Raw genomic sequence first — 144,179 nt, 5'->3', positions numbered from 1 at the left:
GTGCAATTGGCAGAGCGAAATGACATTGAACATCCTTTCAAAGATGAAATTGCTGGGAAAATGTGGGTTAAGCTATTTCTTAAGCGCCACAAAGATAAACTGTCAGAGAGGAAGCCTACTGGAACATCCTATTCTAGGGCTTGTGGATTTAGCAAGGAAAACATAGAGAAATTCCAAAACCTTCTGCAAAATCTTTATGACAGGTTTAAATTCACTCCTGACAGAATTTACAATGCTGATGAGTGTGGCATTACTGTGGTACAGTCAAAAGTAGCAAAGTAATTGGCCTTAAAGGTAAAAAGCAGAGTGTCTCCTTAACATCTGGAGAACATGGAGCTCTTATAACAATTGTTGCTTCCATGAGTGCTAGTTGATCATTTGTGCCTCCTTTAGTGATTTTTCCGAGGAAAATATGAGTGAATGGTCGAAAGAATGTGCTCCAGCAGGAACAATCTTTGCAGCACACCCTTCAGGTTGGATTCAAATCAACTTTTTCTCAGTGGTTTCGACACTTTATTGAATTCACCAAACCTACAGAGGAAAAACCTGTGAGGTTGCTCTTGGATGGCCATTTTAGCCACATGCAGAATATTGATGTATCACATCACTTGGCAAAATCAAATCATGTCACCATTGTCTCATTGCCACCTCACTGCTCACACAAACTGCGACCTTTGGACAAAACTTTCATGGGTTGTCTCAAAGTTTACTACAGCGAGGAAATTAGGCAGTGGTTAAGGCACAATGAATGTGCTGTCAGTGCTTATGATGTAATGGAAATCTTTGGGAAAGCCTATATTAGATGCCAAACAGCCCAAATAGCAATTAATGGATTTAAAGCAACAGGAATATACCCATTGAACAAAAACCTGTTCTCAGATGCTGAATACATTGAAGAAACCAATAAAAAACAAGAATCATCTTTCTATGAAGCTGCGTCAAGCAAACAATTAGCAGGAAATCAGGGTTTTCAGAGGAGAGAGAAGAATGTGATGACATAAATCCACCAACAACTTAAAAAAGCTTGGGTGTTGCTCTATCATCAGTTACACTTAAAGATCCTCAGGACACCACATCTTCTGAGACAAGTCCATTCGACATCACTCCCATTCCAAAAATTAAAAAGAGCACCTTGAATAGGGGACGAAAGACCTGCAGTTCTACAGTCATCACATCTACACTTATAAAGCACAGTTGATGGAAGCTCAAATAGCTAAAGAGGCCAAGGAAGCTGAACAGCAAGCATGGAGTCATGCTCAAGGACTGAAAAGCAAATCCAGTTGGGGGCGTGGTTCAGCAGCAAAGCCCTTGAGTAAAGGGAAGAAACTCATGAAGAAACGTTTAAACTTCGAGAAAAATGAGAAGGAATCTAGCACTGAAGATGAAAACAGCATGTCCCTTGGAACATCTGAATCAAGAGTTTCTCCCAGGAGTTACCCCATAAAATGATGATGCATGGTGTATGTTCTGTGACAGGAAATTTTCTGAAGACTCTAAAGGGGAACTTTGGATTATGTGCGTTATGTGCTCTTGTTGGACCCATGTAGATTGTTCTGGGGCTGAAAAGGATGTATACATTTGCGACTTTTGTTGCTGAACTATCTCATCTTGTCATCTACATTTTATGGTTTAACTGTTGAATATATTTTGTAATTTTTAAAATTAAATCCTGAAATTGTTATGTAAAACTTATACTTAATTAAGTAAATTGTAAATGGTACACAACATTACAATGTATATAATAAATGCTTTTGAAAGATAATTTTCTATGGTTTTCAATCATTTAAAAGTTAAAAACAAAATGGGGGTCCGCTTTTGGGCACTTTCCTCTACTGTATTCTCATGTTTGGTTCTTTATTATGGCATAATCCCTGACGTTCTAGAAGATGAAAACATGCACTTTTGAAATGCAGCGAACAGTTGAAACTAGCCAACAGTGAGGAATTAAACACTTTGTTTCAAATAAACTGACTGTCTCAGCGAAAGAGATTAATAAAGGCAAAATTTCTTTAACAAAGCGACAAAAATAACTTCATTGTTCTGCAAGGCGATAAATGCTTGTCTGTCAGAAAGGTGGAAATAAAATAAAATCAGAAACTAATAACATATTTTAGCCTTCCGTAATTACGTGAATGTATTTTAATTCCCTTGATAGCTCCTGGATGCAGAAATTCGTTTTGTTTTCATTTGACGTGAGAGCAGTAAATGAAGAGGAAACAGCAAAATCACTAAATGTAAACACGGGTTACGTGGAGACTATCACCTCCCCACTACAATTCAGACTGCTCTGTGCATCAGTCCCGGATCTAAGATATTTCCAAACCAGGGCAATACTAGATAGTAGCGAGCCCCCCGCCCTCAAGCGTTTGAGGTAGGATGCCAAAAATGTAAAAAATTGACTTTTCAAAAATATTTTGTAGTGCACATCTTTCTGAAGAGTCTGATACATTAAACATGTGTTCGAGGAAATGTAAAGCATGTTGTTTAGTCTTGTGGAAATTAAAATGTCCTGTGATGCCTCTCCCACTCCTACTCAGCCACTTCGACATCCAGTCGGTGGGAGGGGGTGGGGGGGGTGGGGGTGGGGGGGGCGGACCATCGCTATTGATACTGGACGGTATTATTTGTAACGGGGAGAACAAGAACTCTTCAGAAAATTTGCACTCTTTATTGCCTATAAGCTAATAACCTGCTTCTTTGTGTGACATAAAATTAAATATAGGATACATAAAACCAGTAAAGACAAAGAGACAAGCAACACAGTACACATTTCTTCAATCCTTAAGTCCTACCATTTTTTTTTCTCTCTAACCTTGCTACAGCTTTACGTGGTGTGCTCCTTTTCTCAGAAAGAATCTATTACCCCATCAAAGTTTGTCAAACATTTTGCTACAAGAAAAAACGAAATGCCATTGTCTAATACTGAAAAAACTGTTAACACAAATAGTACCCTAAGACTGGTGTGGTTTCTCGATCTGATTATGTGAATTTTGTCACTGCCTGCTAGATAAAATGAAAGAGGCCTGTTTAATATAGCAGGAATTGTAACATACATTTATTTAATTATTTTATTTATGTATTCATGTTCCGTAGATATGGTATACAAAAGAATTGCATGTACACCAAATAAATGAGACTGTTTTGCCACAAATGATCATTTTTGTAATGTGACAGAATATAATTCATGAAGTACCAATATCAAATGCCTATTAGGCCTACTACAGGCAAAAAGCTTTATGTTCGGAAATAGTTTAACATTTCATTCGTACACTCCAGCTTCTCAAGCACGAGATCGAAAAGTAGTAGTTTGAAATCTTTATACAGTAAAACCCCGTTAGCGTGAACTCGCATAAGATGAACCCATGGTTAACACGAAAAAATATTGGTCCTGCGAGGAGTACATTAGTTCTTATGGTATGTTTTATTGGTTAACCCTTAACTACTATAGACTGTCTCTCAGACCGTTACTAATTTTTGTGTCGAGATATTTCTCACACCCCTAAAAAGCCAAATGGACTCTTCTGTGTACCTTCCTATTGGCTGTCAAGCTACACGTGCCAGCATTGTTGCTGCTCTTAGTTTCGTAATTATTAGCCTTGAGAGTTCACACAGAATGGTTCAATCATATGCATGCATCTACCCATACCTTTAATTGGCCCTGTGATTCAGTCAAAAGCAAATGATATTGCTAAAGATATGGGCATCGAAGACCTTCGTTGTTCTGCCGGTTGTTTGTATCGGTTCCAAAAGAGACATTCAATTTAATCTGTACAAATCTGTGGTGAAGCAAATAAAGTAAGTCAGTCACTCTCACCACAAGAAAGCTTGGATCGATGGCACATCATTTGGCAAGTAGCTTCTTCGTTTCAACAGTCGAATGGTTGCTCAAAATAGACATGTTCTTCTTACATTGGACAGATGTACTGCCCATAACATTCATGATCTGAACCTATTCAAGAGAAAGGTTCATTGTTTTTCATCCAACGCCACAAGCCACCTTCAGACTCTGGACAAGGCATAATCTCTCTCCTAAAGAGAGCTTATCGTAAGCGAGTTGTAAGAGCTGCAATTCGTGCTGCTGAAAAAAATAGTGCAACCCCATATTGGGATCTGCTTGACGCAATAAAAGCCATCACAGCAGCCTGGAACTCGCCACATCATATAGGGAAGTGCTTTAACAGAGCTTGGAGACATAGCAACACTGAAGATGTCCACGAGTTAGAAAATGCCACTTCACCTGATGAATGGACAGTTCTGCAGGAAGTTGCGAACCCTGGGACTAGTTTCGAAGAATTCATAAGTGTAGACGACGATGTTGCCATGTGTGCTTCTGTGGAATCGGATGTGCCAAAAGCTGGGGTGCAAGAAGGGCCATCAGAAGAAAGTGAAGAGGAAGAGAATACAGATACCATTCCACCTACCCATCAGGAGATGTTTACAGCCTTGGACTGTTTAGAACAGTTTGCTTCAACATCTGACGTCACTGCTGGGTTTACAGACGCTATCATTACAATTGGTTGTGAAATTACAAAATATTATTGTTCCCATGAACGTCAGCGAACCATGACCAAATTTTTTCCAAGAAAGTAATGTACATAATTTGTGAGTACTTGGATTTTACAACTGTTTTATAGTGTTATAAAAAAAGTCTACAACAACGTGATTGATGGTGTAGTGTATTACACATTAGTGTACTGCTGTACATGTATGCTTATTAAAATCTGTTTTTTTCACTTAACACGAATTTTTTTAACACGAACTCCTGATTTTCTGGTCCCTTCAGATTCGTGTTAACGAAGTTTTACTGTATAAATTTAGAATCGTCATATTCTTCCACAACTCGTGTGATGTCCCCATTTTTTCTCCTTCCCTGTTCTAACAAACAATCTTGTCATCACTAAGTCTGTAACTATCCCTGCCAGTGTCAAAACTTATTCTCCAGTTAACTTCACTAATCCTGCCACAATCAACAGTTACCTTGCACTTATTCTCTGGTTAGGAGTTACTACTTGTTCGTACAACGCGTTTTCTGCACTACTCCCAGAATAGAACTTAGGCAGCTGTTACCGAGGACAGTACAATTGGCCCTTACTAGTGTAGCGGTCTGGACAAAAATTTTATATCAAAATTTTATTTTCTTGGGTGCACCGAGAAGATAATACTATATCTTTCTTACATGTTATTCCTGTTAGCCATTTGTTTCCACTCTGGTAGTCTGAATCTAATGATTTCGCTAGTAATTATAACAATGCTGATCATTCGCAAAACCCAGTCAAGCACCAAAACAAACAGTGATTGGCATTCACCAGTTTGGCTTTATTCCGCTGAGCTAATATAGCCCAGTCCCCTTTTGTCTGGGGGAAAGTCTTCTATTTCTATATGCAACAAGGATTCCCCTGGCACAGACATGATGTACACTATGCACGCATTCAAAAATCAACTTATGGTTCATTCAGAAGTAAATTTACAATACGTTCAAAAACCAACAGGGATGTGTTTCAAAATCATATGAATAACTGATAGACCAACGTGCACTGGATACTAGGCACTCTGTACAACATGTTTTTTTTCCTCAAGAATATGAATTTAGCCCCCAGGGCAGATACCCCAGTTTGCCCCCAGTGAATCTGGCAGCTTGCGCGTGCCAGTAAAATTTTTCTGGGTAGCACCTGGCTGCTTGCTGCTACTGCTTATACAGCGAACAGCCACACTTCTCTAGCCTCAACTGCGCATACACATGAGCCTGCTCCCAACTGCTCAAACGAATCTAAACAGCTGTGATGTCATGCTCATAGGAGGCAATTTGTTGTTATGAAGCATTGCAGTCCTCCTAATCCTTTGACACATTTTGTTGTTGGTTGTTATTGAAATGTTATAAGAACTATGTATTTATTTATGAAGTAATGACTATCATTTTTAGAGTGGAACATATTTTCTTAGACTTAAGTTAGAAGTAAAAGTAAGTGTACAAAAGTAGGGTATACTGTCTCATTTTTTCATGTACTGTGGCGGAGAAGAACCACCTCCAAGGGAACTGATAGCAGTGCATTTCCTTACTAACTGCCACTTGGACCTGTTGAAGGTGTGGACAAATTGGTATGAAAGTGTGAAAAAGCTCATTAGAAGTGTGAAAGTGCTTGTGAAAAATACTAAACATTGAGCAAGTGAAATTCTCTGTCTATTGCAATGCATGAGGATATATTATTTGAAGCAAGACAGGACTTGAATCAAATGATATGTATCTTTAAATGTAATCTTCACTTACACAAAAAGGACATCACTTACGATGGAGATGACAAATTTTTTGTTAAAAGTCGATTTTAAAGCCAAGTTCTGGGGTCACTTGTGGTCACTGAATTGCCCAGTTAGCTATTTGCAATATCTACCTGGTCAATCCAATGAGGGGGTGATGTGACGAAACAAGCTGGGATATTTTTACTTCCCCTCTACCTCCTTAGAATTCAATTTTTCACTTTTAACTAATTACCATTAACATATGTGAATATAATCTGCATTTTCATAAAAGAGAAAGGTTGGCCCTCAATTTTTTTAAGAATATACCACCAGATCTAATTTTGTGCTTAGTTTTATGTGTGTAATTGATTTTCTAATTTATTTCGATTATGCATAGCCAGTATCTTTTGTTATAGGGTGAAATTGGTAATTGCTTTATAACTTAAATTCTATTGTTGACGTATAAACAAATATAAATTCTGTACTACGTGTAAACATTTGGAGGAACAACTAATAGTATTCTTAAACCGTCCATGCTCTGGTAATTCATTGTGGGTTCTGTGGCTAGTAGCTAGTGGGAATGATGAGTTATTGGCATGCCTTTGACACTGTGATATTAGTTGAGCTTTGTCCACTAGATGGCAGCTCTTGTCAAGCTACACAGTGTGTTCTAGGCTAGTTATAACATTGTCACTCGAGTGTGCCTTGATGGTAGGCTTCCAGTGAAGTAGCTGCAAAAGCACGCCTTTTTCGCCTGCGTTTACCGCCACGTTAGTTAGTGATTTTTTGCAATGGCAAAAAGAAGTCGTTTATCAGAATTGGAGATTGAGCAGCTGCTTTTAGAAAGTAAAGATAATTTCAGTGACAGTTCTGAAAGTTTTCAAGGTAAGTCGTTGAGGCTAATGAATGTGACTTCAATTCAGAAACATCTGACGATGAGACACTACTGCAGCAGACGGTTCAAGGGGTTCACACCCTACTGGAGCAAATGTAACCTCAATGTATTTCTAACTTGCTAGAACGACAATTCACAGCACTGCCTGAGACGTAAAATATCTTTGCCCCTGTTAAAAGAGCTGCAACAGAGTCGCAGGTAGTAGTCTCTGCCGCAGTTGCAGTCGCTTGCTGCTACAGTGTCTGTCGCAGTTTACAGTTAGTAGTTGTTCAAGTCACAGTACAGAACAAATTATAAAATTTTATTATATGGAACTGAGCAATAATTGTGATCAGCCACAGATACAATGCAATGAGATGATGATGAACAAATGAATAATTGTTAATATAATGAAAAATCAACAGTGTAATTAAGTCAACCATCTATTGCAAGGTATATTTTATTATCTTTATTGGCATGCACATAGATAAGTCACTTGTCTGAGATGTTAATATGAATTTGTTTCAATCTTTTCTTTTGTGATTTGTCAGCACCAGTTAACCCAGATTTGTAATATACTCAATTTTCCCGTGTAATGGATTGTAGATCTTTATCAATAACTGTTTTTACCAGACAACTACAGAAGTATAATTTCCCCTTAAGTCATGCCCAGTCCCGATCCAGTCATTTATCTAAATTAAAATATTCCAGAATTATTGTCAGATCATAGTCATGTGCTCTTTAGTAATCAGATGACCAGCAGTGCAGCTGTGTCACTAAGTAAAGTCAGTTTTTCTAGTAATTCACATCTCAGACAAATGTTATCTAGTATTAGTATATGGGCAGCATTGCACTAAGCTGTGCCATTTACGAGCAGATAGACAGACAGCGCTATCCGGTGACACCATCACTAGGTAAGAATTTTTCTGTTTATTTCTCACGGACAGATTCAGATTGCTTTCACAGGGCCATGGTGTAGCGCTGTTTACATCAAAATTGATCAGTTTTTCATGAGTTAAGATATATCAGTTTCCATATTTCAGAATTTAATTACCGTATTTACTCGAATCTAAGCCGCACTATTTTTCCGGTTTTTGTAATCCAAAAACTCGCCTGCGACTTAGAATCGAGTGCAAAGTAACCTGAAGTTCTGAAACGTGTTGGTAGGTGCCGCCACAACTAACTTCTGCCGTCGAATATATGTAGCGCTACGCGGGCATGCTTTGCAGGCACAAAGATAAATACTGGCGCCAAAACCTCTGCTTCCATAAATAAATTAAAAAAAAAGGTGGAAGACGAGCTTTTTTTCTCCGCCCCGATTTTTGACCACTGCGTTTTCATACATTATCCAACAAAGTAAATACAAATTCCGTATTGTTCATCTTCAAATGTAGCAGCATTTCAATGTACTACGAAAATCCGACTGGCAAGACTGTTTGGGATGTTTGTTAATATGCCCAACTCTACGTTCTTAATATTTTCGTAGCTGTGAGAAGAGATGGTTGCTAGTAGAAACTTTTATGAATTGTGAATCACATGCAGTATTCTCTTCGCCATAAAAATAATACGAATATAAACATTTTGCCATGTAATCTTTCGTGTTTGCTGCTATCTCATTTAAATCCTGTCTGCCAAATAAACTACGAAACTAGAGTGAGACAACAGCAAACGCGGAAGAATATACATATCATGCCATGTTTATATTCGTATTATTCTTATGCCTAATAGTGATACAGTCAGAAATGAAGCACGGCAATTCACTAGATTTTTAAATCTAAGATGACTCTAATTTCTGTGCAGAATGTAATATAGTAAAGAGGCGTCTGCAAAGATTTTCAAACGGAGAAAAATTTTCGCTCAACTCTCATTCAGACATCTATCATACGCAATCTATTATTTGGTTCTTGTTGATCATTATCAAAGAAAGCAGCAGTGTGAGTAACAACAAATAGCAGTCTCTTACCATTGTTTCGCTAATAAGACTATTCCTCTTTTTTAATTGTAAGCGGCGGTAGTGCGCACAAAAGCAAGCCATGCCGCGAGCGGCGACAGGTCGTAAACACTCATTATCAGAATGCGACAAACAATGCATGACACAGTACAGCAATGCATTTTCAGCTTAGAGTGACGTAAACACCTATAACAAAGAGAACGGCACTTATCTGATCAAAGAAAAATAAGCAGTCAATACAAACCAGACGAAGCACGTGAAAAAGGAAGGGTACCCGTATAAATACAGACGCATAACAATGGCTACCCGGTAAAGCTTAACTGCTAAGCTTACGACTCGAACCAAACTACTGTAGCTGTATCGTCATTCATTTGACCTAAATTATGTCTCATATTACAATGGACCAACTTTGTTTTGATTTGGAGATGCGGCCTAAAACTTTTCTCTCCCCTTGACTTTCGAGTCTCAAATTTCAGGTGCGGCTTAGATTCGGGAAAATTTTTTTCCCTTGGTTTCGAGTCTCATTTTTCAGGTGCGGCTTAGATTCGAGTGCAGCTTAGATGCGAGTAAATACGGTATCCAAATTTAATTATTTTTATTTTCTGTTCGGGAAGGTTACACAACACAATTTTTGAGAATTTTATGAGAAGTAGTCAGCTATGGTATATATCTGCTCTTACTTATCTAGTGTTAAATGCAGTTTGAATTTGGCACAACGCATTTGCTAATTTGTCATATTTTTTCACAGATCATCGGCAATTAGTTGTCATTGTACTTGCTCCAGTTTGTGTCCGCTTTGTCTTTATTTGATTTTGTGTCCACCTTATGACTTATGAAAATGCCGCGAAAAACTGCAAACAGTATATAGTGAAATGCAATGATTGAAAACACCGATTTGAGTAGTTTAACTGCCAATACTAGAGACATTCAGACTCACAGTTCTAATCCTTCAACCTTAGACAATCAGTGTGTGTCAACCAAATGTAACAATTCGAATTTAAACTATGAGCAAACAGATTTAATTATGTCCACAGTAAATGTAACAACAATTGATGACACAGTGCTTTCCACTACAATGAACACTGCCCAGTTTCATGCATCGAATGTGCAGAATTTACACAGTGAGCAGTTAAATGTTACTAGTGAAAACGTGCAATTTACTCAAAATATGTCAGATTTATTTGGTTCCAATGTAGTGACCAACAGAACAAAACCAATCAGCAGACCTTTTCACGAATCAGACAATGACCAAATGGTTACAGAACACGTATCAAATGCAGATACACTATCACACAGCACAATAAACAGAGTCGCTAATTTTGATGTTACTCAAGTTATGGCAATATTGCTACAACTTAATGAATCAAACAAACAACTTAACGAAAATTTTAAACAGATTAACGAAAAACTTGACACCTCTATTGAACAGCTTACAGCCGTTTCCGAGCAATGCAATGAAACTAAAACACAATTATGTGAGGAAATTAAGGCCTTTGCCAGGAATAGTAGTGAAGAAATCAGATCTGTTGCACACGAGATACGCAACACACACGAAGTTACAACAAAAATACTTAGTGATGAAATCAACGCAGTAGCCAAACAATGTTCAGAAAGCACAACACAAAATTTAAATATCAGAACACCTAAATTGACGAACGTTTTAATTATCACCTACAAAACAGCAAAACGCGTTACTGCAAATTCATACAAGAACAGAACAAAATAAAGAAACAATTCATGCAAACAATTACTACAGAAAGACAGGAAGATAAGTATGCCGTCCAAGATGTCAGCTGTACTAGAAGAGGTGCCAGTAATGCTAGTAAGGAAAACAGCTAATCAAATAGCGAAACCACTGGCGCACATAGCAAACTTGTCAATGGCTGAGGGCGTTTTTCCACAGAAACGGAAAATTTTTAAAGTTTTTCCCCTGTAGAAAAAGGGTGAGAAGCTTAAAATAGAAAACTACAGACCTGTCTCACTTCTCCCAATTTTCTCTAAGGTTTTAGAGATACTAATGAAATATAGAGTCACACATTATCTTAATATCCACGATCTGATAAACAGTAATCAGCATGGATTTCAAGCTGGGAGAAGTACCGAAACAGCTGTACTGGAATACACAAAAGAAATAATAAGTGAATTGGAAGAGGGAAAAAGTATAGTGGGGATAAATCTAGATCTGTCAAAATCCTTTGACACTGTTGACGACGGCATACTTTTGGAAAAGCTTGAAGAGTACTGGTAAAAAAGTGGTTTGAGTTGTATCTGTAAAAGAGGATGCAGGTGGTTGAAATTACAGCACCAAATATTAACCAAAAAATTAAACTAAGTTCAGATCCAAGGGAGGTCACAGGAGGAGTACCCCAAGGAAGTGTATTAGGCCCCTTGCTGTTCCTCATTTACATTAATGATATTCAAGTGTCAGAGAGAAAAGCTAGAATCATTTTATTTGCTGATGATGCTAGTTTAAAAGTTGGTGATATGAAGCAGTCATTGCACAATACCGTGGACCATGTCCTACAAGATATACAAAAATGGTTTAGTGCAAACACGCTAACACTGAATGAAAAAAAAAAAAACTAATTATGTTCAATATGGAAAAATAAGTTAACATGACGACCTAAATCCCACCATGGAGGGCAAACAACTTGGAAAGAGTACAGTGTGCAAAATTCCTGGATATGCACATTGATGAGAAGATAAACTGGAAGGACCATGTGGTGAGCTTAGCACTAAAACTAAATTCAGCATGTTTCGTACTTAGAATAATTTCAAGAGCTTGTAGTAATGACTGTACCAGCTTAGTATATTTTGGCTATTTTCAGTCCATTGCATCCTATAGGATAGTATTCTGGCGAGACACAAATTGTCGTCTAAATGAGATTTTCAAATTGCAAAAATGCGCTTTTCGGATAATGACCCAGAGCCCATCTCAAACACATTGTAGGCCCCTTTTTAAAGCATTGAAAATTTTAACAATTCCATCATTATACATTCTGAAATGTCTGCTGGTGATCAAAAGAAATCAGGACAAAATGAAAACCAATACAGACTACCATAATTACGATACAAGGCAATGTAAAGATCTCCACTTACAAGCTGTAAGGACCTGAAGTCAGACACATGTATGTAATCAAGGCATCAAACTTTTTAATGCACTACCAAAATATATCAAAGAGCTGGAAAATGAGGATAAATTTAAAGCTGTTATAAACAACCATGTGCTTGACAAATGTTATTGCAGTGTAAGTGAATTTCTATGCTCAACTGTGTTAGAATATAAAGAACCACATGCTTGACAAATGTCACTAAAGTGTAAGTGAATAGCTCTGCTCAACTGTATAAGAATGTATGATGTCATAAATGTGACAAATGAAACCACAACATCAAGGAATAGGTCTGTCAAGCACATAAGAAATTATGTAACAAAAACACTTATTAATATAATAGAGGGAAACATTCCACGTGGGAAAAATATATCTAAAAAGAAAGATGATGAGACTTGCCAAACAAAAGCGCTGGCAGGTCGATAGACACACAAACAAACACAAACATACACACAAAATTCAAGCTTTCGCAACAAACGGTTGCTTCGTCAGGAAAGAGGGAAGGAGAGGGAAAGACGAAAGGATGTGGGTTTTAAGGGAGAGGGTAAGGAGTCATTCCAATCCCGGGAGCGGAAAGACTTACCTTAGGGGGAAAAAAGGACAGGTATACACTCGCACACACACACATATCCATCCGCATATACACAGACACAAATGTCATTTAGAGATGATAACTTTGACTACAAGCACTTTTTATCCGATAGGAGATTTAACATATTTACGAATGGCAGAACACAAATTCACCCCTTGGACTGGATACAACAATTTACTTTTGCATTTCCACCAACCTGGCCTGTAACACACAAGATATAATTTATTTGCAGCTTTTTAGAAGGCAAAGTGGCACTCCAATGAGACTGATTGCAAGACAATGTTACTCAGTCGAAGAATTTCAAAATGCTTCTCTGTCAGCATATTGGTCAAAAACGACACAATGCGGTATCAACGATCAGTTGATCAGCCTACCAAATTTTGAAAACTCAAATTTCCCCACTATCACACAATTCTTTGAACATATAGTACAGAAAAACCAATATTTATGCGAACCATACAGGGAGTCAGCACTAATCCAGCTACGTATTTCAAAACTACCACGATCGTAATGAGTATTGCTCTTAGCTGGACAACAGAAAGAAAACATTTTGGCATTTAGAGATTTATTACAGCTTTTGGAAGTCCAGCAGTCAGATTACTCATTCATAAATAAAAATTTTCCACAACAGAAACACGGCCAACAGGTATACGGCAACTATGACCAGCCACGCTATTTTAATAGCAAAGGAGATAGACATTCCCGATACGACAAGAACTACCGGCACGACTTTAATAACAGACAGAATTTTAATCATCAGTGCCCACAAAATTATCAACAACCGCAGACGTATTTTGGCAACAATCGAGGCTTTTCCCCACAACAGCAACAGAACCAGCCAGTTCGCATACCTAACTGACAATCTAGCATACCTAACCAACAATGCAATTTCCAAGGTGAGCCAAACTTTAATGTTATGCCACCTGCACATATAGCATCGGCTCTGTCGAGCAGTAATGCTCAGCAACAAGGAAACCAATACGTACAGAAAAACCATTATTTCAACTCTCCTTGCAACGTGCTGTATAATAGTAACTATCATGACAAACGCAAATGCAATGAGCACAGTTTTGAACGCACATTTAATAACAGTAGGTTTTGTCAACAGCAGAATCATCCACAACCACAGATTATCATGAATGAACCAGACAGCCGATATCATCCTCAACCTAGTACGTCAGAACGAAGTAACAGTACAGTACAGATAGCTGAAATGCCACAGCGTCCTCCCGACAGCATGCCAGAAAGAATTTGACTAGATCCAGCACCAGTTGCATCTCCCAACAACGTGAGCAACACTTTTGATACAGAATATTTTGTTCATGAAAATGTCATTACTTTTTACGATATCCAAGATACGCTTTTACATGAAAAACCAGTTATACAAAAATCTATTTCCCACCCTGTTATTGATTGGATCATTTCACATTTTCAGCAGTAATCAATTCTGGATCACCTATTTTGGTAATAAATGAAGAGACTTTCAACAAATGTAACAACGAAAATAATTATACTAAGTTACCATTAGGCAAAGCTAAAGTAAATGGTGCACTATCTGGTAGCGGAGTAGACGTGAAATTACAGACACACTTATTTTTTATTGCAGGTCATACGTTTTATACAAACTTTTGGATTGTTCCTTTATTGACCACAGGCATTATTTTAGGCACGAATTTTTTGGTACAACACAATGCAATAATTGATTTCAGGAAGTAACAGTTATTGATGTTAAAGAATGGAAAAGAATAGCTTGCACTGAAATTTCAGCACACATTATCAGCAGAAGAACAGGCAATTAATTGAATTGAAGTAATTTCTACACACCGTAACACAGACTGGCATTCCACCTTTTTCACAGATATGTTTGTACAAAACTACGATAAACCAGACGAATTTGATTACGACGTGATACAAACGATTTCTGCGAAGGTAAAACAGAGCAACGCAAATACAGATGATGAACATAGTCAACTACGTAATATTCTTTTACAGCAAGCCCCAGTTTTCCACAACATCCCTGGTACTATGTCCGGTTTTATGGACGAATTTCAAGTTAAACAGCACGACACATTTAAAGCCAAACATTATCCTGTTCCTTATAGCCATAGAGAACAAGTCAAGAAACAACTACAAACTAGACCAAGGCATTATTGAACCGGCAGTTAGTCTGTATATAAACCAGCTTCGGATTGTCAAGAAGAAAGATGGCTCACTTCGCCTTGTACTTGATTCTCATCACGTTAATGACATCATCATTACTGAAACCTATCGCCCACAGACACTAGAAGAACTTTTTCAGAAATTTCATGGTATTTCTATCTATACCACCTTAGGCTTAAAATCTGGGTTTTGGCAGATTAAACATCATCCAAACTGCAGAAAGTACACAGCTTTTCTCTGTTTTGGTGATTTTTATCAATTTTGCAAATTACCATTTAGTTTAACAATTTTTTCAGCAGCATTTATTCATTGTATGAACACAATACTTCCGAAAGAACTTAAAGATGGAGAGACAACGTAAGTAAATAACATCCTTATAGCAAAAGCTAACTGGTCTCGACATAATTTCATTCTTGAATAACTGTTACAAACTTTCTATGCACAAGGACTCACAGTTAACCTTAGCAAGTTGCACTTTGGCAAAACCTCCAGAAAATTTCTTGGACACGTAATCTCAGCAGAAGGCATTGCGCCTGACCCTGAAAAACTTCAAGCTTTATGTGACATTACTGTTTCAATGACTAAGAGACAACTCCATAGTTTTCGATGATTAATTTTTTTTTTTCATAAATTTATTCATTGCTCTGCTTTGGTCACCCCTAGATTATGCCAGTTGACAGGCAAAAACACTATTTGATCCTGGGATAACCAAGCAAAATTTGAATTTATTAATCTGAAACATGCCTTGTTGAACGCACCACTTTTATCACACCCAGGTCCCACCAAAAATTTTTCCATTGCTACAGACAGTTCTAACACCACTCTAGGTGTACACATTTTTCAGGAAATCGAAGAAGATGGTACTACAGTAATCAAAAACATCGCATTTGCAAGTCACATTCTATCACCTGCTGAACATTACAGAGCTTGAAACATTATGTATTGTATGGGCATTTACCAGATATAGGCATTTTCTTTATGGAAGACATACTATCGTTTACACAGACCATAGAGCTATACAGTTTTTACTTTCCGCCAAATTCACACATGACAGATTAAGTAGATGGAAACTTTATTTACAGGAATTTGATTTTACAATTGTTCACATTTCCAGTGTGAAAAATATTATAGCAGGCACACTATCCTGTTCTCTCAGCCAACAATCAGCAAAATGTCACAGCCAACTTCTGCCAAACAAATTTCAGCCTCATGTATATTCAACAAGTTGCATTTGAAAATTTCATTTTGTCCTCATTACGAGACATTGCAAAAGAACAGAGCAAAGACAATGTATGGAAAGAAATTAAATACTATTGGCAAGACAGGAATACCGTTACCATTAGAAACAATTATACTGTATGCAATAACACTCTGTTTCGCTTCGAAATTTGTTACTTTTACTCCGCTACGCAAAGCTACTGCTAAATCTGTTTCAAATGCATTCGTAAAACATTTTCTACCTCTTGTACGTCATGTACTGAAAGTGATTTCCGACAATGGACCACAATTTCGATCTGCAAAGTGGATACGTATGTTACAAGCTAGAAAAATATCTCCGATTTATATGTCCAAATATAATGCTGCCTCCAACCCTTCTGAACGTTGGATGAAGGAAATTGGTAAATTACGTAAAGTATACTGCCATGAGAAACATATTGATTGGGACAAACACATTTTTTCATTCCAACATGTAATTAATTCTATACCAAATGAATCCACTATGTTATCTCCTACTGTTATTTTGAAGAACGTTGAACCACGCAAATTAATGAACTGGTGTCTTTTCCTACATCATGTCGACTACGTCACCATGAAATTATTGGCATTGCCCTCAACAATCTCAAGCATGGTGCACAGCGCCACAAAAGACTGCAAAAACAGGTTTGTAAACTCCGTGAAATTCGCATAGGACAGAAGATATTGGTAAGCACACACTATTTATCCAACAGAGGAAAGAGTAGATGCAGTAAATTTGAACTTCTATACGCTGGTCCGTATAGAATCCACAGCATTCTCACCCCAATGTAGTACATAGCAAAACTTTACGAACCAGAAAGTCAAAAAGGTAACCACCACATTTCAAATGCCAAACCCTTTATGGGATGATATTGTTTTATGATTTATCACACTGAATGCCATTTCAAATTACATTTATGTCGCCACATACTGATTATGATTGTATTTTCCTAGGCAAATGCCCAACAAGATGAGCTTAGTAGGTTGCTTTTCTTGTCATAATATCAGAACGTGCACATTTTCTAAAGAAAATGAAAAAATTTCCTTCACAAAAGAACTTCAGAATGAAAAACGTGAACTTAACTTCCTCGATTTAACAATTTCTATACAGGATAGTTCCTTCAATTTCAATATCTTCCGTAAGGAAACGTATTCAGATAATGTCATCCCTGCTGACTCAACTCATCCAAAAGCTCATAAACTGGCGTTTTTTCCTTCTGCCATTCACCGAATGGTAACTACTCCTTTATCATCTGCGGATCAACAAAAGGAATTGAATGTCATCAAAGCGATTGCTGCTAATAATGGGTACAATCAGAATATGATCGATTACTTGCTCAATAAGAAAATTTCCCAAAATTGTTCGACTTTGAGCAACAACCTCCCCACTGATAGCAAAGAAGCTAAAAAATTTATTTCCATTCCGTTCTTGGGTAATATATCGTATAGGATTAAACGTCTTCTAAAGAAAAAATATAACTGTAACGTCTCCTTCTCTACAGATAACAGTTTAAAAAGAAATCTTGTACATTCAGTAGAGATCGCCAGCGATTGGTTTTCCAATTCAGGTGTTTACAAACTAACCCGTAATAACTGGCCCTCATATTACACTCCTGGAAATGGAAAGAAGAACACATTGACACCGGTGTGTCAGACCCACCATACTTGCTCCGGACACTGCGAGAGGGCTGTACAAGCAATGATCACATGCACGGCACAGCCGACACACCAGGAACCGCGGTGTTGGCCGTCGAATGGCGCTAGCTGCGCAGCATTTGTGCACCGCCGCCGTCAGTGTCAGCCAGTTTGCCGTGGCATACGGAGCTCCATCGCAGTCTTTAACACTGGTAGCATGCCGCGACAGCGTGGACGTGAACCGTATGTGCAGTTGACGGACTTTGAGCGAGGGCGTATAGTGGGCATGCGGGAGGCCGGGTGGACGTACCGCCGAATTGCACAACACGTGGGGTGTGAGGTCTCCACAGTACATCGATGTTGTCGCCAGTGGTCGGCGGAAGGTGCACGTGCCCGTCGACCTGGGACCGGACCGCAGCGACGCACGGATGCACGCCAAGACCGTAGGATCCTACGCAGTGCCGTAGGGGACAGCACCGCCACTTCCCAGCAAATTAGGGACACTGTTGCTCCTGGGGTATCGGCGAGGACCATTCGCAACCGTCTCCATGAAGCTGGGCTACGGTCCCGCACACCGTTAGGCCGTCTTCCGCTCACGCCCCAACATCGTGCAGCCCGCCTCCAGTGGTGTCGCGACAGGCGTGAATGGAGGGACGAATGGAGACGTGTCGTCTTCAGCGATGAGAGTCGCTTCTGCCTTGGTGCCAATGATGGTCGTATGCGTGTTTGGCGCCGTGCAGGTGAGCGCCACAATCAGGACTGCATACGACCGAGGCACACAGGGCCAACACCCGGCATCATGGTGTGGGGAGCGATCTCCTACACTGGCCGTACACCACTGGTGATCGTCGAGGGGACACTGAATAGTGCACGGTACATCCAAACCGTCATCGAACCCATCGTTCTACCATTCCTAGACCGGCAAGGGAACTTGCTGTTCCAACAGGACAATGCACGTCCACATGTATCTCGTGCCACCCAACGTGCTCTAGAAGGTGTAAGTCAACTACCCTGGCCAGCAAGATCTCCGGATCTGTCCCCCATTGAGCATGTTTGGGACTGGATGAAGCGTCGTCTCACGCGGTCTGCACGTCCAGCACGAACGCTGGTCCAACTGAGGCGCCAGGTGGAAATGGCATGGCAAGCCGTTCCACAGGACTACATCCAGCATCTCTACGATCGTCTCCATGGGAGAATAGCAGCCTGCATTGCTGCGAAAGGTGGATATACACTGTACTAGTGCCGACATTGTGCATGTTCTGTTGCCTGTGTCTATGTGCCTGTGGTTCTGTCAGTGTGATCATGTGATGTATCTGACCCCAGGAATGTGTCAATAAAGTTTCCCCTTCCTGGGACAATGAGTTCACGGTGTTCTTATTTCAATTTCCAGGAGTGTATATTGGTCAAACAGGCAGAGCTGTGAAAACACGATATAAAGAACATCTATTAGGTAAAAAAGGAGCGAATATACACAACTCTACTTTTGCTGAACACCTCTTGATAGCCGGCCACACGCCTAAACAGTTAGAAGACACGGTTATCCTACACAGACAAGTCAAAGGGCGTAGACTAGATCTGTGGGAAGAGTTACAAATTTTTAAACATCTAGAGCTCAAAGACGGTAATATACTGAACGACCAGTTGAACCTTGCTTGTAGACAATTTTTGAAGGCTTTAAACCTGTACTGTTTATGGTATAACATCAATGCTGGTAACCTCAGTGGTCTATTTTCTCAGGAAGCTATGATGCACTTTCAAATCTTTAAGCTCACTACCCTTTATGTAATGTGGTTTTCTCACGAGGTATGGCTGCCACTACATCGGCCCTCATGTGATTTTCTCTGGCTCTAAAACGTCGGCTCCCTGAGAATGTCTATTAACTGGATTGTGGACCAGGGTTCATAATTTTGTCTTAAGAGCCATTATTGTTAATTTTAAATTTCTGACATATATACGGTGTATGTGCTTCACTAATATTGTAATGTAATTTTTATATTCTGGCTGTATATGCCACTGTACGTAACTATCGGCGCCACCTGCCTTTTTTATGTATAACTACGTTAATGATACCAAGGCTCCCATACTGTTATAACGGGAGTGTTAAACGCTTTCCTTCTTTTTATTGTTACTTTATCTAAGGACACTATTAATACTGATAATTTACACGTTGCTTTTGTACGCCAATCGGCACATGGTTCACGACATGAGCGCCACCTGCCCTGGCCGCAGTGTAACTACGCTGGCCGATTACACTCAGTCGCTTGTGAGCTCTGTAACATCCATGTACTAATTTACATTTACGTGACAAACCCTATTTTCAGGGCTATATTTTAATTTGGACAAATGGATCTATGCAGATATTTGTAAAAACGACGATGATACATCAGTCCATACTAATGTAAAATTGTAAGTACCAGGCGTCCTTCTTATATATTTTTGTTATACAAGAGCTCTCTAATATGTGTTAAACTCTATTCTTACTTAAGTTTCATACCTTTTAATGTAAGCTATGATGTTCATTGCCCTTAGGCCACCTTCTGAAGAAGGCAAATTAAAATTTGTTGAAACCTAGGTAAAGATTTCTTTATCCATTGCAACTGGTCGGCTGTTTATAATTTTATTTTCTAAAGAACATAATTTTTCTTGGCAAATTCCCAGTAACTTGAAGTCAGTTCACTTACTATAATCACATTTTACACTTTATAATGTATATATGAGAGTTTTCCTATAGGAAGTAGAATATCCTCTGTATATACTATGTAGTTTTTAAGATATGACAAACACCAGTTCACTTTGACATTTTGCCTTATGACACCACACTATCTTGTTTATTTCATATTTCTTCATGCCACTATATTGTGATACACAGTATGTATTTCTGAACTTGAATATATTCTTGTCTACGGATTTGTACCTACCACATTTTTCTATTATGCTATGCTATATGCACATACCTTGACATATATTATAAAACACAAATTTTTGCTCTGTTATATTTGATCATATCTTTAGAAATAAGTTTTCCCTTAATGTGTATATAACGTAAATGCTAGATATTGATCCATATTCATCATTTTCAGAAAGCAATACCCTGTAAAAGAGATAAGTTAAATAACCAGTGTTTACTGTAAACTAACGTGGATATTTTACCATCAGAATGAAAGAGAGAAAATGCAACACTTTGCCATGAAAAGTAAATGGACCGAAATTAACAAGCATTAAGAAGAATACACTATACACACCGTATGATAGCAGTCTTGACTAATTTTCTTTCTTTCAGAGTATGACGCGATTATGGCAGACTATCAAGTAAAACTATATATGTTAATTTTAGTGATGAGGTATGTTCGATGTACGAAACTCTATAATATGTGAAATGACGATGAGAATGATAATAGTAATAATGTTATACGAAAGAGAATGATATTAGAGAAGTCATGCCTTGAGCTGACACAAACAAATGATGGTGATGAATACTGAAGTCTTTATTTTTTGCAAATGATGATAATGATGAAGTTTTCCCTTTAGTTATGAGATGCTATGTAGTTGTTTAAGTATTTGTTGTATTTCTTTTTCTTTTTTTTTTTATGAATGACTATTTTTGAAAGAGACAGCTAGAATACATTCATATTAAATAGAATTTTTCATTACCTGTTGACTTATTACTTTTTCTGCATAATACGCAAACATTTCTTCTTTCAGCTTAATAATCCCCTTTTTATTTTTACCAGGAATAACATTTCATGTCATCAGAATCATTTCTGAAATATGTTTTTTATGTTATATGCTACAGACACTTAGTTATTAAGCTTGCTCCGCTACTTGTATTTTATCTACTTCTTTCTATCATTCATGAATGTGATCATATATACTTTACTTATTTTATAACCTTGCTACAGCTGACTCATGACGAGTGACAAATGACGTTAATTATTTTATTTCCAGCAATAAATCAAAAGCAAATATTTTCATGCACCAGCAATTAACCGTTAATACCAAAGCAATGCATTGCTAGTCCATAGATGAAAAATATACGTACTATGCGTTCCAAAATTCCGTTCTTGTGTAATGTATAGATTTCATTACCTGTATGTATCATTAAGCTAGGCACCATGATCACTAGACTAAATGTAATACATTTTAGGTACCTCTCATGTTACTTACACAATATTCTATGTACTTACTAGCAGCTAAATGCTACATGTAATAACACCTGTTTCTGGATAATAATTTGTATATCATTTGTATCAGTTAATGAAATTTTGAAAGGCCACTTAGTGCCAATACTTCTCTAGCTAAGATTATATAAGATTACTACTGATGATTTCTTTGTTACAATTATTTAATGTTTTAATTTTACTGTATGGCCTTTGAACACCACAACATTTTGTAAAATTGTCATGCAAAGCAAGTAAAGTCAGTTTTTCTAGTAATTCAGAACTCAGACAAATCTTATCCAGTATTAGTATATAGGCAAGCATTGCACTAAGCTGTGCCATTTACGAGCAGATATACAGACAGCATTATCCGGTGACAGCATCACGAGGTAAGAATTTTTCAGTTTATTTCTCACAGACAGATTCGGTTTGATTTCACAGGGCCATGGCGTAGTGCTGCTTACATCAAAATTTATCAGTTTTTCATAAGTTAAGATTTATCAGTTTTCATACGTTAGAATTTAACTATCCACATTTAATTATTTTTATTTTCTGTTCGGGGAGGTTACACATCATTATTTTATATTTTTTTTATTTATACAAGAAGGTTACAATGTTACCTAGTGAATTTGTGCGTGCTAGTTCAGTTCGTCCCCCCATGAACCATGGACCTTGCCGTTGGTGGGGAGGCTTGCGTGCCTCAGCGATACAGATGGCTGTACCGTAGGTGCAACCACAACGGAGGGGTATCTGTTGAGAGGCCAGACAAACATGTGGTTCCTGAAGAGGGGCAGCAGCCTTTTCAGTAGTTGCAGGGGCAACAGTCAGGATGATTGACTGATCTGGCCTTGTAACATTAACCAAAACGGCCTTGCTGTGCTGGTACTGCAAACGGCTGAAAGCAAGGGGAAACTACAGCCGTAATTTTTCCCGAGGACATGCAGCTCTACTGTATGATTAAATGATGATGGCGTCCTCTTGGGTAAAATATTCCGGAGGTAAAATAGTCCCCCATTCGGATCTCCGGGCGGGGACTACTCAGGAGGACGTCGTTATCAGGAGAAAGAAAACTGGCGTTCTACGGATCGGAGCGTGGAATGTCAGATCCCTTAATCGGGCAGATAGGTTAGAAAATTTAAAAAGGGAAATGGATAGGTTAAAGTTAGATATAGTGGGAATTAGTGAATTTCGGTGGCAGGAGGAACAAGACTTTTGGTCAGGTGAATATAGGTTATAAATACAAAATCAAATAAGGGTAATGCAAGAGTAGGTTTAATAATGAATAAAAAGTAGGAGTGCGGGTAAGCTACTACAAACAGCATAGTGAACACATTATTGTGGCCAAGATAGACATGAAGCCCATGCCTACTACAGTCGTACAAGTTTATATGCCAACTACCTCTGCAGATGATGAAGAAATAGATGAAATGTATGACGAGATAAAAGAAATTATTCAGGTAGTGAAGGGAGACGAAAATTTAATAGTCATGGGTGACTGGAATTCGAGTGTAGGAAAAGGGAGAGAAGGAAACATAGTAGGTGAATATGGATTGGGGGGAAGAAATGAAAGAGGAAGCCGCCTTGTAGAATTTTGCACAGAGCATAACTTAATCATAGCCAACACTTGGTTCAAGAATCATAAAAGAAGGTTGTATACCTGGAAGAATCCTGGAGATACTAAAAGGTATCAGATAGATTATATAATGGTAAGACAGAGATTTAGGAACCAGGTTTTAAATTGTAAGACATTTCCTGGGGCAGATGTGGATTCTGACCACAATCTATTGGTTATGAACTGCAGATTGAAACTAAAGAAACTGCAAAAAGGTGGGAATTTAAGGAGATGGGACCTGGATAAACTGAAAGAACCAGAGGTTGTACAGAGTTTCAGGGAGAGCATTAGGGAACAATTGACAGGAATGGGGGAAAGAAATACACTAGATGAAGAATGGGTAGCTTTGAGGGATGAAGTAGTGAAGGCAGCAGAGGATCAAGTAGGTAAAAAGACGAGGGCTAATAGAAATCCTTGGGTAACAGAAGAAATATTGAATTTAATTGATGAAAGGAGAAAATATAAAAATGCAGTAAATGAAGCAGGCAAAAGGGAATACAAACGTCTCAAAAATGATATCGACAGGAAGTGCAAAATGGCTAAGCAGGGATGGCTAGAGGACAAATGTAAGGATGTAGAGGCTTGTCTCACTAGGGGTAAGATAGATAATGCCTACAGGAAAATTAAAGAGACCTTTGGAGAGAAGAGAACCACTTGTATGAATATCAAGAGCTCAGATGGCAACCCACTTCTAAGCAAAGAAGGGAAGGCAGAAAGGTGGAAGGAGTATATAGAGGGTTTATACAAGGGCGATGTACTTGAGGACAATATTATGGAAATGGAAGAGGATGTAGATGAAGACGAAATGGGAGATAAGATACTGCGTGAAGAGTTTGACAGAGCACTGAAAGACCTGAGTCAAAACAAGGCCCCGGGAGTAGACAACATTCCATTTGAACTACTGATGGCCTCGGGAGAGCCAGTCATGACAAAACTCTACCATCTGGTGAGCACGATGTATGAGACAGGCGAAATACCCTCAGACTTCAAGAAGAATATAATAATTCCAATCCCAAAGAAAGCAGGTGTTGACAGATGTGAAAATTACCTAACTATCAGTTTAATAAGTCACAGCTGCAAAATACTAACGCGAATTCTTTACAGACGAATGGAAAAACTGGTAGAAGCCAACCTCGGGGAAGATCAGTTTGGATTCCGTAGAAATGTTGGAACACGTGAGGCAATACTGACCTTACGACTTATCTTAGAAGAAAGATTAAGAAAAGGCAAACCTACGTTTCTAGCATTTGTAGACTTAGAGAAAGCTTTTGGCAATGTTAACTGGAATACTCTCTTTCAAATTCTGAAGGTGGCAGGGGTAAAATACAGGGAGCGAAAGGCTATTTACAGTTTGTACAGAAACCAGATAGCAGTTATAAGAGTCGAGGGGCATGAAAGGGAAGCAGTGGTTGGGAAAGGAGTAAGACAGGGTTGTAGCCTCTCCCCGATGTTATTCAATCTGTATATTGAGCAAGCAGTAAAGGAAACAAAAGAAAAATTCGGAGTAGGTATTAAAATTCATGGAGAAGAAGTAAAAACTTTGAGGTTCGCCGATGACATTGTAATTCTGTCAGAGACAGCAAAGGACTTGGAAGAGCAGTTGAACGGAATGGACAGTGTCTTGAAAGGAGGATATAAGATGAACATCAACAAAAGCAAAACGAGGATAATGGAATGTAGTCAAATTAAGTCGGGTGATGCTGAGGGAATTAGATTAGGAAATGAGACACTTAAAGTAGTAAAGGAGATTTGCTATTTAGGGAGTAAAATAACCGATGATGGTCGAAGTAGAGAAGATATAAAATGTAGACTGGCAATGGCAAGGAAAGCGTTTCTCAAGAAGAGGAATTTGTTAACATCGAGTATAGATTTAAGTGTCAGGAAGTCGTTTCTGAAAGTATTTGTATGGAGTGTAGCCATGTATGGAAGTGAAACATGGACGATAACTAGTTTGGACAAGAAGAGAATAGAAGCTTTCGAAATGTGGTGCTACAGAAGAATGCTGAAGATAAGGTGGGTAGATCACGTAACTAATGAGGAGGTATTGAATAGGATTGGGGAGAAGAGAAGTTTGTGGCACAACTTAACTAGAAGAAGGGATCGGTTGGTAGGACATGTTTTGAGGCATCAAGGGATCACAAATTTAGCATTGGAGGGCAGTGTGGAGGGTAAAAATCGTAGAGAGAGACCAAGAGATGAATACACTAAGCAGATTCAGAAGGATGTAGGTTGCAGTAGATACTGGGAGATGAAGAAGCTTGCACAGGATAGAGTAGCATGGAGAGCTGCATCAAACCAGTCTCAGGACTGAAGACCACAACAACAACAACAACAGTTCAGTTCGTAATCAATATCTGTTCAGTGGTAGTAGTGGTACAGTTGTGCCTTTAAAACAATATGATGTGATTAGTTGTTTAATGTGTGTTGTGGGTGATGCTTTGTGCACAACAATAGCTGAACAGAAGAACTTATATGCAGAACAGTTCCTAGCTTCTCATCCCGATTCAGCAGCACGCTCCAGGGTTCGTAGTTGGCAGTATACTACATTTGACGAGCTAAAAACACTTACTGGAATGCTTATACTTCAAAGGATTCTTCACAAACCAGACCACAAGATGTACTTCTCAAAGAGAAAATAAGCTGACACACCTTTCTTCAGGAAACTGATGAGTGAAAAGCAGTTTCATCTTTTATTGAAATTACTCTAATTTGCTGACAACACCTCGTATAACCCACTAGGCACTATCAACAGTAAACTATTCAAAATTCGCCACATTATGGAGCACCTGCAGCGTAAATTCATATCAGTATATGTGCCAGAAAGGAACATCACCGTTGACAAATCGTTGTTGCTCTGGAGGCAATATATTCCATCAAAGTGTACCAGATTTGGCATCGAATCGTACAAACTCTGTGAAAGCAGCTCTGGGTATGTGTGGGACTTTATTGTTTACACTGGAAAGGACACTAATTACGGTAGCCACTATCCAGAAGAAAACACAACCTCTCGAATTGTTTTGGAGCTTGCACATGATCAACTCGGAAAAGGTCACTGCATTTGTCTTGACAACTGGTACACCAATCAAGATTTGGTGGACAAACTAACCAGCAATAACACTGATGTCGGCACAATACGGCAAGACAGGAAACAGTTCCCTGACTTTGTAAAAAAGGAAAAACTAAATAAAGGGGAGTACACAACACGATACAGGGGCACACAGGTGGTAATGAAATAAAAGGACAAAAGAGACCTTGTTATGCTCAGCACCTTCCATGACGATACATTTTCAAACGTAAACTCGAAGAAGGGAATCATTCAAAAGCCACATGTTGTCGTTGACTACAGCAAGAATATAAGGGGCACGGATAGGTTTGATTTTCAGTTACAAAGCTACCAGATGCCATGAGCAGGCTGAAAAAATATTATCAGAAGCTTTCCCGCCACTTGATTAGTCTTAGTGAACAATTGACCATACCTTTACCACAATAAGGGACATCAGCAGAATACCCACCTCGAACACCGAAAGCGACGTACCTTACAGCCAGGCATTTTCCAGACCTTCTGCTGCTCACAATGAAGAAAAGACCAACAAGGAGGTGTGTGGTGTGCAAAGGCCTTCCCAAAGAGATTTCGTAGTGAATGCAAGGTTTGCTTGTGTGCAGCACCTTGTTTCAAACTGAAAACGACTTGTAATATCATGAAAATACAGTTTTGTTAACTTCTACAATATATTTTACTCATTGCCACTAAACATTAATTTAAATTCAACAACAAAAACATGAAGGAAAACGTTTAAGCTTGAAAACAGCATGCGGCAAGGGCGCGCCAGCGCATGTTACCCACTACGGAAGAGGCGCACACGCGTAAACTACCCATTTAACGGGTTAAAGTATCTATTTGGCTCTATTCGAAAATATGTTAGCAAAGCCAGCCCTTAATTAATTCCAAAGTAATTAACAGTTTTCTCAAAAGTATTGTTTGCATAACCATAAATGTTAATTTCATGATTTAAACAAATAATTTGGCCTAACTCTTGTAGTAGAAGAAACTGTTAAAAAGACGGAATTTTTCAATGTATTCAGTTACTTTAATGAGTTAAGTTTTAACTGTAATTTCTATAAATTTAACATAGAACAATGTGAAGTTTCAGTAACTATTATTGTGAGGATATATAAGGGCCCGATTTTTGGTCCCGCGACAGTCAGTCCAAGGCCGAGTTTCAGATGAGAAACTGTGTTGGTTAAAACAACAATAATGCCTCAACTTAACTGTGGAATAAGTGTTACATAATTACGTCGTGTGTAAAAACAATGACAGTGTCTGCTCTGTATGTATCTTTCTATTGTTCAAGAACTGCAAACTTTGTGATTAGGCTTTTACTGCTCGTAGATATTCGACAGCAAATTATTGTAGCAGTATGTGGATACTTTGCCTGAAACCTATTAATGAGGCTTATTGAAAGTTAAACAACAGTGCACTGGCCATATAATAACTGACTATTATTGAGGGGTCATGAACAGTGAAATTAAAGTACTGTGAAATGCAACTGTGCAACTGTCAGCTACATTATTTACAGTAGTCAGTGTCAGAATTACAAACCCCATTTTTCAGCCTGTGTAGCAACGCAGTACGACGACACTAATGGCAATCAACAAAGAAATAAAGAAGACAAAACCGTCACAACTGTTAAGATAAAATTTGTAAAGAAATTACTTGATGGTGAGGCACTTTCGTGGGCCAAACAGAATTGTTCCGCAGAAATGTCTTTCGAAGATTTTGAAAAATGTTTTCTAACTAAATTTTGGTCTGAAACTGAGCAAGCACGAATTAAAAGTGAATTCTTGAACGGTCCTAGTTATAAAGAATCTGATGGGACAATGAAAGCTTATTGTGAGGAACTGTTACAGAAATTAATGTTATGTTGTACATATTTGTTCCTCAGGGGAAGCATACATTCTTTGTATACTAAGTGTTTGGCGAACACTAGGTCCCCTAGCTGTGCAGTTGCTGTGGTTCATTTTTGTATTCTGGCATTGCATCATATACTTATTCTGTAACGCTGTATAATCAATTGTCTCCAACTGTCACTCTATCCTCTCTTAGCTTCGAGAATTTTTTTAAAATTAGTCTTACTTTGCACCAAAATTTTTAGAATAATTAGGACCTTGTGCAATTACATGTAAAAATTTCTGTGGGCCTGTTTTGTCCTCGACAACCTGCCCACAAAAGTGCTGAGCCATCCTTCACTCATTCCTAACTGGACTTGAGCACTGTATTACTGTGTACTCATAGTGGACTGTGCTGCAATAGCAATTGCAGCCTATGGTAGCCTAACAGTGTAAAAGAAAGCCATGCCGAGTATCAGATAGGGACTGAAAATTAGAGTGTGCCACTAAGGTGTACCAATCTTCAAGAAAGAAGGCACCAATCCTCAAGAAAAGAAGACACTGTAGATATTGTGTGGGTCTGTAAAGTACGAGCATGATTCCTTCTGTATTTCACACGAAGTGATGACGGGAAGGGGTGGGGGGAGTTTGTGTAACAGACTATATTGGGTCATGTGGAGTACCCAATACAGCAGGTTTCGTAGTATGTGATACATGCTAAAAGAGATGTGGGTAGTGTATAAGGACACTTAGTGAATAAGGTCACTCAGTGCAATAGTGTGAAATACTTATGCTGGAAATGTTAAACTGTGTCACAGACCAATTAATGTACAGTGGCGGTCGAAATAATAGAGCCACCTCTATTGACGAGATTAAGAACTAGGATATCTATTAGTACGCGAAATCGCCACGAGTGCCGTGTTGTCAGTCCCTTGTAGACAACATCAGGGAAGACGTTGCTGCTATCTTTAGTCGTCCGAAAGGAAGCGTTTGAGCTAGACGTGTGACAAGAGGCATAAAGGTAAGAATCTTATGGGTCAAAATAATAGAGCCGCTTTACACATGTGCCTTTAAATTGATTTTTATGCAGTTGTTTTGTATGTAAATTGACGTGTGGTTTTGTTTACATTCGTCTAGATGGGCAGAGCAAAGCATACCAGTGAAGATGAGCGTATAGTAATGTTCCGGATGTTCAAAAGTGGGATGTCCATGAATAAAATAGCCAATGTCTTGCACGTTTCGCGAAAACGAGTCCAGAACGCCATGAGACGGTCAAAACAAACAAAGCCGCAGGTGGAGAACAGGGGGCGACCTCGTGTAACTACTCCTCGCGTAGACAGACTCATCACTAGGGAAGTGAAGAAAGACCCATTTTTGTCAACACCACGACTGAAAGCCATTTTGTTTAGCGACGAACATGATGTTCAACCATCAACCTCAACGATTCAAAGACGACTGAGATCTGCAAAATTGAATGGGCGCATTGCAAGAAAGAAGCCACATGTTTCACAAGCTAATGTTCGGAAAAGGTTAGCCTTTGCCCGGAGAAATGAACAAAAACCTAATACTTGGTGGAGGAACATCCTTTGGTCCGATGAATCCAATAATAGGTTTGCCTCAGACGGAAAAGTCTATGTGCGCCGCCCACCAAACCAGGAATTTAATCCCAAGTACACTTTAAAAACTGTGAAATACGGTGGCGGAAGTGTTATGGTATGGGGATGTTTTTCGTGGTACGGCATTGGTCCAATACACCGTATCAATGGCATAATGAACGCAGAAATGTACAAAGACATCTTGGCAAATGTGATGCTGCCTTATGCTGAAGAGGAAATGCCGCTGAAATGGAAATTTCAGCACGATAACGATCCAAAGCATACTGCAAGGATCATAAGGCAGTTTGTTCAAGAGCACAATATCGAAGTATTAGAGTGGCCACCTCAGTCCCCTGACGCATCACCCATTGAGAACTTATGGGAGATCTTAGACAAGAGAATCGACCGCTCAAAAGCTACATCTTCAGAAAAACTGTGGGAAGAAATCCAGAGAGCCTGGTATGCGATCAGTAGTGACGAATGCAGGCGTTTAGTAGACTCTATGGGTAAGAGGTGCAGGGCAATCCTCAAAAATAAGGGTTACCCCACGAAGTACTAATGCAGTCCTATGCAAAAAAGACTGTTCCTGTACGTTTCATAAGACTGAGATCAAGTACAATATATTTGTTTCAATTGGCTCTATTTTTTTGACCCTGTGGTCTGGTATTCTTTTGAATATTATTGATTATTACTGATTATTTTGTGTTGTGTTATCGATATAACTGACTATAGTACAATGTGACTCGGTTGTAATGGTTTCCATCATAGTTCAAACATGTCTAGTAATAAATGTGCACTTTATTCCAAACCTTTGCCAGGTGGCTCTATTATTTTGACCGCCACTGTATGTTCTTAATCAGCTAAACTAATGTAGAGTCATTATCACTCTGATATGTATTTCGGGATGTTTAGAAGAGAAAGAACAAGTTCTGGGATCAGTGTTAGTAGTGTATAAATGTTAGTAACCTTTTTCATTCAGTTTCGTAATTATAATTCAATTAGTAAAATTCATTGTTTACCATAATGCAAATTAACTGTGTAAACCATTAATTTTGGAAACGCTTCATTTATGTGTCTTTGCAAATCAGAACAACATATTCTTACGGAAAACACCAACTAAAAACCTGTAATTAAACTTGTAATTAATGTTTCTGGATCATTCTATAGAGAAATTCAGTGCAATGTCCACATATTAAGAAAACTAGAGAATATTCATTTAAACAGGAGACGCAAACTGGTCCAGAAAGACAATTTGTATCTTAAATAATGTTAGAAGAGCGATTCATTAACTTTTTGTAACACGATTTAAAGATTTTGTGACATATATAATTATTCCGCATTTTAGCCTTCAAATTTTGTAAAAAGTCATTTTGAACATTTGAATTGTAATTTTGATGATGTAGAAATATTACCAACTAAAAATTGTTTCATAAAATCGCATAATTAATAAAATTACATAAAGACATTCGAGAATGTTCTGAACTGAATAATAAGAACTTAATTGTTAACTGTACGTATGTTTCAAAATTGCACTTGTAAAAGATTGTTAATTTCGGAAATATGCATTATCATTGTACTCGTTTTAATTTCCACTAAAACTTTGTAATGCCAGTTTTTGCTGGATTAACTTATTGCAACTATAACATCAAACATGAAATAACATGATAATGTTAAAGAACGTAATTGTTAAAAGGTGTATAAATATGCTTTGTCCAAAGCCTTGGAGGGAGTGCAGTTGGAGGAGGAGGAGGAGGAGGAGGAGGAGGAGATTAGTGTTTAACGTCCCGTCGACAACGAGGTCATTAGAGACGGAGCGCAAGCTCGGGTGAGGGAAGGATGTGGAAGGAAATCGGCCGTGCCCTTTCAAAGGAACCATCCCGGCATTTGCCTGAAGCGATTTAGGGAAATCACGGAAAACCTAAATCAGGATGGCCGGAGACGGGATTGAACCGTCGTCCTCCCGAATGCGAGTCCAGTGTGCTAACCACTGCGCCACCTCGCTTGGTGGGAGTGCAGTTGGAGTACTATCTGGTGTGTTCTGGTTCCTGGGAAGTCGTGACAGTCAGCTGTTGTATATATGTGTGTAATAAAGAAGTGTTGTCAATAGATTAATTGGTGTACGTCTGGTAGTGACGCAAAACTTTCTGCAGCAAAGTTATCACCTCCAAAAATGTAAAACATGGTACGATCAGCTGTACTATGTTCAACCTGAATTGATAGGATTGCTACGTTAGATTTGGTGAATGGAGCTGGTGTGAAAAGTTACTTTAGATTTGATGTTGGAGCTGGGCTTCTGGACCTGGTTACATTTTAAATGGTTTGATGAACTAAGATAGTTACATTTTAACAGGCACTTCACTGCACAAACATAAACAGAAAACTGCTACATTACAATTTGTGTGTAATGTTAAATGTATTTGGACCGCCATTTGTTGGCTCATGAGGTAGTCATCTCTTGAAACAAGTTGCAATACTAAAATAACTGTGACTGGTAGCATTTGCTGAAAAACCGACATACCTGAGATACAGCCAATATGGCTTCAAACTGCTCACAATTCTTATGCACATAGGACAATAGAATGTAAATTCTACGGCCGTTGCGCAACTATATGGATAGTATTATACAACTACATTATATCAGAACACTAAAACGAACCTGATTTAACACACAGTAATATACTATACTACGCAACTCCAAGAGCTAGATCTGTATGACAAATACTTCAAAGACAAATGTCAACTATACAAACTGGCCATATTTTAATGTTAATCAGTGATAAAGGTCTGATTACTGACACCTCAGTTCGTGTGGCACACAATATAAAGAGAATGGAAGTATGACAAATTAACTGAAATTATTAGTTTGCTTGGGAATCTTGCACCTGAAGAGCACTGAACAAACACAGTGGAGAATTTTTTTCGTAAGTAGTGATAACAAGAAAATATTCCAGAAGGATATGGAGACTGCAGTTCTTAACAAATGATAGAAAGCTAAAGTATTACCAACATGCAACATTGCGAAATTTTGTGTAATGAGATTATACTCACTTCGATATAAAGTCATCAACTCTTACCGTAAACAGGACCTTATCAGTGAGCTAAAAATTTCAATTAATTTCATTCACTGTGTATTTATACTGCCTGTATCAACTTTTGATGGTGACTGGTTACTCATGAAACTAGCCATGGCTTTTAAATAAAAAGATTAAAAAGAATAACAGTATGTTAACATACATTTTTGTACGCAGATGTAATACCCGAATATGAGCACTCCATGCTTGAAACATACACAAAATAAACTGATATTATTTATAATGTAAGTGCTTCACAGCAAGTAAGTAATATTTATTACGTAATGGTCCCGGTGACCGGAGTATACTATATTCAATGTTCACTGAGGAATACTCTGCTAAAGACTGACAGCTGCACAACTGGGGAAGCATTCTGAACATCAAAATTTCCGAATTAACAGGTTCTTCACAAAGCACAAAATGAAATGAAGTTTCCAAGATCTAGATCTTCAATACATTTTCAAATTTGTGTTTCTGTCAGCATTTTCCCATTAGCTTTTGTTACATAAGTTGATATATATACATGCTCTTCTTCTGTCCCACATATAGGTAATCATCAATTCATTGCATATGATCATAAGACACCATAAACACTATAAATGTTGACAGTAATTAACTGTTACTTTGAGAAGTTTCAACTTAAAATTGTGGCTGTTGGTACGATGATTAATGATGCACTACACCACTTCTAGCACCTCTCAGGCCATGAGTCGTGCTCTTGATGCAGCCTATTCTTTCACTACACTCAAGAGTCAGTTCCAACTAACTCATTCAACACTTTTCTATCATAAAATCTATTTATGTCAAAAAAACTCTTGAAAGTTAATATTCTTAATTATGTAGAATGCATATGACAGCTGAAAAATCCACAAATTCAGATGTAGCGTAACTACTTCCATCTCCAACATACACTTGAATGGATTTATTCACTTACGTACTCTTGTTTAAAAATGAACCTCTTTGTGATTTCTGCTGCCCCCTCTTCTTTTTGGCGACACTACAGAACTTGTTTCACTGCTTTCTTCGAGAAGAAGTATCTAGAACAGATATAAGAAAATTAGTCAATTTCCAGACTCTGGACAACATGCAAAAAATGAAGACAAGCAATCAATCAACTTAGTAATGGGAACAACCAAATGAATACAATCAATTCAGTCGGTTTTAGTTTTATGTATTGCTTGTATTATTATTATTATTATTTCTTTTGAGTGAAACCAGTATGTGGTAGCAACCAAATGAAACCATTCCTCTGTTTTGGCATTGTTAAGTTGTTACTGCCTGTCATCACTGTTATTGTCAGTCTGATATTTGTTTTTGATTTAGATTTAGTGCCAAAAAGTTGCTTTCCATTAAGTTTGAACTTGCATCTGGATCAAAATGCCAAAACAATTAATAGTGTAGGAATGGGAGAAATCATATGACTGCCTAAAATGTTATCCTCAAGATAAATTCAATGCAATATATAGTACAGTATATTCCGAAACACTATTAATTAGGAGCAATTCAAAGAAAATTAATGACTTCTGAGATATAATTCTCATAAAAAAATGCTTCTGACAATTGCCAGTATACGCTTAAAAAGTGAGTTATTTAATCACTATGAGGGTTTAAAACAAAATTATCTCATATGCTTCCTGTTCATGTCACTACAGCATTTACTGAAAGATGATTACCAGTAAAGAGTGCAAACCATTGCAAAGAGACGCACAGAGCTTCAATAAATTCAAATAAAAAAGTAATTGTTCATTTACTTAAATATAAATGTATAATGTAGTACCAGCTAAAGACTCTTTAAAATTAATCAAAAATCCATATGTAACACCAGAAGTGCATAAATTCATATTTAAGTAAATAAATGCATAAGTTTTGAAAATATTTTATTTTTGGAAATATATTTTTTATTCATCTCTCCCTGAAATAAGATACACTGTTTGCCTTTAAAAATTTAGCAACCGGTTCATCTATAACCGAAGTGTCTGAAAAAGTACACACTCTGGTACAAATGCATGACAACACTATAAATGCAAAAGCATTTAACTCCCATACATTTATGAAGGACCTGTAGTTAAGCAGAGATCAACACTGTAAAAGAGGTGAGGAGCAGTCTTCAAAGGCAGTGCTTTGTACAGGCATTCATGTTCACGCAAGGGAATAAATAAATGAAAATGAAAAAATGAAAATTACACCAGCAAAAATAGTGTGTGCACAAACTGTAGTGATGAAATCGCAAAGTTAAATGATCATATAAGTAGCCTTTGACTAACCGTTAAGGTCGTATTGAGCCAAAAAGCTGTATTTGAAAAGAGAACCGTCATCACCAAGAAAAATCACACACACTTCCACATGATCGCCAAACTCTTCCAAATATGAATACTAAAAACACTAATGCCTGTAATTTGTGAACCATTATCACCACAAAAATTGTGTGCATTTCAAGGTAACAGTCAAACTCTTCCAAATAAGTAGACTGCAATTACAAAAGATGGTTATAAACATATAAACATGAAAGTTCAAAGTGTGATGGCAACAAACTTATAAACAATGCACTGGCAGAACAAATGAAGCAACAGTGGGAGATACTGACAACAGAATCAAGAATAAGAATCCATCATGTAAAAGAGGTACAAACTGAGCAGCTAATTTACAAGATTATAACAAAGACTTCCAAGCAACGGGAATAGTAAAGCTGGCTGCAACTACATAAAATGTTATTAATCTCGACCTACAGGAAGAAATACGAGATGAAAGTGAATATGTCGTTTGCATAGCTGGTGTCAGCCAGTGTTGCCTACAGTATATAACTTTTTCCAACCAGATTGAGAGTAAAAAAGACTAAAAAATGCCTTAAAAGAACTAGATTCTAGATTTTTATTTAGAAGCATAGAAATGACAATGAAACACCATTCACTCAAGATATAGACTGCATAAATAACATATTTTTTACTGAACTTATCTAAAACTGGATAAGAATGTCGTCTTCATCATTATCATCATCATCCTCATGGAAAAGAGAAGCCGCAGTAGAAGTTGATGGTCTCGATTTATATGCTTCAGTAGTCCCAATTGTTCTGAGAACTGACTCAGGAAACATGTACTTATGGCAGCACCGATTCTTTCTGCGAAGACCTGCACGAATCCCTAATATATTCAACTGGTTGAATATTCTTTCTATCTCGCTGTTTGACCAAGGAAGTACAAGCCTAGATAATGCAAATTCTGCAAGTACTTTAAAAGGATTTTCACTGCTGGCGTCATGGTAACTGAAAACCTCACACCAGAAATCGACAGACTTGTTGATGTTATCCCATTGGACGGCGGTCATTTTTTGCCACTGTAATTCAATTATTGTAATTGTATCATAATCCAAGTGAGAGCTTTTTAATAGGGGTATTAAGGGTTCCTTTACCACTACAAGTGCCTTTGAAACTGCAAGAAGAGAGAATTTCCTCAATATTTCAATATTATCAGACAATCTTTGCTGTAATTGTTTGACAAGTGAAGAAGAAAATTTTACACATCTTTCTCTAATATGTTTTTCTTCACCTTCGGTTATTTTGTTTCTAATTTCCTAAATTTTTTTTTCAAACAAGTATCCAAGATACGGCTTTGGATCTAGGTGATTTTCGAAATCATTGTCAAGATATTTTCTCTTAACTGGATAGACAGGAATGACAACTTGTTTAAGAAGAGATTGAATAAGAATTACCAGGTCATCTAATAACTCGTATGGGTCCACACCATTGGACTTCAATTCCTTATTGACTCTCTGAAGGCTTGAAAGGATATGTTTCAAAAATAGCAAATATACTAAATTAAGTTTGTGTCTGAACATCGAATAGAGCAGTCCAACTGTGTAGCATTTTTCACTTTGCCTAACTATTTCAAAATGAATTTTTAACTCGAGCCATTGATCCGTTATTCTACATACTGCAGGCTAAATAGATAACCATCTTGTGTCACAAGCATGGGAGATCTTCAGTGGCTCCTCCCCATCATTTAGGACTGAGAAAATCTGGCAGTAAAAGAGCTGTTGTGAAGAAGATCGAGACAACCAGTTACAAGTTTCCCTAGTCAAAATGTCCAAATTTCTTAGAAGACATTCTGCAGTTGCTGCAAAGGTTGTCAACTGAATGAAATAACAGACACACCTTACAAGTACCAAATGCGGAATCTCCCTTTTAAGTATTTCATACACTCCATTATTAATACAAACCATCACACTAGCATTATCTGTTCCTATTCCCTGCAATTTCTTTAAGTCTAAATTAACTTCTTTCAACACCTCTTTAATAGCTGATACAATAGATTCAGCATTGCGTTTTTCAAGTTCGACTAGTGTAATAAATGTCGAAACGATCTTGTGGGATGTTTTACTATGATAAATTATAGCAATTACTAGAAGTTTAGTGACACTGATATCAGTTGTTTCATCAATTAAAATACTGTACATAACATCACTTCTAGGATTGTTCACAAAATAGGGCCCAAGAACATTCTTGATAATAGCACTACACTTTGTACAATGTAACTTAACCTGGCTTGCAATAAGACTGTCTTTGAACCTGTTTTACACATTACTTCTAAGTGATCATATGACATTATAGCACAATGTGCGGACACAAAGAGGGCGAGTGACCCTTCAGCTTCCTAACGTCCTATGGAATCCTGAACTGGTTTAAAATTAATTTTTTCCTGTCTTTGGGAGGAAAAGGAAGATACAGCAGATTTATGTTTTTTGTTTCTGCTTGATTTTCCAATCCACTAACTGAGCTCTTACAGTACAGTGACACACTTTACAGAACGCCTTTGTGTTATCTCCTACAGCTTGTGATAACCATTGGACAAATTTCTGATTTTTTAACCATTCTTCCCTAAACTTTTGGGTGTATTGAGGTTTAACTTTACCCATTTTAAGAGAACTATAATCAGTCCCTATGACGAGAACAACAAGCACTTAGCACAGCCGCTTCTGACATGAATTCGACAATAACTGAATAATAACAAGCAGTTTGCATTTTGTTCAGCTGCTCGGTCCTCGGCAATGGGAGTATATAATAGAAATATTATACCGTATCATGCGTTATTGAAGTTAGTTAAATTACAATTTCAATTTTTCATACATTTAAACTAATTTTACAAAATAAAGTACAAGAGTTCCGTACGTAAGTACTTCTTGAGCTCGTTATTTACACTGTTGAGTACCAGTAGCAATTAAGCTTAGATTCATTCGAAGAGCTGCCAGGAAGCTACTTAAAGAAACAGCAAACGGGCACTACTGCACATGCACATCAACGTTGGTGTCAAGAGCCCGTGCTTGGTGTCTGGGCTCTTCAAATGCATTTTACTGATCGACTGTCACCGAGCGGCGAACAGCTGGACTTTTACAGGTGATTTTATAAGAATAAATAAAAATAAAACATAAGAACAAATCAAGTGCTTACCTAACAATTATCGAAGATCCACAAACAGTGAGCCAATGCCATCAGCTATTGAAAGACAATTAAAAAAATATGGCCACGTACCCTCACTACAAGCCACTTAACTATGCGCATGCACGAGACTGGCAGCTTGACAGCGCCAGAAAATTTTCCTCAGGTAGCATCTGACTACTTGATGCTACTAGTCGCTCCTCAAACAGCTGGTGCCCCACTTCAAGTAGCCAGATTTGGGACCAGACATGCTTCAAATGTGACTTCTGCTCTGCACATAATACAGTAGCCAGAAAGTACCCTTTCGAACAAATGTTTTATGTTTCTTAACAGAGTTGTTTTCCAACTAGATATAGTGTTTTTGAAAGGCCATCTGGTTGGAAAATTTAGGATTTGGTTGCTAGTGGGGAATTTAGCCTTTTTAAAATATTATCTGGTTGAATTCTACTCTTTTTATTATTATACTCTTCGAAAAGTTTATTTTTTTCATTTTAGCCTCTTAGCAGAGGGCTTGTAGAAATCCTTGGGTAACAGAAGAGATATTGAAATTAATTGATGAAAGGAGAAGATATGAAACAGGCAAAACGGAGCACAAACACCTCAAAAATGGGATCGACAGGAAGTGCAAAATGGCTAAGCAGAGATGGCTAAAGGACAAATGTAAGGGTGTACAGGGATATTTCACTTGGGGTAAGATAGATACTGGCTACAGGAAAATTAAAGAGACCTTTGTATGAACATCAAGAGTTCAGATGGGAAACCAGTTCTAAGCAAAGATGGGAAAGCAGAATGGTGGAAGGAGTATACAGAGGGTTTATACAAGAGCGATGTACTTGAGGGCAGCGTGATGGAAATGGGAAGAGGATGTAGATGAAGATGAAATGGGAGGTAAGATACTGTATGAAGAATTTGACAGAGCACTGAAAGACCTAATTAGAAACAAGGCACTGGGAGTAGACAAAATTCAGTTAGTGCTACTGACAGCAAGATCAATTCGGATTCCGTGGAAATGTTGGAACTTGTGAGGCAATACTGACCCTACAACCTATCTTAGAAAATAGATTAAGGAAACGTAAACCTACGTTTCTAGCATTTGTGGACTTAGAAAAGGCTTTTGACAATGTTGACTGAAATACTCTCTTTCAAATTCTGAATGTGTCAGGGGTCCAATATAGGGAGCAAAAGGCTATTTACAATTGGAACAGACCAGATGGCAGTTATAAGAGTCAAGGGGCATGAAAGGGAAGCAGTGGTTGGGAAGGGATGAGACATGGTTGTAGCCTATCCCAAATGTTATTCAATCTGTATAATGAGCAAGCAGTATAGGAAACAAAAGAAAAATTTGGAGTAGGAATTAAAATCCACGGAGAAGAAATAAAAACTTTGAGGTTTGCCGATGACACTGTAATTCCGCCAGAGACAGCAAAGGATCTGGAAGAGCAGTTGAACGGAATGGACAGGTCCTGAAAGGAGGATATAAGGGTAACATCGACAGAAACAAAATGAGGATAATGGAATGTAGTCGAATTAAATCAGGCGATGCTGTGGGAATTAGATTAGGAAATGAGACACTTAAAGTAGTAGATGAGTTTTGCTATTTGGGGAGCAAAATAACTGATGATGGTCAAAGTAGAGAGGATATAAAATGTAGACTGGCAATGACAAGGAAAGCGTTTCTGAAGAAGAGAAATTTGTTAACATCAAGTGTAGATTTAAGAGTCAGGAAGTCTTTTCTGAAAGTATTTCTATGGAGTGTGGAAGTGACACATGGACGATAAATAGTTTAGACAAGAAGAGAATAGAACCTTTTGAATGTGGTGCTACAGAAGAATGCTGAAGATTACATGTTGGAACTTGTGAGGCAATACTGGCCCTACAACCTTTCTTAGAAAATAGATTAAGGAAATGTAAACCTACGTTTCTAGCATTTGTGGACTTAGAAAAGGCTTTTGACAATGTTGACTGAAATACTCTCTTCCAAATTATGAATGTGTCAGGGGTCCAATATAAGAAGCAAAAGGCTATTTACAATTGGAACAGACCAGATGGCAGTTATAAGAGTCAAGTAATCACGTACCTAATGAGGAGGTGCTGTTTAGAATGTGGGGGGGGGGGGGGGGGGAGAGAAATTTGTGACACAACTTGACTAGAAGAAGGGATTGGTAAATAGGACATGATCCGAGGCATAAAGGGATCATCAATTTAGTATTGGAGGAGAGCGTGGAGGGTAAAAATCATAGAGGAAGACCAAGAGATGAATACACTAAACAGATTCAGAAGGATGTTGGTTGCAGTAGGTACTTGGAGATGAAAAAGCTTGCAGTGGATAGAGTAGCACGGAGAGCTGCATCCAACCAGTCTCTGGACTTAAGACAACAACAACAACAGATTTTATAGTATAAAACGTAGCAGGAAAGTAATTTCTTCTATAACCTGTTGTGCATACTGAAATGAACTAGAATGAACAAAATAAACTTTTCGAAGAATGTAATATTAAAAGGACTAGAATTCAACCAGATAATATTTTAAAGAGACTAAATTTCCCATTAACAACCAGATCCTTAATTTTCCAACCTGATGGTCTTTCAAAAAAACTAGATTTAGTTGGAAAACACCTAAATTGGCAACACTGATGCCAACAATATCACAAGAAACAAGGCGTAACGTTGCTTAGCAAGCCTAAAAAAGTTCTTAGAAGTTAATAAATCTCTTAAACATAATAGTTATAATGCTACCTCACAGGTGTGACCTAATATACAATTTGTGTCAACAGGAAGATACACAAAACAAATATTCAAATAAAATGGATGTGTACATCAATTATAAAATGTAGAATAGTTGATATAGGTAAGCTGGACAAATGCCAAACATGGGATGCACCTAAATTTCTAAGACAAAAAACTCTATGTGACAAGGTAAGCAAAATTATCGCAGAAAAAGTAGACTTCTACAAAATTCTCAATCACAAAGGTAATAGGGATCCTATTTACGGTAAAATATAGCAAATTAACCCTTATATACCAAAATGTATTTAACAAATAAAACAGAGCACTAGGGTGTATACCTAAATGAAACTGAACCACATTTCTTCATAGCAAGTGAACCGAATTGCAAGGAACAGGAAGCATATGGGTGCAGACTAAACAATTACAAACTCATAAACTCGTTCTGTAGAAACACACAAAGGTGATGGTGTAGGAATTTACAGCAGAAATGATGCAGCACGTGAAAAAGTCAAATGGATAAGTGATCTGAGTACTGAAATGGTACTTGAGGTTGCAACGATGTATTTTAAACTAGGGAACAATAGCCTTATTATAGCATCACTGTATAGGTCACTTGGCAGGAGCGTTGAAAAATTTTTAATTGTCTGGAGGACTTGTTGGAGAAGAATAAAAAATTTGCTGTTTGTTGGAGACACCAACACAGGCTCATTAAATAAGAGCCTTAATTCTTTGCTTTATGTCGACTTACTAAAGTGTTTTATCTATAATCAGTTCACTCAGAACCTATAAGAATTACTACAGACACACGTATATGCATTGACAACATTCCCACAAGCATAACAAAGGAGATTGTAAACACAACCAAGTTAGAAAACCACACATCCAACCAAAGAGCCCTTTCTGTGGAAATCGGTACTCCTTATAGCATGAGAAGGGCCCTGGCAGTTGAAGGGACCTCGATGTGTGTTCTTTGCGCATCCCTGATGGCCAATCAAATCATGACACTTTGTCTACATTACCTTGGCAACATCTCAGTTCTGACATGGTGAGGCAACTCTTGCTTTCAGTCAACAGTGCAGCATGTTGTGTTCAGGTTTGAGTGCGTACATGTGCATTTCATTAATTCTGTGAGTTTCTTGCTGTTTGTGGAAAATGGCTTCTTGTAGTGCAGAGAAGAGGAATTTTGGGAAAGGAGTTACACTAAAATCTAAAGCATACGAATTTATTTACAGATTGTGTTTACTCTGAAATTGACAGAGTCAATGCTGAGCCTTTGACACCAACGAGTGATGTGACTGACGGGGCGGCAGAGGTATTGAACATCTACTGTGGCTGTGACAAGAGTCACAAATGTTAAAGAGGATGCCAATTCGGCTGGGAGCCCAGTTAGTGTAAAGTCTGGAAAAGCAGCCTGGAAAGTCAAGGAAGAGAATGTGACATGTAACTAAAATACCAACTCAATAAAAAAAGCTATCGTGCACTATAGTAGAAAGGAGTACCCAACATTGAAAGAGTTGATGGGACACAGTGGTTTGTTCACAGGCAGAACGACAAGTATTTCCATTGTTAAAAAAAAAAAAAAAAAAAAAAAAAAAAAAAAAAAAAAAAAAAAAAAAAAAAAAAAAAAGGCTTCCGGTGGAAAAAGTTCTGAGGAAGAAAGGTACTAATGGAACACCCAGACAATGTGGCATGGAGGTGTCATTTCCTGCACGAGTTGCTAGCAGTGAACCCGGAGAATGTCATATGGATTGGCGAAAGAATGTCATATGGATTGGCGAAACATGTGTCAATGTGCGTCATGTACGATCCATACTGTGGACAGATGACTCATGCCGACAAACTATGGGTGTGGCAACTGGTAAATGAGGGTGACTAATTACTGTTCATCCTCGCTCTATGAACTATTTGGTGCCTTGTGCTATGATGATATTTCAGTCAAAAAAACTGTTGATTACCACAATGAAATGAATGCAGATACATTTCAAGTCTGGTTCATTACCCTTTTGTTGCCAAATGTCAGTTCTGGTAGTGTTTTGTAATGGAAAATGCATTGTACCGTTCTGTACAATCAAATAAGGCACCAACAGCTGCTGCAAGGAGAGACGAAATAGTCAACTGGTTGAAAGATAATAAAATAGGCTCTGAACAGACTATGTGAAAATGGAACTTCAGGAATTAGTGAAACGATACAGAGACACAGTAATTAAGTGATATGTTACTCTGAAATTGACAGAGTCAATGCTGAGCCTTTGACACCAACGAGTGATGTGACTGAGGTATTGAACATCTACTGTGGCTGTGACAAGAGTCACAAATGTTAAAGAGGATGCCAATTCAGCTGGGAGCCCAGTTAGTGTAAAGTCTGGAAAAGCAGCCTGGAAAGTCAAGGAAGAGAGTGTGACATGTGACTAAAATACCAACTCAATAAAAAAAGCTATCGTGCACTATAGTAGAAAGGAGTACCCAACATTGAAAGAGTTGATGGGACACAGTGGTTTGTTCACAGGCAGAACGACAAGTATTTCCATTGTTAAAAAAAAAAAAAAAAAAAAGGCTTCCAGTGGAAAAAGTTCTGAGGAAGAAAGGTACTAATGGAACACCCAGACAATGTGGCATGGAGGTGTCATTTCCTGCACGAGTTGCTAGCAGTGAACCCGGAGAATGTCATATGGATTGGCGAAACATGTGTCAATGTGCGTCATGTACGATCCATACTGTGGACAGATGACACATGCCGACAAACTATGGGTGTGGCAACTGGTAAATGAGGGTGACTAATTACTGTTCATCCTCGCTCTATGAACTATTTGGTGCCTTGTGCTATGATGATATTTCAGTCAAAAAAACTGTTGATTACCACAATGAAATGAATGCAGATACATTTCAAGTCTGGTTCATTACCCTTTTGTTGCCAAATGTCAGTTCTGGTAGTGTTTTGTAATGGAAAATGCATTGTACCGTTCTGTACAATCAAATAAGGCACCAACAGCTGCTGCAAGGAGAGACGAAATAGTCAACTGGTTGAAAGATAATAAAATAGGCTCTGAACAGACTATGTGAAAAACATCATGAACCACATGGGGAAAGAGTTTACAAGGTCAAAATAAAAGAAGGGATACAAGAAGACTCCATACGTAATATTCCATATTCTTTATCAGACGATGAGGACAGCAGCAGCGAATGTATCAAAGTCTGTGTGGGGTTATGACGAGAAATAATTAATCAGATGATGATGCGCTTGGGGTTTCTGTTCTCCCACATGAAAAATAAAGACAACTTCTTCATTCAATATTTAGCATGTAACACTTGTGCATTTTTCTGTAATTTGTTAATGTAACAAATCTATTCATGTATGTTTGTGTAAGGAGGCAAACTCAGCTATCACATGAGAAACAACACTTGTTGAAGGAACACATCAATCAGTAGAACACTGTCAACAAGAATGCTGCAATGAAACATGCGGCACTGTATGACTCTGTAGCTCTGGCTGCCCCAGGGCCGAAGGGGAACCCTGTTACCAAGCTCATCAGCCCACCAGTCTCTGATGACCCACTGCACTTCTTTTTTATTTATTTTATTTACACGTCAAGTTCCATACGACCAAATAGAGGTACAAATCTCCAAGGTCATGGAATGTGTCATTACATGAAATTACAACACAAAAGTTATAACAAATAAAAACAAAATGTTTACGAACCTGAAAAAAGTCAATCCATAAGTTTAAGTAAATGCAATCAACAATACATGAAGAATCAGCTTAATTTTTCAAGGAACTCCTCGACAGAATAGAAGGAGTGACCTATGAGGAAACACTTGAGTTTCAATTTGAAAGCGCATGGAATTCTTCTAAGATTTTTGAATTAGAGTGGTAGCTTATTGAAAATGAATGCAGCAATAAACTGCACACCTCTCTGCACAAGAGTTAAGGAAGTCCGATCCAAATGCAGGTTTGGTTTCTGCTGAGTATTAACCAAGTGAAAGCTGGTTATCCTTGGGAATAAGCTAATATTGTTAACAAGAAATGACAGTAAGGAATATATAATTAAGATGTCAATGTCCAAATACCCAGACTCGTGAACAGGGGTCGACAAGAGGTTTATGAACTTACACCTCTTATTGCCTGAATTGCCCATTTCTGAGCCAAATATATCCTTTTAGAATGGGAAGAGTTACCCCAGAATATAATACCAAATGACATAAGTCAATGAAAATAAGCAAAGCAGACTAATTTTCGTGTTGAATGAACACTCACTTCAGGTACCGTTCGGATCGTAAGAATTGCAGCATTAAGTCTTTGAACAAGATCCTGAATGTGGGCGTTCCACAACAGTTTACTATCTATCTGAACATCTAGAAATTTGAACTGTTCAGTTTCACTAATCATATGCCCATTCGGTGAAATTAAAATGTCAGGTTTTGTTGAATTGTGTGTCAGAAACTGTAGAAAATGAGTCTTACTGTGATTTGGTGTTAGTTTATTTTCTACAAGCCATGAAGTTATGCCATGAACTGCACTATTTGAAGCCAAGCCAATGTTGCACACAACATCCTTTACTACCAAGCTAGTGCCATTAGCAAACAGAATAGAAGAGGACATATAATTTATATAAATAAGGAACAGGAGTGGCCCCAACACTGTTCCCTGGGGCAATCCTCCCGCCACACACACACACACACACACACACACACACACACACACACACACACACACAACTTGACCGTACCCCACTCAGATCCCACATTATAGCCATTCTCAACATCGTGAATAATGTCCTCTTTCTGCCTGTTGCTAAAGCAAGAGGTGAACCAATTGTGAGCTATTCCCCGTATTCCGTAATGCTCCAGCTTCTGGAGCAATATTTTCTGATCAACACAATCAAACGCCTTAGTTAAATCAAAACATATGCATATCGTTTGAAACCCATCCAGTACAAATGGTTCAAATGGCTCTGAGCACTATGGGACTCAACTTCTAAGGTCATCAGTCCCCCTAGAACTTAGAACTACTTAAACCTAACTAACTGAAGGACATCACACACATCCATGCCCGAGGCAGGATTCGAACCTGCGACCGTAGCGCTCGCGCGGTTCCAGACTGTAGCGCCTGCTTGGCCACCCCGTCCGGCCCCATCCTGTACCTCAGAGAATATAGCATTTTCAGTTGTTAAACGACTTCTAAAGCCGAACTGTACATTTGATAGCAAATTGTGTTATATAAAATGATCAATTATCCTTACATACATAGCCTTTTCAATAACTTTAGCAAACAGTGATGGCATAAAAATAGGTCTAAAATTATCTACCTTATCCCTTTCTCCCTTTTTATAAAGCAGATTTACTACTGAGTACTGTAATCTTTCAGGAACCTGACCATTCATAAAGGAAAAATTACAAATATGGCTAAGTACAAGGCTAAAATGTGCAGCACAGTACTTTAATAATCTGCTAGGCACTCCATCATAATCATGAGAGTTCTTAATCTTCAGTAATTTAATTATTGACTGAATCCCCTCCTTATCTGTATCACAGACGAGTATTTCAGACATCAATCTCGGAAAGGTATTTGACAAGAAAGTTATATGATTCCTTGTAGAAACTAAATTTTTATTTAATTCCCAGCAATACTCAGAAAATGATTGTTAAATACTGTACATAGGCTACATCTAATTTATCAGTAACAGAAATATTTTTACTACGAACTGACTTTATATCGCCTACCTTGTGCTGCTGACCAGACACTTCCTTCACAACTGATCATATGGTTTTAATTTTATCCTGTGAATTAGCTATTCTATTTGTATATCACATACTCTTTGCCTTCCTAATACCATTGTGACTACTAACATTTTGATATAATTCCCGCTTTGTTCTACATGACATTCCTATCCCACTAGTCAGCCACCCGGGCTGCCTACTACTGCTAGTACCCCGTTTAGAATGTTCTAATGTAAAGCAATTCTCAAAGAGCATGAGAAATGTGTTGAGGAGAGCATTATATTTATCACCTATGTTATCGGCACTATACACTCTTCTTCCTTGACAAGGTTTAAAAAACTCTCTATTGCTGTTGGATTAACTTTCCTACATAGTTTGTAATTATATGTGACATTTGTTTGACCACAAAAGCCTTTTAGGGTTAAAATTTGTGCATCATGGTCTGAAAGGCCATTCATACTTTTACTAACAGAATGCCCATCTAGTAATGAAGAATGAATAAAAATGTCTATGGCTGTGCTACTGTTCCCCTGCAGCCTAGATGGAAAAAAAACACACTCTGCATCAGATCATATGAATTCAGGAGATCTACCAACATCCTTTTTCTTGCACCATCATATAAAAAATTCATACCGAAGTCACCACATATAACTAATTTCTATTACTTCCTACAAAGTGAATCAAGAACCCTCTCTAGTTTGAGCAGAAATGCTCTGAAGTCAGAGTTAGGGGACCTATAAACAACAGCAATTAGAAGTTTAGTTTCACTAAATTCAATTGCTCCTGCACAACATTCAAATATCTGTTCAGTGCAGTGCCGTGATACATCTATGGACTCAAATGGAATACTGTTTTTTATGTACATGGCCACTACTCCACCCTGCAAAAAAGTCCTTGAAAAACGGCCAGCTAATCTGTATTCTGGTAAAGGAAGCCTATGAATTGTCAAATTATTTAAGTGGTGCTGAAACATACCACTAATTTCAGAGACAACACCTATAAGCTGTTCACTAACTTTATCTCTAATAACTCTTATATTTTGATGAAATATTCTAATTCCTTCTTGACTTGGAAACATGATATCCTCTGAAGGTGAGCCCTTAGCTAGAAGGACATCCTTTAAGCAGGTATACCTACCAGCTGACTTCAAGCTAAAAAAGGTGCAGATCAAATACCAACTACTACATGAAGTTTTCGATGAATGATCCCACCACAACCCACTACACTTGTCACCTACAAGTGTTGCCAGCCTCCCTTTCTCATACCTATTGAAGTGCAGGCCATGCCTACTGAAAACCGATCTACTGATAGACCCAAATGGAACCACTGAAATGTGACCCATGCTGTCTGCCATCAGCGCCCTCCCCAACCGCACGTTAACGCGCCTAACAGCTGCATTAAGATGAGGCTGATCATGACACTGAAACAGTTGCACGAAATGCACATTAGTGCCACCAGTTTGAGTAGTTATCTTTACCAGGTCACCACCTACATCATATTCCCCATCCCTATCAAGATTGTTCCCTGGTCCACCCACTATCAGTATCTGATCCTCCTCTGTAAAATTCCTACATAACTCCCCTATGCTGTCAGTCACCTGCGCCAACCCTGCACTAGGTTTCACAATGCTGGTGACCGGGTACTCACTCCCAACACTTACCTGCAACTGCTGGTCCACATCTCTCCCGTATGAACTACCTAGCAGCAGAACCTTCTTCTTTCTGTTAGACTTTGTAACTGACCTAGGCCTCTTATCTGCTGAGGACTGCTGCATGTTCCCTACATCTACAGCTAGAACGGGCTCCTCTCCACTCAACTCTGACAGTTGGTCAAATCTATTGCATATACACAAAGTATAACTGTCTGAATACCTCCTCCTCCTAGCTGCCTTCTTGCCAACTGCAAGTTCCCATTCCCCACCACCCTTCACCCTCGTCAACCTATCTAGCTACTTTGCGCGTTGTAACTGCACCTGATCTTATGCTCCTACTTCTCTATCAACTTATTTCTACTACAGATTCTGCATTCCCAGGAGAGGATCTCACTAGAATGCCCACTGGCTTCCCCACTGTATTCCCCCAATGAAAATACTTTGAACAAATCCCACATCATAACCCACAAATCACAAACCTATGACAGAGTCCACACTTCTCACTGATGGTAAAATTTTACAGTTACTGAAAAAAACTATACATCTACGTTACCTAAGTTCAGTTACACCAATAGAACTACTTACAGAACTAACAATAGCGGTCTCAAAATTCTCTGTCCCTAAGAAAGCAACTACTTGTATTAATACTACTACACCACAGCTAACACCAATACCAATGAAACTTCACAAAATTATTAGCTAAAATCAAAAATTCAAGCAGCAACTGTAACACTCAATGAAGTTAAAACACTGAATGAAAATTTTACTGAAATATTTCACTAGAAGTGTCAGCTGAAAACAAAAGCACAAAGTTTACTAAACGAGTTCAACGCACAGGAAACAAAGTGAGCAAAAGTTTCCAAAAGTTTATTACATTGTTATTTCGCCACAAGCAGCATGAAACACCGCTGAAAAGATTAAATTTAATAACTGTATAACAGTGTGCAAATAACTTTGTCAGTGCTTAGCTTTATAACCACTACAGCTGCAACTGCACACCTCAGTAGTGTGTTTACACTACTGAGGCGCGAGGCTTGGACGAATGATGTAAGCACACTCACAAATAACATACCACTCAAATCAGTAACACAGGAAGAAAGACTGAGATCAATGAATGTTGAATACTGGCAACTGCACTGCCAACTGTCAGAGCTCTTCTCTCATCATATGGGGTATACACATACCTAAAAATGACCCATTTATATACCGTACTTTACAGACTACAAGACTCATTTTTTTCTTCAAAAAGTTGCCCCCAAAATTCAGATGTGTCTTATACCTGAACTTAATATAAAAATGTCCAGTATTTGATTTAAAATTCACACCATTTTTAAAAAGGACCATATATTTGTTGCCATGGGAAAACTCTCTCTATCCGGCAACACTGGGTTCAATTAGCAGCAGCAGTGCACTGATGTGATGAACATGAGTTGCAGGGATTCACAAGCTTGCTAACGCTGTCTTCCTCCTGTCGCACCGTCACAAAGCCAGAACACTGTCTAGCCTATGATGCATCATTGCAGTCTATGGTGCCAGTGGACTTGAATTAAAAGTGATTTGTGTTATCAGTAACTGTAACATATTTTTGTTAGTAGCTAGTTTTGTAATGGAAAAAAATAAAAGGTATTCATATGATGCAGGCTGTAAATTGAAAATAACAGCATATGCAGAAGAAAATGAAACAGAGCAGATGAGCGGCATTCTAGCCCTCCACCAACATAAAAAACGTCCGCAACAGGCAGGCTAGTAAAGAAGAACTGAAAAAAAAGAGAAAGACTAAATGTGCAAATAGAGTACTGAATGCAAAATAGCCAAAACTAGAAGAAAATGGACTGAAGGACACCATCAAAATGACACTGGAATTAATACAAAAATGATTCAAAGCTAGAACTACAGTGGAACTTAACAGACTTTAAGGGTGGAGTCGGTTGGTGCTATATGTTTATGAAGCATCATGGACTTAGCATGCGAACCACAACCAAAGTATACGAGAAAATGTGACAAGAGTGTGAGGAGAAAATATTATCTTTCCACTGCTTTATTACTCAACATCGAAAGAAAACCAGTGTGTGGTTAAACCAAATGATGAATATGGATGAAACTCCTCTGACATTTGACGTGCCGAGTAACGGGACTGTTGCCACGAAAGATGCTAAAACTGTACGTAACTATAAAAACAAGTGAACATGAAAAAATGCACTACAGTGATGTCCTTTCATTTGTGCTGATGATACTAAACTTAACCCAACAAACATATTTAAGCGCAAAACAACACCAAAACCTTCTGAAATACTTCCAGGTGTTGTTCATGTACATGACAAGAGTTGGATGGACGAGGCTGGCACAGGATTAGGGATTAACAGAGTGTCAGAGAGAAGGAAAGGTGTTTTATTGAAGAAGAGTTCTCTTCTTGTGCTGGTCAGTTTAGTAGTCATTCGGAAAATTCTGTGAAAGAGAAATTGAGACAGGGGAATACAGAGCTTACAATTAGTCTGGGAGAACTTACTTTACAATTGCAACCTTTTGATGTCTCGATAGATAAACCATTTACATTGTATATTAATGAGGAATGGAACAAATGGATGATGGATGAAACAGAACTTGAATTCACACAGAAGGAAGCTATAAAATGACCTACAATCAAACTAGTGTGTGAGTGGATAAAACAGGGTGCTTTAAAATGTCCTACAATCAAACAAGTGAGTCAGTGGATAGATTAGAGATTATATTAGATTCAGTTTTGTTACATAGACCAAAACATGAGATGACTCTTGTGGGCATGGAACATGTCAGAAAGTATAACATAAAAAACATAAAACATTTGAATATAAAACTTACTCCCCTGGTCATTTGTCAGGAGATTGTCACAATAAGTGAATACGTCACAATAAACCACAACTGCCAATATTTACAGAATTAATTGCTGTCAGAATAAAACACTGTTAGGCACTTTTAATAAATTTATCAGATACACAATACCTAATCTTGACTGTTGTGACCAAGCACTGTCAAAACTGAAATCTAACAGACATTTTTACTTAAGCTGGTCTTACAGTCCCTGTTAGGAAATTTATCTATAGAGTAGAAGGAGTTGCCTATCAAAAAGTCTATCAAACTCTGTTTAAACCTTGCTTTATCTGAAACCAAGTTTTTAATGGTTGCTGTCAATTTATTGAAAATGTGTGTTCCTGAATATTGGACCAAGGTAAGTGATTTTAGGTCTTTATGTAGATTGTTCTTATTCCTAGTACTGATACTATGTACTGAGTTCTTGGTTGGAAATAGAGGCAGATTACTTGCAACAAACTTCATTAAGGAATAAACATACTGACAAGCAGTGGTTAGAATACAAAGTTCCTTGAACAGGTTTCTACAGGATGTTCTTGAGTTTACACCATAAATGATTTTTATCATACACTTTTGCACACTAAAAACCTTTGCTTGGTTTGATGAGTTACCCCAGAATACAATCTCATATGACATAATAGAATGAAAGTAAAGCAAGTATGATTATTTTTTTTTAAATATATCTCCTACATCTGATATCATTCTCACTGCAAGTACAAACTTGTTTAGGTCCTTCAGCAATTCTGTGGTATGCCCTTCCCAACTGAATTTATTATTGAGTTGTAATCCCAAAAATTTAACACTTTCAACCTCTTTGATCTGCATGTCTTCATATGCATATGTCTTCATATACACATGCTGGAAGGAAATATTTTAGAGGTTCTGAACTGCATGTAGTCTTTTCAAAGTTTAATAACAATGAATTAGCTTTAAAACAGTCTTGGTCTAGAGCGAGAGAAGACATAAGTGATGCTCTTGATAGCAGTGAAGACCATCTATATATGAAGAGGGCAATTACAATGACAAATAGAAGGAAGAAGAACAAGAACAAGAAGAAGAAGAAAATTCAGATGACAATTTTCAGGGATTTTAAAGGTTAGTTCAGTTTTATACAGTATGACTTTTTTAGTCTGGCTCTGCAATCTAAAAATAACAATATTGAAAATGCCATCTAAAAAAATTTCTTAAAAATTAAGCTGTGTCTTATACTCCACAGCGTGTTATACGTCATAAAAAGTGGTATAAAAGAAATGAAAAATGGGATCCATTATGCAATGCAACTGATGTAAATGATAAATGGGAAAATTTCTACAAACTATTCAGCAAAACTTTAAATGAATCATCTCTTTTAATAAAAGAAATAAACAAAGCTATATAATTCTAAAGTTGAGAATTTCCCTCCTGAAATCACTGAACTGAGAGAGAACATGAAAGATCACTACATACTCTTTACAGATACTAAATTACAATATTTTTTAACAAAATACAAACTTCTCGGGAAAAATACAGATCCCTTGACTAACCTTAACACTCAGAAATATGTCTGTCAAGTAAGCAACTCCTGTTGTGTCAGTAAAACAGCCTGGAGAATAATGCATACAGAGTATGGGAAACAGCGTAACGTCGAAAGAAAGTGACGAAATAATAAATGACCCTAATGAAGTGTGTGAGAAATTCATACACAAGTTTAGTACAATTAGCACAAATGAAGTACATATGTGGGCACCCAATTTTAATGTTAGAAACACTAACCAATCGTTTTTTTTTTTTTTTTTTTTTTTTTCAATGACATTACTGAAAGGGAACTCCTAGCAATCAATTCAAAACTTCAACCTATGAGTGTACAAGAAGGGAATAAAAACTGCCATAGAAAACTATAGGTGAATACCATTAACTGCTGAATTCAGTAGATCACTAGAGAAAGTAATATTAACTAAATCTGGGGCATATTGCATCAACATAATCTATTCACCATTCCACAACACAGTTTTAGGAAAGGAAGATCTACTGTAACAGTTACTTTTATACAAGAAATATTAAACAAGCTGGCTAAAGAAGACAACATAACAGGCAATTTCTGGATATGAGAAAAGCTTCTGATACTTTTGCATTGACACTTTGCATTGTTAGCTGCAACAGGCAGAAGACATGCTTTGTTGGTACTGCACATTTTAGTGATTTTTATGGAGATACACTTAAACTACAATGTTCTTCTTTGGCACACCAGTGTAGAAGTGTGCACAGAATCAGCTAAGAGAAAAAAATCCATGCAATATGCACATTTATTTATATATAAAAGCCGACTTAGGAATTTTCTCTTGTGTGAGACGCACCTAAAAGATCATGTGTTGATTTAAATTTCTATACTCACATAGTTTATTCTTTGCTTCACTTCTGCATTATCTTCCATGGATTATATCAATATCTGTTTGTACTGCGATGTACTGTGAAATTTCGAACATTCGTGAGTGCTGTGATAGCCCAGTATTGTTATCATCAATTGTAGGCTTAAACTAAATTGTGCTCTTTTAATTTTTTTACGGACAGTGGGCCTATTGTCGTTCAAAACAATCTTTCTCTAATTTCCTAGTAGAATTATGTGAGAAATGGGTTAGTTTCAGAATTTTTGGACACTAACAAAACTATATTTCCTTAAGTTAGTGATACGAGTGTTTGGATATATAATTTAATTTGTAGAAATCAGCATTTGTGGTTCACAGGTCAACCAAAGTATACATCACCCCTGAATTTCATTGTATATCAATGAAAATAAACGTGAGTCTTTGATAATTTTCGGAAGCTACCAATGCCCTTTGCATAATCTAAGAGCAATCTGAAACAAATCTGGGTTTGTGATTCAGTTAATGTAGCAAATTTCCTAACTAACATGTTGTGTTACATCTAGTATTCCCTTAAAGAGGAGTAGCCCTCCATATTATCTGCATTTTTTGTAAATAAACTCTGTTTTCGAGTCTTCCAACAACTACAATTAACATCAAAATATTTTAGGAAACTAGTTATTTTTGCCACATGTTTTTATGTTGCCTTAGTAGAAATCTCATTTTGTGTACCTGCTTCGATTCTTACAGAAAATTAGCAACATTTTAGCTCAACAAATTACAAGATAATCAGCAGGTTTAATTTAAAGTCCTCTGTTCACTGCCTTGTAATACACTGCACCAGCCAAAATGCAGCGCCACTGTGAATGCTGTTCTCAAGCACAGGATGAGTTGGTTGATATTCGTAAGCAGGTGGAAATTGCCCTGACTACTGTCACATGACTGACAGCTGCTGCGAATCGGTATGTTGGAAGATCTCCCGAGAGCTGTGTATCTGTGATACCTGTACCAGATGTACCTCAGGTACTATCCTCTCCTGTGGATCCTGTTTCCTCTGCAGAAAGTACAGGAACTGTGATTTGACTGCGAATGGCGTGTCAATGGTAGATCTAGGCATCCTGTACAGCATGGACGGAGGCCAGAGAGGACTCAAGGTATTGTACAGATTCCTTTAAGAAGTCTGAGGTGCTATCTTTCACTGACACTGACCCAGTGGACTCACTTCACCAATTTTGGGAAAACCTGTTTTGTTTGGTGTCAAGAGAAGGCAAACATGGAAGAATAACGATCTACTAATTATCAACAGTTCAAACACATGGCAAACGATGGTACCCCTTAGGGAAAAGGCAGCACGAGGTAGAATAGGACACCAGGTGCATTCAGTGTCTATGACTGGGGGCCTCATTCAACATGTTGAAGAGGCTGTTCTAACAGTCATTGAGGGAACAGAGTGCAACCAACAGCAGATCGTGGCACATGTTGGAACAAATGAAGCCTGTTGTCTGGGCTCTGAAGTCATTCTTAGCTCATTCAAGCAACTGGCAGAGAAGGTCGAGAAGACCAGCTTTGCGTGTGGAGTTTCAACAAAGCTCACAACTTGTAGCATTTTCCACAGAACTAATCATGGCCCTTTGGTTCTCAGTTGAATAGAAGGACTGAAACAGAAAGTTCTGTGACAAGCTAGGCTGCGACTTCCTGGACTTCCACCATGGGGTTGAGAACTGTAAGGTCCCACTAAATACGTCAAGTGTGCACTACACATTAGAGGCTGCAACTGTAAGAAGTAGAAGTATCAGTGTAAGATCGAAAGAAGTGCCTCCCACACGTGAGAGTATTACAATCCTAATGGTAAACTGTAGAAGCACTTGCAACAAAGAGCTAGAGTTTGAAGTGCTCATGAGAACCAATGAAGCTCAAATAATACTAGGTACAGAAAGCTGGTTGAAACCTGAAATTGATAGCAGTGAGATTTTTGTGCAAAATTTAAGTGTATATCGAAAGGATAGGCAAATAGGAATTGGAGGTGGTGTATTTGTTGCAGTGTACAAGAAACTCAAATCCACGAAGATAGGAATTGAAGCTGCATGTGAGATTTTTTTTGGGATGACTCATTATCTGGGGTGGGCATTAAATGACAATTGGATCCTTTCATCGTCCACCAGACTCATCTCCTGATGTAACTGAAAACTTCAGAGACAACCTCAGTTCACTTGTACATACATGCCCAAATCATACTGTAATCATTGGTGGATACTTTAATCATCCAACAATTAACTGGGAATATTACAGTTCTGTTAGTGGTGGGTGTGATAAGACATCCTGTGAAACTTAACTTAATGCCTTCTCTGAAAACTACCTAGAACAGATGGCTAGGAACTCCACTCATGATGGAAATATATGGGATCTAATGGCAACAAATAGACCTGACCGCTTCACGGATGTCCACATCAAAACTGGTATCATTGATCATGACACGGCTGTGGCTTGTGTCAACACTGATTACCAAAGTACAAAGAACAACTAAAACAAGCAGAAAGAGATATGTATGTTCAGTAAACTACATAAAAAAAAATCTGTGATGTACAGGAACTCTGGCTCAAAATTAAAAGAGTAGTTGACCACACACTGGATAGATATGAACCCAGCAGAACAGTTCATAATGGGAGGGAACCACCATGGTATACAATCACTGTAAAGAAATTTCTAAATAAAAAGAGATTACTACATGTGTCGGTTATAGGAAACGAGGGGCACGAAAGAAAAGCAGTGATTGAGAATGGAGTGAGACAGGCTTATAGCCTGTCCCCGATGTTGTTCAATCTGTATAATGAGAATGCAGTAAAGGACACAAAAGAAAAATTTGTAGTAGGAATTAAAATCCAAGAAGAAGAAATAAAAACCTGAGGTTTGCCGATGACGCTGTAATTGTGTCAGAGATAGGAAAGGACCTGGAAGAGCAGTTGAACGGAATGGACAGTATCTTGAAAGAAGGATATAATATGAACATTAATAAAAGCAAAAAGGGGTTGATGGAATGTACTCAAATGAAAACAGATGAAGCTAAGGGAATGGGATTAGGAAATAAGACACAAAGTAGTAGCTGAGTTTTGTTATTTAGGCAGCAAAATAGCTGATGATGGTTGAAGTGGAGAGGATATAAAATGTAGACTGGCGATGGCAAGGAAAGTGCTTCTGCAGAAGAGAAATTTGCTAACATTGAGTATTGATTTAAGAGCCAGGATGTCCTTTCCATGTATGGAAGTGAAATATGGACGATAGATAGTTTGGACAAGAAGAGAATAGAAGCTTTTGAAATGTGCTTGAACAGTAGAATACACAAGATTAGATAGGTAGATCACGTAACTAATGAGGAGGTACTGAATAGAACTGGGGTAATAATAATGAGCGTATGGCATTGGTGGCCGGGAGACCCGTCGCGGGGCGGTTCGGCCGCACCGCTCCACAAGTTCTTTAACGCCACTATGGTGACTTGCGGGTGAATGAGGATGAAATGATGATGAAAGACACACAACACCCAGTCATCTCGAGGCACAGAAAATCCCTGACCCCACTGGGAATCGAACCCGGGACCCCGTGCGTGGGAAGCAAGTTCGCTACCGCAAGACTACGAGCCGCGGACAGAACCGGGGTGAAGAGGAATTTGTGGTACAACTTGACTAGAAAAAGGGATCAGTTGGTAGGACACATTCTGAGGCATCAAGAGATTGCCAATTTAGTACTGTTGGAGGGAAGTGTGGACGGTAAAAAACACAGTGCGAGACCAAGAGATGAATACACTAAGCAGATTCAGAAGGATGCATGTTGCAGTAGTTACTTGGAGTGAAGAGACTTGCACAGGATAGAGAAGCATGGAGAGCTGCATCAAACCAGACTTTGGACTGAAGACACTGCCACCACCACCACCACCACCACCACCACCACCAACAACAACAACAACAACAAGTGTAGAACATAATATAGGGCTATAGGTAGAGAGATGCTGAATGAAACACATTTGGCTGTAAAGAGAGCAATGTTTGATGCCTTCAATGACTACCATAGCAAAATATTGTCAAATGTTTTGGTCGTATGTAAAGGCTGTTAGTGGCACCAAAGTTTCTGTCCAGTCCCTTGCGAATGAGACAGGAACTGAAATTGAGGGTAGCAAAGTAAATGTTGAAATGATTAACTACATTTTCAAATGTTCCTTTACAAAGGAAAACCCAGGAGAGTTGCCCCAATTTAATCATCGTACCAGTGTAAAGATGAATGAAAAATCCTCGTACCAGTCCAAAGATGAATGAAATAAGTATTAATGACACTGATGTTGAGAAAAAGCTGAAACCATTACAACAGAACACAGCTCCAGGCCCCAATGGAATCCCTGTCAGATTCTATACTGAATTTGTGGCTCAGTTAGCTCCTTTTTTTACTATAATCTATTGTAGATCCCTTGGGGGAAAAAAGTCATCAGTTTTTGGATAAAGACAGAAGTCACAACCGTCTATAAGAAGGGTAGTAAAAGTGATCCACAAAACTACCGTCCAATACCCTTGATATAAATTTGTTGTTGGATTTTAGAACATATTCTGAGCCCTAACGTAATGAGGTACCTTGAACAGAATGACCTTCTCAGTGCCAACCAGCATGGTTTCCGAAAATGTCGATCATGTGAAACCCAACTTGCTCTAATCTCACGTGACATACCGAAAGCTTTGAATCAAGACAACCAGGTACAAGCAGCTTATCCTGATTTCTGAAAAGCATTTGACTCAGTACTGCACCTCCTATGCTTATTGTCAAAAGTACAATCGTATTGGTAATCAACTGAAATTTGTGACTGGCTTGAGAACCTTTTGGTAGGGAGGACACAGCATGTTAACTCGGATGGAGAGTCATAGTCAGACGTAAAGTAACTTCGGGTACACCCCTGGGATGTGTGTTGGGACCTTTGCTGTCCATGTTGTATATTAATGATTTGCAGACAATATTAATAGTAAAATCAGCCTTTTTGCAGATGATGCAGTTATCTATAATGAAGTACTATCTGAACGAAGCTGCATAAATATTTTGTGAGCTCTTGATAAGATTTCAACATGGTGCACAGACTGGCAACTTGCTCTGAATGTCCAGAATTGTAAAATTGTGCACTTCACAAAACGGAAAAATGTAGTACCCTACAACTATAATATCAGTCACTGTCTGAATCGGCCAACTCATGCAAATATGTGGGTGTAGCACTTTGTAACGATATAAAATGGAGTGATCACATAGGTTCAGTCGTGGGTAAAGCAGTTAGTAGACTTCAGTTTATTGATAGAATACTAGGAAAGTGCGATCAGTCTACAAAACAGATTTCTTACAAATCACTTGTGGAACCCATCCTAGAATATTGCTCAAGTGTGTGGAATATTTAACACATATAGAGAAGGGCAGCATGAATGGCCACAGGTTTGTTTAATCCATGGGAAAGTGTCACAGAGACACGAGAGTGTCACAGAGATACTGAGGCAATTGAAATCGCTGACCCTTGAAGACAGACATAAACTATCCCAAGAAAGTCTGTTAAACAAAGTTTCAAGAACGGGCTTTAAATGATTACTTTAGGATATACTACAATCTCCTATGTATCGTACACAGAGGGATCATGAGGAGAAGATTAGAATAATTATAGCATGCACAGACGGTGATTTGCAGAGTATAGATGTAGATAATGTGAATCACACAATTCTATTGCATAAAAAGGGAAGAATACTGGATTAGAAGAGTAGCCTTACAACTGCCTACCCCCTTTTTGAATACAGGGAAAAGTGTGTCAAGCTAACTTATAAAAGGAATGAACTGTTGGTAACAACTAAATGAACCTACAGGACATGGAAGTGCATTACGGCCTTTTCTGTTCCTGTTTAAGTTAAATGATTTAAATAAATGCCAAAATTGCTATGCTGATGACACATCTTTTGCCAGCTGGGGCTTTGATACGCAAAATGCTGCCAACAGTAGTGAAATCATTACAATTTTCTGCCAACCTACCTTTCTGCAAATAAGCTACTTTTGAATAAAGAGAAGAAAGTGAGAGTGCAATTCATGTTTAGCTATAATCAGAAAATAAATGGTGCACAATTTCCACCTCCAGTGTGATTTAGCCACACAAATAGATGCAAATTTTGGGCACAATTGTTGATGAAAACCAGTGATGAAAAGAGCGCATAGATCACATCTGCAAGAAAATCAATACATATTGAAGTGTTGGCAGAAGAGCCAACACTGTGTCGCTAGAGGAGGCCGAAATGCACGCGTTTAATTACACGCTGACTGGCGTGAGGTCTGGAACAGTTAAGGGAATTAATAGTAGCAAATAAAGTACGTAGTTGATATAATACTTAACTTTAATCCACAATTGGTGTACATCGCTCTTGACGGTACATGTTATAATCTCAATATCAAATGCTATGGCGCCTTGCTAGGTCGTAGCAAATGATGTAGCTGAAGGCTATGCTAACTATCGTCTCGGTAAAAGAGAGCGTATTTGTCAATGTAACTTCGCTAGCAAGTCGGCTGTACAACTGGGGCGAGTGCTAGTACGTCTCACTAGACCTGCCGTGTGGCGGCGCTCGGTCTGCCATCACTGACAGTGGCGACACGCAGGTCCGTCGTATACTAGCGGACCGCGGCCGATTTAAAGGCTACCACCTAGCAAGTGTGGTGTCTGGCGGTGACACCACACATATCCATATCTACAGAAACAGTCTTGGTCTTCCTGGGCAATGATAGCTTAAAGCAAATACATTTAGGATTCATACATCCATGTCTTCAATGTGGTATTGAGGTATGGGGTGGGACACCAACAGTCTAAGCTTTTTAGGGGGAGGGGACGGGGGAGAGCTTACAACATGAACAATTTTTTACAACAGATTAAAGATTTCCATCTGAACTAAGACCACTAATTTAAACACCTTAAAGAATAATCTGAAGTATTTATTAACAGAGAAAAGCTGTTATTCCATAGGAAAGATTTCAAGTTGTAATGTCTCTCTGGAAAACAGTGTTATGCATTTATATTTCAAGAGACTCTTGTGACATTATCCTGACTGCCTTGTCCGAGAATTACTTCGAGCAGATAGTTAGAGAACCAACTCGTGAAGCTAACGTTTTAGACCTCATAGCAACAAATAGACCGGAACTTTTCGACTCCGTGAATGTAGAAGAGGGTATCAGTGATCATAAGTCAGTGGTTGCATCAATGACTACAAGTGTAATAAGAAATGCCAAGAAAGGAAGGAAAATATATTTGCTTAACAAGAGTGATAGGGCACAAATCGCAGAATATCTGAGTGACCACCATCAAACCTTCATTTCTGAGGAAGAGGATGTGGAACAAAAATGGAAAAAATTCAGAAACATCGTCCAGTACGCCTTAGATAAGTTCGTACCGACTAAGGTCCAAAGCGAGGGGAAAGATCCACCGTGGTATAACAATCATGTACGAAAGGTACTACGGAAACAAAGAAAGCTTCATCATAGGTTTAAGAGTAGTCGAATCATAGCTGATAAGGAAAAGCTGAACGAAGCGAAAAAGAGCGTAAAGAGAGCAATGAGAGAAGCATTCAACGAATTCGAACATAAAACATTGGCAAACAATCTAAACAAGAACCCTAAAAAGTTTTGGTCATATGTAAAATCGGTAAGCGGATCTAAATCCCCTATTCAGTCACTCGTTGACCACGATGGCACCGAAACAGAGGACGACCGAAGGAAGGCAGAAATACTGAATTCAGTGTTCCGAAACTGTTTCACTGCGGAAAATCGTAACACGGTCCCTGACTTCAGCCGTCGCACGGACGCCAAAATGGAAAATATTGAAATAAACGATATCGGAATTGAAAAACAACTGCTATCACTTAGTAGCGGAAAAGCATCCGGACCAGACGAGATACCCTTAAGATTCTACAGTGATCATGCTAAAGAACTTGCCCCCTTTCTATCAGCAATTTATCGTAGATCGCTGGAAGAACGTAAAGTACCTAGCGACTGGAAGAAAGCGCAGGTCGTTCCCATTTTCGAGAAGGGTCATAAATCAGATGCGAATAATTATAGGCCTATTTCGCTTACGTCAATCTGTTGTAGAATAATGGAACATGTGTTGTGTTCTCGTATTATGACGTTCTTAGATAATACAAATCTCCTTCATCATAACCAACATGGATTCCGCAAACAGAGATCATGTGAAACTCAGCTCGCCCTATTTGCCCAAGAAATTCACAGTGCCGTAGACACTGGCGAGCAGATTGATGCCGTATTCCTGGACTTCAGGAAGGCATTTGATACGGTTCCGCACTTACGTTTAGTGAAAAAAATACGAGCTTACAGAATATCGGACCAGGTTTGTGATTGGATTCAGGATTTCCTAGAAGAAAGAACACAACATGTCATTCTTAACGGTTCAAAATCTGCAGATGTAGAGGTAATTTCGGGAGTACCGCAAGGAAGCGTGATAGGACCTTTATTGTTTACAATATACATAAATGACTTAGTTGACAACATCGGTAGCTCCGTGAGGCTATTTGCAGATGACACGGTTGTCTACAAGAAAGTAGCAACATCAGAAGACTCGTACGTACTCCAGGAAGACCTGCAGAGGATTAATGCATGGTGCGACAGCTGGCAGCTTTCCCTAAACGTAGATAAATGTAATATAATGCGCATACATAGGGGCAGAAATCCATTCCAGTACGATTATGCCATAGGTGGTAAATCATTGGAAGCGGTAACGACCGTAAAATACTTAGGAGTTACTATCCGGAGCGATCTGAAGTGGAATGATCACATAAAACAAATAGTGGGAAAAGCAGGCGCCAGGTTGAGATTCATAGGAAGAATTCTAAGAAAATGTGACTCATCGACGAAAGAAGTAGCTTACAAAACGCTTGTTCGTCCGATTCTTGAGTATTGCTCATCAGTATGGGACCCTTACCAGGTTGGATTAATAGAAGAGATAGACATGATCCAGCGAAATGCAGCGCGATTCGTCATGGGGACATTTAGTCAGCGCGAGAGCGTTACGGAGATGCTGAACAAGCTCCAGTGGCGGACACTTCAAGAAAGGCGTTACGCAATACGGAGAGGTTTATTATCGAAATTACGAGAGAGCACATTCCGGGAAGAGATGGGCAACATATTACTACCGCCCACATATATCTCGCGTAATGATCACAACGAAAAGATCCGAGAAATTAGAGCAAATACGGAGACTTACAAGCAGTCGTTCTTCCCACGCACAATTCGTGAATGGAACAGGGAAGGGGGGATCAGATAGTGGTACAATAAGTACCCTCCGCCACACACCATAAGGTGGCTCGCGGAGTATAGATGTAGATGTAGATGTAGATGTTGTTGGTTGATTGATTCGGGGGAGGGATCCAAACAGAGAGGTCATCAGTCCCATCAGATTAGCGAAAGATGGGGAAGGAAATCAGCCGTGCCCTTTCAAAGGAACCATCCCAGCATTTGCCTGAAGCAATTTAAGGATGTCATGGAAAACGTAAATCAGTATGGCAGGATGTGTGTTTGAACAATTGTCCTCCCAGATGCAAGTCCAGTGTGCTAAACACTGTGCCACGTTGCTCGGTTTTCAAGTTGTAATGTCTCTTTCTAAAATAGTATTTACAGCCACAAGTTTACTTCTGTAACAACAAACTGATAATTCCTAATCTTCACTAATAGTGAACTAAGGCTTTGTATGCATGAATTAAATCTACGACAGTGTCTGAATATTGATTGTTATAAGGACAGCAAATAAATAATATTTAATACAGGTAGGCACAGACACTGAACTTTTAGCTCTACTGTTTTATGTTTCTGAAATGAATAAGCTCTACTGCAGAACTGAATCATTGCCCCTATTTCCTTTTATATGAAGTACCTTTTCACATCACATCATTTCTTTCAGTGCAGCTGTCATAATAAACTGAACTGTACAGTGAGGAACACAGCGGATGATGATGAGCCTCGGTAAAGATATTCCCCGACTCTACCGACTTCATGGCAGGACAGAGGAGGGGGCAGTGGAAACAGAGAAGTCTATATTGCCCTATGGCTTCAGTCAAATGAGTTATCATCTTTGGTGGAGTAAATGAGATTAATGTCGAAAAGGAAATAGGAGGAAAAGTAATTTTAATAATGTATATCCACAGTCACATACCTTCCAAGACATATAGGCATAAAAATGCCCAGAGGATAAACATCTATGCTGTCACAATCATCAACTGTGTTTTAGAGACTGCGCAATACGCACTCTTGCTTTCAGTGCTTTGAGATGTTCTTCTTTCAAATCTGTTACCATTGTTACACAGGGTAAATCACTTTCCGGGTCAAATGAAAGAGTAAAAAGTGCATTTAATTCAATCAACTGCTGCTGTGCTTTCTGGAGAGCCTGTAAACAATGTAACACACATTATCAGTGTATAAGCTTTATCTTGGCTTGGTTTTACATTAGGTTCATTTCTAATTTCATTTACTGAAAGTACTACTGTACCTTGTTCAATCTCTCTTTAATAAGAGGATTTTTGTCTACATCCTTCTTCATTGCTTTAACTTCATTAAGGCTGTATCCAATAAAATTATCCAGCACCTGAAAAAAAAAAAAATTTTTTTTAATGTAGAAGCTTCTAAGCAGATCACAAGAGCTTAATGTCATTTGCCATCCTAATGATAGTATTTTTAAATTCAAAGGGAAAACAGTCAGGTGCTGTGATGTATTTTATTTTATGTAACTGATGCCTAGAAGTTACTCAAATTAATGGTTCATATGGCGCATCTGCTTAAGAATATTTTACCAGTAATGAAAAACACACGATAACATTGGGAGAAAGGTTTGACAAGTACTTAGAACAACTTTTTCTTTTCTCCCCATTATTAAGCATTATTCACAAATGGAAAGACGTAAAGCACAACCACCATGAAAGCTGACCAAAGGCATGCAAGGAATGAATCTTCACTACAATCTACACAAATTGCCCAATGTACTTGCCATCCCCATGTGCAAGTTTGCACATCAGTTTACACTCTGTGTATTGTTCTGGAAAGGAGACACACGAATAAACAAATGAACATGATATGTGACATGAGGTAAAACACTTGAGGCCGCAGTCTTTCTCAGCGAATTTCCCTAATTACACCTGGTTGTCAGGCAAGTGACAGCATCATCCTGAAGCAATGTTATGACACATTTTCTACTCACCCTCTTTAAGTGAAACTGACATGAAGGAAAATCGACTATATAACATTCAAGGAACATTTTTAACACTTAGCTGATAAACTATAAGATTTCATTAAGGTACTGTAGCACCTAAAAATCAAGAGAGATACAAGAACTTGCTGTAAAAATTAATGGTGACATTTTATTTCAAATTTTCATATGTGACATATTATGATTTTGCTGTTCTCTTTGGAAAACTAAGGAAGTTTCCTTTTAGGCACAATAAACTCATGGGTGACAATTCTGCAGTGAAAAGGTTGGTAATATTTCTTCACTATCTAGTACACCAACTTTTGATAGAAATTTGATATGTAACAACTTTCAAACGTACATTTAATAATGTACGTGAAACAGGAAATATTCTGAAACCGTAAAAATTAGGATGTTTTGTGAATAACTGCCAAAACATTTTACTTCATTTGTGGTCTTCCATGTACTGGAGTGTGTCAAAAGACATCAGAGAAAGAACAATACAACAGAATATTCTATAAACCACACATGCACTCCAGAACACTTACAAAAGGAATATTTATTTAGGTAGCTAGACGTAAGGAACTTTACTTTTTCTGCACAGTTATGAATGTAGTTTTTTTAGTTATTTCCAGGAGAGTTATGGCAACAAATCGAATTTTTAAAATCAAACACTTTTTTCTATCACGTAGCCAATGTATTTGCCCAACTGCATAAAAATTAATTTAAATCAATGCAAGATACTATAAGAAACCTACAGAAATTAAACTGGGCAAATTTGTGAGCAATTCCTGAAGGCTATGGTGTGTTAACCATATTTCAGGAAATCTGTTTTCAATTATTGCACAACACCGCACCCAGAACTCGCTGGGTGACCTCATGTTGAATCCACATATGACCTCTAATGTCTATAGTGAAACTTTCAAGAACAGCACCGAAACTGTCAATGACAAACACATAATAAATCTCCCTGCAAAGTAGTGCTGACTGACGATTTCAGCCCCAAGGATTTCACATCGTCATGGACCATGTCCTTTGGTGTTCAATGTGATGTACCCACTAAGGATTTTTCTGTGGCCAACTAAAGCTTATTGTGACAGTTCACAACATCGTAATTTGTGAACGTGGATACCATTCCCAAGCAGCTCTGTGTCGGGGTCAGGTGATACGTGTAAAACTTATGACTGCATACTATTTGTCACTTGGATATAAGAGTGACACAAGTGCCTACAGCAACTACTCGTAAGCTGACATGCAAAGCATGGTGTACTGCAGCTAAAACAAACACAATCAAATCGTCACTTCTTGCTGGTATTCATCTACTGCTACCACTGTTTCTCAAACGACTTGTCATTCAGCACAAAAAAACATATGGGTAGATGGAGCTCTTCGATCAGGGTATCTCACGTCATAAGCTATGGCTGTTTTACTGGTATCATGCTGGCATTTGCATAGCCTCAGCAACATGTCTATGCTCTTGATGGATGTGTGCGCCATATTTATTCCACGTCATTCATTCGGATGTGCCTTGTGTACAGCGGTGTAAGGATGACTTCATAGAGCACGGCAAGGAAGCCTGTCACTGACAAGGGGTTGCCTCAGACACACCAACTGATTTGGCTCATATTTGGCAAATCACATGTGAAAAACATAAAATGAAAGTGCCTAAGATATTTTGATTCAACAACCTCCATTTTGAGAAAACTACCCTTAAAATCCATGACACTCAATTGACTCAGAATTGATGGGATCGATAAATAACAGAAAACTGAGCAGTTTTCATCAACATATATGGGGGCCCACAAATGCGTATGTTCCTATAAATCGAGGGATAAAATCTTTCTTGGCTGCTGTTTATGTACCCATAAGGTCTGCGCTGTTAAACAAAAGTACCGCTTGTGTTAGCGATCAAGACATGTGGCTCTGAAGCAGACATCCTGTTGGTATTGTACATACAACAACACATTTGTCGATGGTGCAACACTGCATCACAGTATATGGAAAATTGTTGCCTAAAGTTTCTGTTGCTTACAAGAAACTAGTGATCAAATTGGTCCTAGGGGGACAAAAGAGGTCAGTCGTTTTACTGACTCATAAAAGAATTTTTACTTCAGTTGCTACAAATTCAGGAAACAGAAGAATTCAGTTTGCAGAAACTTTCTTGAGAACATTTTGTCTGATACTGGATTTCTGAAGTGGACAAAATCAATAACATCATATATGACAGCATGTTTATAAATGACAATTATCACCTCACACGCACAGATATGTAATACTGTCAATCTGTCATTTTTAGTTTTATTACGTAGTTCAAAACTTTATTTTGAAGGTTCAAAATTACAGTTGGCCTCTGGAAACCCAGAGGGAACTGCGCAACTGAGAGGATGCAATAACAATTCATAGCATAATTCACCATTAACTTTCACCACTGATTTTTCATACAATATTATCCTATGCATGATATATATCAAAATTAATTCAAAGGGGATGACAAAAGAAAATAATAATAAATTAAATTAAACATAAACCAAGTTTCCTCTCAATCTTTGGAAGGAATGATGTGGCTGTGCGAATGCTTTGAATATCTCTATGACAAGTACCGTCCATCTAGTTCTACAAAGGAAACTGAGGACATTTAAAAGAGTGAGTGAAAGAGTCAGTGTAATGCGACCAGCATTAAATTGTTATTTATTTACTAAACCAAGTTGTTTGAGAAATTTATCTGCCTACCTTCTTGTTATTTCTTATTGATTTACTTACCTTATTAACCCTCCTATGCCTACCAATTACAGCACTATAAATACAAAAACAATAATAGGGGTAATGCAGAAGTCGGTTTAATAATGAATAAGAAAACAGTAATGTGGGTAAGCTACTACAAACATAATAGTGAACAAACTATCGTAGTCAAGACGGACATGAAGCCAATACCAACCACAGTAGCACAATTTCATATGCCACTAGTTCTGCAGATGACTAAGAAATTGAAAGAAGAAATGATGAGATAAAAGAAATTATTCAGATAGTTGATTGAGAGGAAAATACAATGTGATTGGGTATTGGAATTCAGCAGTGACTATGGGCTGAGGGTAAGGAATGACAGAGGAAGCTGCCTGGCAGAATTTTGCACAGAGCATAACTTAATCATTGCTAACACTTGGTTTAAGAATCATGAAAGAAGGCTGTGTGCATGGAAGAGACCTGGAGACACTGGAAGATTTCACACTGATTACATTATGGTAAGACATTTCTGGGAGCAGATATAGAGTCTGATCACAATTTATTGTTTATGAACTGTAGACTAAAACTGAAGAAAACTGTAAAAAGGTAGGAAATTAAGGAAGTCGGAGCAGAGCAGGAAGCATTGGGCAACACAACTGACTAGAACAGGGGAAAGGAGTACAGTAGAGGACAAACGGGTAGCTTTGAAACAGTGAAGGCAGCAGAGCATCAAATAGGAAAAAAGACAAGGTCTGGTAGAAATCCTTGGATAACACAAGAGATACTGAATTTAATTGAAGAAAGGAGAAAACATAAAAATGAAGCAGATGAAAGGGATACAAACTTCTGAAAAAAAAGAGAGGGGGGGAGGGAGGGAGGGAAAGAATGGGAGGGGGGGGGGGAGACTGATAGGATGTGCAAAATGGCCAAGCAGGAATGACATGACTAGAGGACAAATGCAACAATTAAGAACATATATAACTAGGAGCAAGTTAGAGACAGCCTACAAGAAAATTGAAGCGAGAAATGAGTAGCAACTGTATGGACATCAAGAACTCATTTGGAAAACCAGAACTAACCAAGGAAGGGAAAGATGAAATGTGGAAGGAGTATATAGAGGGGCTACACAAGGCAAACAAACTTTAAGGCAAAATTATAGAATGGGAAGAATGTGTAAAAGAAGATGAGATAGGGGATATAATACAGCGAGAAGCATTTGGCCTAAGTTGAAATAAGATCTCTGGAGGAGATGACTTTCTCTCAGAACTAGTGATATTCTCGGACAGCAAACAATAACAAAACTATTCCATCTGGTGTCCAAGATTTATGAGGTGAGCGAAATACCCTCAGGCTTGAAGATGATGTGATAAATCCATTTTCAAAGAAAGAAGGTGATGACTGGTGGGAATATTACCAAAGTCATGGTTGCTAAATACTAGCACAATCATTTGCAAAAGAATGGAAAAACTGGTTCAAGCCGGCCTATGGGAGGAAGAGTTTGAATTAAGCAGAAATCTAAAAAGACATGAGACAATACTGACCCTACAACTTATATTAGAAGACAGGCTCAGGAAAGGCAAACCTATATTTATAGCTTTTAAAGATGTGGAGAAAGCTTTTGACAATGTCGACTGGAACACATTCTCTGAAATCTGAAAGTTGTAAGTGTAAAATACAGGGAGCAAGAGATTACTTACAACTTGAACACAAACCAGACAGCAGTAATAAGAGTCAAGGGGGAAGCAGTAGATGAGAAGGGACTGAGACAGGATTGTAGCCTATCCCTGATATTATTCAGTCTGTACACTGAATAAGCACAAAAGGAAACCGAAGAAAAATTTGGAGCAGGAATTAAAGTTCAGGGAGAACAAATAACACTTCTGAGGTTTGCCGACAACAATGCAATTCTGTTAGGAATAGCAAAGGACATGGAAGAATAGCTGAACGGAATAGTCAGTGTCTTGAAAGGAGGATATACAATGAACATTAACAAAAGCAAAATAAGGGTAATGGAATGTAGCCAGAAATCAGGTGATGCTGAAGAAATCAGATTAGGAACCAACACACTAACAGTAGATGAGTTTTGCTATTTGTGCAGCAAGATAACTGATGATGGCGGAAGTAGATAGGATATAAAATGTGGACTGCCAATGGCAAGAAAAGCTTTTCTGAAGAATAGAAATTTGTTAACATCAAATATAGATTTACAAGAAACTTCAGTATAGATAATTCCATATTTGTTCAAGAAGTAACAGCTCCACTTGGTTCTAGCTCAAAAATTGAGTCCCAGAACTTATTCAAATGACTATATAACCATCCAGCTTTGGATTTTCCATTACTCCTTGAAACTGCTTGGATATGCTTTCTTTGAAAGGGATATGGCTGACTTCCTTCTTCATCCTTGCCCAATCAGAGCTTCTGCTGTCTCTAATGGTGAGGCAATGTGACACAGCAGTGTTGCCACTTGAGAATATTTAAGGAGAGCTCGGAGATAAGAATGTGGATTTTAATCCAATTTACATAGCTGTCAGTTTGAGAAATTTTAATTACACTATTAAATGGAAACTTAATGAGCATTGTTCTTCCAGCAAACAATTTACAAATCAAATAGGAAATGATAATGGTAGTCAAACACCCTCTGATACACACTATGCTGAGGCCTCCAGGGTATAGATGTAAACTCAATTTGTACAACAAAATGATATTTTTGAATGAAAGCCAATTTCACATACCATATGCCTCACATATATCGAAAAGAGAGAAAATCTGCAACTGCAATGATATCATCATCATTACCATTATTATTATTATTTTATTATTATTATTATTATTATTATTATTATGGCAGTCACAAGAGCTATTCATAAATTAACTTCTGACTGGGTATTGAAACACACACAAACTTTTTAATATGCAATCTTCACTTACATATTTGAACTACTTCCCCACACAGTCATCACCCAAATTTAAAAATGTCCATGACACCAGTTTTTTTATTCCATCAAAGACTTGTGCTGCCTGGTGCTTCAGCTACTTATCAACAGCATCCTTGAGCTCTGTTTTGACAACAGATTTCAAGAGATTAACATGTGAGAATACAGTGACGTCAGTTTTATTGTGAGACATTTATGAAATCCTGAAGGTGAAACTGAAACAAAAAAACATCGAATGATTACTGAAGGAATCATTCTCCCTCACGGCAGTGTGCGATCCTATATTATGAATTCAATGAAGGAATAGGTTTTTCTCTGGAAGATTTTTCAACTTCTTCCCTATAACCTGGATTTGGCACCAAGCAGCTTTCATCTCTTCCATGACATGAAGCTTTGGAAGGCTATTTAGCATAAAGCCATCCCCATGCACACAACAATCGACCACGAAGCTTGTGGCATCAACTCCTGCTTGCACGAAATGAATGATGGAATGTACCTTGCAGCTGGCAGGAGATGCTAGAACACCATCCATTTCAGTCATTTTCTGCTTACACACCGACGAATGCAACAGGGAGCTGATTGTCGCAACTTGAGCTTCACAGTCCTTTATCAAATACGCAAGTGCCATGAAGCTACAAGCATTTATTTGTTTTTAATAAGCAGCCTGAGGTTGATTTATGAATAGCACTCATATTAAATTAACATAACTTTTTTATCTTACACACTACAATGTACCGGGTTATCAAAAAGTCAGTATAAATTTGAAAACTGAATAAATCACAGAATAATGTAGATAGAGAGGCACAAATTGACACACATGCTTGGAATGACATGGGGTTTTATTAGAACAAAAAATAAATAAATAAATAAATAAAAATACAAAAGTTCAAAAAATGTCCGACAGATGGTGCTTCATCTGATCAGAATAGCAATAATTAGCATAACAAAGTGAGACAAAGGAAAGACAATGTTCTTTACAGGAAATGCTCAATATGTCCACCATCATTCCTCAACAATAGCTGTAGTAGAGGAATAACGTTGTGAACAGCACTGTAAAGCATGTCTGGAGTTATGGTGACACATTGGCGTCGGATGTTGTCTTTCAGCATCCCTAGAGATGTCGGTCGATCATGATACACTTGCAACTTCAGGTAACCCCAAGCCAATAATCGCACGGACTGAGGTTTGGGGACCTGTGAGGCCAAGCATGATGAAAGTGGCGGCTGAGCACACAATCATCACCAAACGATACGCGCAAGAGATCTTTCACACGTCTAGCTATATGGGGTGGAGCTGCTGCATAAACATCGTACATTCCAGCAGGTGTTTATCAGCCAAGCTGGGGAGGATGCGATTCTGTAACATATCGGTGTACCTCTCACCCATCACGGTAGCAGTTACAAAACCAGAATCACGCATTTCCTCGACGAAAAAAAGGCCCGATAACGGTAGATGTGGTAAATCCAACCCATACCGTGACTTTCTCGTCGTGCAACGGAGTTTCCGCGACAGTTCTAGGATTTTCAGTAGCCCAAATTCTGCAGTTGTGGGCGTTGACAGACCCTCGGAGCATGAAATGAGCTTCGTCGGTCCACAACACATAACTCAACCAATCGTCATCTTCTGCCATCTTTTGAAACGCCCACACCGCAAATGCCCTCCGCTTCACTAAATCGCCAGGTAACAGTTCATGATGCCGATGGATTTTGTACAGATAGCATCGGAGGGTACGCCTCAGTGCCAAGCAAACAGTAGTGTATGGAATGCCGGTGCAACTGCACGAGCGCTGACTTCCCTGTGCATAGATGAACAACCTGCTACAGTCTCCATTTCTTCCTGAACTGTCTCAGCAGCATTACGCCTTGTGCTCAGTCGGCCACTATGGGGTCTATCATCTAAACAACCCGCGGCTTCGAACTTCGAAATCATTCTCGCCACAGCTGCATTTGTCAATGAACCTTTACCCATTTGAACCCCCTTCCTATGGCGATAGGATCGTAACACTGAACTAGCACATTCCCCATTCTGATAATACAGTTTCACTAAAAACACCTTTTCAGGTAACGTCAACATGCTGTGACTGCTGACGCATCGGATTCTCTCTCTCATTACAGCTCCTGTTATACACGATTGTCATGCGCAGTCACTGACGTAGGTTCGGCCAGAGTCACACAGGACTGGAAAATGGGTGCTGCTCCATGACAACGTCCCTGCACACTGTGCGATCCGTGTGCACCAATTCCTGGCGCAGAATATGGTAACTGTTCTTGAACACCATCTGTCAGACATTTTGCGAACTTTGGTTTTTTTTTTTTTTTGGTTCTAATAAAACCCCATGTCATTCCAAGCATGTGTGTCAATTTTTACCTCTCTATCTACATTATTCCGTGGTTTATTAAGTTTTCAAATTTATACTGACTTTTTGATCACCCGTATGTGGTGTGTCTAAAAGGTTCAGTGAATGGTGTCATATATGAACAGCAACTTGACGCATGTGTGCGTGCATGCTCATAGGTCTTCAGAGACTTGAGGATAATCGATATACGGCATGCACTGCATGTGACTGGCTGCGTGAACAGACTGCAACCAGTTGAACGTAGTCAGTGTGAGAGGAAGTGTCACAGTGCAATGAAGCAACTTCAGGTTCTGCTGCAAATTGGGGAAAACTGCAATATGGAATGTTGGTGCAGGTGTACTGCAGGAAAACCGTGAGCAGAAAATGTGTTTATGAATGATTTAAATGCTTCCGTGAAGGGAAGGAAACAACTCAGGACGAGCCACGTTCAGGTCAGCTATCGACAAGCAGAACCTCAGAAAAGATCGAGAAAGTGCAACAAATGCTGACACAAGATCGGCGACAGACTCTCAGATTGACTGTAGAGGAATTGGGCATTAGCAAGGACACGGTGCACACCATCATCTGTGATGATTTGGGTAAGCAGAAGATCTGCTCCCAATTTGTACTGCACAAGCTCTCAGATGAGCAGAAGGCAAAACAGATGGAAACTGCTGGTGATGTCATTTCCACGTGTGACCAGGATCCATTGTTTGTGTGACCAGGATCCATTGTTTCTGAATACCATCGTCATGGGAGATGAGAGCTGGTGCTACCAGTTAGATCCAGCATCAAAACAGCAATCGATGTCATGGTAATATATATTTAAAAAAAAAAAAAAAAAAAAAAAAAAAAAAAAAAAAAAAAAAAAAAAAAAAAACGGTGCTGCAAAAATTCAAGGTGAAGACACTGTTGATCGCCTTCTTCCACAACAATGGCATCATCCACAAGGAATTTATTTCTGTAGGTCAAACCATTAACACTGCATTTTACCAGTCCATATTGAACCAACTGCTACAGCCTATCCAGCAGGTTCAGCCTGAGTCACACAGGACTGGAAAATGGGTGCTGCTCCATGACAATGTCCCTGCACACTGCGCGATCCGTGTGCACCAATTCCTGGCGCAGAATGTGGTAACTGTTCTTGAACACCCTCCGTGCTCCCCTGATCTGGCTCCTGCAGACTTTTTCCTGTTTCCCCACTTGAAGGCGGCCACAAAAGGTGAACATGTGCGGATGTGAATGCCATCAAAGGTTGTGTGACAGCCGTTCTGCGATCGATTCCACAGGAGGCCTTTGCTGATAGTTTCCACAAGCTGTAAGAACATTGTCGAAAGTGTGTTGTAGCGGTTGGCGACTACTTTGAAGGGCAATAAAGAACATTTGTTTGTATCTTTTGTTTTGTTTGTTGACTGATAGCATTCACCTAACTTTTTGGACACACCACGTATATTTTCTCAAGAGAAAATAAGGCATCTTTGACAACAAACTGCTTACATTTCCAGAAATCTAAGTTCCTACTTATTAAATAAAATTTAACTCACATCCGAGGAAAACTGAACATCCAATGTTGCTGATCCATCACACAGCTTTGCCGTTAGGTACCAACCATCAAATTTTGTCTTGAGAAAGGATGTCAAAGACAAAACAAACCCCTTCACAGTGTATATAGCAGGTGTAGTTAGTTTTGCATCTTTTATTTGTTGTATATAAACAAATGGTTTGCTATCAATCACCAGACACTCTTCCTCAATATTACTAACAGTAGATGTGGATGTATGGCTGTGATCTGCAAATGTAGGTTCACTGAACAGGTCATCAACAAAATCAGAAATGTTTCCTAAATGTACAGGATCCTGCAGCAGTGGAGTCTGAGCTGTTCTAGGCACTTCCCTACTATGTTTCTCAACAGCATCATGAAAATCCACTTTGGATGATTCAGAATGTTGTCTATTTGTTGAAGAAGAATCTCTATTAAAAAAGGAACTGATTTTTGCTTGATTAGCACTTTTCAAGTTCACTGGCTTTGTCTTTGCAGGTGGCTTCTGACTCCTGCCACCACTTTCCTTTTGCAGTTTAGAGGAAAGAGGCAATGTTCGTGGTGTAATACCACTCAGACCAGGCTGCATGAAGAAACTGTCATCAACATTTGAATCATCTAAAAGAGATATAACCTCAGGTTCCCTGCTGGGGCCTGCACCCCCACCCACATTTGTGGTAGTCTTTACATCTTCTACAATTTCTATACTTTTGTTTAGCTCTGGAGTCAGTTCAAGGTCAGCATCTGAGACATTAAGGAAAATGTCATCATCTTCAAGAAGCTCTGTTTCTAGTGCTATGCTATTATTGCCTTGATTACTTCTCTTTGAAGTATTGTTTTGATTATATGAAACAGTAGGCTTACTAGCTACAGCAAACAATGGCTGCTGTTCTATTGTTTCTATATCATCATCCATGTCCATCATCTCCATTTCTCTCTGGTAAGCTTCTTCAAATGCATCAATTTCCTGTTCTACCCTGTCATTTACATTTCTAGCATTTTGTGAATGTTGTTCCACCTTCTGCTGTTGCTCTTCCAGCTGCTTCAACTGAGCATCCACTTCCTGAGCAAATATATCATCATCATCATCTTCAACAAGGAATGCAGCCTCATTTCTTTGCCTAATGTTTGCTGGTTGATCCTGAAAGAAGATATCAATTTATAATCACCAATAAATTCAGACAAAAAAAATTCACTAGTTAAAAAGGAGCAGTATTGCAGCCCAAAAAAAAAAAAAAAAAAAAAAAAAAAAAAAAAAAAAAAAAAAAATTAATTATACGGAGAAATTCATTTTACTGATGATAATCAGGAGGTTAATTAGGAAATACACCAAGGATCTAGGTCACAGGTGACACATTGGGGCAAGACACGAGGGAATCAACTATAAAATGATAACAAAAGAAAAAATTAACCACCAGAGAACTTAGAAGTGACAGAGGACAGCTGACAAGTAAGAACTAGGCTAAGGACAGACTGGAAATACAAAATAGAGGAGACAAAAATGTAAACCAATAGAAAAAGAGGAAATGAGTAGTACATAGTACAGAGAAGCACAAAAGATGTTAGGACTTGTGAAGTGTAAGAGATTGATGAGGAGAAGAAGAAGAAATAGCAAATAAAATGGAAAACTGTGACTGTTACAACCAGGAAGCAAGTGGCAAAAGATTATGCACAAGTGAAAAACAGCAGTCAACAAAAGCCGTGATCACTGTGAGGTGAGACCAGGTGAGTGGCAGTTAATAGCACATTCCCAATTGTTCAATTATGAGGTTTTGAGGATTTTTAAAATTTTGCAGGCTTTATACATCCAATTTTCAAAATTTTCAGCTTATCGGTACACAACATGTTCCTGACGTATGTCTGCAGTGTGTGTGTGTGTGTGTGTGTGTGTGTGTGTGTTTTGGGGATTATGGGCGCTCAACGTCGAGGTCATCAGCGCCCTGACACACATTAAAAGGAACGAATGTGGACAGACCTAATAAAACTGAAGCACACATGCAAAGAAAGCAAGAAAAGAAGGAAAGAAAAGAAGGAAAATGCTACACAAGAAAGTAAAACGTAAGGAATGTGAAAACGCAGCAGCAAGAATGTCACAGGAAATTGTCATTGGCTGGCCACTTACATAAAATATGGGCGAGCTTGTCACACAGTGAGCAAATTAAGACCCTCCCCCTAAAATCTTTGGAAAAACATTTGACATTGCACAGAACTTTAAAACTTTAACCACATTCATCCGAGTGTTTCCTAAAGGAGATGGCAGATCTGCTGGCAAGGCAGCCACGGCCCTCTGGTCAGAAAATAAAACACAATCCAATAAAATGTGGCACACGATGACCTGGACGCCACAAACACCACACATTGGAGGGTCCTCTCGCCGGAGCAGGAAGCCATACGTCATAGGACTGAGGCCTATCCGAAGCCGAGTGAGGAGAACCTCATCTCGTCTACGGGGCTGGAAGGAAGTACACCACACACGCATTGTGGGCTTGACTAAACGGAGCTTATTGTCAGTCATTTCCAGCCAATCATCCTCCCACCGACGCATGACTCTTGAGCTCAACAGCGAGGTGCGTGCAAGCAGAGGGATAGCACACTGAAATACTTGCGAATCGAGACATGCCTCCTTGGCTGTGAGATCTGCCCTTTTGTTCCCAGCAATGCTGATGTTCCCCGGAACCCAGCAGAAAGCCACCACCTTCCTCAGTCGCTGTAGCTGGAGGAGGGCATCCTGGATGGTCTGGACTATTTTATCTGCTGGATACAAACGTTGCAATGAGTGAAGGGCACTTAGTGAATCAGAACAGACAAGAAATTTAGGACAGGAAGAATGTCTCATCTGCTCCAGTGCCCGCAAGATCACAGACAATTCTGCGTCAAAGACAGTAAAAATCTGAGGCAGTCGAACCTTGAGGACACAATCTAGAAAAACAACAGAGCAACCAATGGAATCCCCTTGTTTCGACCCATCTGTAAAACAGCTACATAGTTGTGGTGCTCAGATAAAATGGAAGAAAATGTTGCATTAAAAACGGTGGCAGGAGTGCAATCTCTCTTGTACTGCACCAAATCTAAAATCACTATGGGCTTCTCCAGTAACCAGGGTGGCAGGCAGTTAAAAACCAGGATTTGGGGTTGTACAGACTCCACACCGAGGGACTCTAGCAAATGTTGCACACGGATCCCAAACGGCAACATAGCCCGGGGACGGTGGGAAAAAAGGCAGTCAAAAGGTGGATGAGCAACTATATGGTGAGCAGGTGAGGTTGGAGCTGCAAGAAACTTACAAGCCTGGTGCACCAACAGGAGCTGCCGCCGGATGGTAAGTGGCAGTTCCCCAGCCTCAGCACAGAGGATGGGTATGGGACTGGTCCGATAAGCACACATGGCCAGTCGAATCCCTGCATGGTGGACGGCGTCAAGGATCCGCAAATGAGACTGCCTCGCTGGCCCATACACTGTGCACCCATAGTCAAGCCGCAAACACACAAAATCCCGATAAAACTGAAGGAGACGTGCCCTGTTCACTCCCCAAGACCTGTGGCTGAGGTACTTGGCTATTTTGAACACTTAGTTTACTGTTGACAGTTGGAAATGTCATGTGTTTTCTAGTGCTCGGAACTTTTACTTTTGAAAAAAATGGGTCCAAGAACCATAATTAAATTTTGCTCAAGAAATGGAATACACTGCAGCAATGCGTTCAAAATGTTGACTGTCACTTTTGGTGAATCTACTACGAGTAAGACAAGAGTTGACATGTGGTATAAACATCTCAAACATGTCAGAGAAGAAGTTAAAGACAGTGACTGCCCTGGACATCACAGCACATCAATTACTGATAGCAATGGAAAATCGCCAAATCACCATCAGAGAGGTTGGCTGTTTTGGGCATGAAACATGTAGAAACAAAGTTTGTTCCAAAACTGCTGAATTTCAACCAAAAAAAACATCGCATGGACATTACTCAGGGATTGCTGAAACAAGTCGACAACAATTCAGAACTTCTAAACAATGTCATACCAGATGACAAAATATGAGTATATGGGTATGAAACCGAACCTAAAGCCCTGTCATCCCAATGGAAACTGCCTGAAAAGCCAAGACCAACAAAAATTTGACAAGTTTGATTATGTGAGAACGTTCTTCATGAATTCCTGTCTTATGGTTGTATGTTCAATAAGGAATACTAGATGGAAGTTATGCACCATTTGTAAGAGGCAATCTGAAGAAAATGACCAGAACTGTCATGATGATGCTCCCGCTCATACCTCTCAATGCTTGTTTGTCATTTTATGATAAAAAACAAAACCATTATGTTGCCTCAGCTGTGATATTCGCTGGATGTGACCCCATGCAACTTCCTTCTATTACCGAGGCTGAAGAGAACAATGAAAAGATGTTGTTTTGGCACCGTTGATAGGACCACCATAATGACAAGTGAGTTCTAAAAGTGCTTCCAAGCTCGGAAAGCATTATATCTTGAAAGGAACACCTTGAGTGCGAGATCCCAAAAGGCAAATGACGTTTATGGCAATTGACACCCCACATATTGTCTACCATGCAACCACAAAATTGGCTGCTAATGAAAACAGGGGAGCAGGACTGGAGGTATCCAATGGTGAGCATAGTGTGAGGCTATAGAGTATAGTTGAACTGTTTAGTCAACGAGTAATTCACGGCAGTGCTACAATGCTAGTGGTGTTGACAAACAGCAGAGCAACGGCAATGATAAACAAAGCAAACATTTCATTATATCTGCAACAGCAGTTGCCAAAGTTGACATTTCGTCAGAAAGGAACACAAGGCATTTTACAGAATGAGATGAAATATTAGCATTTCTGCAAGATGAGTTGGTGAGATGTGTGGTGTGTCGAGCCATGTAGTTCATCATCCTTGTCGAGCAGGGAGCCACTAATCCCACCTCTTGTGAAACATAGTAAAGGTCAATCTTTGTCCAAGGATCGAATATTAAACATAATTACAAACATGGAAGATCATCCACAGCATAGTTAAAAAGCAATTATGAACAGATTTCGAGTAAGTCTGCAACAATATGACCCTGTAGTGCATAAGAAAAACTACAAATATTCAAGGGAGGCCATGGTGCACTTGCTACAAAAACTGGTGTTTGCACGTTTTAAAGATGCTTGATACAATTTACACGATGTCATGATACTGACCCACGTTATGCACATAAAACAGTGCACGACATACATTACAGTGATTTCAAGGAGAGCAGTGGGTGGTTACATGACTTCAAACAGTGCTACTGAAGTGGGAGATTTAAGATAATGAAATCTCAATCAGTGTCAACTTGACTATCCACAGCCAACTGTATTTGTGGATATCCCATCTTTCAGTAAGGAATTTGTTTCCAACTGCAAACAACAGGGATTTGAAGAGGAAATATCTACGAAAGAAACACTGCAACTCAAGGGATACCAAGAGAGTTGTATCAAGAGCAACTAAAATCAAAGCCTTAACACGTTTGTATACAATTATGCGGCTATTAATTGGATAGTAAATTGGCTGGAAAAAAATTTATTGTGTTGCGAGAAGGTGGAGGTGCTATACCTCCCACCCTATTCTGTCTCGTGTATGTGATCTTGCAAAGGCAATAGGGAATATTTACATCACAGCAAGCAAGAGTGGGAAAATGGGCACAAGAGAACTATAACTATGGTATGAACATTGCCTTTGGCCAATAGCTGGTAAAAATAACTTGCTTTTGCTTGATTCCTGGTCAGTGTATAAAAATCATACTCCTTTGGAGCAAACTATCCCTCCTGAAAAGTGTGTGATACCTCCTGGAACCACTGGACAAATTCAGCCTCTGGATGCTTGTTTTTTTCTGTGCCTACAAAACATATTATCACACTATCTGCAGCTATGACTTAAAGGACAGACAGTTTCACGATAAGCCCTAAGACAGAGTGTTTCACATTTGGTTGCATGCTATCACATTCCATCAGTTCTCATCACCTCGTTATAGCAATATGATTCTATTATGGATTCTTTAAGAGTGGATACCTAGCTGAACGTCTTGCACAGCTTGTAACTCGCAAAGAGTTCGCCTTCGATCCTGATGGTATTAACCTTTGTGATCACTGTGGCACACCATTTGTCATTCAGTGTTCATGGTGCAAATTAATGATTTTCTTTTTTTTTTTCTTTTTCTTTTTTAACATTTCTTGAATGTTGATGATGTCCATTTTGTGAAGTGTAATACGTACATCCCATACAAGGTTGATCTCTGTACCTCCCGAACACTAATTTCCTGTTGCCCTCCCGATGCACAATGTGAGTCATTAGCAGCTAATATTTTTTGTGTCATAATTGTTAACACAACACTTTCAAACAAAATACTTAACTTGCAACCTCACACTCAAGGGGTACCTTGTGAGGGGGATTACTTTGAAGGGGAGAAAGTTGATTTTGATGAATAAATAAAGATTTTTTAAAGAAAAACAAAAATTCCCGTTACTTTTTGATCACACCTCATATGCTACAATGAGCTTCGATGGGAAGTTGATGTTTTGCTCTGAACTGGGACTCAAATTCAGATCACTTCCCTTGCCAGCTAATGATGTGCATACATTCATCACAGATTAACTTATAGAAGCTCAAAAAGCATGACGGGCAACAAGGGAGAAGTTGAAACTCTGAGTCAGCCTGTGAGGTATGCTCAGATAGCTCACTTGTCCTGCTTCAAATCCTGGCACAACGTAACATCTGAACTTGTCACAAATATTTTAGGTTAGGTTAGTGTTGTTTAACATCCCGTCGACAACGAGGTCATTAGAGACGGAGCGCAAGCTCGGGTTAGGGAAGGATGGGGAAGGAAATCAGCCGTGCCCTTTCAAAGGAACCATCCCGGCATTTGCCTGAAACGATTTAGGGAAATCATGGAAAACCTAAATCAGGATGGCTGGAGACGGGATTGAACCGTCGTCCTCTCGAATGCGAACAAATATTTTAAATACAGTTTGCATACATACTGTGAAGCAGATATCTGGATCACTGCTTCGGAAATTCTTGTTACAAACTTCTAGAACTTGTAGCAAGTACAATGTCTAAAAACATACTGTTACTGTGCTACAACCATTTTAACATGTTTGCTAGGCAGGTATGCAACAGGATAGTCATGTTGGGGGTGGAGGGTTATGTCAGATCGGCTGATGTCATTTGACGTCTACCCTACCCCCCTGACCTGGTCACATTCACGTGTCTGTGAGTGTCAGAGCAACATGGTTGAGTACACAATCACAGAATATTGTGCAGGACCCCAGTGAGCACGTAGAAGTGCTGCAACAGGATCTCTTCAGAACAGCATGTAGCAAGGTATCCCAGATATGCTCAATAATGTTCGAGTTTGGTGGGCAGCAGAATTGTTTAAACTCAGGAGAGCATTACTGGATCCACTCTGTAGAAATTCTGGGTGCGCGGCATATCACATTGTCCTAGATAAGTTGCCCATATCCGTCGGAATGCACAATGGACATGAATGGATGCAGGTAATCAGATAGGATGCTTACGTACGTGTCACCTCTCAGAGTCATATCTAGACGTATCAGGGGTACCATATATCACTCCAACTGCACAAGCCTCACACCATTACAGAGCCTTCACCAGCTTGAGCAGTCCCCCACTGACGTGCAAGGTCCATGGATTTATGAGGTTGTCTCCATACCCATACACGTCCATCTGCTTGATACAATTTGAAACGAGACTCGCTTGACCAGGTAACATGTTTTCAGTCATCAACTGTCCAATGTCAGTGTTGACGGACCCAGGCAAGGCATAAAGCTTTGTGTCGTGCAGTCATCAAGGATACATCAGTGAGCCTTCGGCTTGAAAAGCCCATATTGATGATGTTTCATTGAATAGTTTGCACGATGACACTTGTTGATGGCCCAGCATTGAAATCTGCAGAAATTTGCGGAAGGGTTGCACTTCTGACACATAGAACGATTCTCTTCAGTTGTCGTTGGTCCCATTCTTACAAGATCTTTTTCCGGCCACAGCAATGTTAGAGATTTGATGTTTTACCGGAATCCTGATATTCACGGCACACTCGTGAAATGATTGTACGGGAAAATCCCCACTTCATCGCTACCTTGGAGATGCTGGGTCCCATTGTTTGTACACCGACTATAACATCACATTCAAAAACTCAAATTTTGATAACCTGGCATTGCAGCAGCAGTAATCGATCTAACAACTGCGCCAGACACTTGTCGTCTTATATAGCCGTTACTGACTGCAGCACAATATTCTGCCTGTTTAAATATTACTGCACTTGAATAAGCATGTCTACACCATTTTCTTTGGCTCTTCAGCGTAAAAGTTAGGGAAATAAACAAGTTTTTGGAGCCAGTGGTTTCTCCTCCTGGCAGGAAGGTTGATGTGAAAGGAAGAAGGATGAAGGAAAAGAACTGGAGAGGTTTAGAAAATGGGGAGATTATGGGAAAGTCACCCAAAACCTCAAGTTAGGGTAGACTTGCTGCACAAGATGAAAAGGAAAGTCTGACTGCTGGTAAATGCATTGGGCAAGATTTGAAAATGTGAGTCTAAGATAGGAAATAAGCAAAATAGGAATTATTGGAAAATCATCATCCAAGAATTAATAAGAGCAGAAAGCTTAGTGCATTACACATAGTAGAAAGGTCAGAAAATAAAAGATATAGAAAACTGAAAGGGGCTGAAGAAAAGGAATAATTACTGAAAAAAAAAAAACTGAGATCAAACAAATTGATGTAAATTAGGGCCACATGGATAGCAAGAATCACACACATGTTGTAACGCCAGTTCCTACCTGTGGAATTCTGAGAAATTGGTGTCAGGAAGGAGGATCTAGATGGCAGATGTGGTGAAACGGGCATCGAGGTTGCAACTGTCATGCTTTCCAACAGCATATTGTGTGTTGCCTTCTATGTTTGTATGACTACCAGAAACTTATCAATTAGGATGAATGGGCATAGACGGAGAATGTATACAGGCAACACACAATATCCTGTTGCAGAACATGCTGTACAACATGACGGCCATGACACTGGTATCTGTTTCACCATGCATGCCATTTGGATTCTCCCTCCTGACACCAGTTTCTCAGAACTCTGCAGGTGGAATGTAGTATTAAAAGACGTGCTTGGGTTCTTGCCACTTTTCAGTAACTGTTCCTTTTTTTCACTCCCTTTTAGCTTTTTATACCTTTTATTTTCTGGACTGCCTATCTCCTACCAGTCTACCACACATAATGCACTTAGCTTTCCACTCTTATTAACTCTTGCATGACGTTTTTTCAATAATCTCTGTCTTGCTTATTACCCTATCTTATTTCAGCTCTCAGGTTTTCAAACCTTGCCCAGTGCAGTCATCAACAATCAAATTTTCCTTCTCAGCTTGTGTGATAAACCTTCCCTGATCCAGCTTTCTGGGCAACTTTTCAGTATGTTGACCATATACTAAACCTCGCCAGTCCTTTTCCTTTATCCCTCCTCCCTTCACTTCAACCCGTCTGCTGGAAGGAGGAGCCACTAGCTCTGAAAAACTTGCAGATTTTCATAACTTGTTCATGTGTTTTCCCTGCTGCTGCTTCACGAGTACATTTTTTTAATATATCAAATTATATATGATATATCCAATATTATATATGAGGAATTAAGGAACATCTGTAAATATCAATGATTGAAAAGAAAGCAAACTGTTCAACACGTCTAGGTAAACTAATAACTTAATAGTCCTCATGTTGGCATAGTGATGAATGGAAGTTGTGTATCAGCTACTACATAATTTTGGTCATCTTTATGAACTGCACCTGTTTATCTTACTAATGTGTTAGATCCAAGATTCAGAGGGTAAAGTTTACTGAACAAGAAGAATGTGCAGAAAACTGGTTCGTAGAGATGCATCCAGAGTGGATTGCAAGTTTTATGTCTCGTAGGCTTGCAGATTTTGATTATTTTCATGGCACTATGTTTTCTGATGCAGTTGTAATATAGATCCACCAAAACAAATAGTGGGAAGATAATGGAGCTGAACACACACACAAAAAAGGAAACTTACCAACAGGATTTAACAATTCTGTGAAAAGCCTCAATTCATGCCCTGCCAGCATTGCATCCATTTAGAAAATGTTTTCCATTTATGGGCTTGTTTGGTCAAAATTAAGAAGTAATTTAGAACAGAAAAGAGCTGAGAAATTAGTAAAGACCTATAAATTTCTCCATCCTTCCAAAAAGGACTAAATTGTATCTTAGTCACTATGATTCTAGACCCTGTTTACGTTTTTTCTGGAAGCGTAAATGTTATTTAACTGTGTTTCTTACACTGCAAGAAAAGTTAAAATACAATATTAATAAAACAAATTCCTGTTACAGTAAATAGTTATTTTCAGTAAACAAGATGGCTCTTTTTTAATTTGTGTAAGGCTAATTACGGAACATTTTGTATTAATTAAATTTTCATTTTCATAATGAAGTATAGTTTTTTGTGTGTGTGTGTGGCGGGGGCGGGGGGGGGGGGGGCAGGGGAGGGAGGGAGGAAGAGGAGGTTGAATGAATCAGTAACACTCTGACACTGATTACTGATAATGGTGTGTCTGTATATGAAAGTATTTCCATTGGACAGTCGCAAGGAACTGTGGACAAACATAGACAAAATATCCACTTGGTGCAATGAATGTCAACACTATTTAACTATGGGTAAATGCGAGACAATGGCAACAACAAAGAGAAACATCTTATTATAAGATTAGTGATGATTGTCTTGAGCATGTCACATTGTTTGATGATTTATGAGCAGTACTAAGGAAAAATTAAAAAATGTGCGACAAAAAGCTAAAATCAGTATTAGAGAATGCACATGGATGACTCAGATTTGTTGCAAGTTTCTGGGAAAACACACCACAGCCATACATGAAATCACATACAAGATGATGGGTTGGGTTGTTGTGGAGGAGGAGACCAGACTACGAGGTCATCGGTCTCATCAGATTAGGGAAGGAAGGGGAAGGAAGTCGGCCGTGCCCTTTCAAAGGAACTATCCCGGCATTTGCCTGGAGCAATTTAGGGAAATCATGGAAAACCTAAATCAGGATGGCCGGACGTGGGACTGAACTGTCGTCCTCCTGAAAGCGAGTCCAGTGTGCTAACCACTGCGCCACCTCGCTCGGTACAAGATGTTACCGAGATCAATTCTAGAATATCGTTCCAGTCTTTTAGAGTCCTCATCAAGGAAGCGCGACAAGAGACATTGAATGAATTCAGACCTGCTTTGCTACAAACTTAACAGGTCCATATACCATTTACCTGACTACAAGATGACAAAATATTTTTAGTGGATAATTTATTTTTAATGTATTCTGCCTCCCCCCCATGAACCATGGAGCTTGCCATTGGTGAGGAGGCTTGCGTGCCTCAGCGATACAGATAGCCGTACCATAGGTGCAACCACAACGGAGGGGTATCTCTTGAGAGGCCAGACAAATTTGTGGTTCCTGAAGAGGGGCAGCAACCTTTTCAGTAGTAGCAGGGGCAACAGTTTGGATGATTGACTGATCTGGCCTTGTAAAACTAACTGAAACTGCCTTGCTGTGTAGGTAATGCAAAGAGTTGAAAGCAAGGGGAAACTACAGCTGTAATTGTTCCCGAGGGCATGCAGCTTTATTGTATGGTTACATGATGATCGCGTCCTCTTGAGTAAAATATTGCGGAGGTAAAATAGTCCCCCATTCGGATCTCCAGGCGGGGACTACTCAGGAGGACGTCTTTATCAAGAGAGACAAAACTGGCGTTTTATGGATTGGAGCATGGAAGGTCAGATCCCTTAATCGGGCAGGTAGATTAGAAAATTTAAAAAAATAAATGGACAGGTTAAAGTTAAATATAGTGGGAATAAGTGAAGTTCGGTGGCAGGAGGAACAAGACTTCTGGTCAGGTGAATACAGGATTATAAATACAAAATCAAATAGGGGTACTGCACGAGTAGGTTTAATAATGAATAAAAAAATAGGAGTGCGGGTAAGCTGCTACAGACGGCATAGTGAACGCATTATTGTGGCCAAGATAGACACGAAGCCCACGCCAACCACAGTAGTACAAGTTTACATGCTAACTAGCTGCAAATGACGAAGAAATTGATGAAAAATATGACGAGATAAAAGATATTATTCAGATAGTGAAGGGAGATGAAAATCTAATAGTCATGGGCGATTGGAATTCGATAGTAGAAAAGGAAGAGAAGGCAACATAGTAGGCGAATACGGAATGAGGGCAAGAAATGAAAGAGGAAGCTGCCTGGTAGAATTTTGCACAGAGCATAACTTGGTTCAAGAATCATGAAAGAAGGTTGTATACATAGAAGAGGCCTGGAGATACAGGAAGGTTTCAGATAGATTATATAATGGTAAGACAGAGATCTAGGATCCAGGTTTTAAATTGTAAGACACTTCCGGGGCAGATGTGGACTCTGACCACAATCTATTGGTTATGAGCTGTAGATAAAAACTGAGGTAACTGCAAAAAGGTGGGAATTTAAAGAGATGGGACCTGGATAAACTGACAGAACCAGAGGTTGTAGAGAGTTTCAGGGAGAGCATTAGGGAATGATTAACAGGAACAAGAGGAAAAAATAAGGTAAAAGAAGAATGGGTAGCTTTGAAGGATGAAATAGTGAAGGCAGCAGAGGATCAAGTAGGTAAAAAGACAAGGGCTATGAGAAATCCTTGGGTAACAGAAGATATACTAAATTTAATTAATGAAAAGAGAAAATATAAAAATGCAGTAAATGAAGCAGGCAAAAAGGAATACAAACGTCTCAAAAATGAGATTGACAGGAAGTGCAAAATGGCTAAGCAGAGGTGGCTAGAGGACAAATGTAAGGCTATAGAGGCTTATCTCACTAGAGGTAAGATAGATACTGCCTACAGGAAAATTAAAGAGATCTTTGGAGAAAAGAGAACCATTTGTATGAATATCAAGAACTCAGATGGAAACCCAGTTCTAAGCAAAGAAGGAAAAGCAGAAAGGTGGAAGGAGTATATAGAGGGTCTATACAAGGGCGATGTAATTGAGGACAATATTATGGAAATGGACGAGGATGCAGATGAAGATGAAATGAGAGATATGATACTGCGTGAAGAGTTCGACAGAGTGCTGAAAGGCCTAAGTCGAAACAGAGCCCCAGAAGAAGAAGAAGACGACATTCCGTCAGACATACTGATAGCCTTGGGAGAGCCAGCCATGACAAAACTCTACCATCTGGTAAGTAAGATGTATGAGACAGGCGAAATACCTTCAGACTTCAAGAAGAGTATAATAATTAAAATCCCAAAGAAAGCAGGTGTTGTCAGATGCGAAAATTACCCAACTATCAGTTTAATAAGTCACAGCTGCAAAATACTAACGCGAATTCTTTACAGGGGAATGGAAAAACTGGTAGGAGCTGACCTCAGGGAATTTCACGAATTTATCCTAAATCTGACACTGTCTACAGACATTCGCTCCTATGTCACCAAATTTTCTTCCTGTTGCACAGTTGTTTGTAACCTCTTCTTCATGAATCAACATTAACTTAAAATTAGCATTGTAGTGTCTGTGTGAACCAGTTGTGAATCCCAAACTCATAGGTCCATATTTCTCAGCTGAGTCATAGCTATATTTACATCCATTATCGACTGCTGCAATTTACAGGGCTGACAATATGAGCAAACTGAATGTCAGCAATACACTGTCCTCTTGGCTCCTTACAGCTGAATCACCAGAACTCTTACCACTTTGGATTAACACTGCAGCCAACCTTGAAAATGAACAGCACTGTAGAGCAGTTGCAGTTTTAGTGTCATCATTGAAGCTCATGTTCAAATGTTGTTATATGTGTCAAGGGTTCCGAAAAACATACTTTTGTTAGCATTAATTTGTCTCCTGTAGGAGAATATATTATTTATAAGTATTTGTTCAAGTCAATTCAATTTCAACTACAAATGTTATGAGGTGATCTGCAATTTAAATGTGGTACATGTTCATAAGAAGTGATAAGCATTCCCTTCATTATCAGCAAGTAGAAATTTGTTGCCTGCTCACCGTTCTCCTCCCCACATTCACACCAGTGCTCAGTCAATTTTCCCCCTCCAACCCAAAGGGATACTTCAAATTCAATCTGCATGTGACCTCAATTGCCAAAGCTTCACCTTTGAATGTAAGATGATCCCTATACTGATGTAGTACATAATGTAGGAACAATGACCTCTGCAGCAGTAATTTAATCTGTGACTGTACGATGACACTATATTTTTTGAATGATCAATGTGTGAAAGAACCTGTCTTATGGTTATGTAAATACTGTATTAATGAAATGCTTGGAAACTTTTAAAAAAAGAGTTCTTGGAATTATCATGGAATCTTGCTGGGTTAATGTGGAGAAGACTGTGTGACATAATGCCACGATTGCATACCTGATACAGGGATTGTGACAATATGATGATGAAAGATTAGGGCACAGAGAGAGGAATATAAACTGGAACTTTTCTAGTCTCTCAATAAGTTTATGGACCAGGTGTGAGGGTATGAGATTTTCCTGATATTTTGCAGCCGAAGTTTGGAAATAAATAACTTCATCAAGCGGAAGTGAAATATCATACTAATTTTGGAATATAAATGAATAAGCTTTACTAAAAGAATTGTATGCATTTTTGTTATCCACAATAATTGTTCAGAATGTAAAGTTTTAATTATTACGCAAGAAGATTTACAGGGGATCAAATCCTATTTTGTGTATTTTATTATTTGCATGATGTATACCACCAGGTCTCCATGCCATTACAAGAGAGCTGGAGAGGTATCTGGAGTCTTGACGGGCAAAGTAGTCAAAGGTGGCAAAGCGTCTTCTGCGCCAGCCACAGTGTCAACAAATACCAGTGATCGGAAGTTTATACCAGTAATGTACACATTTATGTATTAAAAAAACAGTTATTAGTTGTTACCCAGAAAGTCTTCTGTAACAAGACACTTACTGTCTAATTACGTGTTGATTTAAAGGCACAATAAAAGCCTTAAAAGACTGGAGTTTCCAAGTTCTAGTTTTTAGTAAAAATTAAGTTATTCTACAGATAAGAAGAGTATTTAACAAGTGTCAGGTTTGCAGACTACTCTGAGCTGATGATAAAATGAGGCAACTTAAAACATAAACAAACCCTCGCACAGGTCAGAGTACTGATACTACTGGTGCTAAGAACAATCTGCTATGCACTGTGCAGTGGCTTATCAAATATATATGTAGACGTACTTGGAAAGGTTTGCAACTGTCAAAGTTTTAGTGCTCTTATATACTCATGGTTTTGAAATATACTACAGAATGGAGGTAAATAGCAGTGAGACATATTTAAAAATGGGGAATGTGAAATTCATGTGTAATAATGAACCAGAATTTCTACAAATTTTAGAAATTCAGTCAACAAACAATGAAGATATCATGAAAATGTTGGGAGTAGTCTCACCTATTCTCTAAATGGTCAACTGCCCTTTCAGTCAATTCTAATTTATGCAGTTTCAAATGACATCAGTCAATAGAATTTCAATGCAAATGGCGCCCTCATTCGCTATTTTCTTGTCTAACCTTTCCCAATTTCTGAAAACAGAAACTCCAGGTTGGAATATCAACAATCTAAGGAAAAGATAGTTTGCCACTTACTGTAATTATGACGCGTCAAGTTGCAGGCAGGTACCACTAAAAGAAACTTACACTTTAGCTTTCAGCACCAGCCTTTGGCATTCTGGTCTGAGCTGCTGGAGTTAACAGTCATGTGTACATGAGGCGTGTCAGCTTGTGTGAATGGATGTGTGTTTTCTTTTTCTGATGAAAGCTGTGGCTGAAAGCTAGTGTGCAAGTGTATTTTACTTATGCCTGACTGCACCTTAACGTGTCGTCTCTATGGTAAGCAGCCATTTATCTTTTCCAATTTCTGGCCAGTCAGATATCTTCCAACCTTCTGCTCTCTTTTGTCAGATGCAAAGCCTCAGCATGTGGCTGCGTCTGCTTCTATTTTGCGAGTAGAAACTGTCGCTACCTATATGTATCTGCAGTATCATTTTCCAACCATTTTCATTGCAGCCAAGTAAAGAAAAGGAAAATCTAGTTCGAAACAGACAAGATACTGATGGATACAAAAGTTGAATATTCACTAGATTTTGTAAAACGAGAGTCCTTAGTTTGGCAAAAGTGATCACATAGTACTTGGGAATGACACTTTACAAATATTAAACAGCGAAATTGGACAATTGTATTTAGGAAGATGTAACATGGCTCAACAAAAGAGAACTTGCAATATTTAAACCATTTTAAGAATCTTGGCAAAATGCAGTAAAAGACTGTAAAAACTTGAGAAAAATCTATTACCTTAATTCATACTTCTTGAAATTTAGAGTTAAAATACAAATAAATATTTTTCCTTTACCACAATTTAATTACAATATTTTATGTGCCTTTTTACACACAAAAATACTGATAAGCCCGGAATTGAATATCAGATTTACTGGATAACAAGTACAAACAGTGGCCTTCTTTCAGCACATAGCTGAATATATGAAACACATATTGAACGCATTATCATAGCCAAGACAGACACGAACACCACACCCACCACAGTAGAACAGGTTTATATGCAACTAGCTCTGCACATGAGGAAGATATTCAAGAAAATATGATGAGATAAAAGAAACTATTCAGTTAGTTAAGGGAGATGAAAATTTAATTGTGATGGGGGATAGGAATTCAACTGGAGGAAAAGGAAGAGAAGGAAAAATACTTGGTGAATGAGGAATGGGGAAATAAATAAAAGAGAAAGCACCCTGGTAGAATTTTGTACAGAGCATATTTCATCTGCACAAATACTTAAACTAACTAAAGCTAAGACCAACACACACACACACACACACACACACACACACACACACACACACTGCGTGCCCACTCCACACGGCTGAACCCAATTTCTGTTCTTGTGCCTGTATATACAATAACATCCAAAATATCCCATTCTGACAGTCACACAGTACAAATGTCTTTATTCTGAACCTACTTCGCTTGGCTGGAATAAACTGCTAATCGTCCTTTTAACAGCAAGAGACTTGCATCTATATAAAGTTTGCAATGTGGAGGAAATAAATTACGAAATGTCTTACGAACTTTGTCAATGATCGTCCTAATTTTAAATAGACTGTCACCTCTAGAACTCGCAGAGTTATCACTGAAGTGTAGCATTCTCAGAAGCAGGCAAAAACAATCTCGGGACATAACTTCGTTGAAAACTAGTGTGCTCAAAAGTGTATCTCTGGACCAATAATCACTTAATTTTAACTTCTTAACTTGCAACATTAGATGGCAATAGCAACAAAACAATACATTTCCTCAAATCGAGTGCCTTTCCACTTTGACAGTCGAGAATTCACAGATTCTGTAATATTTTCTCTGGTGTAAATGTAAAAACAATTTATTTTGTCTGCAATAAGTTGCAACAGTTCTTCAGACATAAATATCACAAGTCAGTATCTAGTTGATATTTGTGTCCTGAACTCAAGTAATCAAAGTAACGGTTTAACAACTGGAAATCAATTTCTTTCCAGTCAAACATGTCACTTAAGCAAGCTAATTTTCTGAACCATTTCACTGCCACTCTATAATTCCTTGTATTAAGAGAAAGTGCTGACTGTAACTCTCCCTCTCCCCTCTGATGTCAAGGGATGAGGACTACAGCTTCGAGATTCTGTTGAAGACTGATCATTATTACCAACGTCAGATAATTCACACTCACTGTTGCTCCTAGTGAGCATATCCAGGATCTCTTTACCTGTACAATACGGCGATGTGACATTTCTTCCGTAGAAAACAAGAAAACTAATGAAAACACAGGAAGCAAATTCGAATTCTGCAAAGAGGGAACACAGCAAACAAACATATACACACTGTCAAACTATACATTCAGACCACTGAACAGCTACTGGAAGAGCAGGGTGGAATGACAGCTCTGTATGTCATGCTCAAGGAGCTGTGACTCAGTGCGCCTAAACTCGTCCCTAGAGGTGGAAAGGCCAGTGTCACACTATGTGTCAACACATCCTTAGCACTGCAGGGAAAGCCAAGGGCCGAGCTTAAACAAGTTGAGCGCACCAGGGGAATGGCGAGGCATGATGAGTTAACGCGTCCCTAGCAGTCAAAGGGTTAATACATTCACCTCTAAATGATATTGTACTTTTCACAGTACAACTGTTGTACAGTTCACAATAAATGTTCGAGTATCCCATCATCAACTTTAATGCATACTCTTGGGAGAACATGTTGTGTTGCTTGGCTCAGTGCCTCTGCACATTCCTTAATAAGGGCGGCATCATCTACGATGTGACCAAGCGTCTCATCTCACGAATTCACATTTTGTTCGTATTCCTCTCTGATTTCATCCAACCCCACAAACAAAAACCTAATGCCATAAGGTCTTGCAATCTTTGTGGCAAATTAATTGTAATTGTACTACCACAAACAAACCAGCAATAAGGTAATGTGCATTCTTGTCATATCTCTGACCTTGATCATTCCACCTGGGACACATTGTATTGCGTGCAATAAAATTTTCTATGATCCCACTGCATACCTTAAACGTAAAGTCGAAATGGCAGTGATTGTGGTATTTTCTCTGTTTTAAAGATGGAATAAAACAATACACTGCAAGTATCATCATTACCTGGGCTGTGTTTCAGTATAACTCGATTAGGAAATGAAACTAAATGACTAACAGTAAAATCCATAAATTTATGCCAAACAATATGACATGAAAATAAATGTAATAAACATGAAAGTAAAACTTACATTTGTTGTTCGAATGCTGTTCTGAGCTGGAGTATCAGTCTGGCAATTGTAAGGATCTGGATTTTCTTCAAGGTTCCTGAAAAAGATTTACAACAATTGGCACGTAGACTGATTCTTATACAATGTCAGAAAATCTCAAACTTAAATTGAAAAACACAAAATTATGACTGTGATTCAAGCTGCCAATTATGTTGCTAATCGGTTTCTGATTTACAAGGCCACCAGGAAAGAACAGATTTACGTCATCAAAGATGGTAGTATAGATAGATTTTTAAAACAGATACAGTACAACAGAAATGAAATATTTGTCCGGTTTACAAACACAGAACATCACAATAGCAACAAATACCCCACTAAAGCACCAGATCAAATACAGAGGATGGGCACATGCAATAAACAGCTACATTGCAAGTTAAAATTTGTTCTGAAATTAAATTAAAAATTAGAAAACACAGCTGAATATCTAGTACTTGAGTCTTTCTAAGATTCTGCTGTCAGGGGGAGGAGGGGCAAAAGTGGAGAGAGGGAGGGCAACAGGGAAGAGTGGGAGGTGGGAAGAGAGAGAGAGAGAGAGAGAGAGAGAGAGAGAGAATAAGTAAGGAAAATGATCCAGAAATAACAATTCATAAATAATCAAGATCAATTTTTTCATCACAGCTAGTAATGGTATAATTGTAGTTGATGGGTGAGAAATGAGATTTAATATTAAAAGAAATCACAGCGTCCATGAAACCAACAGCTAAACAAATGCTATCAGTAGTGTTGGGGGAGGGTGGGAGTGCCAAACTGCGGACTGTTCCTCGTTTCCTGCATATGGAACAGTGTCTCAAATACTGGAGTGGCCCAAAGACTTTTTAAGTATGAGAAGCCAATAAGCTGGTTTGAACAGTAAAGTGTTTATCAGAGACAAAGGTATCATCAGGAGTGACCCAAGGAAGTGAGATAGGACCACTTTCTATCTCTACGTAAATAAATGATCTAACAGGTAGGATGAGCAGCTATGTGCAACTGCTGGTGATGCAATAGTGTGCGGGAAAGTGTCATTCTTTGAGTGACTGTAGGAGGACACAGGATGAGTTCGGCAGAATTTCTATTTGGTGTGATGAATGGCAGTTTGTTTTAAATAAAGGTTGAGTACACTATAACCTTAGTGGAGACAGTCAAGGCCAGGGCGACAATGGGTGACAGTGTTTAAGTAAATGGGAGCCATTTTTCTCTCTGTCGAGAAAGTGATAATACACCTGTTGTGGCTCAAAATTTGGTTAATGGGAAAACAAATCATCGACTATTTAAATGGTCTTCCCACAAATCACAAATTAGACTTTCAGAAACCTATTATTTTCCTCCATATCAATCTTGCATACTGACTGCAACGGTAACAGAGATATTTGGATTTATATGGAGGCTTACCTAGAAGCATTATTCCCGAACATGATTCATTAATGCAACAAGACAGTGTCTTGCTGAGTACAAATGTAGACCAATGAGGACAATGTTGCTTTTCAGGTTTTGAACTAAATATTTGTCATACATGTAATAAGATTAACCATTTCTTAATACAGACAAACTATGGTGTCCATGTGCAATATGGAAAAGTGAAATTCCACTTTCACTGCTTGTTCCCGTTGCACATTCCATCTCTCATCAACAATACATGTTGCTGAACACTTTACCACTTGTTCTACAGCCCCCACTACCTCTCTACATTTCTTTCACAACAGTGATTAAAAGCAGCAATTAGCATATTTCTTTTAACAATAATATTTACTGCTGTCAAATTCTCACTTAAAATCTTTATTGGCTAAAATGGTTTTGATTGATAAGTCATTTTCAATAGCCTATGGATAACCCTCTTGCCTGAAGGCTGGATTAAAATTTGCAGGGAGTCCCCATGCACGTGGGGCTTCTAGACACATGACTTCCTGCAAATTTTGATGCCGTCTTAAGCCAAGAGCTACCCATCAGCTATTCAAAATGAATCATAAATCAAAACTGGTTTAGCCAATTCCAATTTTTCTTCATGTATACCGAGATCTTCGAAAATTTAGATCGATGTTAAACTAATATAAGAGTTCACACCTGGCCTTTTATTTATGTTTTACTTATGTGATAAAATATGCTGCTCTCTCTCTCTCTCGTGTGTGCCCACACAAATACGAACACAAGCGCGCATACGCACACCCAAAACAAGAGGTGCGAGGAACGGAGAAACAAGAAGTTTCATTTAAACAATTTGTACCATAAAACGGGGTGAAAACTGAAAAACTTTAAAACAATACAAACTACACAGCTAGAGCACTGTAAACATGTGGGCGGGGATTCCCATGTTCCGAAAACTTGGTATACAGTGGTGTGTGGTCGGGAGTTGTGTATCATCAAAATCAGTGCTTTTACCAAGAATTGTGTTCCGAATTCAGGTCCTCCTTAGTTTTTCATGAGTATTAAATATATTTCTTGATTTCATTTTATTTTGCTTGAACGAACACACTTTTTTTAAAAAAATGGGGTGAATAGGATCAGTATAAAATAAACTATTATCGGGCTTATATTTGGTTATGGGATATTACCTGCCTGTGTTTTGAATGTTTCGTTCTATTTAATTTCCAGACTGATTAAAATGCCCAGAAATTACAGTCCTGATCCTCGTGAGAAATCCTACACAAAGAGAAGCAAGGATGAATTAGCCCAAGCCATTGCTGCTGTTAAAGGAGGGAGCAGCATTAGGCAAGCTGCCAGAAATTTCAGCATTCCATACACAGTTCTCCACCAACATTTGAGGAATAAGAATGTGCACCCCCAAGGGGAACAAACTGCACTCTTCACAGATGAAGAGACGTTGATTGCGGACAGGCTCGCTATTTGTGCCGAGTGGGGTTATCCCTTTGGCGTGTTGCCTCTGTGATTGTTTGTCAAAGGATTCTTGGACCAGAGAGGTAAAGTTGTTAGAAAATTCAAAAATAATTTTCCTGGTCACAAATTCACTGTTAGCGTTTTGAAGAGGCACAAAGAAAAATTAAGTCTAAGACTGCACCAGAACATAAAAAGAGCATGTGCTTCTGTGTCGAGAGCTGTCCTGCGGGAATATTTTGATCATTTAGAGAAGGAAATTAAAGATGTTTCCCCAAGTAATATTGTGAATTTCGATGAAACGAACTTAGCAGATGATATGGGACGTGCGAAAGTGATTACGAAAAGAGGATTAAAATATCCTGAGAGAGTCATGAATACCTCCAAAGCACCAACGTCAATTATGTTTGCTGCTGCAACAAATGAAAAACTGCTGCCTTTGTATGTTGTTTATCACTCAAAGCACTTGTATGCTTCATGGATGGATGGTGCTCCCGAAGACACCAGATTTAATAGAAGTGAAAGTGGGTGGTTTGAGGCTCAGTGTTTTGATGACTGGATTACTACAATCATTTTGCCTTATTATAGGAAGTTAGAAGGCCCACAAATTTTAATCGGTGACAACCTTTCCACTCATCTTTCAGTAGCTTCAGTCAAGGCTTGTGAAGAGAATGGTGTAAGAATTATTTTTCTTCCTAAAAACTCTACGCATCTCACTCAGCCTCTTGACGTGGCATTTTTCATCCACTGAAGACCAGTGCGAAGCATTCTCCAAAAATGGAAGTTGGGTTCTGGTCATAAGGAGACCACCATTCCAAAGGATATGTTCCCCCGATTACTACACCAGCTAGTAAGGGTTCTGGAAGTAAATGCCAAAAGAAACATCCAGGCTGGTTTCGAGAAATGTGGGAGTCTGCCATTCAATCCCGAGAGAGTAATTAGCAGAGTTCCTGGTGTTGATGATGGTGAAGGACCCGCAAATCCACAGGATGTTGATGGAGCTCTCATAGAACTGCTCCAAGAATTTCGAGGGAGCGATAAAAGGCCTGTGAGACAACGGCAAACCAGGGTTCCAGTGCAGCCTGGGAAAAGTGTGTCTGTACATGATTTCCCTGATGATGACCACCTCAGACAAAAGTGAGGATGTTTCTGGAGATAACGGCTCACCAACTCTCTCCACCACTGAATGTGAGAACCCAGGCGAGGGCACAAGCACAATCAGTGGATATTAAGTCTTTTCACCTTATGAACTTCAGCCTGGTGACTTTGTCATTGTTAGATTTGACACAAAAAAGGGACACAGGAGGTTCATAGGCACAATTATCACTGTAACTGAGTCAGCAATGGCTATTAAGTGCCTTTGAAAAAGGGTCAGGAAAAAGAACACTGTCTTTGTTTTCTCAGACGTGGACGATATATGTGAGGTGAACCCAATACAAGTAGATAGAAAGATAAAAGTCACTAACATTCAAAGGGGTCAAACCACCTTTTTTGTGGATCCCATGTTTTTAGAATAAGTTGTAGTGTTATCTTAAGTTTTCTGCGTAAAATGTATTTCTTTTTTTCAATAAAATAATTATATTTGTATGTATACGTCTTTTTTCTATTTCACAATCATCTTTTACTGTTTTAAAAAATAAGCCAGTGATCCTAATCACAAAACTAGTGTCTTAATGGAATAATTTGGGAAAATACTATGACTGATCCTTTTCACCCCAACCTTCAGAACAGTAGGATCAAAGCATTTAAAAAATTATTAAAATTCATCATAAACAATAAAGAGAAAGCCATATACTGGATTCAAAAAAATGAAGACACACAAAATGGCTTTTGTTTCATTGCTTTACATCAATTGGTTGAGGAGATTCACATTTTTGAACATGAAAAGTGATCCTATTCACCCCGTTTTATGATATTTATATTCATTTAACAATTAAAAAAATTGTAAATTTCTTACAGTGCCCTTGCCAAAACATTCTCTAGCGCATTCGGTACAAGCAGTGAATCAACTTCTCCACCAATTAGCTGCAAATTGCGTTCTTCCAACATGATAATTCCTCTGCGACAATCCACTGGTCCAATAATGAGTATCTGTGGAATAAAAATTGATTTGCCAAACTTTTTGCCAATTACAATTGGTTTCTTACTATGGCATTACAACTGCTGTAGCACAAACCTTGAATCCTGGAACAATCTGTTGGTCAAGTGCTCTTACAGGCTTGTATTCAATAGCTTTTATTTCTTGCACTCCATCACAAAGCATCAACTGCAGCACCCTCTTTGCAGATGGTTCCCATGACTCCTTTTGCTTTTCAGTCACTTTAACATTTTCAAGTGGCACATTTCGAATTGCCTGGAGCTGTGAGTAAAATGATTTTGCAATGTCGCACATTGATTCAACCTGAAACAAGTAATTTTATCTCCTTACTTGCAAAGATTATCTGAAACACTATTTATGAATCACAGCTGTAGGACTGGGCAATAACTAATAACAACTAAAATTTGAAGGGACAGGAAGGCCGGTCAATACTACCTTCATAAGATGAAACTTCCAGAATTCCCAACAGCAATACATAACTACGAACGGAAGTATAAAATAATAGTCCAACTTTTTCAAACTTGATGATCCTTCATTGATGATGGAAAAGGAGGGTGTGTGTGTGTGGTGGTGGAGGTGGGGGGGGGGGGGGTCACTCAGACCATAGACTGAAATGAAACTCATTTCTGTGAGGACTAGAGAGGCAAAGATAAAGGAAAAGGTGTCAAGAGACAACAGAAGGACAAAAGCAGTACATTACTAATAACTGTCAGCTTCAGTTATCCAGAAATATACAACAGAAAAAGCGAGAAGTAAATACTGATTGAAGAGGAAAATAGAAAATGGAAACTGGAAAGAATAATTCAGTAAAGAAACAGAAAGGGAGTAAGAAGAGAAAAGTGAAATAAGGGGATGTTGTAAATGACAGGGGCAAACACAAGTGGATGGGGAAGAAAAATGAGTAAATAACAAAACATGAAATGATTCTAAGAAAATGATATAAGAAGAGGATTGGAATGGGGAGAATTATGCTAATGGGAGATGTGTCCATGTTGGTGACAAGATGAAGAAGAAATGTTGGGAGAGGTAGTTCCCATCTCTGGAGTTTGGGATGAACTCATGATGAGTGGCAGAATCTAAATGGCCGCTCCGCAACGAGTATCAGATGTTGTGAAGGCAGACAGTTCTGTAAATTTCCATGATGAATTTTCACTCTGCAGTGAAATGTGCCCTGATATGATACTTCCTGGCAGATTAAAACAGTGAGCCGGATCGAGATTCAAACTTGGGACTTGCCTTTCGCAGACAACTGCTACCATCTCTGACCTCAAACTTTAACTGCCACTTTTCACTTCATCTTTGCCTATCTTCTTCCTCACAAAGGGTGAGTTCATCTTAACCTAGAATCTGACTAACTGCTCAGACTGCACTTTCCAAACATTCCAAAATTAGGAATATTATTTCCTTTATTTTATCTTGTAATTTCAGTGTTTTGGTTGGGAGTACTAGGAATTGTGGATCCTGAAGATACATACTGACAGGTTTTACTGTCTATTTTAATATCAACAACGTTATTAATTGAAATGGCTGTGTTATACTAATAATATTACTATCACCATTACCAACACAATCACCACCAAAGCTGGTAGGTGATACTGGCAACTCCTGCCCTTTCACTACACATAACCAATCTCCATAGATGGACAAAGTAGTTACAAATCAGTACACACACATATATAAGGCTGAAAACGTGCTAAGCTTTCAGATTATGTCATTCAGAGCTAACTAGATTCTATGTTATGGCGGACCGAGACACACCAATAAGAGAGATAAATGAACCAATAAGAGAGATAGATGAACTTTACTTAAACTGAATACAACAAACCAGTCATTCGGACTTGAGTACACACTATTTGGTTCCAATCCACCAATAGTAAATGATGCTGCACTAGGACACTTCTTACAATGATGACATCAGTGCAGCCATATCACTGGAGAGTGGTAGGGCTCAGGGACGGTTCACAAGATAGGTCCAACTGAGGTAGGCTCACAGCTGGTTGGAGATAGATGTGGCTGTTGTGGAGATACAGCAATGCTGAAAACAATGGCTGCCTGAGAAACATGGGTGCCTACATGCCGGCGATGTGGCGCAGATGTGGCCGAGAGGAAGGGGCTGTCACAATCAGAGACATAGGTATGGTTGTCTGGAGGCAGGAGGCCACCAGGAGACTGATGGTGACAAGACCAGGTGAGACTCAGGGACCTGCATCGAAACTTAAAGAGAAGAGCCTCAGCATATGCTTGAGGAAAAGAACAGAGAAAGGGAGTGATGGCTTGATCACGGGTGATACAACAGCAGGAGATAGTGCAGTAACGGAAGAAGGGAACTTACGCAAGAAAGGAGGAGGTGACAATGATGTCGAAAGGGCCGGCAACAGGGAGTATGGCAGCGGTGAAGGCCAGACATTTGCTGGAATGCAGTGGTGATGTTGGGAGGCAGCAGAGGACAAAGAGCACCTGTGGCATTGAGGGCAGTAGAGGAGAAGTCAGCTCCGGAAGCACTTGACCCACCATCACGGCAGTGACAGAGGCGGCTTTGAAGGAACTGGCAATGGGTTGATGGGATGTCACTGGATGCTGACAGGCTCATCCAGAAGAAGATGGGCTGGTTAGATGTCGGTTGGAAAGTGATGGGCTTGGCCACAGTAATACTGGAGCAGTCGGACATTCGCTGGGAAGTGATGGGCTCAAACAGGTGACTGTCAGCCAGGAAGTGACAGGATTGGCAGAGTGTGACAACAAAGGCATTGTTCACAGTAAAGAGTGTCATGTAGGTTAGCTTCTGTAGAAGTTCATTGTTCCAATGCATTTGCTGCAGCAGCAGCAGCAATTGTGCCAATACAGCTGAGGGCTATAAGCCATTCTGAATGAGACACATGTGTGGCAAGAGAGGGGAGAAAAGAAAAGGCAATCATCCAACATATGCACAGACAAGCGCAACTACACTGGCTGAGCAGACAAAAGTGACTATCACTAACTGAAGGGATGAAATCCACTACTCACTGCCAAGTTTTGTCCATGGCTGATAAGGAGAGTGCACAAGACATCCGAATGGATAACTCCACACACACACACACACACACACACACACATAATGCAGCCTCATCGTGAAATTTTTTATCATGGCCTAGGAAGCCACACAAAATATTCTGCTCAAGGTAGCAAGACATAAATGAACTACATTTACACTCAGACTGAATACATCAGAACAGTCGTTCAGATTTGAACAAATTCTACTTAGTTTCAATCCCCTCAATTCACTAGGAGATTCCTCATGAGGGTGGTGTCAGTGCAGCCATATTGGTGGAGAGCGGTAGCACTCGAGGACAGTGCAGGAGAGTGGTCCCAGCAAGGCAGAAGCTTGTAGGCAGTCAGATGCAGATGCTGCTGCTGCTGAGAGATGGTTCCCTCCTACGGATTGATGACACAACCAGCAGAGAAAGCAGTGATGGTGAGTTGCACACAGATGGGCCAAGGGTGCGGCCGATGTCAGGCTCAGCACGGCGAACTCAAACGAAAGTGAAGGCATCGACGGCTGGTATGCAGAACTCGAACGAGGTGCAGAGGAAAGACTCGAGCTGTGGCTTTAAGCGGAGATGTCGGAGGTCGGTGTGGATAATTTTGGACTGGACACAGAGTAATTCCAAGTAAACAGCAGTAGCGGGCAAAGGGAGCTCCAACAGGAGGACTGCCAATTGCAGATGGTGCTATGGCCCATAGTGACTCCTGATGTTCAAATTGGCTCTGTTTGGGCAGGCAGTATCCTTTACAGCTGCCTGGCAGAAGAATACTTCTGCGAAGTCAGTGGAAGAATAATCTGCACCCACGATGGTAGTGTGCTAATTGTAGTGCCTCTAGCAATGGCAGCATGCAGTACTCATCTGTGTTGCACACCGGTGGATCCCAGGGGGATACTACACTACGAAGGGGGATACTAAACAAAAACAAAGACACACACACACACACACACACACACACAAACCTGACTGCTCAAGCATGCTGTAGTGCCAGTACAGTGTAGTAGCCATGCAGATACGTGTGTGGTTTATCTGCCTACGAATCACTCAAAAATAATATTCTATTTATTTTATTTTTGCTCATGAACTGTTATTTCACATGCATTGGCAATAGCAAAATGCATAGCTTGTTAGAAGTACAAGCACAGTTATTCTGGTCACTGACTGTTTAATATGAACTAACTTCAGTGTGTTAGCTATTTTTTCTTCTATCTCTAACAGTGTTCTTCCAAACATGTCACTTAATTTTCTGCCTGATATTTTCTTCACAGCATCAAAAAGTGGACTACGCCTGTCAGTATAGATTTACAATTTTGCACCCACACTTCAACAGCTGACCCACTACCCATGGGAAAATAAGCTCTTGCTCTTGCCACATATACTTGCCGAAGGTACTAACCAATCTAAATAATAACTCCTAATAGCTATAATTATTATTCAAATGAAGTAAATACTGCTATACCAATACAAATACCTGCACTCATAATCCAAGACCCTGTACATGCATATTTAATACTATTTGTTCTCTGAAGCATTTATGCAAGGGTGCACTATATTCAATTCATAATTACAGTACAGCACACCATAATATGAGCAGTAATTCATTTGGCACCACTCCTCCACAGCCTTATGTATCATACACTACTACTCCACCCCTAACCTCCCTCTTTCTCTCCTACCCACTAACCAACCTTCCCAGCAACCCCCTGCTTCATTTTTCACTCTACCCAATAGAATCTATCAGCCCAGAAAGCAGCAGAGCCTATACAACATAGATTGTCGAGACAATGTAACTATGCAACTATATGTATTTTTATTCTAGAGTTAGTTCTGAAATAGAACATTGTCCGAAAGCTTAGCAATATGTTCAGTTTTGTTTGTTTACCTGCTCAATGCCTTAAATATATCCCAGTTGATACCTTTACTCATCTCATTATTCCACAAAGAACTTTCCATTGCCATATTTGAAGAAGTTGTTAATCAATATCCAAAAAGAATAGCTCCCTTGTCCTCTCTACTGCTTTCTCCTTCACAGAAAATGTTAGGCATTTCTTACCTCATCTTCAGTATTAGTGGTTCCCAAAACCTTTTCTTAAAATCACAGGAAAGCTTCCTACATGTAATGGTATATATCACTGGTTCAGCTTTTATATAAGAATTTACGTGCTGTTCCTGATGAACAACATGAACACAAACAGTGTCATGCGAAACCACAACTCAGCAGTGGCAGCAGAAACACACTTGAAGGAGAACACGCTACTTCGAACTAGAGTGTGCAAGTGTGGTTTCTTAAGTTAGAACCAATACTTATGCCTACCACAGTAAAGAAATCTAAAGTGAAGCTGAAGGTTTATTTACAAAAATGAATTGTAACACAGGGTACTGGTTCAATGTGACTTAGGGGAATCCTGTGGACATAGAATGTACCTGAGAAACACTATTACTGAGCCCCATTAGGATGAACATTTAGGCTCAAGAGACAATGCTGCAAAAACAAACTAAGTGGATACTAGTTCCTGTGGATTTACTATCAGAGTTCAAGGCAATGAGAGAAACATAGAACACTTTCAACAGGTTATGCAGAGAAGTTACTGAAATACTTAAAATGTGTTTTAGTGGTCAAACTATTGCTTGTGAACATGAAGGCAGACAGAACACTTGTCTGTCTAATCACAATACACACTTTAGCTAGCAATGCAAAATTTCACAGCAGTATGACAAAATAATGGATGTATTTTATCTTTTTCATTGTGCCTGTCTGCAACTCAACACTTCCTCTATTAGTGAGTAGAAGTCTATCCTTTCTATACTGTAGTTATGAGGGTGGTTTGAAAAGTTCTCGGAATCACCACGAGAGGTCAGCGCTAGCGCAATGAGTTGTTCATGTGATATTCGTTAGACTGTTGCCTGTAAACAGGTGCCATGTTAGTGCTCTTGGAAGAGAGCTGCGGCGGTGGCACGGCTCTGTCGTTGCTCCCATGTAGTGATTTGCGAAGATGGAAAAAATTGAGATTCGAGCAGTGATTAAGTACTTTCTAAAGGAAGGTATGAACAAAAATGAGATTCATGCCGATTTCCAGAATACAATTGGGGGACTCTGCTCCTTCATATTCAACTGTTGCCAAGTGGACAAATGAATTTAAATTTGGTCGGGAGAGCTTAGATGATGATCCGCGCACAGGTCGGCCAAAGTGTGTCACTACTCCAGAAATCATTGCAAAAGTGCACAAAATGGTCACGGAGGATCACCGATTGAAAGTGCATGGAATTGCTCATGCTTGCCAGATGTTACATGAAAGGGTATATCACATTTTAACTGAAGAATTTGAAATGAAAAAATTATCTGCCAGATGGGTGCCATGACTCTTGACACTGGATCAATGTGTGTCCGCACACATGCCATCGCCATGGCAAAATTACACAAACTAAGGTATGAATAGTTGCCACACTTGCCTTATTCACCTGATATGGCTCCATCAGACTTCCATCTCTCCCCAAAATTGAAAATTTTTCTTGGTGGACGAAGATTCACTTTAACCGAAGAATTGATAGCCAGAGTTGAGAACTATTTTGCAGGCCTGGAAGAAACTCGTTTTCAAGATGGGATCAGGGCACTGGAACATCGATGGACCAAGTGCATTAATCTACAAGGAGACTACATTGAAAACTAAAAAAAGTTTCAGTGATGTAAGTACTTTTTTTCTACTCCGTTCCGAGAACTTTTCAAACCACCCTCATATTCCATCTTGGACTTTCTGTTTTTAGTGTCTGCCACATTATTTTCCTAGCCCTCATTAAATCTTCAATTCTGTTCCTTACAATCTGTCTCCTTTCTCGCTAAGGTCCTACATTTGCGTGATGTTCGCCACATCCCACACAAAAACCAACGGAAAAGTTCTTATTTCTTTCTGTTAGTCTTATATTCTTCTGAGCTCTGTACACTACTCCCATGATTATCCTCATGATTGTTATTAAGGATGAGTTTGCTTCAAGCAGATGTTAGAGAAACTGCCTGTACATGCCATGAATGATATTGAAGCAGGCACTGTTCCATGTATTTTTGCATGTAGATCCATCCTCCCTATATGGTGTCTGTGGCCATACTGTACTTATATTCAATGTTTTCTGAACACATTAAAATCCTCATATCTCAAAGTCTCTTGGGCAGCAGAGCTGTACCTCTCACATCTTTTTCAAGCCTGCAGTACCTTGGATACATGAGCAACATACTAACATACTGAGTGTCGGCCAGTGGGAGAATGGCACAGAATGTTGGTCTTGCATCTCTGTAGATGAAAGGGATAGGAATTGGCCTATAAAATTTTAACTTATAATTTTGAGCAGAATAGCTCTGAGCTGCCGCAAGCTCAGCACTTATGCCATCCCACCACCTCTACAATTATTACCTGGGCACTGGGAAAATAATTGGCATTTTGAGACATTTCGATGATGACTGGTGAGCCACATACGTGACCCAATTGCAACAAGACCTGCCTCGTCTTGTACAAAAGCTGGCCATCCAGCCAGGCTGGGCATGTTGATACAGGCACGCTTTGAATTGGCACCTGCCACTTGTTGGATTCTTCCACGAGGCCGCTAAAGTTCTTCATGGTGGCTGTTGCTGCCACGTTGGGCGAGCATCAAAGTGCTGCTCTCCTACTCATCGAGATGCCGGATGCCTGCTAGTGTCCGACACTCGCTTCAGCTGGGCAGAACAGAACTGTCCTGATAGCAGCATAATAAAAATATAAAGTCACAGCACTGCCAACTTATGCTGACTACACAAGGCCTCAGCACTACTGGGACAGTAGCTACCGCCATCCTTACGGCACCGATTCTCACTACCATGGGCCACAAGGTCGACACATGACTGCACCTGTGGAACTGGAGTAATAAAGAGTTTACATGTGTCCATTCAGTTTGCTGCACTGCTATGTTTTGGTGACAGCAGTAGGATTGTTAAAGTTTGAAGACCATCAGCAATGCAAGTAAGTAGCAGCATGTGTGTAAAAACTCTCAAGGGGTTTTGTTTGCATCTGTCCTGCATTCTTGTCTGTCTCCTCTTTCCCTTCTGTGTAGAATACGTCAGGAATTAAAGCTATTGTACCTTGGAAAGGTATAGGCAAGTGTAAGTAGGTCATGTAAACGGTGGATTGGTTGGTTGGTTTGGGGAAGGAGATCAGACAGCGTGGCCATCGGTCTGTAAACGGTGGACATGTAGGCACAATTTAATGCTGCATGTAAGTTATAAGTTTAGGAGCTCTCCAAGGTTCTATACTAGAGGTTTGACATCCACAGAGTACCTGAGCTTTATGCAGAGCTCTCCTCCTCTTTCACAGTTTGTCAGTGGGGTCGCAGAACTCGTGGAGCACAATACACTGGACAGTTCCCTTAGTGTGAGCGGTAAAGTTTAAGGATTAAGTGACAGTTCTCCAGTTCTTATGGGCATTATAACATGCCTGTAGTGAATCTACCACAACTTACTTACTTTTTATGACTGGTTTACGTTAAGCCCTTCTTCTGAACATCTGTGTGTGTATATGTTACAGGTATGGTGGAATGCATTTAGGAATGCTGAGATTCAAATTATATTATGATGTTGCATTTATGGAAGAGATTCGCATAGGAGTATAAAGGAGACATTTTGCTTTAGTTGGAAGTAAAAGATTAAGAAGTAGGCTACACAACCTTCTACGTGAGAAGTCCAATTATGGGGAATGTGTAATGTTGTGATGTGTATAGTGGAAATTTGACGCGATTAATTTAGTCTGATAGGGAAGCACTGATGTTCCATATCGCAACATATTGATTATTCTGCGAAGTGTGATACCTAGATTAGGGTATGTGATATGCTTTTAAGGTTAAGTACGAGAGTCAAGGAAGAAAGCACGTGAGGAAGAGTGGGTACATGGATTCTTAATGCAACAGAATGCCTCCTGGATCCCCATACACAACACTGCTGCCACTTGAACACATGACTGTCGTGGACTGTTACGTGTTTCATGGATTAGCTTTGCCTAGAAGCTCAGTGTAGGATACCACACAAAAGTTTGCAGGAGGCAGTGTTTGGCCCATGAAAAGTGAACTGTAACATCAATGTTGTGGACAACAGCAACAAGTGGAGTCAGGGATAGGATACATGTCAGATAGACTAGGATCCACGTCACTTTATATAATCGGCCAGTAACTACAACTATACCAAGTGGGATAGTGAAGACAATATAAGTATCAAGAGGGGACCAAAGTGTACATATATATTATAGCTAACTTAGGACTTATATTCTAGACAAGTGTTCTGTAAAATATGAACTTTGGGACCAATTCCTTGTTGCAGCCAGACTCTAAGGCACTCAAGCATTCAATGGACTGAATTACTCCACAAACCACAAACCCAGGCCCAATGCCAAAATCTGAACATTTGCCAACCCACAAGCTCAGCACTTACGCCATGCTAGTAGATCCACAACTACAACCCAGACGCTGGGGCAATCACCAGCATTTCATTACACTTCACTGATGCTTAGAAGGCCATGTAAATGATTTCAACCACAACAAGAACTGACTTTTTATATAAAGGCTGGCCATCCTGACAGGCAGGACATGTCAAAACAGCTGGGACTCAAATCAGTGTCCACTGTGCGTTAAGATTCCACCATGAGGCCGCCAACATCCCTCTGCCATCTCCCGCTGGGTCCCAGCCACAGCCTGTGGGGTCTGTCGGCCGCTGTCTGAGAGACTCTGATCCCGGGTCCGAGCCACAGCCATCGCCGCCCACTGCTAGGACTGCACGCTGGTCCATTCTGACCGCAGTTACAAGAGCAGAAGCATGCCTCCTGATGCCGCATGGGGCTGAATAATGGACAACTAACAAGGCTGCCGAGGTGTTACATTTATGAAAGTGCGGACACCACAAGTGCAGCCATCCCGGCCCAGGTCGCCCACTTCCACTGCTGCCTGCCTCCTGTGGATGTTGTATCAATGCCTCTCCCGCCTGTAAGTCAATAAACTGTTTGTCACCACTAGTTGCCTACATATTCTGTAGCAAACCACCACTTCCACCAGAGAACCCCTCACCCACACCCAGCAGCCCACTGCAGATTGCAGACTTTTTTTCCCCCTGGCAGTTCAAGTCCACTTCACCACCTTTCAGTGCTCTCTACATGTAAAAAAAGAAGTTGCACTCTGGTTCAAAACATACACTAAACTGTAGATTCTTGGCAAGTAGTTAGTTAACTGGTTAAGTATTTGTCAGGACATATTTCCTCCAATAAGAGAAAGTGCAGCACAACTAATATACAGGGTGGCGCACGAAATGTGTTACCATATAATTTTTGAATATAAACTGTATTGTCAATACAATCTGAAAGGAACATATACTACAATGAAGAGCCGTCCATGGAGATTTGTCCTAAGTCGGCACATGCTCAATATGTCCACCATTTCATTTCCTAACTTCCTTCAAACGAACACTGAAGTTAGTGATTACCCTATGGCACATGTCTTCCGTAATTTCACTACAAGCTTGAAGAATAAGTCTTCTGAGCTCCATTAAATCACGTGGACGTTTTGGGAATTTTTTTTCCTTTAGGAACCCCCAAAGAAAAAAGTAACATGGATTGAGGCCTGGACTATTGGGGGGGGGGGGGGGGGGGGGGGGAATTTTGTCCATCATTGAAGCGACCTGTAAACCTGAGTGAAATGACCCGCATGTTGAACTGCTTGTGTAAAAACTCCAACACAGTGTTTGCAGTATGTGGCCTTGCTCCATCTTGCGTGAACCACTGCGTGTAGAAGGGCAAGGCAGTAGCAAGAAGCTGTGGAATGAAGCTATTGCGAAGCATGCTCAAATAACGCTCGCTGTTCACAGTTTCTTCAAAGAAAAAGGGTCCAATAAGTCCGCGACTGGAAATTGCTACCCACGCTGTAATCCTCGGAGCATAATGTTATCGTTCTGAAGCACTTGTGGGTTTTCAGTGGCCCAAAAGTGTACATTTTGTTTGTTAACCACACCGTCTATATGAAAATGTGCCTCGTCTGAAAAACAAACATTGTTGAGAGTTTCTTCGCTACCCTCCGCCCACTGAGCAAACAGTAGTCTCTGCTGCTTGTGTTCTTCAGTGAGTTTATGTGCACAGGTCATCTTGTATGGGTACATATGAAGGTCACTTTTAAGAATGCGTTGAACAGAGCGTCTGGATATTCCCAGTTGCACTGCTGCTGTTCTACACGATTTCCTGGGACTTCTCTGTACAGCAACTCATACCGCTTCGCTTCCAATACTGTTACTTTCTGTACAAATTTATTGTACAACCTGTGGATGGTCTTCTTGCAAGGGACCCATCGTGTGTTAGACTGTTGTCAAAAACGCCTCTGAGTCACAACAAGGCGTTTCGTTTCATGAAAAAGTAACACAATTGCCGATCGTTGCTGTGTCGTCAGTCTTCCATTGTCAGCCATTGCTGCCTACTAGTCCCCTAGCGGCAGTATCGTGAATTACACGTCATTTCTTAACTCATTTGTTTTTCCAAGCTCTGCTGGTACTACTGTAGAGATCCCAGTGGGATATCTAATGTGCGTCGTAAGTTGTAATTGTAAGGTTGATGACAGCTGTTTTAATCTAATTTTAGTAATTAAGAGAAGCAGTAAAAGACAGAGACTATAAATAAGAAATTGGTTTCACTAATTGCACAAACAAAACATTATATGAAAATTACGTCTTCACCTTTTCTTAATGCACACTTAGTTTTTCAGGGTTGCAAAGTTTACAGATTTCGCACCCTCTTTACTATCTACAAAATAAAATCTGAACCAGAAAAGCTCCTCTGTCAACTATTTCCTGTGCCTTAAAATTTGTGGCCAATTATCTTGCATCACCTCATTAATTTGTTTCATACTGTAGAGTTAAGATGTAAGGGTGTCATTATTTATATCTTTACCAACAATCTACGTAGCAGCAAAAGGTGATAGGTTAGCCTTACTTTACATATTTTCAGATGTTGTGTGTTTTTGCCAGAATGGAGTGTTGCCATGTCACGCCAAAAATGCTTGTTGTAGTCAGCATGTGAAGTTAGTACAAGTTTTGAACAGGTTGAGTTAACCGTTTAAAGAGTCATAGGAAATGGGCAAATTATGTTAAAGTGGGAAGTATTTAGCAGTTTTGGCGAAGAGTACATTTAGTTGATACGAGGGTGCATATACAGACAAGGAAAAAAATTCCCAGATTTCCCGGTTAAAAAAACATTTTCTACCGGGTGAAAATACACTTTTTCTATGTTAAGCGACAGTATACTTTTCCTCAGAACTGTAATGGTTATGGTTTTATACACCAGCGTCGAATTTCTCGGCACTTTAGAAAACAAAACTCAGGGAAAAAAACACGCTTTGGAAAGATCTCCAACATGCACACTGCATATTTTCGTATTACGAAAGTATAAATTCGAATTCCATCAAACATCGCATGTTCCTTTCTGAAGCATTGAAATCGAGATTGCGATGCACTTTTATAAGCAAGTCATAGTTCATGACACCTGATGTAGTCAGCCAATAGCAACAGCACTGTCAAATAGCGCGAACACATAAATAGCAAAAGTTAATGTTCTAAATTAATATACATAGTGTTGCTACAAAAAAAAGAAAGAAAAGAAAAGCGTTCACATATAGTACTGATCTCCAAGATTAATAAGCTACAAGAGAAGCCAAGTTTTCACATGTAATATCGATCTTTTTTTGTGCGTGTTACACTGTAAGATGCGTCACACAAATGTGCCAGTAAAATTTAAAATAATGACATAAATATCTGGTCTTCCGGGCTCAAAATTCTTCAAAGTGGCTGGTCCCCAAAGTGTTAAGTTTTAAATGAGAGCCAAACCCTCTGTGATTTAAGAAATTCATTGCACATTCTCTCACGTAACATAATTCATCTTGCATAAAAGGAAATTTACTTTGGAAAATGCTTTTCAAATCAACCATTCGCAATATTTTCCAAAGACCTGTCAGAAATAGGTTCGTTTCAGCAGTTGCCAGAGAGCACCTGATAACAGGCATCACCTCACTTGCGCAAGCTACGATGACGCAGGAAGCTCGTATATTTGTATGGGTAAAACATTAAAAGATCTTACATTATGTCATAAAAGAAACAAGACATTAGAGAATATCGTAAGAGCATCGGAATTTTGGGAACCATACTAAAATGCATAATTCTGCTTAAAGTGCACATTCGTATGTCCAGATCTGGATGTAAATTTTCCTGGAGTATCAGTACTGTATTATCTCCTGTTTGGTTCTTTATTATGGAATAATACCATACATGCTAGAAGATGAAAACATGCTCTTCAAATGGAGTGAACTGTTGAAACTAGCCAACAGTGTGGAATTAAACACTGTGTCTTAAATAAATTGACTGCCTCAGAGGAAAAATTAATAAAAGTCACATTTCTAGTGAACCAACAAAAATAACTGTTCTGCATGACGATTAATGCTTGACTATCAGAAAGATGGAAATAAAATCAAATATTTTAGCCTTCCGTAATTATGTGAAGGTATTTTAATTCACTTGATAGCTCCTGGCCACAGAAATCAGTTTCGTTTTCATTTGACGTGAGAGCAATAAACGAAGAGGAAACAGCAAATTCACTAAACGCAAACACGGGTCACGTGGAGGCTACCCACCTCCCCAATACACACTAAAACTCAGACTGCTCTGTGCATCAGCCTCGATCTATGACATTTCCAAACCAGGGACAATACTAGATAGTGCCGCCCCGCCCCCCCTCCCCTCCCTCCAGTGTTTGAGGTAGGACGTCAAAAATTTAAAAAACCGACTGTTCAAAAAAATGTTCATTTTGTAGCACACATCTTTCTGAAGAGTCTGATACATTAAACATATGTGTTCAAGGAAATGTAAGCCATGTTGTTTGATGTTGTTTGGTCTTAAGTGTGCCAAAGTGTAGTGCCACCCCTCTTCACACAGCTTACTCCTAACGCATGTCACTATATTTCGCTCTGTGGAATTCAAACGTGTAATATTTTGTAATGGGTGCCATCAAACTATATGCAGGACAGTGGAAATTAAAATGTGCTGTGGTGCCTCTCCTGCTCCCAGTCGGCCAGTTTGACATCCTGCCACTCTTTTTAAAAATAAAGAGAGAGAGAGAGAGAGGGGGGGGGGGGAGAGAGAGAGGGGGGGGGGAGAGAGAGAGAGAGAGAGAATTAAATAAATAAATAAAAAAATTAAACACTCGCAATTAATACTAGATAGGATTATTTGTAACCGGGAGAGCAAGAATGCTTCAGAAAATTTGCACTCTTTATTGCCTATTAGCTAATAACTTGCAGTTTTTTCCAACATAAAATTAAATATAGGTTACATAAAACCAATAAAGACAAGAGACAAGCAAGACAGTACACATTTCTTCAATCCTTAAGTCCTACCATTTTTTTCCTCTCTAATCTTGCTACAGCTTTACATAGAATACAATACGTAATCTTTTTTATCTGTTATTCCTGGTAGTCGTTTATTTCCACTCGTGTGGTCTGAATCTATGGATTTCGCTATTAATTATAAGAATGACAATCATTTGCAAACCCAGTCAACTACATAAACAGCGATTGGCATTCACCCGTTCGGCTTTATTCCGTTCAGCTGGTATAGCTCCGTCCCCTTTTGTCGGCAGGAAAGTCTATTTCTAGATGCAACGGGGATTCTCCTGACACGGACATCACGTACACCATGCGCGCATCTAAAAATCAACTTTCGATTCATAAAATTAAATATAGGATACATGACACCAATAAAGCCAAGTGACAAGCAAGACAGTACACATTTCTTCAGTCCTTAAGTCCTAGCATTTTTCTCTCTCTAACCTTGCTATAGCTTTACATGGTGTCATTTCCTTTCTGCAAAAGGATCTATTACCTCATCAAACTTCATCAAATGTTTTGCTACATGAAAAAACGAAATGTCTTTGTCTAATACTGAAAAAGCTGTTAATACAAACAGTACCCAAGACTGGTGTGGTTTCTCGATCTGATTACGTGTATTTTGTCACTGTCTGCTAGATAAAACGAAATAGGCCTGTCGAATATTGCAGCAATTGCAACACACACCAAATAAACAGACAGTTTAGCAAAACAGTCACTTTTTTTTAACATGACAGAATATAATTCACGAAGCACCAATATCAAATGCCTATTAGTCCTACTACAGGCAAAAAGCTTTATGTTCGTAAATAGTTTCATATTTCATTCATACTCTCCAGCTTATCAAGCGTGAGATCGAAAAGTAGTAGTACGAAATTTTTATATATATTTCAAATCATCATATTCCTCCACGACTTGTGTGATGTCCCCGTTTCTACTCCTTCCTCATTCTAATAAACAATATTGTCGTAACTAATTCTGTAACTATTCCTGCCAGTGTCAAAACTTATTCTCCGGTTAATTTCACTAACCCTGCCACAATCAATTGCTTAGTTATCCCGTGTTTATTCTCCAGTTTGGCCTTATTATGTGTTCGTACAACATGTTTTCCATGCTACTCCCAGAATAGAACTTAACCATCTGCGACTGGGGTCTGTACAACTGGCTGTTAACAGTGTAGCAGTCTGTCCAAAAATTTTCTATCAAAACTTCATTTTCTTGGATACACCAAGAAGATAATATGTCATCTTTCTTACCTGTTATTCCTGTTAGTAGTTTATTTTCACTCTGGTAGTCTGAAGCTACGGATTTTGGTAGTAATTATAACAATGCTGATTAATCACAAACCCAGTCAATCACATAAACAAACAGCGACTAACATTAACCCGTTCAGCTTTATTCTGCTCAGCTCGTATAGCCCCGTCCACTTCTGTCTGCAAGAAAGTTTATTTCTAGATGCGACGGGGTTCCACTGGCAGAGACATGATGTACACTACGGAAATTTTGGAAATTTGTGGTAAGGTCTTATGGGACGAAACTGCTGAGGTCATTGGTCCCTAAGCCTACACACTACTTAACCTTACTTAAACCATCTTACACTAAGGACAACACACACACCCATTCCCGTGGGAGGACTTGAACCTTCAACAGGAGAGCTGCAGGGGCCGTGACACGGCTCCTTAGACTCCACGGCTTGTACACTACGCATGAATTCGAAAATCAATGTATGAATCATTCAGAAATCAACTTAGAATATGTTCACAAATGTTCAAAAGCTAACAAGGATGCAATTCAAAATCATATGAATAATCGATAGACCAACACGCGCTGGATACTAGGTGGTTATTCCTCAAGAATATGAATTCTTGCTGCCCAGGGCAGATACCCCAGTTTGTCCCCATGGAATCTGGCAGCTTGCGAGCACCAGTCAAATTTTTCCGGGTAGCATCTTGCTGCTTGCTGCTACTGCTTATACAGCTAACAGCCACACTTCTGTAGCCAGAAACGGGAGAAGGTACTACACATACGTAACTCAACTGTGCATGCGCATGAGCCCCCTCGCGTCTGCTCAAACAAATTTAATGTAAACAGTTGTGACGTCACACTCATTGAAGGCAATTTGTTGTTACAAAGCATTGCACAGTCTTCCTAAAGCCTTTGACACATTTTGCTGTTGGCAGATGCTTGTATGAGCACTGTGTTTTGTTGTTGTATATGGCACATGTCCTTTGCAACTTAAGTTTTATTTTCATTGTTTTTTTTTTCTTCCCCCCCCCCCTCCCCCCCTCTCGTTCATGTTTTATTGCTGCAATATTATTCTGCAGTAGCGGGAGACAGTAATATTCTTTGTCAGAGTATTATTTTTTTAACAGTCAAAATTACAACAATTTAACTGAAAACTAAAACAAAACAAAATTTACGGGTTTTTCCCGGATGAAAAAATTCCCGGGTTTTTCCCAGATCTCCCAGTTGTCTCGGGTCGTATACACCCTGAGCTTTAAATGGTGACTCTAGGAATACACTGTAATCCTCTATGTATCGACCACAGAGGGCTCATGAGAATAAGATTAGAATAATTACTGCACACATAGAGGCATTTAAACAATAATTCTTCCCACACTGTGAATGGAACAGGAAGAAACCCTAATAACCTGTACAATGGGACATACCCTCTGCCATGCAATTCAAGTACAGGTGTAGATGTAAATAGCAGCAGACATGGATACTGTGTGCAAAAAGTGTTGCAAAATAGAGTTAGTAGCAACAAAGTAATAAATTTAAATGTCTTGTTAACAGACTCTTCCGTTGGTTCTTGGTAGAACAACATTATAATAATAAATGAAAAGCACCAGTTTGCTTTTGTTCTACAATATTATTTTTATTGCTAACCGGTTTTTGGCTTACAAGGCCATCTTCAGGCATTTACTGAGTATTATCACCAAAGATGTTAAATGTTCGCAGACAACATTGGAAGAGAAGTAACACATCTAGAGTGAAGTAGAAACATACAATGAGTAACATCTTTGCAATGAAATAGTAAAAACTGAACAGTACATAAATAACAATGGAGTTGACAGGAAAACCTTTAGCACAAAATAAGAATAGCATGCCTACATAACAGTTTCTATTGATAAGCAAAACTATTGAAATAAGATAAAATTAGTACTAGGCAAGGCTGCATCAAGAGGTATGAAACATGGAGAGTGATACACAACCAATTAAAAAAGAAGAGACAGTTGTCAATGTAAATACAGAATACACGAGGAACTTAAACCATATCAATACAATAAACGGAAATTAATAAATGCAGGAAAATTGAGGTGTTTGAGGGAACCTATAGTTTGAGAGTGTGGTGGTACTGCATTTTAACATTAACATTATAATCAAAGCAGTGGCTGTATAGCAGTTTACATTAAATAAATGAGCAAAGTAAAATATGAACAGTATTTGATGAGACAACTACAAGGGGAGTTAAACATGGACAGTAATACAAGTACAAGTTAAAAGCAAACCATTTACTATTGAAACTACAGCATATGTGGAATACAAAGACAACTGCAACAAATAAAACAACTTAATGACTACAGGAAAATGGGAATATGTAGGAAGAGAGAGTGTGGGAAGTAATGAACAACAAAGATGATTATATGAAGTTTAGGAGAGGGGAAGTGTTGAGGTGTGTCTGGTCATTTAGGATGAGATCTGGACTGTGAGCAAGATGTTTGTTAATTTCCAGGGCTTCCAACAGGTTGAGTTTATGGCCTTTGTTTGCTAAGTGAAGTACATGGGACACTGGCTGGTAGTTGTGACCATCACTCAGTACATGCTCAGCAAATGCAGAGTCTGAATTCTGCAACCTCCAGCTGCGTTCATGTTCAGCCAGCCTAGTTGATATGTCTCTGCCTGACTGACCAATGTAAAATTTGTCACAATCAGAACAGGTGATTTTGTATACCCCACTGTTGGCTAATAACTGGATCTTATCTTTGCTATTAAAAACACACTGGGCTGTAGTGTTCCTGACATAGTAGGAAACCCTATACTTGCAGGATTTCAGTGCTTTGGCTATAGTCTGTGATACCTGACCTAGAAATGGTAGAGTACACCATTTCTTGCAGACAGTGGATGGGGAAGCAGGTGGGGCATAGAGGAGGGGTATAATTTTCCGTTTTTGTTTCCTGTGCAAGATGTGGTCAATAAGAACTGGATTGTAGCCATTGGCTGAGGCAATAAATTTTATTGTATCTAACTCTGCTTTAAAATCATCAGCCAGTGTCCCATGTACTTCACTTAGCAAACAAAGGCCATAAACTCAACCTGTTGGAAGCCCTGGAAATTAACAAACATCTTGCTCACAGTCCAGATCTCATCCTAAATGACCAGACACACCTCAACACTTCCCCTCTCCTAAACTTCATATAATCATCTTTGTTGTTCATTACTTCCCACACTCTCTCTTCCTACATATTCCCATTTTCCTGTAGTCATTAAGTTGTTTTATTTGTTGCAGTTGTCTTTGTATTCCACATATGCTGTAGTTTCAATAGTTAATGGTTTGCTTTTAACTTGTACTTGTATTACTGTCCATGTTTAACTCCCCTTGTAGTTGTCTCATCAAATACTGTTCATATTTTACTTTGCTCATTTATTTAATGTAAACTGGTATACAGCCACTGCTTTGATTATAATGTTAATGTTAAAATGCAGTACCACCACACTCTCAAACTGTAGGTTCCCTCAAACACCTCAATTTTCCTGCATTTATTAATTTCTGTTTATCGTATTGATATGGCTTAAGTTCCTCATGTATTCTGTATTTACATTGACAACTGTCTCTTCTTTTTTAATTGGTTGTGTATCACTCTCCATGTTTCATACCTCTTGATGCAGCCTTGCCTAGTACTAATTTTATCTTATTTCAATAGTTTTATTTATCAATAGAAACTGTTATGTAGGCATGCTATTCTTATTTTGTGCTAAGGTTTTCCTGTCAACTCCATTGTTATTTATGTACTGTTCAGTTTTTACTATTTCATTGCAAAGATGTTACTCACTGTATGTTTCTACTTCACTCTAGATCTGTTACTTCTCTTCCAATGTTGTCTGCTAACATTTAACTTCTTTGGTGATAATACTCAGTAAATGCCTGAAGATGGCCTTGTAAGCCAAAAACCGGTTAGCAATAAAAATAATATTGTAGAACAAAAGCAAACTGGTGCTTTTCATTTATTATTAAATGTCTTGAATGATGTGGTAGTTCTTCATGCATTTCAGTGTTTATAACGTCTTATCCCCTGAACTAAGTGTCGTACGACGATGTAATTTTTCTGGTACATTCAGTGGTATATATGAATACAGTCAGCAGAATGTATCATGAATACAAGTAGTAGTAAAGAAGTAATCAATTAAAAATGCCATACATCATGTGGCAGTCTTAGAGCATGAACAGCAAAAATTGTAAAGAAAAAGTTTCATAAAGGTTCGAAATTAAGTGTAAAGTTTGTTGCAAGTGTCTATGTGCTCTCACTCACAAATACTGACAGTGATTCTTTGCAGACTGTAAATGACATGTGTACCAAGTTTGGATGAAATCAGTCCAGGAGATGATGAACACACACACACACACACACACACACACACACACACACACACACACAGAGCCCTCCTATTAAACTACAGGGTCAATTTGAACCAAACTTGGTACAAATCTCACTCAAGCTGTTAGCACAGGGACCGTGCCTTTGAATGTCAACATTGAAAGTGCCAAGTTCACCGTGCTGCTGAACGCTCAAAAACAGTGCGAATTGTGCATATGGTTTGTGTGCCTCAACATGGTATACGCAATCGCAAAGCTCTTCATTGGCTGTACCTAGCTCATAAATCACACCGTTTACAAAATGTGTGTATGTAAAATTTCTATGTTAGCGCTACTAAAATGCACATTTTCTCCCTTGTACACACAGCCCTTATGTTGTTCTGTCAGCAGTGTACTTAAATAAAAACTTCAATATCCATGTACATGCTGTAAGGCAAAAAAGGAAGTACCATGTCCAGTCAATAAGGAAACTGGCATATAAAAGTTTCATAACAAATAGAGCAATACAAATTTACAGTAGTTCTCCACATAAGATAAAAATTCTTTCATCGTTTTCACTTTTTAGTAAAACCCTAAATCACTCTTACATGACCACTGTTGCTGTTCTGTAGCACAATCTTTACAACATGTGAATTACAAAACTTAAAAGTAGTATGGGCAAAATATCTTACTGCAAGTTGTCCTGTAGATTAAGCCTCAGAAGGAGTGCACTTATATTTACATAACATCAAATATTACTTATATAAACAAATAAGAAAACAATGGTCAATGTTCAAACGCCTGTTCAGAACATCTGACACGCCACACTTTTGGACAGACTCCTCAATGTTTTACTCCATGCTAAGCTCAATGCTCAATGTTCGGATGCACGGTCCATGTGCTGATGGCTTGACTGCCTGAAAAGAAATTCTCTGGTGGTAAAAACCATCAGCTTATCAACGATGTGGGGGTGGGAATGAAAAAGAAGTGTAACCCATGATGAGCAAATATCCAGTACTTTATTCATTCAGTATATGAAACTGAGAGCAATTAGTCACTTTCAACAGACTTTACAAGTAATTTCAAACCTGCAAAAATTCTTTTGCTCACTGACACCACGCACAAAATGATGAAAGGAAAGAAGTTTATTACTTACTACATTTTCACTGTTCAGGCATTACAATTGCCGCGTCATTTTAATTTACTACTCTTTTATGACTAGCTCTGTTCCTAATACATTTCACAGACAGTATCCACATATGTCGCTGAATAAACCTGAAAAATTGTACAACACATAGTTCAGAAGATAAAATCTCATGAACATTGAGCTGCACAAAAAGGAAACTTCATGGCAAAATCCACTAGAGATACAGGTGAAATGTGTGTACAAATACGTGTAAATAATGTTATTAAACATATGTAAATATAGTCACTTTTGTGTACACAGGCGAAGTTGTGGATAAAAATCTTTGTGTATCACAAATCACCATCTTACATACCAAGGGGTAAAATACAGGGAGTGAAAGGCTATTTACAATTTGTACAGAAACAATATGGCAGTTATAAGAGTCGAGGGGCATGAAAGGGAAGCAGTGGTTGGGAAGGGAGTGAGACAGGGTTGTAGCCTCTCCCCGATGTTATTCAATCTGTATATTGAGCAAGCAGTGAAGGAAACAAAAGAAAAATTTGGAGTAGGTATTAAAATCCATGGAGAAGAAAGAAAAACTTTATGGTTTGTCAATGACATTGCAATTCTGTCAGAGACAGCAAAGGACTTGGAACAGCAGTTGAACGGAATGGACAGTGTCTTGAAAGGAGGATATAAGATGAACATCAACAGAAGCAAAGCTAGGATAATGGAATGTAGTCGAATTAAGTCGGGTGATGCTGAGGGAATTAGATTATGAAATGAGATGCTTAAAGTAGTAAAGGAGTTTTGCTATTTGGGGAGCAAAATAACTAATGATGGTCGAAGTAGAGAGGATATAAAATGTACACTGGCAATGGCAAGGAAAGCGTTTTTGAAGAAGAGAAATTTGTTAACATCGGGTATAGATTTAAGTGTCAGGAAGTCGTTTCTGAAAGTATATGTATGGAGTGTAGCCATGTATGGAAGTGAAACATGGATGATAACTGGTTTGGACAAGAAGAGAATAGAAGCTTTCGAAATGTGGTGCTACAGAAGAATGAGGAAGTATTGAATAGGATTGGGGAGAAGAGAAGTTTGTGGCACATCTTGACTAGAAGAAGGGATCGGTTGGTAGGACATGTTCTGAGGCATCAAGGGATCACCAATTTAGTATTGGAGGGCAGCGTGGAGGGTAAAAATCGTAGAGGGAGACCAAGAGATGAATACACTAAGCAGATTCAGAAGGATGTAGGTTGCAGTAGGTAATGGGAGATGAAGAGGCTTGCACAGGATAGAGTAGCATGGAGAGCTGCATCAAACCAGTCTCAGGACTGAAGACCACAACAACAACAAGAACAACAACAACAACAACAACATACCAAGAATTGTGAAACATGTACTGAATATTTTAAGAATAAGGTTGTAAACTTCACTGATGCCACCTCCTCCTGAATGAGATTTCAGATGTACTGAACAACAATTTTGGCATAAATGGGATAAACTTACTGTGTTGGTGGTACAATGGAAAACATGTTAGCATAAGAGCATCAGACACACGTGGATTGCGATTTTTTAATTACAAAGATTTGTTTTCAGTTGTTCTGTTGGCTATGTGGATGCAAATTGTAAATTCATTTGGACTGATGTCGTCACTTCAGGAAAAGAATATGACACTGGGACATTATGATATTATGAAAAGGATGGATTGCTGCTCACCACATAAAGGAGATGGTGAGTTGCAGACAGGCACAACAAAAAGACTGCTACACATTTAAGCTTTTGGCCTAAAGCCCTTCTCCTCAAATAGAAAACCCATACACATTCACACAAGTACAACTCACACACACATGATCACTATCTCTGACCAACATCCCATGTTTTCACATATTTTTTCTTAAACATATATTTAAAAAACTACTGTTTAGAATTCTGGGATATGGGATCAAAACTGAGAAAAGTGATGTATAGATCAGATTCCACAATATTTCTACACTGCAAAGCAAGCCGTCACATTCATCTGGACTAAAATAGTTGCTGTCCACCAAGTTGCTTAAGACCATCTTAATTTTCTTTGACACAATATTTCTTGGGTCCAGGCAAGAAACAAGTCTAACTGGAGGACAGAGCAGAGTGTAGTTTTGTACAAAAACAAAATGTTTACGATAAGCAGCTCAGATAACAAGAGAGATGACAATTACAAGCTTTTGGAAAGTGGTGCTACAGAAGAACACTTTTTAATATCCACTGGGAAGGTTGGATAACTGATGAAGATGTACTGAATGGAAATTGGGAGAAAAGAAATTTATGGCACAACTTGACTAAAAAAGGGGATCAGACAGTAGGACACATCCGGAATCATCAGTGCCGTGATGGAGGGAAATGTGGAGGAGGTAGAAATTGTAGAGAGGCACCAAGTCTCGGGTACTGTAGGCATGTTCAAATGGATGCAGGTTTCAAGACATGCGCAGGGATGAAGTGATTTGCGCACGATACTCAGTTCTGGAGAAGTGCATAAAATCAGCCTAAACACTGAACGAAGCAGCAGCAACAACAACGTATGTCATTACCTGAAGACTGTACTTGCCAGTGAGCACAGTTTTCTTCTGCAGAGCCAGGTTTGGGGGAAGACAGCCTGGACTTATTTCCCTCAGGTCTGCCAACTCCCACTGCTGTGTCACAAACTCCTGCATTTCAGAGTAATTGTACTGCAACAAAAATCTGCAGTAAGGACAAATTCCAGGTAAGTGCAACACAAGAACAATTATCTACCAACAAACAAGCAACATATGCCAGTTTTTTCCTTTTTTTTTTTTTTAACTAAAAATTGTAAGCCATTTCTACTTGTGAAATGTTAAGAGGAATCCCAATAACAAAATGCATATCAAAATTTAAAAGTTACTGAAGCATTTTCAACTTCATTTCATTCCCATTACTCATTTACACAGATCACACAGAGTGCAATCTTTGAGATGTGGAAGGAAGTCAAAGACATACATTTCGTTTATGTACAATCCAATGCAATGACCTAACATTATGAAAGAGTGTTGTATTATGGCAATAATTCTCATTTTAATTTAAAATATTACATTTAAAGTTTTAATGAAGATACTCTTCAATAGAGCAGAAGCAGGTGCAAAAAATGTTCTATAACTCCACTATGCAACCTTCATGAAATTTAATATGGCCCATCAGTTTGCTGAATACATGTGTGTCCATGCACAGTACAACCAGGCATTATTCTCATTACAAATGATGTTGTAGATGCCTGATGACTTTGGGCTTGTGGTAATTGTTTCTGACCTATGTCGAGCACAGCTAGGACACAACACGTCATAACAATATAACAATTATAGTAGGCAGGGCCTGTCCCTGCCTGTCCCCCTGCCCTCCTCCCACTCACATCTCACACAGCAACCTGTAAGCTAGGTTGCAATCATATGCTTCTGCTCCCAGTAGTTCCTGCAAAGTGCAAGGCTATATTGCATGTATCATATGTGACTCCTTTCTGTACTAATGTTTACTTGTTGCAGTCTCTGCACAGGTTTTTTTAGATCCTAGCATTAGATGTCATACTATTCCCTATTCTTTAAGAAAAGATAAATGTTGGTAACAACAAATAATTATACATCAGGGCGATTTCATCTCAAACCATACAGGTCAAGAGCGAATGTGTCACATCACTATTTCAAAGTTTGCTGAAAAAAATATATGTTGAAGTTCCACATGATATCTCTCCAAAACCACAATATTTTGATTTTCTGATGATTTGCTATAATGCTACAGACGTCCCTAAATGAGAGTATTTGTGAAAATGTCGTAAGGAAAGGAAAAATTGTAATAAACAAACCAAAAGTGATAAAAGATATGAATTTATTTTCAATAAATACTTTGTTCCCAATACCATGAGACATGATTAATACACACACACACACACACACACACACACTTCTGAGCTTTTTTTTCATTTTTAAAAAATAAACTACGAAAATTTGTAACTTTTTCGAATTGGAAAATTATGTTTTGAAACTATGAATAGTTACAGAATGTTAACTGTCTTGAGAAATGATAAAGTGTAAGGACTGCTGTTAGCCATGATATTAACACATGAAATTCTTAAACTGTCAAAATATTTTTATATAAAGATGAAAGAATCTGAAATTTTTTGGTTTTTTTTTAAATAATTTTCACCAAACCCCCATCCTAAATGTTCTAAAAATTTCATGGTACATTATTTGGTCATTGTACTTAGGGAATGTACAATCACAGTGGGCAGTACTTGTCTGTACAAAATTTGAGAAAATTTTTTGGTACTACTCTCAAGATAAAAAATTTTAAATTCAGGTTCTCCTTTTTCATTAGGAGATATGCTTCTCTTATCGACCTTGTCATATATCTTGTTACCTTTTTAACTTTTTCATCATTTTCGCTAACAGAGATAACATCAGCCTGGTTAGGACTTGCCTGATGCAATCTTTGTAATCAATTAGGTAATATTCCAGAGCAAAAGTAAGCGTATCATTTTGCATTGGATGCCCACATTAAGAATCTGGGTGTGCCCTATCTTCATCATTCTTTATTTTATGAGCTTTTGAAATCAAATAATGTGAGGAAGTGGGTATGTATTTCTGTATCTGCTGCTTAGAGCAGCTACCTGGTAACAGTGTCAATAACTGTACCTTCTCGTGCCTGCTGAGATAGAAGTATTTAGATTTTGAAACCACACATCACATTTCGTGTGCACGTTCTGCACCAAGTGCATCTACATTATACACCTCACAAAGTTTTGATGATGCTGCTCATGTAAAACTTGTTTCAATTTCTTCCACTTTTTGTTTTACATACTGTTTCCTCGTTATGCTTTTTACTTTTCCTGGACATTTAAAAGGGGATACAGCAGGAGCTGCATTCAATGCATCAGCAACTTCACACCCAGGAATATGAACATCTACACTCTTTTCTTCAGTTTCACATTTGAGTGATTGTGATTGTTGAAGTAGGATGTCACTAAATTTCTTCTTGCAGTGAATCTAGCAATTCCTGCACAATGGATGCGATGCTAATGCCGTTACTTGAGGACCACGATATTTCTGCAACACCTCTGACAGATTTCCAACAACTGTGAAGTGTTTTCCACTTTCCTTAAACACCACCTTCTTGTGTTGCTTTTCATGGTCTACACATCTCACACTTTCATTACTGTAATTCCTCACTGACATTGTATTCAACAAAAAGTTCAAACCAAACACAAAACTCGAAACAGAATGGTTTATGTGCAAGTTCTCACTCATTTGTTATACACAGAAGAGCATCGGAAACAGTGTTGTCAACATGCATATTTTACACTATAAATTCAGTGATGCAAAATATGCAGACTGTTGAAAATTTTTTTAACACTTTACACAAGAAAACACTGCCTACTGTTGTGTTTGCACAGACTAGTAACATATTAACCACACAATATTTGATGTAATTCTCAAAAGTTTTCAGATGGGGGTTTTTGAGTAAATATTTCATAAAAACTTGTAAAATGCAATTTTTTACATTTTTAATAAATATTTACGTAATAGAGATACCTGGAACAGAGAAGATACTGTTTATAATTACATCACTAGTATATGTCAATATGACACAAAAGATTGCCTTCTGTACATCTGAATGGGCCCTTGTCATGACATCCTGATCATGACAATAACTTTTTATACAAAATTGTAACTAGTGATGAGTCTCGAGTTGTGTGAAACTGTACTATCAAAAATCTAGGGTCAACATGTGCTGATAGTGTTTTTCATCAGCTGTGTTGTCATAATTTTTTCCGTAATGGGTTAAGGAACACCATGACATATATTACTGAAGAAATATTTGCATGAACCATTCACTATTTAGGTTCTTAAATTTTGTTCATTATCCTTTACTGGTTTTAAGTGTTTTCATATCCCTCTGCTGAAGATGCAAATTCAGTTTTGATACATACAAGAAATGAGATATAAAAGACAAGAACGACAAAGGTATTGAGAGCAAGCAGAAGGAGTTCCATTTTTGTTTTATGTAGTAAAACACCAATTGTACCTTCTAAAGATGCCACAAAATGATAAAGATGACAAATCTGATAGGATAAATAGTGACTGACTGCTGCAAATACTTCCATAGTAGCAGTCTAATTCCAAATGTATTTATAACTCTAAGTAGAACAGTAAATTAGAATTTCCATCAAAAAGGGATAAAACATTTGTTAGTTTGATGTTGATGTCTTCCCACCACAGCACAATATTTTGGTGTATGCAGCAGCAATGAATCATCAATCTTTTGTTTAATACCAAGTCTCACAGCTGCACCACCCATCTTATTCAACATGTTTGTCAGCTTCGGCTATTTCCTCCTGCTAAAACTTACAATGCTACTGAAGTGTTCGAGATTAGATCTGCAGGCTAAAGTATTGCGTCAAATTGTTCCTATTTTGAGTAGGCGTGTAACCAGTCAAAATCTTTACGTCTTTAATTTTGAAATTGTTATGATCTTAGACTGACAAATTGTTGAATGCCATGTATGTAGCATATTTACAAGAGCATAAGATGACTCTGAATATTAGATGACCCCTCTTATTTAACGGGCTCCTTGGAAAAAAAAAATATTTTTTACATAGTATTGCTAACCAAAATTACAAACTGTTTAATTGATATAAAGTTCCTCACCAAAAAAAGTTTATATCTATTCCAAACTTCCATTTACTTGCCTACATTTTGACAATAAAAGGTGAAATACAATAAACAAAAAGAAATGGTTTACCTTAATTTTTATTTTCACTTCTTTTCTGCCATACTATCTCTGTGATATGAAAATTTTTAATCAGTGTCACCACTGTTATCACCACTACCACCACCACCAACTTCATCATCACCACTATCATCGTCATCATCATCTTCATCACTGGTATCTTCATGTGTAAGCTTATTGGTATTTCTTCCTTCCTGACACTCCTCCAAAAGTATGTCATCTCCAAAACTTCCGCAGCACTGGATATGCAGTGCTTTTTGAATCCTTTCAAAATAGTTTCACTTTAAATTCTGCCCCAGGCAGAAAGGATCCACTGGCCACCATGAATACTGAGGGTTTTTTTCAACTTCCCACCTGGAGTGAGTGCATTATCTCCTTGAAGAAGCCACACACTGTACAGCAGTCACAGGCGAACCATAAAAGGTCTATTCACTACAACATCCATTATCTGAAGTTGTGAAATCATACAACGAGGAATTATTACAAGGTCTGTATTGTACATAGCCATCAGATCCTGAACTTCCTGAGTGATGTGGCCCCTGAAAGAATCCAGCACCAACTTCTTCCTTCTGTTAAGCAAAGAATCTGGTATTCTATTGCAGTCTAGCATCTGGTCATTTGTCATCTATCCCTTTTTCTTGGGATGTAAAGGTAAGCCCTGCAACCAGTTTTACTTTCGGTATTATTTTCCTGCAAAGAATCACATATGGGGGAGCTTCTTTCCATCTGCTAGTGCATCCAGCATTACCATTATTCTAGCCTATTCACTGCCAGAGGTCTTTATAGGAACTCTTTTAATGCCCTCCACATCAACAGTAACATTTGAGGACATATCTAAATAACCGGGCATTTTATCGGCACTGCCGTCCGCCTCCATAGGGTAGTGGTGGCGATACTGCCTATCACGCAGGGGGCCCATGTTTGATTCCCAGCAGGGGGCTGGGTGTTGTGTGTCCATCATCACTGACTCGTAAGTCGCCGACGTGGCGTCAACTAAAAAGGAATGGGGCCTCCCCACCAACAATGCCACACGATCATTTCATTTCATCGGCACTGCCAATATGACCTTGCAAATACTCGTGCCGTTACCTAAGATGATTATGAGACGCTGATATGCAACTAGTTTTTCGTCATACGCCGTGGGAAGCTGCTGAGCTGGCGTAGTCCTGAGTTGTAATGCAATGAGACGCAAGCAGTTGGAGAATTCTTCTGTATCTCCAGTGACTTCACCAGGATAATCTCTCATGTAATCGGGCAGCCTTCACTCTGTTTCTCTGTCAGGTACTGAACAACCTGCTGCTCCAAAACGTGAAACCTTCCCTGCTTTGGTCCTCTGAAAATTTGGAGTGAGAATCAGTGGCCTGTAATGATATTTACAATTTGGCTTGCTCTCTAGCTCAAAAACAGTTCGTTACAAAAATGGTGATTTTTCTCACGGTATTTTACGTCTGACTTCCACTCACATCAGGATACGCTGTCTGCCTGCTCGTTTTCGAGGTACAGGGACACGATTGATTTTAGTCTAACGCCACATTGCTTTGTGTTATTGCGTTGTGTTGTCTTTTACATCAAGAAATGCAAAGTTCTGCACAGCAGTGTGGGATTAGGGCGGACTCTACAGTGTCGAACGAAGAAACACATCGACAATGTGACAAAATACCATATGTAAAATCAATATGTTTCGTAACGAACTATTCTTTGATCAAGAAAATAAGCCACATTGTAATTACCTTTCATTATAGACCAATGACGATGTTTTATTTCAATAAAACGAAATGTGTTTGGTTTCAAAATAGGCATTTTCTTGTAGCTGCAAAAATAGTTTTAAAATAACTCACGTGTCAGATATGAGATATTAACACTATAGAGACTGGTCACTTAGAAGAATATTGGGCCTAGGAAACTGGCCATTTATTGCGCCATTTAAAACGTTACTGGCACACCTGCAATTGATGTATCTTCAAGAGTATTGCATACTAAAAAGAGCCAAGCTTCAAGATTTATATTTCGTATTTAAATTAGTTCTTTGATAGATCACAAATTTTAAAATAATGATGACAAAGTATAATTATTCTTCCATGGAAAAAAAATGTGAGTTATTGGGCAATTCCTTCCTCTTTAGCTTCCAAAAGTTCTTGCACAGTCAACAAACTTGACATACAGTATTTATAGGAGAATTACAGAAAACTGCAAAACCTAATGAGTAAACGCATGGAATTACAATGTTACTTAAAATCCGTCTTGATTGCAAATTTTTTTTTATTCATATGACCGGTTTCGGTTCATTCAGACGTAGCATGTGAAAGTTGCTGGATTTGGACGGGTTACTCCTGTAACTGAAATATCAGATCTGAAGATGGTTCTGAATGAACTGAAACCGGTCATATGAATAAAAAAAAAAAAAAAAAATTCAATCAAGACGGATTTTAAGTAACATTATAAAATCACTGATTGCTGTTATCCCTTAAGACATTATGTCTGTTTTTGCAAAGCATGGAATTACGTCAATGTGATCATGTTGGCTCAAACATTGATTTTTTATTTTTACTTACACGTCAAGTTCCATAGGACCAAATTGAGGAGCAAATCTCCAAGGTCATGGAACGTGTCAGTACATGAAATTACAACATAAAAGTAATAACACATAAAAATAAAATGTTTACAATAAAACATAAGAATTAGTTTAATTTTTTAAGGCATTTTGATAGCAGCGTTTGTTATGTTCGCTGTTTCCTTCGAAATAATCCTGGAAAAAGACAACAGAATGTAGCACCAGTCAAGAGGCAGATCGTGAGATGTAGAGGTATGTCGCCCGTCAAGAAAGTCATGGCCACCTATACCCGGGTGCGTCTTTTTGACTAAGTGTTGCGGTCCGAGCTATGCTATGGCTTGGTGTCCAAAGCTTTATTGGCTCTGATACGTAATATTATATGATATGATTGGCTGACAAGTCCTGTTCTGTGACTGCCTGATGGAAACAAATCAGGGAGTCACCATCTTCATTTAATTGCTTAAGAAGCAGACATATGCCGTGCTTGAAGACTTTTGTTCTTTAACTTACACACTACGAAAGTATGTCGCTTCAATGATACACCGCAATTACGATCTCTTCAAAACAGTTTCAGTATAATTTGTTGTACTAAAGAGGCAGGCACCCATGGTCTACTGGTCAACAGGTAGCGTCAATCCCGGGTTCGAAACACGCCTCCGCTTAAATGTTGATAAATAATCAGCACTGGTGGCTGAAGACTTCCAGCATAAGAAGTCACCCCATTCTGCCAACGGCCTTGCCAAAGAGGGACAGAGCGGTCACAGATTCAGGACACTTTCTTGTCCTTGGGGCAAGACACTGCCCCTAATGGCGGAAGAATCAGCAATGAACAACAGCAAGAGAATGCAAAATGCAATGCATACCACTGCATTAAACACACACAATGTGTATCCACAGGACATGTGGCCTGTAACTGAAAAGGTGTCATGATGATCTCTCCATTGGGAGAAGATTCCGGCATAGTCCCCCAATCGGATCTCCAGGAGGGAGGCTCAATCTTGATGAGTAGGAACTAGTGAAGTGAAATGGAAAGAAGACAAGGATTTCTGATGAGATGAGTATAGGATAATATCAACAGCAGCAGAAAATGGTGTAACGAAAGTATGGTTCATCATGAACAGGAAGGTAGGGACAAGAGTGTGTTACCATGAACAGTTCAGTGATAAGGTTGTTCCTATAAAGATAGTTCTGGTAAACATGTCGACGTCGCAAGCTGAAGATGAAGAGATAGAAAAAGCATATAAGGATATTGAAAGGGTACTACAGTATGTAAAGGGAGATGAAAATCGAATTGTTATGGGGGACTCTACAACAGTTGCAGGGGAAGGAGTAGAAGAAAACGTTACAGGAGAATATGGGCTTGGGACAAGAAATGAGAGAGGAGACAGACTAATTGAATTCTGTTATAAATTTTAGCTAGTAATAGCGCATATTCTATTCAAGAAATGCAAAAGGCGCAGGTGTACTTGGAAAAGGCAGGTGATACGGGAAGATTTCAGTTAGATTGCATCATGGTCCGACAGAGACTGCGAAATCAGATACTGGATTGTAAAGCATACCCAGGAGCAGATACACTCAGATCACAACGTAGTAGTGATGAAGAGTAGGCTGAACTTTAAGAGATTAGTCGGGAAGAATCAATACGCAAATAGGTGGGATACAGAAGTACTAAGGAATGACGAGATACACTTCAAGTTCTCTGAGGCTATACATAAAGCAATAAGGAATAGCTCAGTAGGCAGTACAGTTCACGAGGAATGGACATCTCTAAAAAGCGCAATCACAGAAGCTGGAAAGAAAAACATATGTACACAAAAGGTAACTGCAAAGAAGCCAAGGTTAACAGAAGACATAAATCAGTTGATCAATGAAAGAAGGAAGTACAAAAATGTTCAGGGAAATTCAGGAATACAGAAATTAAGTCACTGAGGAATGAAATAAATAGGACCAGCAGGGAAGCTAAGACAAAATGGCTGCATGAAAAACATGAAGAAATCGAAAAAGAAATGATTGTTGGAAGGACCGACTCAGTGTACGGGGAAGTCAAAATAACCTTCAGGGAAATTAAAAGCGATAATACAGCAATATACAATATGTACAAGCCGCAAGAAGGAATAATACGAGTGGACGGCCAAGAGCAAAGTGCTCAGATTAAAAAGGGTGTAAGACAGGGACATACTCTTTTGCCGCTGCTGTTCAATCTGCACATCGAAGAAGGAATTATGGAAATAAAAGAAAGGTTCAAGTGTGGAATTAAAATTCAAGCAGAAAAGAAAGGATATCAATGATAAGCTTCACTGATGACATTGTTATCCTGAGTGAAAGTGAAGAAGAATTACACGACCTGCTGAATGGAATGAACAGTCTAATGAGTACAGAATATGGACTGACAGGAAATCGAAGAAAGACAAAAGTACTGAGAAGCAGCAGATATGAGAACAGCTAGAAACTTAACATCGACATTGATGGTGACGAAGTAGATGAAGTTAAGGCATTCTGCTACCTCGGCAGCAAAATAACCAATGATAGACGGAGCAAGGAGAACATCAAAAGCAGACTAGCACCGGCTAGGAGGCATTCCTGGCGAAGAGAAGTCTGCTAGTATCAAACGTGGGCCTTAATTTGAGGGAGAAATGTCTGAGAATGTACGTTTGAAGCACAGCATTGTATGGTAGTGAAACATAGACTGTGGGAAAACTGGAACAGAAGAGAACTGAAGCATTTTAGATGTGGTTTTAATTAAATGCTGAGAATTAGATGGACTGATAAGGTAAGGAATGAGGAGGTTCTCTGCAGAATCGGAGAGGAATGGAATATGTGGAAAACACTGATAAGGGGAAGGGACAGAGTGGTAAGACATCTGTTAAGACCATGAGGGAATGATTTCCAGGTACTAGTGGGAGCTGTAGAGTGCGGAAACTATCGAGGAAGACAGAGATTGAAATACATCCAGCAAATAATTGAGGACATAGGTTGCAAGTGCTACTCTGAGATGAAGAGGTTGGCACTGGAGAGGAATTTGTGGTGGGACACATCAAACCAGTAGGAAGACTGATGATTCAAAAAAGGCAGGAGGTGCTACTTCGGTATCTAAAACTCTTAACTAACCGATTCACAACCTAAAAAAGGTGACCACCACATTAGTAGTTTAATCTGCAAATGTAAGATGACGTTTCACTTTTTGAAATTATGAATTTGGGAAAAAAACTAATCTTATAATTGGATAAATATGGTAGGTCTGTATACAATCTCTAGATGGAATCAATCTGTATGGCCTACTTAGTTACCAATGTTTTCAATCTCAGATGTAACAATGCACGTAATTTGCGTTATCTCCTAAACCCATGCATATAGTTACTTATTCCCTGCAGTACATAAAGATAACACCATTTCCCAACTGCAGTTCAAATATCCTGTTATGGAAGGCACCCATTCTTCTTTCTGCCCATTATGGACACTTTCTTCTCTCTAAAAAGGGAAATTTAATACTTTTGAGAAAAGGGTAAAATCACTGATACTTCACAGAAATGGTTCAGCTGTTTTACAGGTAACGTAAAGAGTTCCTTTTCTCAGAGTATCTACCACACGTGCTTGATATTTATATCATCAAAAGCACCAGCTGCTGCTATAGTCTTCTAGGTGTGTTTATGAGTTACATACTCCACAGGTTTTCCTGCTTTGTTGTTATCCCAGCTGTGCGGGTATCAATGGGCCACAATATGGATACAGGGTGTACATAAAGTCCGTGAACACATGGCATCGTCAACTGTGGCACTCGCTTCCTGTATTCTCTCCCTGAGCTCTGCCACATCATGTGGTACAGGCAGTACATACACCAGGTCTTTAATGCGTCCCACAGAAAGAAGTCACACGGAGTGAGATCTGGTGATCGGGGAGGCCACTTCATGAAACAGCTGTCCCCTTCTTGTCGTCATCACTGAGCTTCTGCACTAGCTCCAATTTGAATGGTTTCACAGACAGCTGCTGTCACAGGACTTTCCACACTGCCATTGGAGCCATTTCGAGATCACAGGATGCACGGCGTACCGATTTCTTTGGACTCCTCATGAATGTCTCTCGTACATGCTACACATTCACTTCACTCACACTGAGATGTCCACTTCTCTTTGCCAGGCACAAGCAACCCGTAATAACGAATTTTTTGTGCCAGAGGTAAATGGCCTTCCTTGTTGATGGCTTCTTACCATACTTGGTTCTAAACATCCGTTGAACAGCTGTAGCATACTTTTTGTTGAACTCCAACACACAGAAAGCTCGCTCCACACCTGAACTCGCCATGTTCGCGACTAGTGCTTATTATCAGCAAATTACCAAACTACGCTGTGGTGGTATACATGAAAGGGGGGGGGGATTCAGGGTTTCTCTTCAAAATGACATATGTACGATATCTGTACAATGTTTGGTTCTTGTGCAATAAATAAATGAAAGTGTTCCCAGACTTTATGTAAACCCTGTATTATCAATTAGATGGCCACAAAGCATAAAACATAAACTATGTAACATCATAAAAACCCTCAAAAGGCAAAGGTATCAGCTAGTACTGCACTCTACCCTTTTGTTGGTATACATATCCGGCATCTTTACAGATATCTTGAGGAAACAATAATTATTTTATTTATCTGAGTACAGTATACGAGGTGCAACAATGAAGTAATGAGACTGATTTTCTTTGAAAGATGTGGCAATCCTGCAGGCTTGCGTAGGCACAATATCTTTGACCTTGGTCTATAAGCTGCTTCTAGTCCAAGTGGCACATCGATGCAACTGCTCAGTCGTGAGTTGTGGTGTAATAAGTTAACACATGTTTGTGTCTCTGGTCACGGAAATGGGACTGCATAACATTGCGCAACCTCACAGACGGATGTCAACTTGGCCAGGGTGTGTGAACTTGTATGATCTGATCAAAGATTATCCATGAAAATGATTGCAGAAGAATTGAACATCAATCGAGAAACGGTTTGTCTAATAATAACTGAAGATCTTGGTATGAGAAAGATTTGTGCAAACATTGTCCCCAAAAATCTCATACCACAACAGTGAGAAACACGGAAAAATGTGGCAGCCGACCTGTTAGAGCAAACGAAAATCTATCCAGAATTGTTGAGCCATGTTATTGTTGGTTTTTTCAGCATGATCCAGAGACAAAACGCCACAGTTCACAGTGGTGCTCGAAGGGATCACCCAGACCTAAAAAAGCCACATGACAAAGTCGAAAGTGAAATGCATGCTTGTGTGCTTCTTTGATTCCAAGGGAATTGTTCATAGAGAGTGGGTGCCTCCTGGACAAACAGTTAATCAATATTACTACAAAGAAATTTCAGAAAGACTAGGTAAAAGAGTTCTTCGTGTCGATGCCAACATTGCTGATAATTGGATTTTGCATCACGATAATGCGCCATCCCATATTGCTCTGTCTGTACAGCTATTTTTACCCTCAAAACAAATTTCAGCACTACCACAGCCACCTTATTCACCAGATATTGCTCCATGCAACTTTTTCTATTTCCAAGAGTCAAAATTGTGGTCAAGGGACACCATTTTCAAACAACACAAGATGTCCAAAAAGCTGTGACGAGGGTCTTGGAGGATATTACAGAAGATGAGTTCCAGAAATGTTACCATCAATGGCGGAAGCATTGGAAAAAGTGTGTGCAATCAGAAGGGAACTACTTTCAAGGAGACAACACTAAACTTGACTAGAACGGTAAGCAACTTTTTTTTCACATCAGTCTCATTACTTTATTGTCGCATCTTGTATGCCATAAAACAGACTGAAAGATAATACAGCTATGCTTTTATTGGAAAACTGTTTCATCACTTGTTAACAGAATTCTGTATTAGCAGTGAATATATTGGGATAACATGTAAGACAGATTAAAACAGGCAAACCTTTGATCTGGTTCAAAATATTCATTACTGCATATTTCTTTTGTGAAAACCAAGAATATTCATTACTCACATATTTATTTTGTGAAAACCAAGAAACTATTGACTGGAAAAAGTATGCACCTAAACAGTTGTTTTAAATGTCTCACAAATTAAATTTCTTGGTGAATAGTACTGAGTTTCTTGGGCCGAAAATTTTTGACCCATTAAGAGCTTCATTCCAGACAGAGATCACCAACTTAGCTCTCCCAATTCAACAGGCGGTGTCTGATGCATAGAGCCTCCCTAACATTGTAACAGAACACAACAGAATCTTTATTCTCGCATGACTTGTCATACACAATCTGAGCTCAAACATAATGAGGTATCTGGAACAGAATGACCCCCTCCAAGCCAAACATCAATCACGTGAAACGAACTTACACTTTTTTCACATGACATACTGAAAGCCATGGATCGAGGCAGTCAGGTAAATGCAGTATTTGTCTCAGTACCAAGCCTGCGCTCATTATCAAAAGTATGATCATATGGGGTACTGAGCGATATTTGTGACTGGACTGAGGAGTTTTTGGTAGGGAGGACACAGCAAGTTATCTTGGATGGAGACTCACTGACAGGTGTAGACAAAACTTTGGGTGTACAACAGGGAAGTACGTTGGGTCCCATGATGTTCACACTGTACTGGGTAGTTATAACTGAACTGACAGTGTTGCGAGTGCTGCAGTACAGGCCGTATACAGCGCAGGTATGTGCATGATGTGGTTCGCTCAGAGAGTATTCTGAAAAAAATAATAGTTACACTTTCTGCAGCAGGTGAAAATATGAGGGTTGCCCAAAAAGTAATGCACCACATTTTTTTTTCTTCCACAATTCTTTACTGAACATAATGAGAATTACACAAACAAAAGAATGGTGTTTTATCTACACACCCTATTTTTCCATGTAATCTCCATCCCGTTCTATAGCCTTCCCCCAGCACGAAACAAGGGCGTGTATGCCTTGTCGATATTAATCCTTGTCCTGGTGGGGGAGCCAGTGATTCACTGTGTGAATCACCTCCTCATTGTCCTCAAAATGTCTTCCACGAATAGCATCCTTTAATGGCCCAAACAAGTGGAAGTCCAAGGGGGTTAGGTCAGGGCTGCCAAGTGGGACAGCCATGGACGATCTCCCCGACTGCTGCAAATCGTGGAGCTCCGCCAAACCGCCTTCTGAAGCCCTCAGCCTCTGTGCCCAGCGACTAACTCTACATCTGTTGACAGCAGATGCTCCATAGACTTTGCACAAGCGTTTGTCAATATTCCCCACAGTTTCTTTCTCTGCAATGAGAAATTAAATGATGGCACATTGCTTGTAATAAACATCACCTACAGATGCCATTCTGAAACTGTCCTGGAACTACACTATTTGTCTAAAGTGATGGAAACTTGGTGGACAATGCTGTCCTGGAACTACACTATTTGTCGAAAGTGATGGAAACTTGGTGGACTCACTCAGGACGATTCAAATAACATATATGTAATGTTTCACATTTGTAGCATTGTTTTCAGCTGAGGAAAAAAATGTGGTGCATTACTTTCTGGGCAACCCTCATACAATGCTGTCAGCAGTCACAATGTGAAATGTTTCCTGTTTTGACATCAGTATGCTGCTTCTTGCTTGGTGAAGCATGTTGATTTCCTTTGTGAAGTGACTGCTGGTGTAAAGAGTTAAGAAGGTTGACATTTTCCATACAAGAGGCAATAGCTATTGAGAAGAAAGATTGTGCACTGCTGGTAAAGTTGTGTTATTAGAAAGACAGCAATAGCAGTGTTGCCTTGTGGGAATATTGTCGGAGAGACCCCATGTAAATAAATGAGCTACAGAATATGATAAAGAAATTTTTTACACTGGTGTCCCTTCAAGCTGAGTGCACCAAATGAAGCTCCAAGATCGCCTACAATGCCATGACTTTGCCCTTCGTGTTTTGGCATCCATGGAAACAGATGACATGTGGTCAAGGAATATTCTTTGGATGGACGAGGCAAATGTTACTCTGTACAGTGCCACCAATGCATAGAACTGTCTCATATGGAGTTCTACTGCATCACTCTTTGTGCAGGAATATCCACAGCACTCAGCTTATGGGACGGTGTGGTGTACTTTCACAAGCTTCTTCACTCTCAGTCTGCTTTTCTTTGAGTAGATGACAGCTCGTGGGCCTCTTAGGTTTGCAGTGACATCAGCACATTATAAGGGCCCTCTTGTGTAGCATGTGATTCTAGCCTTGGAAGAACACAACTGTGCCCACACCACTACTTTCATGCAAGATGGGGTGACACATGTCGCTTGCCAGGTAAAAGATTTACTTCAAGAAACCTAGGCAATTTCAAGATGAGTGGCCTTCTGGATCCAGGGACCTGAATACAGGTAACTTCTGGTTGTGGGAAGATCTGAAAGATCTTGTCTAGCAGGGATGTAACTGGACTATTCCTGAACTGGAGGATAGCATATGATGACATATCTCTCTGATTACAACATATACGCTATGCGCAACTGTCAACTATGTCACGTTATGGATGCAGCATGTTGCTGAGTTGTGCGACCATATTGAACACATGCATTATCTTGTGACCTTACCTTCATAAATGTGCCAGAGCCACCATTATCATGTGTTTAATTGTTCCTCTCCTTTCCCTGCTCCTGCACATTCCAACCGCTTACAGCACCATATTTTCGCCTGGTGGCAGAAAGCGGAACTACTATTTTTTACGCATACTCCATGAGAGCATCAATTACTGAACATACCTATGATGTTTCACCATCCTGTGATGTATACAGCCCACATTGTAGCACTCGGTACATTAATGATCTTGACGACAATATTATTAGTAACCTCAAGACCTTACACAGATGATGCAGTTATCTACAGTCAAGTACAGTCTGAAAGAAGCTGCACAAATATTTAGTCTGATCTTGATTATAATTCAAAGTGGTGCACAGATTGGCAACTTGCTTTTAAATGTTCAGAAATGTAAAACTGCACAGTTCACAAAATGTAAAAAACATAACATCCTATGCCTACAGTACCAACGAGCCACATTTGAAACAGGTAAACTCAAATAAATACCGGGTGTAACACTTTGTAGAAACATGAAATGGGACGATCATATAAAATCCCAATGATCAGTCAGTGAGAAGTGTCTGTTTACAGTAATTACAAGAGGCTGCACTGAGCAGTTTTCTGCCTTCATATTTTAACTGTGAGATGTATTTGTCAGTTTTTTGGACCGGAAATGTTCAATTTCTGATTTTGTAAAGTTTAGTTTCATAGCATTATTATTCGTGCAAGTTAAGAGTCCTTGAAGAGTTTGCTTTGTATTCTGTGCTAGTAGTTCACTGCTTTTACAACAAAGTACTGCTGCTGAGTCATCTACACATGTAATTGTTCCTGAAATTATCTTACATGACATGTCATTTATGAAATACAAGAAAAGTGATGGCCTAGTACGGGTCTCTGTGGTATGCCTACTTGTATTTCCTCCCAACTAGGGCATGCTCGCTCTCTGTTGTCTATTTTTGAGAGAGGATAAGAACCATCTTAAAGATTTTCCATGAAAATCATAAGCAGCCATTTTGTGAAGCTACAGCTTATGTTTACCGTATAAAATGTTTCAGTGAGGTGACAAAAGATATTGGATATGCACAGCTTGTTATCGATGCATTCGCTTATTTTAGTAATTAGTTTGTTAACAGCGTACTTAACAAACCCAAAGCCTATTTTGCCTCAGATCTGCTACATATTCCCGCTATTTGCTCAGAAATGGTCCCTAAAGCATGTTAAAATGCCTATAATTTGTACGTGAAAAACAGGGCCAGTCTCCGTTTCAGAATGGTACAATCTTCTAAAACAGATAGAGCAGGTGGGTGTACCGTCGATTTACTTATGTTGTAGAGAAATCATGCCTAGCTTCATTTTTTATAACAAAGTATTGAATATGTAGAAATCATCAGTTTATTGTCTGCTGAGTTCAAAATATCAATCCCATAGTGAATTTTCATCCACAGTACGGTATATTCTGGAAACTATATTTTAAAACAATGTCTCATTTATTACCAATTACCACTCAAGAAGCTTGTGAAGTTAACTACCCTGGCATTCTTCAAACAGTCACACTCTTAGCTTTTTCATAACTCACATACTAATAATAATGATGCACTGTGTTGCTCCCACAAGAGCACTGACTGTGACAAATGCACAGTTTAAATATTCTACAACTACTACTGCATACAAAAATGTGTAAAAATGAATTGATGGGTACTCTACACTGCATTTCCAATCAGGTTCTACAGCTACATTGTTATCAGCAAAGCCAAGAAACTTTACAACTAGCAGTTAATTGTCAACTCCAGGAAGAAATCTAAAGCCATGTGGAAAGTTATCAGTGATGATAAAGTTGGGATGAAAAACCAGAGTCACACACATGAAGAATGAGGGAAGTGTCATATCTGACATTAAAGAAATACATTAATCATTCAATAACTACTTCACAAACATTGACAGCAAACTTTCTTCTCAAACTGATGCTCCAGTAGCCCTACCGAAACACTGTTTCTTGATCAATTCACACTGGGTGAAATCTGCAGTATTATAAAACAGAAACCAAACTCACTCTCACATGGTTTTGATGGCATATCAGATTATCTTCTGAATCCAATCTGCCATAATGTGTCTCCTCTCTTGTCAGATATGATAAACCAATCCTTGCTGCTGGGCCAATTGTCTAAAATTTTTCAGACAGCAGAAGTGGTTCCTTTCTTTAGAAGAGAAGATGAAAGGAGTATTGTTAAGAAGCCATGATCAGCTTGGCTTTTGAAATGGGCGGCCAATAAATGGGGTCCTGTAGTCATTTCTAAATTAAGTTCAGACGGGCTCAATGACAGAAAGCATACAACAGTAGTATTCCTTGATCTCACTTGTCAATCAAGAATTTGTCTATTTATGGGTAAAATGTTACAATATGGAGTTAGGGGAAAATGCAATAACTGGATTAGCTCAAATCTCTCAGAGTACAAAAAGTTGTAATCACCTCAATAAATGATGCATGCATACAGTCAAGGGAGCAAGTTGAAGGACAAGGCATTCCTTACTGCTTTACATTTGGTCCACTTCTGTTTATTATTTCTACCAGTGAGCCATCACAAAGTATTCAAAAAGATGTGCCAGTAATGTATGCTGATGACATCAATATACTTAGTCCTATGTGATCCACTGTAACCAAGCTGATAAATAACTTGAACACAAACAAAATTACTACTGTGTAAGGACAAAACTGTGTGTACAAATTTTCACCTATTGCATATAGTTTCACTAAGGATAGATGATGTCAGATCTCAGCCAAGAAGTGACCACTACATTCCTCGGAGTGTGGACTGATGACACACTGCAGTGGGTCAAACACAAAAAAATAAAAAAAATATAAAAGCTGAAAACAGACTATGAAGTAATCCAGAGTAATACTCTGTGTTACTGAAACACTAAAACTGCATACTTCGCACATGTACACTCAATACTCCATATTGCATTCAACTCTGACACAGAATGTATGCAGAAGAGAATAATTAAGATAATGAGACAGGCGCCTCTCTTTTCCACCACTAAAACATCTATTTATGGAGCTCAATATCCTGCATGTGCCTAGTATTTCTATTCACTGTGCTTTACTCAAAGAGTATTTGCATATTTTTACAGAAAATAAAGACATCCACTATCAGACACATTATTCCAATTATGTATCAGTAATTGTCAACAACTGTGTAAAGGACACAGCAGTGTGAGGCACAGGAGTTGTTCTATACAACAAACTTCCTGAAAGCTTTAAGTCAAACAGAGGAAGATTAAGAGCAAATGTGAAAATGTTACTGCAGAATATTGTCTTCTATACATTAGAAGAATTTATGAATGCCCTTCTAAAACAAAATTGAACATTTTCTAATGTAAAATAAATTTATAGATGATTAGTTTATTCTACAGGTGTTGCTGTTATGAGCTGTAAATTACCAAGTTAACAGTTTACTTAAATACCTTTAGATATGTAACCTCTTTTTCCCATTCCTATTGTGAGTTTATTAAAGTGAAATTGTAACAACACACAACAGAATTTCTGTTATCATTAAAAACCAAATCCAGTGAAAACTTCACAAATTTCTTTCAGTCTCGCATATAAACATCAATTCCCTCTAAGAAATTTTAATTTGGTTGGATCACAATGTTTAAACACATCAAGCAGTTTACATACCAAATAACAAACTGTATATATGTTTTTCGCTCAGGAGAAAAAGTTACGTACTGGACGTCACCAGTTGGCAAAGCCAACAGATGTGAAAGCAGATAATCTGGTTGTGGTAACAAACGGACCGGTAGCGAAGCGTAATGTTTTCGCCCATGCCATATTGAAAACTGACAAATAAGTTACTAAATATAACGGTTTCAATAACAATGATTCGTTATCTTACACATGGAGAGTAGAAATCCTACGAAACGAGATATACAACTAAGCGAAGGTTAGTAATAGGATTCTTACGGAAGCGTCTAAGAGCCAACACAAATCTGCAATTAGCAAATGGCGCTGTTAAGTGATATTTGCAAAACAACATGCGGTTACATGACCTCCTAATAGAAAACCGGTTTTCAAGCTTAATTTTATTATAAAATTTAGATTTTTACCGCCTCACTAATACAGTCTCAGTTCAAACAGTATAAAATTTGTGTCTATTGTAATTCGGTATTATTATTTACCCTTTCTCCTTCATGCTGCTCTCTGAAGTAGCTAACGCATCCTTCTATCCATTCTCTTGAAGCATGAAAATGCCTCGCTGACAAGTAGGAACAAATCTTTTCGAGTTCATTATCCATCGAAGTGAAAACACTGACACTATTTTACTGGTGTTGCTATGTATACAAAACAAGTAGTGACTTATTTCAACAACAATACAATCTGCTGACTGATTCTGTTTACCGCCAAGTCAGAGATACTAACCTGGCGAAACAGGAGGATGTAGAAGGAATATCTATGGGACGAGCTTTCATAAGCCGGCTTCACTTCACACATACAACTGAAGTGATATCACAGCTATGGCACAATGTAGTTGTACCGTGAGCTACCGTTCACACAGTACGCAACCAAGAATTACTTATGACCTCAAGAACTTTACCCAGTTATCATCCGACATTGGTGCGTAGCCTCGCAACCGCAGAGTTAACTACAAATGTCGTCATGTACCAGCAAACTTTACATTTAATACCGTGTGATGGCAGCGGCTGGACAATTTATTTTCATTTTGGTATTTGCTACTATCCAGGAAACTTGTGACATAATGAGTGCTTTTGGCTCTAAGTTTATTATGAAATCCTAAATGCTTAACAATATCATCCAGCAAAACTGAAGCAGGAACGTGTGGTTATGACATACCAAGCGCACAGTGCAATAAATAAAATCACAACACTCTCTGGTAAGAAATGTGTTACCGTTTGTCAGCTGGAGCGACACTAGTGCTCCAAGCGGTGAGAAGGCAGATTGTCACATGCGTAGTAAGCATCATGTTTGTTTTTAATTATTTCTACTTAATTAACGAAATAATTGTTATGTTTTTGCGTTCCATGCGTTAGTAAGTTCCCAAGAGTCATGAATTATCGTGAAATACATGTAAAAACAGACTCTCAATGCTTCAGTGACATAAGCTACAACTCATTCACGAAGAAACACTTCCGAATAAGTATGTATTTGAAGCTCATTCCGCTAAAAGCAAGAGAATATAACAACATCTCATGCATGAGAAGCATATATTTCTGTTGTTGTCTGTTATTGTTATCATAGGTACTTTCACTGACAAAATATTTTTATCTAATCATTTACCCATTCTTACATTTCAGTCTATTTTCTAACACATGAATCCTTTTGTAGATGTAATTACATTTACTTCAAAAGCGGAATTGCTGAGCATGCATGCCGTTTGTGACTCAGGTTCAGCAATAATTGTGGACTTTGTTTCTTCTGTGTTGGAACAGTATTATCGCTTTTTACCATCTATCATTACGTCTGTGTGGTTTTTGCTTTAAATATAGGTGTGATGGGTTATTTGGTAGTTATATCATGTAGGTATTTCATTCTATATACAGGGTTAGCATGAATAAAACCGACAAACTGCAGGGATAGCTTGTTGACTGGAAATGGAGGCAAAATGTCCTATGAACATGTGTCCAGACACATGTTTATACTACCTTTTCTCCACTATTTGCAGTCAGAAATACGTCCCTACAAGACGTAGAGATAGTTACTGACTAATGTTTTCCTATAACAACAAAAAATTACTGCTTAACACCAGAAGACCTGACCTTTTGCAGAAAGACGTCGTAAATCTAACGAACGAAGTGGAGTTTCGTTAATTACATTTTCAGCCAAATCGTTGAATGTGGAATGATGGAAACCTACAGGGTGAACATTGATAAAACCGTCAAACTGCAGGGATGTATTTCTGATTGCAAATAGTGGAGAAAAGGTAGTATAAACATGTGTCCAGAAACACATCGTTGGCGCTGTGGACGGGGCTGACGAATGACAGTTCCTCTGACCATGTACCATGTGTTGATTGTGTGTTGCAGGCTGTATGATTGATGCAGTGTGCTGTAAGAAGCAGAATGGTCTGGTATTCATGTCAGGAAAGAGCCGAGATGGTTGTTTTTGTATAGCCAAGAAGATGGAAAGAGTCGAGAGGCAGCACAGCTATACCAAAAACAAGTGCCCTCTCAGACACCAATAACATCACACAGCATTTCAAGCCCCTTTTGGGCGTTTGTGTGATCGTGGGACCTTTCAGACAGAATGACGTGCAGGGAGGCGGTGAACTGTGCATACACCAGATATGGAAGACCAGGTTCAGCAGGATGTTGAGGCGAAACCTAGTAAATAAAGTGTCGCTTAACATATCGTTTCATACCTCCCAGATTTCCTTAAGAAACCAAAGAATGACAAATGTGGTGTCATATTTTAGTTATTTCCGATTTTTATTGCATTTCATACACTACCTATTGTAAATACCATGTACAAATCAATATGAACATTAATTTTCGCACTCGTATTCAGAAGTGTCGCTTCCTGGCCGCTTGAAGCGCTGTTATCGCTGAGGGTAACAAAAACGAGACGGAACGTCGCGACTGTTATGTTAGACAGTGCCAGAAGTAAACCAAATTGTGTGTAAGTTTAATAGATACATAATTAACATATCATCAAAGTTTGCTAATGTGAAGATAATTGATTCAGATCTATTTTTTGCAATGACGGTACAATACTAATCATGGGATACAGATGGACAAAACAGGCAAGTTCAGACTATGCAAAAACATTGCAACAATGCTAGCAAGCACATGGAAACAAGTCGAAGTAATAAAAACACTTACA

General features: G+C 38.9%; 1 protein-coding gene across 2 annotated transcripts; it reads right to left on the bottom strand.

The window, feature by feature from the left end:
- Window positions 1-31,801: 31,801 nt before the first annotated feature.
- On the bottom strand, window positions 31,802-141,747 carry LOC126163108 (recQ-mediated genome instability protein 1-like). Of its 2 annotated transcripts, XM_049920030.1 has the most exons (9): window positions 141,521-141,747; window positions 122,081-122,218; window positions 98,453-98,677; window positions 98,234-98,367; window positions 93,430-93,505; window positions 74,582-75,718; window positions 64,356-64,451; window positions 64,023-64,253; window positions 31,802-34,151 (listed from the first exon to the last, which is right to left on the bottom strand). In XM_049920030.1, exons 1-8 carry the CDS (start codon window positions 141,635-141,637, stop codon window positions 64,083-64,085), a joined length of 2,094 nt encoding a protein of 697 aa, XP_049775987.1. In that variant the 5' UTR covers window positions 141,638-141,747; the 3' UTR covers window positions 31,802-34,151; window positions 64,023-64,082. The 2 variants fall into 2 exon arrangements, with proteins under 2 accessions (XP_049775987.1, XP_049775988.1); XM_049920031.1 differs by lacking the exon at window positions 122,081-122,218.
- Between the last annotated feature and the right edge of the window lie 2,432 nt (window positions 141,748-144,179).

This window comes from Schistocerca cancellata, chromosome 2, assembly GCF_023864275.1.
Source record: "Schistocerca cancellata isolate TAMUIC-IGC-003103 chromosome 2, iqSchCanc2.1, whole genome shotgun sequence".
NCBI lineage: Eukaryota > Metazoa > Arthropoda > Insecta > Orthoptera > Acrididae > Schistocerca > Schistocerca cancellata.
This window is presented reverse-complemented; position numbering and strand designations above follow the sequence as displayed.

Excerpts from the sequence above, each read along its gene's own strand:
- LOC126163108 (XM_049920030.1), bottom strand. The coding sequence starts at position 141,637 with ATGGATAATGAACTCGAAAAGATTTGTTCCTACTTGTCAGCGAGGCAT. Across the intron at positions 93,506-98,233 it reads AATGTTTTGGCAAGGGCACT|GAACCTTGAAGAAAATCCAG; the intron begins GTAAGAAATTTA and ends AATCTTTTTCAG. Across the intron at positions 75,719-93,429 it reads ACAGCATTCGAACAACAAAT|GATCAACCAGCAAACATTAG; the intron begins GTAAGTTTTACT and ends ATCTTCTTTCAG.